General features: G+C 58.8%; 3 protein-coding genes across 4 annotated transcripts; 2 read left to right on the top strand and 1 right to left on the bottom strand.

The window, feature by feature from the left end:
* Nucleotides 1-34,393: 34,393 nt before the first annotated feature.
* LOC142068509 (dnaJ homolog subfamily B member 2-like) lies at nt 34,394-51,156 on the top strand. Its single transcript, XM_075117674.1, has 7 exons — nt 34,394-34,514; nt 40,042-40,151; nt 44,027-44,080; nt 45,449-45,565; nt 48,337-48,447; nt 49,080-49,185; nt 50,992-51,156. The coding sequence occupies exons 1-7, from the start codon at nt 34,450-34,452 to the stop codon at nt 51,119-51,121; spliced, it is 693 nt and encodes a 230-aa protein (XP_074973775.1). The 5' UTR covers nt 34,394-34,449; the 3' UTR covers nt 51,122-51,156.
* A 7,949-nt stretch (nt 51,157-59,105) lies between these two features.
* LOC125644610 (dnaJ homolog subfamily B member 2) lies at nt 59,106-77,443 on the top strand. Of its 2 annotated transcripts, none has more exons than XM_048868797.2 (10): nt 59,106-59,244; nt 62,896-62,995; nt 63,627-63,736; nt 67,333-67,386; nt 68,869-68,985; nt 70,300-70,389; nt 71,431-71,536; nt 75,064-75,134; nt 75,410-75,625; nt 76,758-77,443. In XM_048868797.2, the coding sequence occupies exons 2-10, from the start codon at nt 62,931-62,933 to the stop codon at nt 76,766-76,768; spliced, it is 840 nt and encodes a 279-aa protein (XP_048724754.1). In that variant the 5' UTR covers nt 59,106-59,244; nt 62,896-62,930; the 3' UTR covers nt 76,769-77,443. The 2 variants fall into 2 exon arrangements, with proteins under 2 accessions (XP_048724754.1, XP_048724753.1); XM_048868796.2 differs by having other exon boundaries at nt 68,866-68,985.
* A 642-nt stretch (nt 77,444-78,085) lies between these two features.
* Nucleotides 78,086-128,529, bottom strand: PTPRN (protein tyrosine phosphatase receptor type N). The gene is made up of 23 exons (XM_048868684.2): nt 128,408-128,529; nt 113,403-113,453; nt 112,793-112,906; nt 112,501-112,606; nt 110,554-110,797; nt 109,849-110,188; nt 104,056-104,172; nt 103,774-103,808; nt 97,573-97,922; nt 96,768-96,854; nt 96,310-96,389; nt 95,890-95,954; nt 86,727-86,939; nt 86,352-86,561; nt 85,516-85,663; nt 85,112-85,185; nt 84,778-84,855; nt 83,932-84,051; nt 83,634-83,800; nt 80,368-80,421; nt 79,968-80,032; nt 79,622-79,695; nt 78,086-79,081 (listed from the first exon to the last, which is right to left on the bottom strand). Exons 1-23 carry the CDS (start codon nt 128,514-128,516, stop codon nt 79,010-79,012), a joined length of 2,973 nt encoding a protein of 990 aa, XP_048724641.2. The 5' UTR covers nt 128,517-128,529; the 3' UTR covers nt 78,086-79,009.
* Between the last annotated feature and the right edge of the window lie 10,582 nt (nt 128,530-139,111).

Genomic DNA, 139,111 nt, shown 5'->3' with positions numbered 1-139,111 from the left:
TCATGCATAAGGGATTCTATACAATTTAGCAAGAGATAAATTTGGAGTGGAAAAGACCAAGCAATTGAATCTATGTGGTTACAGATTCAAAGCTGTAGGGATATACTAGTGGATTTATACCACTGGTCTCCAGATCAAGGGAAAAAATTGAGTGCCCAATATTGAAAGAGATCAAAGATGCAGCAAAATCCAACAAAACGACAATGGGACACTTTAACTACCACATATAAACTGGTCAAACGGCACAACGGGACAGAGCTTAGAGAAATAATGTCTCAACATTTAAGTGATTTGCTTCTTGGAGCAGGTAGTTCTAGAGCACACAAGAGGAGAGGCTGTTCTTGACAGTTGTAACACACAGGAGCTAATTCAGAAGCAACAGGAAGGTGAGCCATTGCGTACTAGTGACCCTGGTATGAGGAGGTGCAAATCCTAGAGGGAGGTAAGTACCCCCCAGCGACACTGCTCTAGAAAGGGAGACAAATACATTCAGAAGGTTAATCAAAAAGGCCCTAAAGCTAAAAGTAAAGGAAGTAACATTCATAGAGGTGGCTTGAATGCTCCTTACAAAAATACTTCTGGAGTCTCAGCAGGCACGCAGAGCACTGAGCACAAAGTGAACCAGGAAGGCAAAGCATAAACCATTTTGGCTAAAAGACAACCAAGATGCTATTTGACCCAAACAGAAATCCTTCAATATGTGAAAATCTGACCCTAGTGAAGCCAACCACCAGAAGCATAAATTGCAGCAGGCAATAATAAGAGGAAAAGAAAGGCCAGAATGGAGTTTTAAGAGCAAAAATGGGGTTTTAAGAGCAAATGGCTAAAAGGTATAAAAACTGAACCGATTCTTTCAGTACATTAGAAGCAGGAATCCTGCAGATGAATCAGTATGTCCACGGGCGCACCAAGGGCTAAGGCACTAACGAAAAAGAGATAAGGACATTGATGCAAAGCAATCCTCTAGCTTCTCAGCAGTCTTCACCACCAAGGGTGGTGGGGAAACTCCTGCCCTGGGCCTGCTCTTTCTTGGTAACAAAGGCAAGGCGCTTTTAGAGACAGAAAAGAACATAAGAATATCAGAGCGGCCAGACTGGGTCAGATCAAAGGTCCATCTAGCCCAGTCTCCTGTCTTTCAACAGTGGCCAGTACCAGGTGCCCCAGAGGGAATGAACAGAACAGGGAATCATCAAGTGATCCATCCCCTGTTGCCCATTCCCAGCTTCTGGCAAACAGAGGGTAGGGATGATGATGGAAGAAGAGGGGGTGGAGCAAATTTCTAATTTAAAAAGCAACAAGTGACCAGGCCCAGATGGTCCTGCCAGTAGCCTGGGTTCTCTCCCACAGACACTAACTCTTACCCCAGGACCACTTCTTCCCTCCCAGCAACTGCATCTGCTATTCCCTAGGCCCTCGTCTGCTCCAGAACTCCTGGAGTGGGGTAGCACTGAGTCATCTCGCCTTAAAGGGCCAGTATACCCTCTTACACTAACTACAGACAGAAGACTGGAAGGTAGCAAATGTCGTATCCATATGTTAAAAGGCTCTGTGGTGATCCAGGAAATTATTGACCTGTAAAAGCCTTACATCTATATCTGCCAAATTAGTTGAACTGATAATTAATAATAGAATAAAATCTGGAAGATCATGATTTAATAGGGTCTAACCAGCATGGAACAGCAAGGGAGAGTTGTGTCTTCCATGGGGTGAGAGGCAAAGTACTGTTGTGGATCAAAATCTGGCTAGGAGACAGAAACCAAAGAGTAAGATTAAATGGTCAATTTTCATCATGGCAGAAGGTTAACAGCGGGGCTGCAAGGTTTCATCCCTTGTTGTTTCATATATTTATTAATGATCTGGAGAGGGGGTGAGTAGCGAGGTAGCAAAATTTGCAGATGACAAAGTTATTTAGGTTAGTCAAGATCAGAGAGGGCTGTGAGGAACTTCAGAGACCTGAACAAGTTAGGGGAATGGGACACACGATGGCAGATGACATTTAATGTTAACAAATGGAAAGTAATACACAGTGGAGGGAAAAAAATTAAACTACTCTACCTTGCAGGAGTCTACATTAACTGTATCAACCCAAGAAAGGAACTGGGACATAGTAATACAGAGTTCAGTGGAGACCTCGGCTCAGTGTGCAGATGTGGTCAAAAAAGGATGTTTGAATACAAAAAAAAAAAAAAGGGACAGAATAGTACAGAAAATATTATGAGGCCTTCATATAACTCAGTGGTGCAGCCTCCTCTGGACCCCGTGTCCCGCACTTCACACAGGATGCTGTAAAGCTAGAAGGAGTTCAGAGGAGAGCAGAGCCATGTCAGCACACAAGGACTCACCGGCAGTGTTTTAGCACCGTGACCTGATGATGAAAGATGCTCTAGAAACACCTCTAGTGGAATGAAAGATTCCAGCTCAGCACAGTGATTTCCACCTGCATGGCTATACAATCTATTCATTCCTAGAGCAGTCAGTGCCCTGGGTGGCCCTAAGGCATGTGTGCAGTGCAGACGGTTATGCACAGCTCAGGCAAGGTACCACTACTAACAAACAAACACAGACAGGGAAAGAGTTAATGGTGAGAGCAGCACCCTGGGTAACAGGAAGGACTGGCAAATAAGGGGCTAAACCATCTTTTCCACTTGTTGCCTGTGGTTGATTTTTGTAACCAACCGAAGACCTCAAATGCCAAGTGCAAAGTCCTGACATCACAATCAGCCTCCCCTGGTCTCCAGGCAGCGCCGGCCAGGCAGGGGCTGGGCTCTGCAGGGGGACATGAAACCAGAGAGAGGTGGAGCGTGACCATGATGCAGCCAGCACAGCCTCTTCCGACACAGGGAGGTATGGCTGAGCTGTATTTGTGGGACTGAGCTCCTGGGGAGCTCAACGAAGAGCCCCGTGGGATGGAGAAGGGCGGACGCTGAGCTAGGCAGTGCTCAGACAGTGGCTGACGCAATTGGTGCAGAGCAGAGAGTGGAAAGGGGATGTAGGAAAAAGCATGAGGGTCAGACAAGGGCTGGTCTCCTGGGCATGGGCCTAATTCCCACGGCCTAGGAGCCTGGCCCCATGCTCTGCCCTGGGAAGGGCCATAAACCTCAGCCAACGGTGAGCTCAACACCCTCCTGACCCCAGCAGGTCTCCCTGCCAGGACAGGGATGGGTCTGGCTTGTGGGCTAAAGCTCCCCGGCACGTCTGAGAACCGCAGCGAGGGAGGCTGCTCAGATCTCACCCAGAGAGGTGACATCTGTCCTGCCCTACCCAGCCCTGCTGCCAGGGAAGTGGCCAGTCCAGCCCAGGCCCAGTCAGGCTTGTCTGTGGAGTAGAGAAATTCTGAATCGGTTGAAGTGGAAGCAGCTGGGGTTCAGCTGACAGCAGGAACGGCTCGGTGGCTCAAGCCTTCGTGGGCATCATGGTGGGGAAGGAAGGAAGCCTTCTCCATGGCCACCAGAGCCAGGGCAGAAACTTGTCTCTGAGCTGCCATCTGCCAGACTCAGTGGAAGATGACCCTTGTCAGTTGCCATCTGCCATGGCTCATGGTATAACAAGGTGGCATGGGAGGACTGGGAGGAAGGGTTGTTTTGTGGGCAGTGCACTGGCCTGGGAGACCCTGCATACATGCATGACCAATTATACGGAGAATGGCTTTATCACGTAGTGTGAGCAAAACAGACTAGGAAGCTAGGGTCCAACTGCTAGTCCCCAAAAGTGCATAGGCAGGAGATACTCCACTTAGAATCAAAGAATCATAGAATATCAGGGTTGGAAGGGACCCCAGAAGGTCATCTAGTCCAACCCCCTGCTCGAAGCAGGACCAATCCCCCACTAAATCATCCCAGCCAGGGCTTTGACAAGCCTGACCTTGAAAACCTCTAAGGAAGGAGATTCCACCACCTCCCTAGGTAACACATTCCAGTGCGTCAGCATCCTCCTAGTGAAAAAGTTTTTTCCTAATATCCAACCTAAACCTCCCCCACTGCAACTTGAGACCATTATTCCTTGTTCTGTCATCTGCTACCACTGAGAACAGTCTAGATCCATCCTCTTTGGAGCCCCCTTTCAGGTAGTTGAAAGCAGCTATCAAATCCCCCCTCATTCTTCTCTTCTGCAGACTAAACAATCCCAGTTCCCTCAGCCTCTCCTCATAAGTCATGTGCTCCTGCTCCCTAATCATTTTTGTTGCCCTCTGCTGGACTCTTTCCAATTTTTCCACATCCTTCTTGTAGTGTGGGGCCCAAAACTGGACAAAGTACACCAGATGAGTCCTCACCAATGTCGAATAGAGGGGAACGATCACGTCCCTCGATCTGCTGGCAATGTCCCTACTTATACAGCTCAAAATGCCGTTAGCCTTCTTGGCAACAAGGGCACACTGTTGACTCATATCCAGCTTCTCATCCACTGTAACCCCTAGATCCTTTTCTGCAGAACTGCTGCCGAGCCATTCGGTCCCTAGTCTGTAGCGGTGCATGGGATTCTTCCGTCCTAAGTGCAGGACTCTACACTTGTCCTTATTGAACCTCATCAGATTTCTTTTGGCCCAATCCTCTAATTTGTCTAGGTCCCTCTGTATCCTATCCCTACCCTCCAGTGTATCTACCTCTCCTCCCAGTTTAAGTGTCATCTGCAAATTTGCTGAGAGTGCAATCCACACCATCCTCCAGATCATTAATGAAGATATTGAACAAAACCAGCCCCAGGACCAACCCTTGGGGCACTCTGCTTGATACCGGCTGCCAACTAGACATAGAGCCATTGATCATTACCCGTTGATCCTGATGATCTACCCAGTTTTCTATCCACCTTATAGTCCATTCATCCAGCCCATACTTTAACTTGCTGGCAAGAATACTGTGGGAGACCGTATCAAAAGCTTTTCTAAAGTCAAGGAATAACAAATCCACTGCTTTCCCCTCATCCACAGAGACATATCTTGTCATCAAAGGCAATTAGGTTAGCCAGGCATGACTTGCCCTTGGTGAATCCATGCTGACTGTTCCTGATCACTTTCCTCTTCTCTAAGTGCTTCAGAATTGATTCCTTGAGGACCTGCTCCATTTTTCCAGGGACTGAGGTGAGGCTGACTGGCCTGTAGTTCCCTGGATCCTCTTTCTTCCCTTTTTAAAAGATGGGCACTACATTAGCCTTTTTCCAGTCTTTTGGGACCTCCCCCGATCACCATGAGTTTGGGCCATTTGGCCCACAAGGTGCCCTGTGCAGGGCACCTAGAGAAAAAGAAAACCTTTGACTGCCTCATGGCTGGCTTTTACTAGCCTGGAGTGTCCAGGATGTTGCAGACTACTGAGCGCCTTGCCCAGACTGCCAACTCTCAGAGGTTAAGGGGGTCAAATTGGCACCCCTTGTCTCATTGACCCTAGTAGAAACCCCCTTTGAGAGGACAGGGTTAGAAAAGAGCTCGGTAGGCCATCAATATACATTGGTAATAGTGGCTTATGCAACACATTATCCAGAAGCTATTCCCTTGTGATCTATCAACGCAAGCACAATAGCAAGTGAGTTAACAAAACTCTTTGCCAGGGTAGGCCTGCCATGGGAAATCTTGACTGACCAGGGACCTAACCTTACATTCAACCTGATGCAGGATATGTGTAGTCTCCTGAAGACAGAAAAGTTAAAAACATCATCCTACCAGCCACAGACTGATGGCTTAGTGGGACATTTTAACAAGACCCTCAAGGGGATGTTGAAAAAGTTTGTCGTCACAGACCCCAAACACTGGGATCACTGTTGCCTCTGTTACTATTTGTTATCCAGGAGGTTTCCCAAGCATCCATGGGTTTCCCCCCTTCCAGCTTGTTACATGGCAGACAGCTCTGGGACATCCTCAATTTATTATCGGAGTCCTGGGGAAGTCAGGGACCATGAGCGGAAAAACCTAGTCCAATACATCGTTCACTTGCAGAAGCAACTGGAAAGATTGGGGGCATTTGCCCATGAGAGCCTACAGGAGGCTCAGCATCATCAGGCAATGACATACAACCATGAAGGCCGGTTAGGAGAGTTCAAGCCGGGGGACCAAGTTTTTCTGCTGTTGCCAAGCACAGAGTCCAAGCTACAGGTCCAATGGCAGGAACCTTTAGAGGTATTGCAACTTGTACATCATAGTGAACTGGGTCTGCTATGCCCAGACAAAAGAAAAGACACCCACATCTGCGATGTCAACCTACTAAAGGCCTGGAGTGACAGGCAAGCCTTCTTTATCACCCCACTCACCACTCAGCCTGAACTGAGACCAGAGCTTCCAACAACAGAGGCTAATAATGCTGTCAAATTAGGGGAGATGCTTGGGGCTGAACAAAAGACCCAGATGGATCAGCTGGTACAAGCATTCCCTCAGGTATTCTCTGCCCTTCTGGAGTGTACCCATCTGACATATCATTGCATAGAGACCAACCCTGGACAGAGGGTGAGGGAGCTCCCTCGGCCCCTACCCAAGACAATGTGGGACACCATCAAGACTCAATCCAAGCAATGCTAGACCTGAGTGTGGTGGAGGAATCCCACAGTGAATAGCCACTCCCATCCTGCAACCACCACCCCAGTGGTATCTATTTTGAGGATAATTGTTTAGTAGTATTGTGATAGCACCTAGGAGCCCTAGTCATGGATCAGGGCCCCATTGTGCTAGGAGCTGGACATACACACAACAAAAAGATGGTCCCTATTGGGAAGAGCTTGCAACATAGGTTTATTGGGGTTGAATTCACCCTCTTCCTGCAGACACTGACTAAGGCTTTAATTGCACCATGGGAGTCAGAGGAGATGGAGGTATGGAGCAAAGGCACCACACCCCTAGCAACCTTCCCAACAGCTCATATACACAGTGAACCAAAGGGAGAAGAGAATGGAGCCCTACGGAGGCCTCAGGGGAGGAGAGAAACCAACAGTATCCCCTGGGATCAGACAGCAAACAACAAAGCCACTCCAAAGCTGCCTCATTCTCGGTTCCCACCATTCACAGGTGAGACAACATCGCGTGGTAGTCAGCAGCATGGAAGGCATATGATCCGTGAATAGTATCAGCACTGAGACCTGACACTTGGATATTTCCGAGTGTCCACAGTGCCTTGAGCCCGCAGAGACTGGAGCTCTATAGATAGCTCAGAAAGGCTAGGGAGCCGCTGTGATGGGGGTGGGGTTGAATATTTATGAATATTGTCCCTGAGCTGCTTATCAGAATAGCTACTGCATAGCTACATCAGGGTAGTGCAGCGTTTACAGTACGCACATGCTGGTTCCTGAAATGATTTACTAGGAGGGCTGTTAGGGGGAAAGCAGGAAGGCAGAACAATGTTCTCCAGATAAGTCAACTGGCCACGGCAGACAGGTCAGGGTCATTAAGAGGCAGCCTGAGCTATTAGCTGTGAACATGCGACTTCTAAGTGCTAGCAAAGGTACAAGCCTTGTTTGTGCTAAAAATGGTATTGGATCGTCACTAGATAGAAATGGTGCAACTGTCACTAATACTGCAGAAAAGGCAAAAGTATTCATTAAATATTCCTGTTCTGTAGCTGCGGAAAAGCCAGGTGATGTCGTCATATCAGATGGTGATGAAACACTTTCCATTCCAACAGTAACCCAGGAGGATGTTAAACAGCAGCTACCAGAAGATAAACATTTTTAAATCAGCACGTCTGGACAACTTGCATCCAAGAGTTTTACAAGAACTGGCTGAGGAGCTCTCCGGACTGTTAAAGCTGATTTCCAATAAGTCTTAGAACTGTGGGGAAGTTCCAGAAGACTGGAAGCAAGCTAATGTTCCAATATTTTTAAAAAGGTAAATAGGACAGCCTGGGTAATTACAGGCCTGTCAGCTTGACATAGATCCTGAGCAAAATAATCGAAAGGCTCATACGGGATTCAATGAAGAATTAAAGGAAGGTGATATAATTAATGCCAATTGACATGCGTTTATGGAAAATAGATCCTGTCAAAGTAACTTGATTTTTTTATGAGAATACAAGTTTGTTTGATAGAGGTAACACAGTTAATGTAATATACTTAGACTTCTGAAAGGCATTTGATTTGGTACCAGATGACATTTTGATTAAGAAATCAGAATGATGCAAAATCAACATGGCACATGTCGAACCAGATTAACAGATAGGTTTCAAAATGTAATTGTAAAAGGGGAATCTTCATGAAGAGTGCGTGTTTCTCATGGAGTCCCACCCACAAGGATCGGTTCTTGGCCCTGTGCTATTTAACATTTTTTTCAATGGCCTGGAAGAAAAGGTAAAATCCTCACTGATAAAGTTTGCAGCAAAAGGAAGATTGGGGGAGCAGCAAATAACAAAGAGGACAGGTTACTGACAGAGAGCAATCGGGATTGCCTAGTAAGATGGGTGAAAGCAATATGAGTTTTAACCTGGCCAAATATAAAGTCATACCTCTCGGAAGTGGATGTAGGCCGCACTCACCAGATGGGGGACTCTATCCTGGGAAGCAGTGACTCTAAATAGGACTTGAGGGCCATGGTGGATAATCAGCTGAACATGAGCTCCCAGCACAATGTGGTGGGCAAATGGGCTGTGATCCTTGGATGTATATACAGGGGAATCTAAGCGGTAGGGATGTTATATTACCTCTATATCTAGCACAGAGTGATTGCTACTGGAATACTACATCCCGTTCTGGTGTCTACAGTTCAAGATGGATGTTGGTAAATAGGAGTGGATTCAAAGAAGAGTTATGGAAATGATAAGGGATTGGAAAGCATGCATGACCATGAGACTCGAGGAGCTCAATCTGTTTAAATTAACAAAGAGAAGGCTAAGGGGTGACTTCATCACAGTCTATAAGTACCTACAATGCGGAGTGAGATAATAGAGGGGTCTAACAAGATCCTGTTGGCTGAAAAATAATATCCACTTTGACTTAGGCTTAAATAGTTTCTTTTAGCTTTTATTTGTATGTGTTAAGACAACACTTATCTATGAATAGAGCCCTACCAAATTCATGGTCCATTTTGGTAAATTTCAGAGTCATAGGATTTTAAAAATCTTAAGTTTCATGGTTTCAGATATTTAAATCTGAAATTTCACAGTGTTGTAACTGTGGGGGTCCTAGGGTGACCAGACAGCAAATGTGAAAAATCGGGACAGGGGGTGGGGGGTAATAGGAGCCTATATAAGAAAAAGACCCAAAAATCGGGACTGTCCCTATAGAATCGGGACATCTGGTGACCCTAGGGGGACCCCAGAGAGGGGTCGTGGGGGATGGCACAAAGCGATTGTAGGGGGCTCATGGTATGGCCACCCGCACTTCTGGGCCGCTGCTGGCAGCGGCACTGCATTCAGAGTTGGATGCTCGGCCAGAAGTGACGGCTTTCTGGCCTCCCAGCTCTGAAGGCAGCACAGAAGTAAGGGTGGCCATACCAGGACATCCCTACAAGAACCAGATTTCATGGGGGAGACGAGATTGCATGGTCCGTGATGTGTTTTTCACAGCCATGAATTTGGTAAGGCCCTACCTATGAATTATATATACATGCAAAAGTAGATAAGGTAAGAAAAGTAAGTGATCACACATCGTGTTCTCAAGAAGAAAAGGAGGACTTGTGGCACCTTAGAGACTAACAAATTTATTTGAGCATAAGCTTTCCATAAGCCTGTTCTCAAGGATGGTAAATTCTTTAAATCTCTGGTCTCTGGTATGTTTATTCCTGTGTCTTCACCACTCTCTTGTTGTTAATCATCTATCTTTCATCCTCTGTTCCACAACTTTGTGTAGACTCCTCATTAAGACAGTCTCATGCGTATGTCACAATAACTAACCTAAACAAAGACATTTTTGCTTATCCTGCTAAAATGTACTTTTAGCTATCTACTTCTGTCATCCCTACTGGTTCCATCCAGTTTTTTGTTTTTAAATCTTATAGCAATTGTAATTCTTGTTACTGGTCTATTTTTGTGGCCTTGGGTTTTTACTTGTTAGCTTCGGGGGGCGGGAGGAGAGGAAGAAGGACACCCCTGGAGTTAACAATTCCGTCTCCACACTCTGCTTCACCCTGCTATTTGTATAGGTCATGCATTTTACAGATAAACACACAATAACCAGTTTTATGGTTTATATAACCCTGAAGCTGTTTCAGCTAAGTTCTGAAATGCTGCATTAGCAGAGACAAATACCAAAAGCAAAGATCCCTTTGTATTTTCTTATAATGCTCTCCAGAACATTAATTTCTCTAACATTATTTAGTGTGTATATTTGACTAGCACAATACATTACAGAGCTCTCTAACAATCCAGTGGCTGGAAGCTGAAACTAGACAAATTCACACTGACAGAACTGCAGGTACCGCAGCCCAGCCAGGCCCGTTGGGGTTCGCATGGTTGACGCACAGGGTGTTGTAGCCCAGGTCCCAGTGTAAGAGAGGGAGAATCATGGACTTCACCCCAGCAAAGGGAAGGGCATGAGGCTGAGCCATTGTGAGGGTTCACTCGGGGACACCAGAAAAGCGGTAAAGGTACAAGTAGCCCTGTGGCCAGGAAATCCTGGTGGGCAAGGACAAGAGGTAACTGTAGCGTCCCCTTAGGCCCCCAGTGGCAGAGGCCATCAGCTGTCCAGTATTTGCCGTTGGAGAAGAACAGTGTGAAACGCCAGCTGCAAAACTAGTGCTAGTGTCCATACTGGCTCTCAAAATTCCAGACGACAAAATTCCCCCTTCCCGGAGGCTGACTTGCCTTGTGGACCCCCAAGTTTCACCTCGCTTACGAACGACTGGCGTACACAATCAGACCAAAAAATACAGACGTGTCACAGCACACTGTCACTGAAAGATGCTGACTTTCTCATTTTTACCATAGAATTATAAAAGAAATCGACTGGAATAGACATATTGTCCTTCCATTTCCGTGTGTGGCATGCAGAGCAGGATAAACAGTCATTGTCTGTAGGAAATGGTAGTAGACTTTGCTGGTGCTTTGTATATAGTCTGTTGTAAAACTAGGGCAAACATCTACATGAGTTGACGCACCCCCAGAAGACCTCTGCGTACCCCCAGGCACACACCTACCACTGGGTGAGAACCACTTCTTGAAACGAGGATGAGGAAAGGGCTCAGAAGAGTGCTGCAAGGGTGACCTGTGGTCTGGGAATCACACCATACAGTGAGACTAAAGGTGCTCAGTCTAGTCAGCTCACTGAACGTGAGGTTGAGAGGTGACCTGATCACGGTATAGAAATAGCATCAAATCAGAGAATCTCAGACTCTCAGGGCTGGAAGGGACCTCAGGAGGTATCTAGTCCCACCCCCTGCTCAAAGCAGGACCAATCCCCAACTAAATCATCCCAGCCAGGGCTTTGTCAAGCCTTAAAAACCTCTAAGGATGGAGACTCCACCACCTCCCTAGGTAACCCATTCCAGTGCGTCACCACACTCCTCGTGAAATACCTCCACAAGAGAATGATACGTGATACTTCAGGGCTCGTTCCTGAAGCAGGCAGAGGCATAACAAAATCCAGTGGCTTGGAGTTCGGTTAGCTAAATTCAGATTTAAGAGGCAAAATGTTGGCCAGTGAAGGTAGTTAGTCACTGGAGCAGCTTGCCAAGGGGCATGGGAAATATTCCCTCACGGCGGGTCTTGAACCCAGGACTGGATGCTTTAGAAATGATGTGCTGACATTCCACAAGAAGTTACTGGGCTCAATGCAGGAACTGTCCCCGGCTTTTAGCAGCATCCGGAATGATAGCCCTCCCAGGACTGGCGCCCTAGGTGTATGACAGGTCACACTAATAATCATACTGAAAAGCTAATGACATGGCTAGCATCGGTGCGGGGGAGGAGATGCCAAGGCCTGAGGAACAATAAGGGGCAGAGAGATAAGGCCAGCTGGAAACACTGCCATCGAAGTGAGGGACAGTAGGGAAGAGGAGAGGGCGTCTGACTGACACTGTAGGCTGGGCCTGTCTAGTTGAGTGGCTAGTTTGGTGGCTGGCCTGAGCATGAGGCAGGAGGGATGGATTACTGAACCATTGATTGGCCACACCCAAGTGCAGACTATTCCTTCTCTGTCCAAAGCGAAGGATGTGCCCTACCTGATCTCATCATACCAGTCACCACCGAGCACCTGACCCCTCCTTGTCAATCGGCTCCACTCCTCCAGCGCACCATTCCTGCCCGTTTGCTCTCCTTCCCCCCTGCTCCTCACCCGAGCATCTGCAATCTTCTCTCAGACACACCTACCTTGCTAAATCTGCTCTCTGTCCAGACTTGATCTCCTCTCTTGTCCATCCAGGCTCTCTCCTCTCTTCAGCCCAGCTCTCCTCACTTTTCCTCTACAATCAGTCCCCTTTCAACTCCTACCCCCAGTCCAGCCCAGCCCTGCTCTCATCGCTGCCTGGATCAGCTCTGATGTCTCACAAGGACATTCTCCCTCTGGATCCTGGAAGAACATTTTTCTTCACATTTCACACCTGCCTTGTAGCTCATCCCCTGTTCCTTCCCCTTACGCTCCTGGCTAAGGGAACCTCCTGGGATCCAGCTGGGTCATTCAGGGCCTGGCCCTGGCTGGAAGCTCCCTGCAGTTAGTTTACCATCCTGTTTTTCAGCTGTATCCCTCAACTCAGGAGAAGGCTTCTGCGTCTCTTCCACTTCTACCAAGTTCATCAATGGCAAATGCATCACAACCAAAAGGTAAGGAGGGGCCATCAGCTTCCATTCATGGTCACCGCTTAAGCACGTAATTCCCGCTATTATTGTTGTTTATTATTTATACTGTGGCAACACACATTATAGCCCCACTGCGCTAGACTCCGCGTGCACATGACAGGAAAAGACAGGCCCGCCCCAGAGAGCTCCCAAGGGAAGCGCAGGAGGAGAGACAGCAGATAAGATGAACAAACAGGAAGGAGGAGAGAGAACAGTTTGATATAATGAGCAGCAGTCGAGCACACCAACTGCCTAAGCCTTTTGCAAGCCTCCCAGCGGAGGGGAGTTTAAAGGGGGGATTTGAAGACGAAGTGCAATGCAATGGCCTGATGGATCTTCATGGGAAGTGGGCATGCGTAAAAGGGCAGAAGGGGAGAAGACCTGGAGGAGCTTGAGGGCCCCCTGGACTAGTAGGGAGAGCGAGGTGGGAGTCAGTGTGTCAATAATGTGAAAGAGTTGACAGGGAGGGCAGGTCGAAGCTAGGAAAGGCCTCAGGCAAGGCCAAACAGCCTGAAATTGGTGTGGCAGGAAAATGAGTCCTGGAAAAGGAGGCGGCAGCAGCAGTGGTCAGTGGGATGGGCCAGGCAATCGCGAGCAGGTCGTGTTTGGGGCGGTGCAGAAGGGGGGCCAGTGGGCGCAGCGAGCTGGGGGGACGCAGCATCAGAACAGGAGGAGGTTCACGGTAGCAGCATTTTGAACAAACTTGCGGGGGCAAGATCAGGTCTCAAGTGGCAAGAATTCTCCGCACAGTGCGGCATTAGGACTGTTTCCTGAACGGAGCCATGTGGCCTGACTTGCTTTGTGAAGAGAACATCTGCCAATCGTGGGTGTGTGGGTGGGGGAAACGTGTGTCCTAATGGGTGCTGCCCCTCCTTTGCCTGGGTAACTCTACTATCTGTTTTCCAGGACCGTGGCGAATAGGCAGGAGCGGGCAGATGTTGAAGGAGATGGGGAGCTGAAATCTGTCCGTGTTAATGGTAAGGAGCAAAGGCCAAGATTTTCAAAAGTGATGGGTGAATTTGGGAACCTCAGTTATTGGGTGCCAAGCCTGAGACAGTTGAAAGGGAGCTTATTGTCAAAAAGAGTGCTGAACCCCCTGGAATTCCCTGGAAATCAGCGACCCTTTAAGGGGTCTCAAGTTGGGCACCCAAGAACTGAGGCTTCTAAAAATCACTTGCCGCGTTTGAAACTCTCAGCCAAGGCTTGTAGGGCTGTTTAGTGTGAGAGATGACAATAAGACCTCCTGGAGGTCATCAGGAACACACAGAGAAGACCTGGTTTCACAATCCTGATACTTCTAAAGTAAAAAGCAAACAAACAAAATCAACCCCCATAGCGCTGAAAAAAACCTAACAACCCAAAAGCCCAACCATTGAGATCTTCTCTATCAATATCATATAGAAGTAAAACAGGATTCAAGCAAGAGGAAAGGTTACAGGCAGTGCTCCATATTGTAGGGGAAATATTTAAAAAACAAAAACAAAAAATAAAAAACACTCCAGCAGGAAATTCAAAGTTAGTTACACTAAGAAAACCCAAATATTAGAAAGTGTGGAAGTGCAGTTAAAATGCTGAATTAACCTTGGCTCTGTCCTCATCCTCCCACCTTCTACTCAGAGTAAAGCAGATGTGTCAACCAGGACACACTATTTCTTTATCACAGGCAGGTACCATAGTAAACCCTGGATACTTTGAGGAGGTAAGCCAAGAATACCCGGTGTATTACAAAGTGTAAGGCAGGAGATGGGGGTATTGCTGCCTTGCTAAAGAAGGGCAATTAGTGGCTGATCTCTGGTCAAGTGGATGGCACATAGAGAGAGGTGGGTGCGTAGGAACATGCCTGTATGTGGCATATGAGACTGTGTAGTATGGGAGGGGGCTTTTCATTCACAGAGAAGCAATTTTATTTTGAAGATTTTATGCCACTAAGAGAATCTTTTAAAAGTAAAAATACAATCTTAGCCCTGATGCGGCAAACGCTGCGGCACGTGCTCTGCTGTAAGTACATGACTAGTCCCGCTGAAGGCAATGTGGCCCTTCATGTGAGCCAAGCTATGTACCCGCTGACTGCAGGTTGGGGGCCTTCCTTTGCAATATTTGTTTCTAGGTGATAGCAGTTTTAAAAATTCAATTGTCACTGTCTCAGGGGTGCTCACTCACCACGGGTGGCGCCTCCTCTTGGTCACTCTGGGGCATAGCTCTCTGTCAGGTCTGACGCCTTTCCTTTTGGTGTCTGCCCCCGCTGTCCTTTCTCTCTCTAAGGCCCCTCTCTCGCCTTTGCAAAAAGAAAAGGAGTACTTGTGGCACCTTAGAGACTAACCAATTTATTTGAGCATGAGCTTTCGTGAGCTACAGCTCACTTCATCGGATGCATACCGTGGATGCATCCGATGAAGTGAGCTGTAGCTCACGAAAGCTCATGCTCAAATAAATTGGTTAGTCTCTAAGGAATGCATCCGATGAAGTGAGCTGTAGCTCACGAAAGCTCATGCTCAAATAAATTGGTTAGTCTCTAAGGTGCCACAAGTACTCCTTTTCTTTTTGCAAAGACAGACTAACACGGCTGTTACTCTGAAATCTCTCGCCTTTGTAACTCGGCCCTCTGGCCCGGTGACTAGACACGTTTTTCCCTTCCGGGGGATCAAGATTCCTTCGTATGAATGGGTGCAGGCAGTCTTCCCATTCGCTGCCCAGATGGTGCCACTTCCCCAGTGGCTGTCAGATGAACCCAGGCCTGCCCCTCGACTCCAGGTTCTGGCTCAGGGACCCTCTAGTCAGCTCCCTCCTAGACCTTACTGCCTTTCCCAGAACCCTTTCCTTACCTTCTGGCTCTCCCCACTTCTCTGGGTTTGGCCAGCCTCCTCCCAGGGAGTGACTGCAGGCTACTTGTCTCTGTCACCCCAAGTGCACCTCCCTTTCCCCAGGGAGTGACTGCACCCCACTCCCCTGCACCCTGCTCTGCTCTCAGCTCCCTGGCTTTACAGAATCCCTGTCTGTTCCCACACAGGTGAGCTTCCCCCAATTAGGGCTTTCCTCTCAGCTTTAATTCTCCCAGCCTTCAGCCTAATAGGTGACTTGGTCCATCCATCCTCCACTAACCCCTTCAGGGCAAGCGTGGGGTGAACACCCCATCACAGTCACACTACCGGGAGGGACAGTGTGAGGTTTTTAAATCATGTGATTTAAGTCAGTGAATGAAATTGCTCCAGCCTGTATCCCAGGCTGTAGTGTTTTCATCCCTAGAGCTGACCCCTTGAACCCAGCTGCCAGTGCCAAAGGGCACATGCCTTCAGCCACCGTTCACCGAGTCTCTTGGACCCAGCCTCTGCCCGCTGCTGCTGAGTGAAGGCCCAGCTGTGGGGCGAGTCTGGGCCTCACCAGTTACTGTGCTGGGTGGTTTCCCAGCGGAGGATGCACTGGTGCCAGGGTTCGCAATTCTTGCACCGCCTCCCCCCGGCCCGCCAAGTGACAGGGTTTTGGCTGGAGCCCAGTCTTGCGATGGCACAAGACACGCCAGCCCTCTGGCAAATCTGAGCCCTCTGGTTAGCTGCCTGCCCCACTTGCCAGCCTCCTGGAGCAAAGCAGCTAATGAGAGCTGCTCCAGGCAGAGCTCTCTCTCCCTCCTGCCCTCTCCCTTCAGTAACCCAAGGGCTTTCTCGTGGTGAGAAGCGGGGGCGTAGAAAAAGTCCAGCAACTCAGGGCAGCTCCACTCCTCCTTCCCTCCTGTGAGCAACAGGGACGGGATGCACCTCTGCTCCCTCCTCCCCTCCTTCCTACAACACCTGGCCTGGGAAGGGGTGAAGAGACCCTGGAACTGCCCCCCAACTTGGGTTATCCTGTGGCAGTCTCCAGGCCTGGGGCTGGCGGGGGTGAAGAACCACAGGAGCAGCAGAGTTGAGGCTGGAGGGCTGAACTGACAGGAACCTGGGGATGTGTGTGAACGGATAGTGAACTGAGGGGGGGGGGCAGGGGCACAAACAGAACGTACATGGGAGCAGAACTGATGCGGGGACTGGGGGATAGAATTGTTTGGATGTTGGGGGCAGAATTAATTGCAGGGGCGGGGACAGGCAGCTGTGGGGGTGATGGGTGCCATACATTTGGGAGAGTGGGTGATAGTAACCATCAGCCCACACATTGAGTTCAACGGACAGACCAAAAAACAATATTGTCTTTTAAAAATGAAACAAGATTTTGGGGCCCAGTCTCATTATTTTGGGGGCCTGGCTCATGATTTGGATCTCTTGTGGTTGGCAGTACTGGGGATGGGGCATTTCAAGCTGGGCCTCTGGTTACTGTCCTAGACACTTTTCTCGTGGGGGGCTGGGGGTGCTGAGCCCAGGATCATGGCTGCTGCTCTACAGCAGAAGAGACGCCCAAGTTCTCTCTTCTATGAATGCTAATGAGGGTCAATTCTTGCAGGGGTGGCTGTTGACAAGACATACAAAAGAGCAGTAGGGAATGAATCTCATGCTGGGCCTACGGACCCTCGCCCTGGGCCTCACACATCTCGTCAGAGGCAAAAGAAGCCACACACCAGATACAAGTCAGCTTCTGGCGACAAGCTGCTGGCTGGGAAGAGCAGACCACAAGCCAGGCGAAGCTTACTACAGGAGGGAAGCAGCATACTACTGGCCGCAGCACCGGCCAGGGAGAGCAAGACACAGGCTGAAAGGAGCACACCAGGGACTGGGGAGAGCGCTCTGCAGGCCAGGGAGAGCAGGTCTGAGTCATATCTGGGAGCTGAGTCGCATGCCGGAAGGAGAGAATTGCATGCTGGGAGGAAAGACTTGCACGCCAAACAAAAATTAGATCCCAGATATGCTGGCCACAAGCGGTCTCCAGCTGGCAGGAACCAGTCGCATGACAGACGCCAAAGAGAAGAGGTCGGGTGGCTAGAAGCGGCTGCTGGGTGTGATGAGCTGGATCCTGGGTGGAATGAACTACCTGGTGATTGGAAGAGTCTCCCACAAAGTGGACGATGGTTGCTACTGCGTGGAATGAATTGGCAGCCTGATACAAGTCAGATCCCAGCTGGGACGGAGAAGAGGATGCAATACTTTGGGACAGCGTGTCTAACACGCATGACGCTACTGGTGGGAGAGAGTCAGCTGCCAAGTGTAACAAGGATACTCCCAAGAGGAACAAATCATCTGCTAGATGGAAAGAGACAACTCCTGGGTAGAACCATACATTTGCCTAGGTGGCCAAGCCAACCCCCATGCAGGGCAAGCCAGCTCCAGTGTCATACAACTCCACTCTTGGGCAAAAGCAGCTGGTTCCAGGGTGGAACGAGATGGATATGGGACGGGATGAATAAGTTGCCCTGTGGAACAAGCCAGCTCTTGGATGCAATCAGTCAGCTCCAGGGTGGGGTGAATCAGCTGCCCTGCAAAATAAGTCTGCTCCCAGATATAATCAGTCAGTCCCAGGGTGGAACGAGCCAGCTCCCAGACAGAAGCAGTCCTGAAGTTTCGTCCTCTGATTCCAGCTGTTCCCGTAACCAGCTTCACACCAGGGAAGGGAGAATGCTGTGAATGGCTGGGACCCACTGGGAAAGAGGTTTCCAGGGGGCATTGGCCCGTGGGCAAGCAGCTGTTCAATAAAGGACAGGACCAGGGCTCTCTGTCTGTCTTTATCATTCACTGAGAAGTCAGATGCTGAGGAGTTGCTTAGGCAGGGACAGGAGCAGAGCGCCCAGGGGCTGTCTGACCTCCAGAGGCCCAGTGGTGTCCTGGGCATTAGGTCCTTAGGGCCACCTCAGTGTTGCTGGTGGTGCCCCTATTGGCACATGGTTCAGCTGCATATTGATACCACACACCTGTTGTGGACACTATAGACAGGAGGACGTGGTCCTGCTCGTTGCTCACACACAAAGGTGATGGGGGCATATAAGAGCCCAGAGAGCCCCTGGCTCTCCCAGGTGCTGTCAGGAGGTTACAGCCCCCTGACTGCTGTGGCTCGGTGCTCTGGTTTGGCTCTCTTGGAGGGGTGCCCAGGGAAGGGAAATGGGGGGCACGTGCACAAGGCAGCCGGGGAAGGAGAGAGGGAGACATTACTTTGGGACACAATTACAGTGGAACTCAACGTTATGAACACCTCGGGAATGGAGGTTGTTCCTGACTCTGAACAAAATGTCAGGGTTGTTCTTTCAAAAGTTTACAACTGAACACTGACTTAATACAGCTTTGAAACTTCACTGTGCAGAAGAAAAATGCTGCTTTGAACCATCTTATTTTAAATGAAAAAAGCACAAAAACAGTTTCCTTCCCTTGTCAGATCTTTTTTTTTAAAATGACCCTTTATTTTTTCAGTTGTATACATCTAACACAGCACTGTACTGTACTTGCCTTTTTTGTGTGTGTCGGCTGCTGCCTGATCGTGTCCTTCTGGTTCCAAATGAGGAGTGTGGTTGACCGGTCAGTTTGTAACTCTGAGGTTCTACTGTTGGTGAGTACTAGTGTTAGGTGGATTAGCCCTGAAGCTCTGTACGGAGTGTAGTAACACGCTCCCCTGCTCCCCACACCCACTGCCTTTAAACAGCCCCAGGCAGGTGGCTTCTGGCCTGGCAGGCTTTGGGGATAAAGAGGGCACACAGCTACCTTTGGCATAGGGGATGACCTGAATGTGAAGTTGGCTGGTGTGAACACCAGTGTGGGGACATTCCGTGGGAAACTCTGCAGGAAACAGTGGATCTGAGGGCACTGGACAGGAGAGGAGGCTAGTTCCTTTCCTGGGTGCCTCCCTCTCATCCCCAGGTCCATCCAGGGTTATAAATCCAAGGAGGGCAAGAAGAATTGAATCCTGAAATGACTGGGGAGGCGGAGGAGTTCTCTGTGGATCAGATTGGTGTGTTTGTGTTCTTTGTACAATTAAACAGCCAAGAGGCAGGTCAAGATGAGCTGGGATGAAGGCCTCCATGGGGATCTTAGGGAAGGAGGCACTGAAGCAGGGGCCACAGGGCAATGTGCAGGTGACGGGGTGACAGGCAGATCTGAGATGAGGGAGGAGGAGAGGAAATGTTCCAGGGTGACACAAAGGTGATGGACACTGGAAGCCAATGGATTGTCTGAGCCAAGGAATGAAGCAGGGCAGAGGGAGTTGTCTAAGCATGTTCCTCCCACCCAAAATAAGCGTTTCTATCAGCAAGACACATCTATCGTATTTCTAGGAGGCTTCACAGCTATTAGCTAAGCACCAGGAAACGTCAGCATTTATCTGAAGAATGATGAGCTGTAGCTCTGTTGGCCTGGTCGATCTAGACAGTAATGGCAGCTAAGGACGTGGCATTCAAGGCATTTGACAGTCTGTACAGCTGAGTATAATCAGTGTACGTGTTAGCAACAGGCAGAGCAGAGAGAAGGGGGAGAGAACTGAACCGTGTGGTGCACCCCAGAGAGGGGGAATATGACGGGGCACTCACCTCGTCAGTGCCTCCCGTTGGCTGGGTATGACTCAGCAACCCCCGTTTCCCTGCTCCTGGTGCCCCTGTAGGTGGTTGGCCTCACTAGGTAGGACTTCAGTGGCTCAGCCTTCCGGCTAAGTCACGCAGTCAATAGATGAATGAATGAACCGCTTCTGGGGTGACAAAGCTCAACGAAAGGTTGGCTCTCACCAGGGACGTCAGCCCCAACTCTGGGCCGACGTGAATTCCAGCCCCTTTCTCAGTCTTTTAGTAGAGAAGCTTGTCCCCTTTTCAGGACTGAGGCCACTTCCTCACTGGCCAGTAACGGGGCTCCAGGCCCACCCACTACTCCAGGTCCCAACCCAGGGACCCTGTAAGCAGCGGCCAGATGCTGCTGCCTTTAATAGCTGCTGCTACACTTCCTGGGCCTCATCCCACCTGGCCTCTCTACCTCAGTGCGTTACCTTAGGGCTAGAGCTCTAGCTCTGAGCTGAGGTTTAGCTTATGCAGTCTATGGTGCTCCTGTGGCCAGAACATTCCCCCTCTGGCCCCAACCAGAAACTGAGCACCTCACCCCGCAGTGCCTTTTATCTGAGCCTACTGGGCTCTGATTGGGTGTGTCTAGGCAGCCTCTCTAGGCACGCTGGAGGACCCATCTCCGCTACTCCTTCCTGGGGCATGGTGTGGTGGGACCACACGGCTCCCAGCACGAAGACCTGGTGCACCCCATCACAAGGAGTCTTGGGGGAAAGGGAAGCTGAGGTTCGTTCCTTGCTACAGAGGTGCAGGCCCGGCTGGCTGAAGTTTTGCACTGCGAGCACAGAGAAAGAGGAGGCTGAAGAGCCTTCGTCAGCAGGAAGAGAGAGGTTGCTACATATGGGACGAAAGCTGGGTCTGTACTATGCACGGAACAAAGTGCAGACTGCAAATGGGCCAGCGAGGGAGGTGACTGCAAAGAGGAGGGAGATCTGCTTTCTGAGGAAGGGAAGGGTGGGAGTAGGGGGTGGCTAAAGGTGGGGAGGGCCATGGGGAGGCGTCTCTAAAAGAGGCTGGACAGTGGCAGATTTGAGGGGGTCGGTGGAGGTATAAGGGAAGGACAGTGACAATGGTGCTAGCAGGCCCCCAGGGCAGGGAGGCAGCAAGGGTTACTCTGGAGCTGGGAACAGTGCCCTCCTCAGGTACCTGAATGAGAGGTGGAGAGCGCAGCTGTTCAGAATATGACTGTGCACGTCTCTGAGCTCTAGGGGGCACTGTGCCCCGGCTCCCCATGGAGGGGTTTGAATACATCCACAGTCTCCGCTAGTCTTTTTCTTGACGGGGGAAAGAGAAAGCGGTGGCACCTGCCCAACATCAGTATGTGTAGAAAGAACAGGAGGACTTGTGGCACCTTAGAGACTAACCAATTTATCTGAGCATGAGCTTTCGTGAGCTACAGCTCACTTCATCGGATGCATCCTGTGGAAAGTGTAGAAGATCTTTTTATACACACAAAGCATAATGAGAGGTCACTCCCAGTGACCTGTGAGGAAATAATTAACGGTGACACTTACATCATCACACCTGGGCCTCTGAGCTCACACTCTCCTGCTGTTGACACTTCTCAGAGCTATTGTTGCCGGTTCTCTGCAGGCTCACCTCTGCAGCACGTACACACAGGTCACAATTTTAAAATTTTCTTCACAGCCATCACTAGAGACTTAATTCTTGTTAAAGACAGCTCAGATTCTGGAGCACAGCTTGAGAGAGGTGCTGCTGTGTTGTACCTACACACACTGACTCAATCCAAGACTCGGGAGACAGGCTCAAAGGATTGAAGAGAGGAGTTGACAGAGGAGTCGGGAATGAGTGGCATCAGTAGGGTGGCTGGTGGAAAACGGGAGGAGGAAGGCGGGTGAATGTTACAGCGGAAAGGCGTGAAGGAGGTGGTGGATGGAAGAAATTGTGAAGAGTTCTGAAGGGAAAGGGGAGATCTTTGGAGGGCAGCGAGGGCACTGATATGACGAGGAGGAGGACAGGAACCAGATGCCAGATCTATGTAGTCCAGTCTCCAAGTCCTGTCTAGGACAGTGGCTAATACCAATTGTGGTACAAGATGCCCACTGTCGTCAGACGTCACCAGTGTGGTGCTCTGCTCTGTTCAATGATGATAACAGTCAGCTGCGTGCATGTGTGTTCTCCCTGTGTGCTGTCCCAGCTCTGTGCAGATAGCTGGCACAGCAGATCTCAAGCGAACCGCCCAATGACCACAGACTCTGATAAGGTACGAAGGCACCCGGCCAGGTTTCTTGCCAAACGAAACACAGTGTCTAGCTCCCCAGATCATATGTCTACAGTTCTGCTAGTACATATGTGCTCCCAGACAATGGACCAGCTCAGTCAGTGGTGGGATTTACCACTGCCCCCTAGGCCAGACCAAGACAACTCCTCAGGGGTAAATTCTTATACACATGTACAAACAAAAAGAAAAGGAGTACTTGTGGCACCTTAGAGACTAATCAATTTATTTGAGCATGAGCTTTCGTGAGCTACAGCTCACTTCATCAGATGCATACCGTGGAAACTGCAGCAGACTTTATATATACACAGAGAATATGAAACAATACCTCCTCCTACCCCACTGTCCTGCTGGTAATAGCTTATCTAAAGTGATCAACAGGTGGGCCATTTCCAGCACAAATCCAGGTTTTCTCACCCTCCACCCCCCCACACAAACAAACAAGTTACACATCACTCCTGATGTACTGAGGTGCAACCCCTCTATGTATTAAGGTGCCACCTCTCACCTTGTACATGTTGGTTCGAACAAAACAACTCCAGCCATCATATTACCCTTTTGCCCGTCTTTAGGATGGGTCTGCCTGTTCCTTGTTATGTGTGGAATGTGCAAGTATCGGAGTGTTCTTGGTACCATCCTGGCACATGGTTATATCTCTAGTGTCCAGTACCTTTTAGGTAGGTGTATTTTTGCAACATCAGCCCTTTCCTTGCCAGCTTCTGTGAGCAGGGCCTGCCTCTGGCTCACTGTTTAACTTTGTTTTATGTTAACAAAGTCTTGACCATTACTTTAGTTCAGGCCTTAGGCCTCACACTGGGCCTCTGACATAAGGGTTTATGTTTCAGGGCCTCATTTTACTACACCCACATAGAGGAAGTTTCTGCCTGACCCCACCCACCACTCGGTGCTTTTGGCTTATGTTCTGATGCAAGGCAGTTGATACCACTCTTGTTTTAATCCTATCTGCATGTAGCTGTTGATGTTCTCATTATCTAGATAAATGTCTAATCCTTTTTTAATCCTACTTAAGCCTTTCCCTCAGTGATTGTTGTGGCAATGAGTTTAGTTGTGCAGAAGACAGCTGTGATTTTTATTTTTGACTGTGTCATCTTTTATGGATGTGGCAATTTGCTATGGAGGAAGCAGAAGCTGAGCAAGATAGATCTGACAGGAGATGCATGTTTATTATTTAAGAATATGTACTAGTTTATGACATGCATTTCTAATGTACCCTTCAGGCTCGAATCTGGATAGACATTCAATGTATTAACCAGACATCAGATTCCCCTAATGTGCAATTGCAATTGCACATGTAATCTCCCCCAGAAGAAAGTGTGTCCCCTGAAGTCTCACTTCAAGTGAATTTAAGGATATGGGCCCAGTGGGCAAGTGAACTCGGAGTCCCCATAGTAGGGCCCAGTGTGCCATTCATGTGGAAAGGCTGGAATGGGTAGAAAGGCAGCTGGGTGGTCAGGAAGAACAGAGTTGTGACAGCTGGAGCTGTAGGCCAGTCCCAGTGAGAACATGCAGCCCCCCCCCATCAGTCCGCACCACAATCAGGGCTGAACAGACTCTCTTCTTCACTCACCTGAGGAAGGAAGGGTCCCTCCAGCTCAAATACCTCCCCAAGAGCCTAGGCCTGGGTGATCAAAGTAGCCCTTGCAATGACTTGTGAGCTGCCCACAACATTCAAACTCTACTTCCTATAACTTATTCAGAGGTGTTAAGGCCAGAAGGGACCATCATGATCATCCAGTCTGACCTCCTGCATAACACAGGCCAGAGATTCTCTCCTGCAATTACTGAATCAAGCTCTTTAACTTCTTGTGGAGCCTTAGTGGATCTCCAGTCTTCATTTAAAGACTTCAGGGGATGGAGAATCCAGCATGTCACTAAGTAAATTATTCTAACGTTTAATAACCCTCAGTGTTAAACGTGTTCACCTTCTAGTTTACATTGTTCTAGCTTCAGCATTGAACCATTGGATCTTTGCTGCTAGATTAAAGAGCCAATTACTATAAGAAATCTCTCCCCAGGTAGGTTGCTTATAGACCACGATCAAGTCAGCTCTGAACTGTCTCTTGGATAAAGTAAATAAGTTCAGTTAGTCTCTCTCACTGCAAGGCACGTTCTTCAGACAGATCACTCCTGTAGCTCTTTTCCAAACTCCTTCTAATTTGTCAACATCCTTTGTGAAGTGTAGACCCCAGAACCAAACACAGTACCCAGTAACAGTCTCACTAATGCGATAGATGGTAGTAAGTCTATCTCCCTGCTCCTACTTGATGGGCTCCGGTTTACACATCCAAGGATCACATATTCCCTCTTAGCTACAGACTTACACTGGCACTCATGTTCAGTTGGTTATCTGCCATGACCTCTAGATCCTTTTCAGTCACTGCCTTCCAGGATACTGTCTCCCATCTTATAACTTCCTAACTGTCAGGGTGGTTAAGCACTGGAATAAATTGCCTAGGGAGGTTGTGGAATCTCCATCGCTAGAGATTTTTAAGAACAGGTTAGACAGACACCTGTCAGGAATGGTCTAGATAACATGGAGTCCTGCCATGAGTGCAGGGGACTGGACTAGATGACCTCTCGAGGTCCCTTCCAGTCCTACGATTCTATGAGTTTGACCTACACACTGTGTTGAAGTACACTTTGTTCAAATGAACCTACCTTACTAAACAATCCACATGAGTTTGCATAGTTGACCTGTCCCATCGTTATTCACCACTCTACCAATTGCTTTGCTATCTGCAAATTTTACCAGCAATGAGTTTATGTTTTCTGCCAGATCACTGATGCTGAAGAGCACTGGGCCAAGAACCAGTCACTGAGAGTCCCCCTTAGAAACATCCCCACTATATGATGATCTCCCACTTGCAGTTACTTTTAGTGATCTGTCAGAACTTCGGCAGATTCATGAGGGTCTCTGTTTACATTCAGTGTGAAATCCTGGGACTGAACATCGATCTCAATCAACGTAACCAGGTCACTCACTCTGTCTCCTGGCCACGCCTGGTCCTTTCTCTCGCTGGGTTCTGCTCCTCTCTTTTTCTGTTCTGGAATCCTGGTCGCTTTCCCTTTCTCTGTTTCTGCATCTGTTTCCCTGCAGGGGAGTTTCTCCCTCTCCTCTTAGTCCTTTCTTTCCCTGTGTTGTTTTCTCTCACTCTGGATACCTTCAATACCTATTTTTTTCTCTCACTGTTGCCACTTCCTTCCCCTCCCCCAGGCTGCATTTCTCTTTCATTCTTTTTTAAAATCATCCCCGATCCCCGCCATCTCTTCCTCCTCCCCCCTTTATTCCTCCCAGTTTCTCCTTCCTTTCTCCACTGCCTGTCCCACACTAACACACACCCAGTGACCCAGGCACTCACCCACCAGCCTAACCCACCTCTCCTCAGGCTCTCCCCAGGCCGGCTGCCCCCGGGCCCCACCCCCTCGCTCCCCTGCCATAGGCCTCCCCCACGCCCCCCACATGCCTCCTACTGTGCCCCCTCCCTCGGCCCATGCCACCCCCACCTCTCCTCAGGCTCTCCCCAGGCCGGCTGCCCCCGGGCCCCACCCCCTCGCTCCCCTGCCATAGGCCTCCCCCACGCCCCCCACATGCCTCCTACTGTGCCCCCTCCCTCGGCCCATGCCACCCCCACCTCTCCTCAGGCTCTCCCCGGGCCCCCCACCCTGTGGGCCTGGCCAGGCCCCTCCCCAAAGCCCCCTTAGGTCCCTCACGGAAGCACTGTGTGCGTGGGGAGGGGCAGTGGGGCAGGCCCCCCCAGCAGGCCGGGGCAGCAGCAGCAGCATTGCTCCCCCCCTGCAGGGGGCGCCGCGCCACCAGGCCACGGCTCCTGGGAGCGATGGGTGGAGCGGTGCGAGGCCGGGTGGCGCTCTAGCCACATCTCTATGGCTACGGGTAGGGTGGAGACGGCGCTCTAGGCAGGGTCTCTATGGTCTGGCTGGTTGCTAGGTGGGGCGGTTGCTAGGCAGGCAGGGCCAGGCCTGTCGGTCAGACGGTCTAAGGCAAACTTCCCATGGGGGGGAGGGGCAGGGCCAGAGGGTCACACCGCTGCCACCATGCTGAGCTTGTGGCTGGGGCGCAGGACTCCGGGGTCCTGTGTCCCTGCCTGGCCCTGGGCAGCTCTGTCTGCCCATCTGTCACGGGGCAGGGACGCTGCCCCGCCTGCTGGGGCCACGCGGACGGGCCGAGAGTCAGCCCGAGGTGCGACACTTATTCCGGAGTCGGAGCGTCCACACAGGGAGCTATTCCAGCACTGTTGTTCCGCTTCAGATTTACACTCTGCCTTACTGCGAATTACACCTCAGGTGCAGACAAGCCCTAAGTAATTGTTGGGGACACTGGGGCATGGCCACTAGGTAACTCGAGGGGATGGAAGACCACGAGTGTCGATGAAGCCCCCTCGCACTAGGCCCAAGTGTCCTTGGCCCCCCCGCCTGGAGGCACTCGCAGCAGTTATGCTGAGGATCTGCAACAATATGTTGCAGAGTCAGACTGCCTGAAACTAAGCAAGGCCACACAGGGCAGAAGAACAATGCTGAATAAAGCAGCTTTATGTATAGTTTAATAAATGATACAGAGAACCAGGGAACTAGCTGGGAACTGGATTGGCTGGCTATATGGATACTTGGGGCAGCTTGCTATTGGATAAGTATGCTGGGAAAAAGGATGTATAAAAGCCTGTGTAACTTCCTGCTCTGTGTACAGGATTTGAGATTCAAATCTCCCTGTACCTATTTGAAGCTTCAAATAAACTTTTCTGCTTCTCCACCCCGTTGTGATTATTGGGTGTAGCACACCGAGTAACGAACCAACTTCAGCTGTTGTTTAGCCTCTTGGCACTGGGTGCCGGCAACATAATGGTGACTCCACCAGTCACATTACTTGGGAAGCTGGGCCAATAGGTAATCACCTTCATCTTGAAACACGTGCTTCTCATTTGCAGCTGGAATCGATCTAGCTTCAGTTTCCAGCCATTGGATCTTGTTCGGCTGTTGTCTGCCACACTGAAGAGCCCTTCTCCCTGCATGGGTACCTAGAGACTAGGATGCAGTCACTGAACTTTCTTTGATAAGCCAAATCGATGGAGTTTCTTTAGTCTCTCCCTAGAAAGCAGGTTCCCCAGATCTCTGCTCATTCTTGGGGCTCTTTTCTGAACCGTTTCCCCCTTTTCAACAGCCTTTTAAGTGTTGACACCAGAACTGGCCCAATGGGGAGGTTCAGATACTGCATTAGTGGGGGGTCGTAGAAATACCTAGATAGATTTTTCAAAGGCGGTGAATCTCAAGCTTTTCCATTTGGGACCCACAAGATCCCCTTAGCTGGGGCCCCATTCCTATTTAACAATATGGACAAGGCAGGGTGGTGTCATTCCCTCCTGCCCCCTCCCCCACAGTTTGTGACACCCCCATAGCTGGAGATTCCCCTCTCTAGGCCCCTGGCAGGGTAAACAGGAGTCACTCATTGTCAGGTCAAACAAGAGGGACCTGCTGGGCTAGATCAGATGCAGAGGTGTAGAGACTGTCACTTGACTCGCTTCCACATTTTCAAATAGCAAAAGCTCCCCGGTGTCACTGCTGGTTATGCTGCCTGGACTCTGTGCTCTGCTCCCAAGTGGGGTGGTTCAGATTGTAGGACGGGGAATCAAACAGCAAAGGACAGCAGGATTCTTCCCCTTCTTCAGCTTTTGTTTCAATCTTTAAGGCAACCATGCTCTTCAAAGTAGCCCTGGGCTTGCTATTATTTATTTGTATTGCCACAGTGCCTAGGGCATCCCCATCGTGGCTCAGGACCCTCATTGCGCTAGGTGCTGTACAAACCCAGAACAAGAGTCCTTGTATGTTAAAGCTCAGAAGAGAGGCAGAGCTGAAGCCCACCACTGTACTGCTTTCTGGCTCTGTTTTTAAGCTTGGGGAGGCATTTCACATTCTCTGCCCAGACTTGCTTGGGCTTCATCTGAGAGAGTGTTACCTAGTGGTTAGAGCAGCTCCCAGCCTGGGTAGTTGTTACATTTTCCATGTGGATAAGAGCTGGCTGTTCTCTCAGCACAGCTCCCTTTTATGGGCTTGGCAAGAGGTGCAGAATGGGATCAGGCTTTAGGACACCTCATGAGGTCTGTGGGAAGAGAGATTTTCTCCTGCGGGGGCACACAAACATGCGGTATTCAGTAAAAAGGCAATGAACAGTGAAATTCCTGGACTCTTCTTTTAAAGTATTAATTTCAAAAGTGAGTTTCAGTGGGGTCCAGCCAATACCCCCCAGAATATGACTTCCCTTAAAAATTCCATCCCTTCAAGACAGAGCCCCTGCTATTAAGAAGCCTGATCTGAACACTTGTGGGATGCAGCAAGCCGCCGGTGTATAATCGCCCTCCCTCTCACCCCCTGCCCGTTTGCTAGTCGTAGAAGGTCTACAGGTGCAGGGACCTGTCTGGTCTCGGACACGGCCCCTCGCTCTTGGATGCTACAACCTGAGAAATGGTAATGGGCAGAGATCACAAGCAGCTTACGAGGAAAGAAGCATGCTACAGCTTCGGGGGTGCCACAGATCGCAGCCCCGTAACCACAGGACCACCAAGCGGGGGGCTAGTAGAGAGAGGAAGGGGGCGAATCTGCTGCCCCGCAGAGCCAGCCCTTCTAGTAGGGGCAGGGAGGCTAAAGAATTGTGGGGAGGAGTAATTGCCTTCTCCTCACCCCCGCGCAGTGATATCTGCCCTTACGGCTGGGGGAGGGGAACTGGGTTAATGCCCCTGAGGACCACTGCCCAGGCCGCCACTGGGCTGAGGCTTGCAGCCTCATAAATGCAGAACCTTGACATCACAATCAGCCTGAGCTTTCTATTGGCTGCCGCAGCTGTTAATCAGCAGTGGAGGAATGTGACGGGCTGCTGATGAGCTCCGGCCCCGCCCTCCTCCCTCCAGCCAGCAGCAGGCGCTGCAGGTGTGAAGAGAAAGGGGAGCCACTGGGTTGCCGAGACCATGGTGCAGCTGGGGCCGTCTCCCCTGCACCGATAAGGTACGGCCGAGGGTTTGTTAGCGGGGCAGAGCCCCGGGAGCTGCGGAGCACACAGAGCCCCAGGGCAGGCGCTGGAGAGCCGCACCATGGGGAGCCCCTCGCTTAGAGCCGGCAGACGCAGAAAGACTCATGGTTAGGTGCCTTCGTCTGTCACAGACGCACACGCTGCTCAAGTGGGGCCCTCTACTTGTGGGATCCCCAGGGGAGCTCAGGGCTCAGCAGCCAGCTGCAGCCCTGCGGTAGCTCCAGGGACGAGAGGGGTCTGGCGTAGATGGAACATATGGGCTACAGGCGTTAACATTACCCAGTCGCCGTCCACCGTCGAGCAAGGTGCAGGGTTTCTATATAGAGACCTCAGTCTGCTCAGTTGTGTCAGCCGCTCTGAGACCTGGGAAACTCATACCGTGCTCGGGCTATTTAGGGCGTTGCTTTTGCTGCCTCTGTCCGGTCACAGGCTCCCAGCAGTGCTGCAAGCTATGCAGTCTTGGCTGGCTAAGCCAGATGGCAAAAGGAGGGAGAGGGAAGAAATAAGTGGGGGAGGAAAAGGACCCACAATGGTGGGAGTTTGTGACAATCTCACACCCTAGGGGTGTGTTTGGGACTCAGCCAGAGCTGGAAGATGATGTCATCTGGATCCCTCTCTCTAGCTGGGTCTGCTCAGGACATCCCTCAAGACCAGGCTGACCAAGCCCCAGGAGATGGTGGGGGTGGCACTCATGATGGTGAAGCTCGCTGCAGTAGCCAGTTTTTCCTCTGAAGAGTCTCTTTCTTTAAGGACCCCAAAAGGGAGCGATGGGTGGAACAGCCCCATCTCTCATTTTGTCCACCACCTGGGCCTAACATCTGACACACCAGTTCTGGTTCATTAATTTCCAGTTCCACAGTTCCTCATTTACCAGACCTGATCTTACCACAGTCCTCGAGTTCTATCATGAGGCCTTTTTGTTTGGCCCGATTCACTGTCTCCCTTTCACACCTCGTCTCAATGATTATTATAGTTATTGTGACATCTTAGGAGCTTCCCCTGGCCCTTTTACAGTTGAGGGAAAATTTGGTGGCCCTGTTATCACAGCAGGGAACCCCTGAAAAGGGAGCAACCGGAACCTGAGACCAAGCCACTCCCAATCCTTCCACTCGCTGTCCCTTCCTTGGAATAACTGTTAGCTCTGCCTTGCTGGCAGGGAGATAGGCCTGGAGGGTCTGTGGTTAGCGCTGCTGCACAATGGGGCCTGGAGGGAAGCTGAGTCAACCAGGCTGACAGCAACACACACACACCCCGGAAATACTGGGGAGGGGTGAGGAATAGAGAGGACACAAAGAAAAGGGCCCATGTGGAGGAGAGAGAGAATCCTGCAGGAGAAAGGCTGGATCAGGAAAGGGTTTGAGCGAGAAGGATGTGCAGGGATGGATGATACAGTGAGCTGGAGTTATGGGCAGGAGATCCTGGACAGACACAGGCCAGTGTGACCTGAGAGCCAGGGACTCAAGAGGGGGCAAAGCTGGCAGAAAGCAGGGCTGAGAGAGGCCTAGGGGAGGGAATGGGCAGCAAATGAATGTGGGACACCCTGCAAACCCTAGGAGTTGGCCACTGTGATTGGGGGCTGCGTGTGCCAAGGCATCAAGGCATTGGGAAAGGACTATCCCCTCTCACTGTGGCTCTGGGGAGGCTGCAGCTCCCTGTTCAGGAGGGGATGTAATGTAATGGCATCATGTAATGGCAGACAGCTAAAAAGTGACAAGTTTTTTTAAGTGCTTATATACCAGTGCTAGAAGTCTAAATAAGATGGGTGAACTAGAGTGCCTCGTATTAAATGAGGATACTGATATAATAGGCATCACAGAAACTTGGTGGAATGAAGATAATCAATGGGACACAGTGATACCCGGGTACAAAATATAGGACAGAACAGGTCGTGCTGGTGGGGGAGTGGCACTATATGTGCAAATGTAGAATCAAATGAAGTAAAAATCTTAACTGAACCAAACTGTACCACAGAATCTCTATGGATAGTAATTCCATGCTCAAATAATAAGAATATAGCAATAGGGATATATTACAGACCACCTGACCAGGATGGTGATAGTGACTGTGAAATGCTCAGGGAGATTAGAGAGGCTATAAAAATTTTTAAAAAATAATAATGCGGGATTTCAACTATCCCCATATTGACTGAGAACATGTCACCTCAGGACGGGATGCAGAGATAAAGTGTCAAGACTCTTTAAATGACTGCTTCTTGGAGCAGCTGGTCCTGGAACCCACAAGGGGAGAGGCAATTCTTGATTTAGCCCTAAGTGGAGCACAGGATCTGGTCCAAGAGGTTAATAGAGCTGGACCGCTTGGTAATAATGACCATAATATAATTAAATTTAACATCCCTGTGTCGGGGAAAACACCACCCAACCCTGTAGCATTTAATTTCAGAAAGGAGAACTATACAAAAATGAGGTTAGTGAAACTAAATTTAAAAGGTACAGCACAAAAAGTAAAATCCCTGCAAGCTGCATGAAAACTTTTTAAAGACACCATAGAGGCTCACCTTAAATGTATACCCCAAATTAAAAAACATAGTAAGAGAACCAAAGAAGTACCACCGTGGCTAAACAACAAAGTAAAAGAAGCAGGGAGAGGCAAAAAGGCATCCTTTAAAAGGTGGAAGTTAAATCCTAATGAGGAAAATAGAAAGGAGCACAAACTCTGGCAAATGAAGTGTAAAAGTATAATTAGGAAGGCCAAAAAAGAATTTGAAGAACAACTAGCCAAAGACTCAAAAAGTAATAGCAAAAAACATTTTAAGTACATCAGAAGCAAGAAGCCTACTAAACAGCCAGTGGGGCCACTGGACGATCAAGGTGCTAAAGGAGCACTCAAGGACAATAAGGTCATTGCGGAGAAACTAAATGAATTCTTTGAATTGATCTTCCTGGCTGAGGATGTGAGGGAGATTCCCAAACCTGAGCCATTCTTTTTAGGTGATAAATCTGAGGAACTGTCCCAGATTGAGGTGTCAGTGAGAGGTGGTTTTGGAACAAACTGATAAACTAATCAGTAATAAGTCACCAGGACCAGATGAGGTTCACTTAACAGTTCTGAAGGAGCTCAGATATGAAATTGCAGGATGACTAATTGTCATCTGTAACCGATAATTTAAATCAGCTTCTGTACCAAATGGCTGGAGGATAGCTAATGTGACGCCAATTTTTAAAAATGGCTCCAGAGGCGACCCTGGCAATTACAGGCCGGTAAGCCTGACTTCAGTACCGGGCAAACTGGTTGAAACTAGAGTAAGGAACAAAATTGTCAGACACAGAGATGAACGTAATTTGTTGGGGGGAATCAAAATAGTTTTTGTAAAGGGAAATCATGCCTCACCAATCTACTAGAATTCTTTGAGGGGGTCAACATGCATGTGGACAAGGGGGGGATATAGTGTACTTAGATTTTCAGAAAATGGCCACTGTTGGAAGATGGGATACTGGGCCAGATGGACCTTTGGTCTGACCCCATGCGGCTGTTCTTATGAGGACTTAGGTACAATGTTTCTGCATCCACAACAGCCTCAGCCACATGTTTCCCTGGCCTCCCTCCACAACTGGGCAGGGACCTCCCAGTTCTGGGCCTAAAGCCACCTGCCTCCTTATTCGGCCCCCTCCTTCCGGTGGCCCGCAGGTATATTGGTGCAAATTGGTATTACTAGCTGTACCGATGCCGAAACAGAGGGGTCATGCGACTACAGTACTGTAACCCCATCAGTCCTTGCCCCCACCCCTTGGCGCCCCCATCCTTTGGGCAGAAACCACAGCTGCCTGCCTCTCCAGTAAGGCACCTGTCGTAGACTCACCATAGTAGAGCACCTCCTTGTGGCGAGAGCCAGCGTCACAGTCCCTCTGCCTCTTGCTCCCGACCCTGCAGTGAGTTCCCCTCCAGGGTATGTTGACACCGCAGCCGGGGGAGTGCTCCCCGGCCCAGACAGACACTAGCTTTGCTGAAGGCCGCATCCTAAAGCTAGCAGCCTAGCCGGGGGCAGCACAAGCTAGCTGTTTGCGTACATGCCCAGGGCGTCCGTGTCACTTTGTACGCAGGTGGATTGCCCCAGTACCTGCCCACGATGCTACCCTAGCAACACTGCTGTTCTTAGCACCTGAGCTCAAGCTGGGAAGCACAGGCCCAGGGGCAGTACAGATCCGCCCTCAGAGCCCTGCCCCGTCTGAGGTGACAACATCCCAACTGAGAGGAATGAAAACACTCCCTCCCTTCCTGGGCTCCGTCCGCCAATCCTCTCCTGGCCTCTGCAAACTTCCCCCTCGCTCTGCTACCCAGCCCTGCCCCCCACGGCTCTCTCCCCAGCACCTCCCAAGCCACCCACCCTCAGGGCTTCTCCCCCACTGTCTTTTCTCCTTCTCCCTTTAGAGACAGTCCCAGTGTACAGCCACCTTCCCAAACACCCCTTTGGGTTCCTGTCCTAGAGAGAGAACTAGGACTCCCCACCCCATGGCCCTCAGTCCTTCCTTTATAGGAACCAGCCAGGCTGGTTCTCTCCAGCTGGATCTAACCCTTAATTAAGGGCTAATTGGCCTTTCCTTTTACCCTCTCACTGTCAGTGTGGCTGAGGTTTATACACCCTGGTGCAGTGTCTCGGACACTGTGATTTGCTCTAACATACTGTAATAACACTGCAGAGTTGGGAGGACAGTGCAGAGGGGCGGGGTGGGGCGTATCAGTGAGAGGTGCCATTCGGGGGCTGCACCGAGCGGCAGGGGGGTGAGAGAGTCACAGGTGGATTTCTGAACAGTGGCTGGGTTGAGGTCAGAACCTGTGTGAGCTGGACAAATGGACAAGGACTTGGGACAGACGGACCATACAGGCTCGGTTAGGATGGTGCGGGTAAGAGAGAACAGAGGGATCTGGCCGAGGTCGTCTGCTCAACGTGAGGTACGGGCTGCAGCAGGTCTGAGTGAGGTGGTGGCTCACTCTGGGACCTGCAGGCTGTCCGTTCTTCTCAGTGCCATTCATTGCCTTTCCCCCCTAGATTCCCTGCTGGCCTCGGCACAGGACCTCACCCGCCATGGTGGAGTACTATGAAGCCCTGGGCATTCCCCGCAGCGCCTCCTCTGACGACATAAAGAAGGCGTAAGTCCCACTTCCTTGGAGCAACTGCAGCCCCGTCCCCACACAGCCCGATGGCACCGTTCCTCTGTGCTTGCCCGCGCTGTCCCCCAAGGGCTCCGGACTTAGGGCGTCTAGCGAGCTCTGTGGCCCACAAAGGAAGAAGGCAGCACTGAGTCCCACTGTCACGTAACAGAACCATGGACATACAGTCTTCGCTACAGGGACCATGCCGCCCTGTCGGGAAAGGGGGCAGTTCTCGGCCTGTGCCCTGCAGGGCTCAGACTAGATGGTCCCAACGGGCCTTGGAATCTAGGAATCGATGCTGAGGTGGCTGCAGGGCCAGGAGGGCGGTGGAGGTGGAGAGGGGGTGTCTGCCAGTGTGTGGTGTGAGCCGGGACTCCGGGGAAGGAGTGGCTGGGAGCTGGCTCCCCTGTAGTACCCTGTGCTGTGCCTAGGTATCCCGTTAGGGGCTGCTCTTTCCCCACTGAGCTGTGATAGACACAGGAAGGGCGATGGGAGGGCAAAGGTGACCAGACCCCCTGCAGTTGGAGTTACCATGGGAGCCCTGCCTTTGACCTTGAGCTTGCTGCTCCTGAAATCAGGGTCCAAACACCCATCAGCGGGAGCAGGCAAGGCCCTCTGCAGCAGGGCTGTGGTTCCACCTAGCCACCATTCGCTCACCACCACGCTGGGCCCTGAGATCCCATCATTACCGTGGCCCGGGGTCGTAGAAAGCCACGTGAGGAGACCGACACGTGTTTGAGGGGAGAGGGCCCTCCTTCCTGGGCAGATCCTCCCGTGGTGTCCAGCACGAACCATCCCTGGTCCCTGCTGGGGTGCCGTAGCATGGCAGAGTTATTGTCATTCCTTAAAGCAGAGGTTCTCAAACTGGGGGGCTGTTTTGGCTTGTGTGAGAAGCTTTAGGGAAAAAACCCTTACTGCGCACATTTTGCCCGCAGCAATCAACAGGCGTCTACTTAAATCACGGAGAAATCACACATTTTTTGCAGGTTGGTCAGGGGGTAAAGAGCCAGTTTCGCGGCTGTGTTCCTACAGTTGTATGTTCCATGCCACCCTTACTTCTGCGCTGCGGCTGGCGGGGCGCTGCCTTCAGAGCTGGGTGCCTGGCCAGCAGCTGCCGCTCTCCCACCGCTCAGCTCTGAAGGCTGTGCAGAAGTAAGGGTGGCAATACCGTGACTCCCCTACAATTGGGTTGCGACCCCTTTTGGGTCGGGACCCGCAGTTTGAGAAATGCTACTCTAGAAGGCCCTGTGCGTTTTGACGGATTTCTGTTAAGCTTGCATAGCATTATACAAGTTGTTGCCATCGGTATGTTAATCCGTTTGCTGTGAGGTGCTGTGCACATTTCGTTGTAAGCATGGACCACAAGCACAGTTTTACTTGTGCTGTTATTACAATGGATCGTTGGCTCATTCGTGCAACAGAAAAGAACAAAACAAAAAAACCAGCTCAAGTGAAAAACAAAGAAGCCGAAACAGATCCAAGTGAAGCCCCGCTGCGGGTGGGAGATATTGAGAAGTGAGCCACACAAACAGTGAAGCGTGGTACAGATAAGGCTGTGACATGTGTAGTCCGTTGGGGGAGTGGCCCCTCTCTCTCCAAGTCTGTGGGTGGCCAATCCACCCCACTGTGGCTCCGGGGGTCACCCAGCGTGGGGAATCAGCGGGCGTCGGGAGATGTGGGTGCAGGTCTGTGATCGGGGCCGAATGACAAACACAGTTACAGAGCCCAGCCCCTGGTCAGGGCGGGGCAGTGAAGAGTCTCTGGCTCAGGCTGGCCCACAGGCTGGGCAGCAAACAGTCGGGCCCCCTAGATCTGGCGGGGGGCCGACAAGTGCAGGTGTCTTGCCTAAGGGAGGGGGAGGCTGCCCCCCACGGCTGGGAGTGGCAGGGGGGATGCAGGCCCACCCACTCCACTGCGTCCTGGCCCAGGGCCCTAGCAGTGGGAGAGCGGTCTGGCGCTGGGTCACGGGGATCCTGACTGTAACATGCTGACTCAGAGTCGGCTACCCCTGGGCCACTTCCCAGCTCCCCCTCTGGGCGTAGCTGCCTCGGGAGAGGGTCGTCCTAGTCGTTGGGGAAGAGGGTCTGTAAATGGCCCTGGCCAGTCCTCGGCTCCCTCATTGTCTGCAGCAGCCTCCCGGCTCAGGAGCTCACAGGAGGCGTCTGACTTCTCCGGCGGCTGCCTCCCAACTGAGTTCTCTGGCACGCCTTTTATACTTCTGGTCCCGCCCACTGACTTCTGGTGGGAGGGTTGAGCGAGGTGTGGCTCCGCCCACCAGGGTTCAGTGGGGGGTCCCTTGCCCTCCGGGTCTGTGGGCGGCCAATCCACCTCACTACACATGGCATAAAGTCAAGTGGAGGAAATACCGAGAGGAATACACACAATACGGCTTCCCCCACTTGCTGATTGGAAATGTGGCGCACCCACGGTGTGTTCTGTGCTCAGAAGAGCTTGCACAAGATAGCTTAAAACTCGTAAAGCTGCAGCAGCATCTGCAGCCTAAACACGCCACGCATGCCGATAAGCCAACAATGCATTTCCAGCGGAAAGAATGAGACCTTAAAGGTTGATGGGATGTTATGAACAACCAACCAACCCCAGAAAAAGCACAAATGGCTTCCTACAGTTTCCTACCTAATTGTTAAATATAAAAAAGCCCCACACAGTGGGCGAATCATCATTCTCCGGTCGCAGTAGCAATGTGTTGCATTATGCACAGTGACAAATTTGCAACTCCACTTCTAGCCCTTCCGTTGTCCAATGATACAGTGGCATGTCGCACTGATGATATTGCTAACGACATAAAGGTTCAGCTGATTGAATGGTTTAAACATAGCCCCAAATACGCCTTACAACTCGATGGGTCTACAGGCATCTCTAATCCAGCTCAGCTGCTTGTGTACGTCAGTTACTGCTGCAACAGGAAGCTGTAAGAAGATTTATTATTTTGCAATTCTCTTCAAGGAGAGACAATGGGACAAGAAGTATTTTGCAATCTTGACAACTTCATGCATGAAGAAGGACTGGAGTGGTTACGCTGAGTTGGTGTATGTGCAGATGGGGCCCGTGCTATGGGGGGAAAAGTTGGAGTAAAAGCAAGTTTGGGGATTGGTGCCGCATGTTATTTTCACACAGTATGTACACGCAGGGAAACTCTGGCTTCCAAGACACTCGAACCAGAACTTGATTGTGTTCTGCTAACTGCAATCAAAATAGTGAACTTTGTTAAGTCTTGTTCCCTGAACTTGAGATTGTTCTCAAGTCTGTGTAGAGATGGGGTCAGAACAGGAGAAATCGGGGGGCTACCTTGAGAAAAGATCCTGGTGCGTGTATTTGAGCTGATAGATTAACTCCACTTGTTCCTTCTTGATGCCGGCTCGCCTTATGCAGAACTCCTGTCCGATTCCAAATGGCTTTCAAACCTAGCATATTTAGCAGACATTTCTGAGGAGCTGAATGTTTCACTTCAAGGTGCCACCTTGAACCTTCTGCTATTAAATGATAAAATTCCTGAAGAAATGTACTCACTGGAAGGAGCGCCTGGAAGGTGGGATGGCAGAAATGTTTCCAGTGTTGGCAGAGTTTTGGGAGGAGAACGAGCTTGAACTTGAAACAGTAAAACCAGTCACGGCTCGTCATCTCGCAGGCTCAATAGCTCCTTTCAGAAATGTTTTGAGGATTTGACTCTCGATCAGTATGACCGGGTTTGACAACCTTGTCAAGTGACCCATCACTGAAGACAATATTTGCTTCCACCCCACTAAGTGAGTTCTGGCCATCAATCGCCGGGGTATCCAGTGTTACCCGAAGCTGCAATAAATCTCTTAATTCCTTTCACATCTACCTGCTAATATGAAACAGCCTTTTCTGCCCTAGCTTACGTCAAAAACAAAGACCAATCTCGGCTCCAGGTAGAAGGGAACCCTCCGGATTGGTCTCAATCACCCAGCCCAGGAGGGAATTGATCTGCTCCAAAAAGCCCCCAGCACACTAGTGACAACAGTGCGATGCCCCTAAGCAGGAGTAACATTTCCATGACTCTCTACTTCAGTGGCTCTGTCTGAGCCAATGCCTTACGGGTTTTAATAGTTAGTGAGAATCGCATGTTGATTTGGTTTATCAGTATATGTACTGATGTGGTGGGGTGGGGGATATAAACACCTACAGACACAAAGAAGGGGGGTGCAATCAAAGAAGTTTGAGAACTACTGCCTTAAAGGGTGCTTGTGCCCCTCCTGGCACTTCAGGGGAAAACCCACGACCACCATCAAAGGGCAGCTTGTCCGAACAAACCCCAGGGCGGGAAACATGTCCAGAGCAGGGAGTCATAGCCAGGAGACACTGCCTGCCCCCCGAGCCAGGAAGCACCCTGGTGTCTCCGACCAGCACTGCTGTCCGGGCCGTTAAAAGTCCGGTCGGCGGTGCAGCAGGGCTAAGGCAGGCTCCCTGCCTGCCCTAGCTCCACACACCTCCTGGAAGCAGTGGCATGTCTCTGTGGCCCCTAGGTGCAGAGGTGGCCAGGGAGGCTCTGTGCGCTGCCCCCGCCCTGAGCGCCGGCTCTGCAGCTCCCATTGGCTGGGAACTGTGGCCAATGGAAGCTGCAGGGGCAGTGCCCTCGGGTGCAGGCAGCACGCAGAGCCCCCTGGCTGCCCCTATGTCTAGGAACTGGACATATCAGCTGCTCCTGGGAGCTGGCTGAGGTAAGCACTGCCTGACCAGAGCCTGAACTCCGAACCCCCTGCCCCAGCCCTGAGGCCCTTCCCACACCCCAACCCCAGCCCTGACTCCCCTCCCGCACCCCAACCTCTGCCCCAGCCCTGAGCCCCCTCCCACACCCAAACTCCCTCCCAGAGCCCCCACCCCAACCCCCTGCCCCAGCCCTGAGCCCCCTCCCACACCCAAACTCCCTCCCAGAGCCTGCACCCCAACCCCCTCCCCAGCCCGGAGCCCCCTCCCACATCCTGAACCCCTCATTTGTGGCCCCATCCTGGAGCCTGCCCCTCCAGCCAGAGCCCTCACCCACTCCCGATCCCAGCCCTGTTAAAGTGGTGGAGGGTGGGGGAGAGTGAGTGATGGAGGGAGGATGAATGGTGTGAGCAGGAGGCGGGGCCTCAGAGAAGAGGCAGGGCAGGGGCAGGGCCTCGGGGCAGGGGGGCGCAGGGGGTGGGGCAAGGGTGTTCGGTAGCTGCTCTGGATCCCGTGAGGAGTCACAGCAGGAAGAAAGTCGTCCCCCGTGTCCAAATGGAGCAGAGGTGACGTCCATGGGGTTGATCCGGACGCACGGATCAGGCTGGGCAAGGCCTGACTGGAGACGTGGGGCAGCCTAAGGGACCGGGGCACTGCTGCGCTTGCCGGGGCATCTCCAGAGCCGAACGCGGCTCTCTAGGAAGATCCAGCCCTGCTTTCTGGTGGAGCAGAGCTTTGGGGAAGGAGGGGACAAGGGGATGATTCGACTGGGCGCAGCCCCTGGTGACCAGCACACTCAGGGATCACTGCTTACTGCTGTCTCTCTGGACCTGTGCAGGTACAGGAAGGCGGCACTGAAATGGCACCCGGATAAGAACCCGGGGAACAAGGAACACGCCGAGCGGAAGTTCAAAGAGATCGCGGAGGCCTACGAAGTGCTGTCGGACAGTAAGGGGCCGGCGTCTCCCCTCCCTGCAGGCTCAGTGTGGGTCCTGGCAGTGGGGGTTGGCATCTCCCCTCCCTGCAGGCTCAGTGTGGATCCTGGCAGAGGGGGCCGGTGTCTCCCCTTCCTCCGGGCTCAGTGTGGGTCCTGGCAGTGGGGGCCGGCGTCTCCCCTCCCTCCGGGCTCAGTGTGGGTCCTGGCAGTGGGGGCCGGCGTCTCCCCTCCCTCCGGGCTCAGTGTGGGTCCTGGCAGTGGGGACCGGCGTCTCCCCTCCCTCCGGGCTCAGTGTGGGTCCGGGCAGTGGGGGCACACTCCCTGCACAGGGCAGGGTGGCCATGGGTCAGAGCAGGCTCTCACGTCCTCTTGCTGCGCTTGGAAGAAGGGTTTGCTCTCTCTGTTGCCCGCTGGGTTGCTTCCAGCGCTGTGTGTCTCACCCGTAGATGGGACAACTGTGTTACCCAGTGGCCCAGTGTGCCGCTGTCCTCTCACCAGCCGCCCCAGACGCTGGCTGCCAGGTGCTTCCAAGCCTGCAGGGCCTGGGGAGAGTCTAGTCACCAGTTCTAGCTATGGGTCTAAAGGGCGCACTCCAGGGCCCAGACCTCTCATCCAGCTTCTTCCCACCACTGTCCAGCCGTCCTAGACCTCAAAATCCATGTCTGAGCCCTCCGGAACCTCCCAGTGCTCATTTGCCCTCCCGCCGAGCTCCACGGGGGCTGCGGGCACTCTTGCCTTCCCATTCAGCCCCCTTGGGGACAATGTGGCAGGAAAGCAAAGAACCCAGACGGTGCAGGCGAGGTTCCTAACTCCAGTGACATCAGCCTTAGAGCCTTCGAGAGTCACAGATCCCTAAAAACTACGAAAGCTGTGAGACACCCGCTGCCCCGGGCTGAGCTAATCTGAGGTTCATCAGCGTTTCCGGCTGGACAGCGTCCCCGCTCTCTCCCCAAGCCCTTTGCTCCTGGGGTGAACCCCCTGCACAGAGCCAGACCCCGCACCCACAGCGGGCCCGGGGCTCTGCACTGTGTGCACAGGCTGGGAAGATCCAGCTCCACCAGGCAGGCTTGCCCTCCCTTTGCGGCCCTTGTGTAGAAAGGCCATTGTCCTGGGGGGCTCGGCCAGCTCCCCCCTATAAATGCCGCAGCGAAACGGCTGTAGCATGGACACTTGCTATCGCCACAGAAGGGGGTTTCCCATCGCTGTGTAAATCCACACCCGTCCCCCGAGGGGCGGGAGCTGGGTCAATGGAATCGTTCTACCGTTGATCCTACGCCGGGGCTGAGACTGGCTTAACTCCATCTCGCTGGGCCGACCCAGGCTGTGGGTGTGGACCAGTCAGTCCGAGGTGATGGCAGCTTGACGGCTGTCAGTGATGGCCCTTCAGTGAGGTGTCCACTGCCTGGCCCCGGAGGGGCAGCTGCCTGGAATGCAGCACAACGGGCTGCCCTGGGCCAGCCAAGCTCCTGCGCCAGGCTGCCCACATTTCAACACAGGCACTCAACAGAGACTCCGTAATCTACCGTCGCCCGCTGCTCCAGCTGGGCCCTCAGGCGTCCCGTGGCTCTCCCTCTGCCATCGCCTCTCCTGCATAGCTGCCGCCCCTAGGACGGGGCAAGGTGCCATTTGCCAGGCTGGGACGGTAGAAGGGAAGCCTGGTGGAGCAATGCCTCCTGCCTCCTCTCTGCCCCCGGCCCAGGAGTCCCATGCAGGAATCCGTCTGGCTACTGTGGTGCCCCTGATCCCATGCTGAGCAGGGGCTGGGAGCCTGGAGCCCTGTGATGACCCCTGAGGTGCAGGATTGCTCCCCTCTGAACATGCCCACATGTAATGCCCCAAAGGTGGGGGCTCCCACCCCTCGCCCTGGGGACAGTTCCAGAGCCCAGCCCCTTCCTCAGACAGGAGCTGCTTCCGGATAGTCAGCCTCCATCTTCTCCCTTTGTGCCCTAGTCACAGCCCTGGCACACCCTAAATCCCTGTCCCTTCCCAGCAGCCGCACCCTCCCCATAGCTGCCGGCTTTGGGCAAGTCCCTCGTTAGCTGTCTTTGGGCTGAGCTAGGATGAAGCCCCATTAACCCTTCTTCAGAATCCCCAGGCTGGTCTCCACTGAAAACTGAGGTCAGCGTGTGAAAAATCCACCCCCCGGAGAGACGTCGCTGTGCCGAGCTCACCCTCCGGTTGCCAGCGCTGGCCGATGGAAGTTCTTCCGTCAACCTTGCTGTCGCCTCCAGGGCGGTGGGTTAGCGACGGCGAAGGGAGCCCCCCGCCGTGTCTGCAGTGACGTGGGGCAGCGGTTTCAGTGCAGACATAGCCCAGTCCCCGGATGGTTCCTATTGTGCAGCTCCGAGTCCCCTGGGGTTTGCCCTGGAGCTCTCCAAAGCAGGCCCGGGCGGGAGTCGCCATGTTCTGGGCAGGAGGTGGTCTGCAAGCACAGGAACGCCAGCGTCATTTGGCTGTTTGGTGATTTCATTCCCCGGCAGAGATCGGGACATTTAACTTCCCCGCACGCACCGAGCACCGGGGCTGGGAGACTGGTCTCGTTCTACAGTCCTGCGGGGTGGCAGCGTGTACCTGTGGGTTTTCCCGTGTCGGTCAAGCCCGTGTGTGCTGCCATCTTCTCTCAGCATCACCAGCCCGTCTGTTCCACAGCCCAGCCTCATCCCTGGCTGGTACCTGGCACTACCCAAACTGTCCCGCCTTTTGCTCACCCAACAGCCTGTCAGCTCCCTCCTGTCCCGGCATCCCCGGGCGATGCTCTGGAACTGCTCCCTATGAAGCCAGGCAGGACTCTGGGGAAGTCTCCTTTCTGTGAGCAGACTGTCCCCAGGACACACAGCTCACCCGGCTTCCACCTTCCTGGGTCTGACCTCGGAGCATTCAGCCTCCTCTGCCCCTCCGTGCGCTTTCCACCGTGAGTTCACCCAGGCGGGGTCCTGGGGAAGCCAGAGGGTCCTGCACCCCAACTCCGCAGTCAGATGGGACTCTCAGCCAGCTAGCAAAACAGAAGGTTTATTAGACAGTCTAACACAGAGCTTGTAGGTACAGAGAACAGGACTCCTCAGCGGGGTCCATTTTGGGGGGCAGTGAGCCAGACAACCCCGTCTGCACTTCACTCCATGTCCCCAGCCCCAAACTGAAACTCTCCAGCCACTCCTCCTCTCGGCTTTGTCCCTTTCCCGGGCCGGATTCCTTTGTTCTCCAACCCTTTAGCTCTCACCTTGCAGGGGGGAAGAGCCAGGCCATCAGTTGCCAAGAGACAGAGCGTTGGCCATTTATGTACCCTGGCCCTTTGCTCTGCAACAATTACACCCACTTATTCCACCCCCCAGAGACTTAAGAAATGCCATGGGGAAACTGAGGCACCCCTACAGTATTCAGAGGAAATATTAAGAACAGTCCCACTTCGTCACACCTCCTCTGCCAGTCTGGGTTCTGCTTGGTGTGTTCACCGGTTCCCTCCGCTGCCAGTCTGGGTTCTGCCTGGTGTGCTCACCGCCTCACAGGCCTGCATGGCTCCCTTGATGCCAAGGCTGCCTCGCTGCCCCAAGCCGCGGACTCCAGGGTCACACAGGTCAGAGGAGCAGGCCCTCCCCAGGTGAAGTTGAGAACTGATCACTGTTTCTGCAGCCCCCTGGGGATCCTCTGGAAACCTGCTCTCCCGTCCCTTACTAGATGGGCAGGGAGCCCTGACATAGGCGCTGGCCCAGGCGAGCCTGTGGCAGTCCCATGTCTGTTCCTCTGGCTGCTTCCCCATTTGCGGGCAGGCACCCTCTCGCCCTTTGCTGGGGCTGAGGGTCAGCCTGGTGAAAGGGCCACTGTGTCTGCAATGAGACCCGCACTCGGCTGAAGATGGGCTGGGTGACCTCTCGCTCCTTCTTCTTTCCAGAGAGCAAGCGCGACCTCTACGACCGCTACGGCAAGGACGGGCTCACGGGGGCAGGTGAGTGACCCACTCAAGAGAAGTGGCCTTTCCCGCAGACCAGCACTGGATTCCAAGGGACTGGTCTATCCGTGGGTGCGGTTCTCCAGCCCGGGGTCTGTATGCACGCCCTGGCTTAGGGGGCCTCCTTCCTGGCTGGGCATGAAGCACCTGTCACGGAGTCCCCGGGCGATGCTCTGGAACTGCTCCCTATGAAGCCAGGCAGGACTCTGGGGAAGTCTCCTCTCGGGGAGCAGCCTGTCTGCAGGACACACAGCTCACCCGGCTTCCACCTTCCTGGGTCTGACGTCGGAGCATTCAGCCTCCTCTGCCCCTCCGTGCGCTTCCCCCAGCGAGTCTGCCCAGGCAGGGTCCTGGGGAAGCCAGAGGGTCCTGCCCCCAACTCCGCAGTCAGACGGGACTCTCAGCCAGCCAGTAAAACAGAGGTTTATTAGACGACAGGAACATGGTCTAAAACAGAGTTTGTAGGTGCAGAGAACAGGACCCCTCAGCTGGGTCCATTTTAGGGGGCAGTGAGCCAGACAAGCCCGTCTGCCCTTCACTCCATGTCCCCAGCCAGCCCCAAACTGACTCCCCCTCCAGCCCCTCCTCCTCTGGGCTTTGTCCCTTTCCTGGGCACTGGATTTCTTTGTTCTCCAACCCTTTAGCTCTCATCTTGCAGAGGGAACGGCCCAGGCCATCAGTTGCCAGGAGACAGAGTGTCAGCCATTTATGTACCCAGGCCCTTTGCTCTACAACAATTACACCCCCTTATCCCACCCCCTAGAGACTTAAGAAATGCCTAGGGGAAACTGAGGCACCCCTACAATATTCAGAGGAAACATTAAGAACCGTCCCACCTCATCACAGCACTCTTGGTGCCCTGCCCCAGCCATTCCTCTGAAAAAGCCTCCCGAGGTACAGCATGGTCCTGAGACCGCAGCTACCATTTTAGTGGGGCACACAGAAAAAATCTGAGCTCTCCCTTACCTGGTGCGAATTTAGTGGAGTCACTTAATTCCTCCTGGAGCTGGGCCTAGCCCCACCAGCCTCCTCGGAGACACTGGTGCTCAGACAGCGGAGTGTGGGGGCAGGGCGGATGGCTCCAGACCCCCTGGGAGATTCTCCCCATGGGCGTTAAGGGCTGGGCTGACCCTATGTATGGTCAGGGAAGCTCTCCCAACCAGAGATCCCCATGGGAACCGCCTCAGACACCAAAGGCATTGCATCCTGAGATCCATAGTGTCCAGAGGCCACAGTTCTGGGTGAAGGTCTTTCCGTCTGGCTACAGAGCTCTGGGGATTCCAGCCTTGCCAGCCCCCAATGACCTCCTGTTCTCCTTCCCTGGGAAGGCAGGTTTGTAATGGCCAGCGTCTGCTTTTCCCCCAGGGACCGGGGATCCCCGGGGTGGTGCCGGAGCTCCGGGCTTCACCTTCACCTTCCGCGGCGCAGATGAGGTCTTCAGAGAGTTCTTTGGGGGCCGAGATCCTTTCGCCGACTTCTTTGGTGAGCATTAGCCCAGTCTGGCCTCCTCCTGAGGTGAGGTGGGCCCAGCCGTCCCCACGGCCCATCTGCTGCCCTGGGGGAGTGAGCTGGGGGCCTGATGTCCTGCCTGCGCAGGTCCTGTCAGCTGGAATACAGCCAGACCTGGGAGCGCTGCTGGAACAGCCAATGGGGGAGCTCATCCCTTCAGCCCCGATGGATCTCGCCCTGGCCCAGCCCCGAGTGTCACGCCCCCTCGGGAGAGCCGGGGGTGGCTGGACTCTCCACAGGAGTGGGTGTGACACCCTCCCACCCTGAGATTTCACCCTGCCAGGCTCCAGGTGACTCATGGCTTGGGTCCAGCACCAAACCAGGACTCATGTTACCAGGCAGAAAGGTCTGGCTCAGTAACTCTCCCACCCCTCAGTGCTGAGGGCCAGTGGCAGAGCCCCCAGGCATCTTTGCTGTGGGCCGTTGGCGAGATCAGGTTCCGGTACAGAGAGACAGGAGACAGGGCTCATTTCCTCCGGTTCATGTTCCACTGCGGAGCTGGGCCGCGGCCCAGCCCAGGCCACGGCCCCGGTCACTGCTCAGGCTGTACATTCCCTGTAGCCCTGGTGGGATGCTCACGGCCTCTAGTCACCCCCCATGGCCCCACACAACCATTCAGCACTTCCCCTTGTAGATTCATAGATTCATAGATACTAAGGTCAGAAGGGACCATTATGATCATCTAGTCTGACCTCCTGCACAACGCAGGCCACAGAATCTCACCCACCCACTCCTGCGAAAAACCTCTCACCTATGTCTGAGCTACTGAAGTCCTCAAATCGTGGTTTAAAGACTTCAAGGAGCAGAGAATCCTCCAGCAAGTGACCCGTGCCCCATGCTACAGAGGAAGGCGAAAAACTTCCAGGGCCTCTTCCAATCTGCCCTGGAGGAAAATTCCTTCCCGACCCCAAATATGGGATCAGCTGAACCCTGAGCATATGGGCAAGATTCACCAGCCAGATACCCAGGAAAGAATTTTCTGTAGTAACTCAGATCCCACCCCTTGTTTCACCCCTTCCCTGTGTGGTCCCCCCACTTGTCCCCACTCCGAGCCGATGCTTTATCCTGCTTGTGCAGATCATATTAGAAGCGCCTCCAGGCAGGGACCTTGCTTTGTTCCTGTCTGTGCTGCTCTGTATGTCGCCCTAGATAAATGCCACTGTGCTGGGAAGAAATTAGTCAGCAAATCATTGTGAGCTGAGAGATTTCAGGCAGCCAAATCCTGCACCCCTAAACCCCCTTCTCACCTTGGAGCCATCAATCCATGGCCATCTCCTTTCCCTGCCCCATTCCCTTCTCAGGAGCAGGTGCCTTCTCCCCACCCCTAGCCAGCAGTAATGCCTCTTGGGACTGCCCGAACCTGCCCCTCAGCCGCATCCCAGAGACGCAGACAAACATGGCTTTGGCGTTCAGTTCTCAGCACGTGCCCTGCACCCAGAGTCCTCCCGGAACAGGCTCAGCTTTGTACCCGCTCCTGTCCTCAGAACGTCCATGGCATAACCTCGATAAGGGCGCCAGGACGTAACCCACGGGCCCTGTGCAGCGTCGGAGCCTTTCACAGCCATGTGTGGGCACGTTTCCGTGTGCGCTTGGGCTGTGCACGGCAGGGCTGCTTTACCCTCTCGCTCAGCCAGAGTAAGTATCAGCTCCTGGCCCCACAGCGCAGGGTGTGTCTCCGTCGGCCTTAGCAGTCCCTCTTGCTGAGGGCTATCTCCGGGCTGCAGGCCCCCTCTGGCACACTACATGCCTGCTTGCTAGCCCTGGACTGTACAGACCAGAGAGCTGCAGGACAAATGGCGCTTGGAGCTGAGCAGGGAGGAGGAGAGAGGGCTCTGACAGACCCAGCTCCCAGCTGGCTTAGATTCTGCGGGGGGAAGAGCCCAGCTCCCCTGTGGAGTTAGCACCAGACAGAAGATTTGATGGTCCTGGATGACCACAATGGACCTTAGTTTTCACACCATCAGCGACTCTGAACAGCCCCTCAAGTCACTGGAAGAGAAGTACCTACATGGGACCAAGAGCTCAGCTCTCAGAGGCCTCTGTGGTCCTGCCCTCAAAGGCAGAGGGGGATCCACTGGCAAGGGGGCAAGTGAGCTAGATTCAGACTAGCAAGGAAGGTGCAAACGGTGCGGGGAACTAGCCCTGGGGCCAGCTCACCCAGGGATCTCGCTCAGTGTCTTCAGTCCAAGACGGGGCGGCTCCAGGAGACTCTGCAGCCCAGCGGGGAGCGGTGGGTGTGACACGGGCATCTCTGGGCTATGCAGGGGGTTGGGCGATGGTCCCTTCTGGCCTTGCAATCCTTGAATGAAATGACCCCCTGCGCCAGCCTGCTGCGCCCGCCCCGTTGCTGGGAGGAGGAGCAGTGCAGCCATCTCCCAGCCGGCACTCGGCCGCCATTCAGCCCTACCTGGCTCATGCCTGCTGGAGCGTGATATTAGTACTGACACAGTGCCCCAAATCTTCAAGAGTACCGAAGCAAGGCCCCTGCCCCACAGAGCCTGGGCTCTCCGTGGACGGGGGCAGGAGCCCCAGGGCTGGAGCGTGGCCTGCAGCAGGAGTCCCAGCAGCTCCATGCTACGGGTTTGGGTGGCTCTGTTGTGTCTGTCCTTGGCGGGCGGGGGCAGAGTTCCAGGCTGTGCTCCCATCACGGCCCCCCCGGAGAGCCCCCTAGTGGCGGTGACCCCTCCCCCTGCCCTTCCCGTTAGCTACCGGGCCGAATTACCCACCCATGTCCTGCTTTCCAGATGATGTGGGCCTGTTCTCAGATCTGCATGCTGGAGGGCCCCGGGGCCATGGACGGGGGGGCCCCTCTGTTGCCTACTCCTTCTGCTCCTACGCCTTTCCAGAGCAGTCAGGTAAGGGGCAGGGGGTGCCAGCAGACCAGCTTCGGGCTCCCCGTCGCCACGGATTCTTCCTCTGGCTCCAAATTGTAGCCCAGCCCCATTGTCCTCAGCTTCTCCCCCTGTCCTTCCTCTGAGTCCTGGCCCTGTCTGAGCCCTGCACATCTAGCGCCATTCCCCTGCCCTGCCCAGCCCAAACCTTCTCCCCTCAGCTCCAGCTCCCCTGCCCAGCCCAGCCCAAACCTTCTCCCCTCGGCTCCAGCTCCCCTGCCCGGCCCAAACCTCCTCCCCTTAGCTCCAGCTCCCCATCCAGCCCAAACCTCCTCCCCCTAACTCCGGATCCCCTGCCCGGCCCAAACCTCCTCCCCATGCCTCCATTCCCCTGCCCGGCCCGGCCCAAACCTCCTCCCCTTGGCTCCAGCTCCCCTGCCCAGCCCGGCCCAAACGACACTCTCGCCCTGCGACTCCTAGACAGATATTTCCTATCCCAGTTTCACACCCGCCCTGCAGTGCATCCCCTGGCTGACCCATTACCACCCCGTCACCCTCTCACACCCGGCCAAGGACCCCCTGTGATCCCGCGGGGCTCCCCAGTGCCTGGCCCAGGCTGGGGGCTCCTGCTGTGAGGTTGTCACCCTGTTTTTCAGATTTCTTCTCCTCGTCCTTCAGCCCTGGCACCGACCCCGGAATTGGCTTCCGCTCAGTTTCCACCTCCACCACCTTCGTCAACGGCAAACGCATCACCACGAAGAGGTAGGGAGGAGCCAGCGCGGACTGGCCAGTGGCCAAGCTAGCCTGTCTCCCAGCAACATGGCAGCTGCTCCAGGGGACCAGATCATGGAGCCCCCAGTCCCGTGTCCCACCACCCACCATGCCAGAGCCCTCCATGGGGCCAGCCAGGCTGGTGTCCTGCTTTCAGCAGTGGCTCCCTGCCCCGTCTCAGGAGTGAACCTGAGCTGAGCTACTGCAGGGTGAGGGGGAGCCCAGCAATCCCCGGAGTCACACAAATGACCCTGACTCTGGATGCATTCCCAGTGCCATTGTCTCATGCTCTGGAGGGCTGGGGGACGGAGGGAGGGTGCAGCAGCTTCCGGGTGCGTGGAACGTGTGAGCTCCCATGGGGCACGGCCCTGAGGGAACGGGGCACAGTATGCTCACAGCTGCACACTGTGCGAGGTGGGAGGCAGTGCTGGGTGCCCAGGGGTAGCAGCAGCCTCCCCACCTGCTGCGTGTGTGTGGCCAGGGCTGGCGGGTTTCCTTTCCTTGGGGTTCCCACTGCCTGGGGCATGGGGCAAAGTGCTCACGTGCTCAGAGAATCCGGGATCCAGGGGGCCTGTGGCAATGTACAAGCGAAGGGTGTGCAGGGGCGGGGGGGGGAGCAGGTGCGTGGGTGTCTCTTAGAGCGGGCCGTGTGGGTGGGAAATGGGGAGGAGGAGTGAGTTTGCTCTGTGCCCGGGATGTGCCACACTGACAATGCCACGCTCAGGGCAGGCACACCAGAGCTGGTGGTTTGCTCTGTAACTAGATGCCCCAGGCCCGTAACGAAAGCGCTGCATCGAGCCCTCCCCACCAGTCCCCCCTAGGCAGTCCAGCCCTTGGCTCCCAGCCAGACTACCCGGTCCCATGTAGCGAGGGATGATTGAAAATCCATTTCCCTGTATGTGAGTTTCTACTAATCCCAAAGGGCCAGACACTTACCCCAGGTCAGTATGAATCTCAGATCTTACCCACATATCACCCTGCCAGCCCATCCTTAGTGAGCTAACAAACGGTTTATTCAGGAAAGAAAAGCAGAGAGTTACAAATGGGTAACAGATCATATACGGACAAGTGATGGCAAAGTCCTTAGACAGGGCTGTAGCAGGGATGCAACAGACGGCTCGCTTGCAAAGTCTCTCTGGCACCTTCCCATAGATTGGCAGGTCTTCGGTCTACGTTCAAGATGCTCCTTTGAGTTGTAAATCCACAGTCCATAGAACTAGGGCAGGAAAGAGGCAACATGACAAGATGTCTCAAGATGTCTCAGGGGTCTTTTATATCCTTTGCCGTGTGCGTGGAAATGTCCTGTCCCAAACAAAGCCCACAGCCCTGATGCATGGAAAGTTACTGCCCAAGATGGAGTTCAGGGGCACATGGGCAGATCACATCCCTCACGTGGCTTGCTGACTCCCAGGGGCTGCCACTGCCCATCTTCTCTCTGAGGGGTCTTCAGGAAAGGCTTACGGGGCAGGATGTGTGTCTTCAACAGCCCGTTGTGAGCCGAGTGTCCTTGATGGGCCATGAACACACAGCTGTCTGGCCCTGCTGTAAACCCATCTGGGGGCATCACCCACGAACAAAACACCGGCTGGAGATACATAGCCCATATTCCTCACTTCCGATACAAATCTGATAGGTGGATTTCACCAGGATAATCGCACTCGATAGATTATAGTGTTTCCATCGACACCGGACATGAGACACTTTGTGCAAGACTTGTTGCAAATGCACCACAGTGGTAATATCAGGAATAGAAATGGTCATCTCTACGCATACAGCACCCTCTCCTCTGTTCCCCAGGGTCATCGAGAACGGCCAGGAGCGGGTGGAAATCGAGGAGGACGGAGAGCTGAAAGCTACAGAGGTGAATGGTGAGGAGCAGAGCTTCTGGGCCTCCGGATGGGGGTTGCGCAGGGCCGGTAACTTGTGAGGCCATGCTATGTGCCTGCCCTGGCCGGTGCAATTACCAGGGAGACTGGGGGGAAGTCTGACGGGAGAGGGAACTTAGCCCACAGGGGCCTGGAATGTAGACTCTGCCTGGTGCAGAAAATGGGAACCAGAGCAGTTCAGTAAGTAGCCCGGGCTAGCCCCACCCAATGCTGGGTGAGCAGACGGGCGTCGGGAGCGTCTGCGGGAGAGGGGAGCGCCCGACGCAGAGACGGGGCTCCTGGGACATGGTCCGACGCTGCATCCCCACCTGGTGCTGCCAGACAGGCAATCTCCCCTTGGCCGTTGGGGACATTGTCCCTCGCACCTGGGGCTAACTGGCCCTTTATTGGCAGTGTCAGCAGAGGGGCGCCAGGGAGCTCCCCCAGCTGGAGGTGGGGTGGAGGGTTCTGGGCAGGGGCTGTGGGGAACTCCACTTGCCCACACTGTGCCCGTCTGAGCACAGAGGAATTCGCTCTCTGGGGCTGTGGATCCCTCCTACCAGAACCTGCAATGCCACACTGGGGCAAGGAGCCGAGGCCCATCTGGACACTGAATCTGGGCCCCTGCTTCCCTGGCTGGGGGCTGGCCCCGGGTCCTGGGGACGCTCTGCCCGGGTCCCTCTCCCGTTACTCTGGTTCGGGTGCTTTTCTTACAGACGTAGCCAACAGTGTGGAGCCTCAGGTAGGGCTGCACCGCCAGGAACAGCACGACATCCTGAGCTCTGCGTCCGACTCCCCCACCCCGCAGCGCCCCCCAAGCACGGCCTCCTCCTATGTGCTCCCCGAAGAGGAGGACAAAGATCTGCACCGGGCCATGGCCTACAGCCTGTCGGAGCTGGAGGACATGGGGCAGCATCGAATGGACGCCCGCGGCTCCAAGAAGAGACGGGTCAGTACGCGGCGGGCCCGCAAGGGGGCCAGCGAGGAGGCGGGCGCTGCCCTGGCGCCTCAGAGCCGGGCCAAGGGAGCAGAGAGCCCCGGCGGAGGAGACAGCGCAAAGGAGGGGGAGGAGAGGGCGGCCGAGCTGCAGAAGGTGGGGAGCATTCCTGGAGCCACGGGGGGCGGGTTGGTGCCAGACGAGAGCGAGTCGGTGCCGGACAAGAGCCGGTTCACGCTCAGCGACCTCAAGTCAGCGCTTGCCGAGATCGAGTCTGCTCCCGACGAGATGGAGTCGGTCGTGTGTGTCCTCCTGTGACGGTGGCCACGGGAAGCCCTCAGCACGCGGGGATCCACTGGGACTGCACCAGGCAGTGGCTAGTAAAGGTCAACATCAGCGCTCCGAGCCTGCGTCTTTATCATTCACTGAGTCAGGAGCCACTCAGGCAGGGCGAGAGCAAAGCCCGCCGGGCCAGGGTCTGCCTGGTCTCCAGCCCCATTGCCCCGGGAGCTGCTCGGGGCCCCGTGGCCCTGGGGCTGTTTGGCGCTCCCCGTCTCTTTCTCTGGGACCATCTGTCCAGGGTGGAGGCGCAGCGCTTTGGGAGAACCATAGTCCCAGGGCAAGAGAAGGCGCATTGGTTAGTCCCCTCCGGGGGCTTGGGGTTCAGCTGCATGCCCCTTGCTGAGGGGCATCTGTGATCTGCATGCCCAGGTGAGAGGCTTTTCTCAGCTACTCCCTGGAAACCGGTGTCAGAAGGGTGTGCTGTGGGACCCTGGCTAGCAGCATTAGTCCTGGGAGCAGATGGAAGGGGTCAGGGAAGAGCAACAACAATGATCGAGGGGCTGGAGCAATTGACTTATGTGGAGACACTAAAGGAGCCAAACCTGCAGCTTGGCCAGAGGAGAGCAGGGTGGACGTGAGAGCTGGCTCCACAGAGCTGAAGGAGGAACCCCGCTAGTGTTAGCACTGTACAAGGGGAGTAGTGGGAATAGCAGAGTGAAACTAACCAGGGAGACGCTCCTTCTGAATAGCAGGGAAAGCTGCCAGCAGGCAGATGGACCAAGCTGGGGGATCCTTTCCCCCAGGGAGGGCGGAAAGCCCGAGACCCCGCCTGCTGCGTGCGAGATGAATCCAGCTGCGAGCACGATCTGTCCATCAGCACACAGAGCTACAGCCAGTCCCTGGCAAGGCTTCCTGCTGCCCCCTCTCTCCTGTGCACAAGAGGCACCAAAGCAAGCCCGTGTGCGTTCCAGAACAAGACCCCACCCAGGAGAGCCCAGGCAGTGGAGAGGAACTCTGTGAGGGGGCTAGAGAGCTGCTCTGCCTCCAATACCCTCTCCCATCCCCCAGGAAGAGGCGGGTAGAGCCGCTCACCTGCTGACTGGGGGTCCCACTTCTAGCCATGGGTCACGTGTGGAGCATCCCACTCCCCAAACATAAGTTGGGGCAGAGTCAACACGACGTTTGTAAGGGAGATCAGGCCTCACCGAGCCATTAGAATTTTCTGAGGGCTCAACAAACATGGACCAGAGGGATCCAGTGGCTATAGGGTACTTGGACTTTCAGAAAGCCTTTGACAAGGTCCCTCACCAAAGGCTCTTCAGCAAAGTAAGCTGTCATGGGGTAAGAGGGAAGGTTCTCTCCTGGACTGATAACTGGCTAAAAGACAGGAAACAAAGGGTAGGAATAATTGGTCAGTTTTCAGAATGGAAAGAGGTAAATAGCAGGATCCCCCAGGGGTCTGTTGTCACGGAGTCCCCGGGCGATGCTCTGGAACTGCTCCCCATGAAGCCAGTCAGGACTCTGGGGCAGTCGCCTTTTTGTGAGCAGCCTGTCTTCAGGACACACAGCTCACACAGCTTCCACCTCCCTGGGTCTGACCTCGGAGCATTCAGCATCCTCTGCCCCTCCGTGTGCTTCCCCCAGCAAGTCCGCTCAGGCAGGGCTCCTGGGGAAGTCAGAGAGTCCTGCACCCCAACTTCGCAGTCAGACGTGACTCTCAGCCAGCCAGTAAAACAGAGGTTTATTAGACGACAGGAACATGGTCTAACACAGAGCTTGTAGGTGCAGAGAACGGGACCCCTCAGCTGGGTCCATTTTGGGGGGCAGTGAGCCAGACAACCACGTCTGCCCTTCACTCCATGTCCCAGCCAGCCCCAAACTGAAACTCCCTCCAGTCCCTCCTCCTCTGGGCTTTGTCCCTTTCCCGGGCCAGGTGGTCACCTGATTCCTTTGTTCTCCAACCCTTCAGCTCTCACCTTGCGGGGGTGGGGGGGTGGGGGGGTGAGGGGAAGGGCCCAGGCCATCAGTTGCTAGGAAACAGGGTGTCGGCCATTCTCTGTGTCCAGGCCCCTGCACACACCTGTCCTCTAGGGCTCTGCTATGATCATACACCCTTACCCCACCACCTAGATACTTAAGAACTGCCTAGGGGAAACTGAGGCACCCCCACAATATTCGGAGGAAACATTAAGAAGAGTCCCACTTCGTCACATCTGTACTGGGACCAGCCCTTTTCAACATATTCATAAGTGATCTGGAAAAAGGGGTGAACAGGGAATTTGCAAGCAGATGGTACAAAACTACTCAAGATAGTGAAGTCCCAGGCAGACTGCGAAGAGCTACAAAGGGATCTCTCAAAACTCGATGACTGGGCAACACAATGGCAGATGAAATTCAATGTTGATAAATGCAAAGTAATGCACATTGGAAAACAGAATCCCAACTAGACATATACAATGATGGGGTCTAAATTAGCTGTTACCACTCAAGAGAGAGATCTTGGGTCATTGTGGATAGTTCTCTGAAAATATCCACTCAATGGGCAGCGGCAGCCAAAAAAGCCAACAGAATGTTGGGAATCATTAAGAAAGGGAGAGAGAATAAGACAGAAAATATCCTGTTGCCTCTCTATAAATCCATGAGACGCCCATATGTTGAATACTGCGTGCAGATGTGGTCACCTCGTCTCAAAAAAGATATACTGGAATTGGAAAAAGTACACAGAAGAACAACAAAAATGATTAGGGGATGGAACAGCTTCTGTATGAGGAGAGAGTAAAAAGCGGGGACTGTTTAGCTTGGAAAGGAGATGGGTAATGGGGGAGGATAGGATAGAAGTCTATAAATACATGACTGGTGTGGAGAAAGTGAATAGGGAAGTGTTATTTACCCCTCCACATAAGATAAGAACTAGGGGTCATCCAATGAAATTAATAGGCAGATGGTTTAAAACAAACAGAAGGAAGTATTTCTTCAGACAACGCACAGATAACTTGTGGAACTCATTGCCAGGGGATGTTGTGAAGGCCAAAACTATAACTGGGTTCAAAAAAGAACTAGATACGTTCCTGGAGGATAAGGCCATCAGTGGCTATTAGCCAAGATAGGCAGGGTCAGAACCCCCTGCTCTGGGTGTCCCTAAGCCTCTGACTGCCAGACTCTGGGACTGGACGACAGGGGATGGATCACATGATAATTGCCCTGTGCTGTTCATTCCCCCGGAAGCACCTGGCCCCGGCCACAGTCAGAGACAGGGCACGGGGCCGGAGGGACCCTCGGGCTGACCCAGCCTCGCCGTTCTGTTCCAAACCACCCCTGCCACCTGATGTGCCTAGACTACCTCTGAGCCCGTTTTCCCTGCCGGCTCGGGACTCCAGTCCCTTGCCTGGCTGGAGCCAGACCCACCAGCCTGCTGCAAACACAGACCCAGGTCTGAACCACGTCCCCCACAAGCTGCAGGCTTAACTGAAAACAGCTGAAGAAGTGCTCCTGTCTCCCGCACTCAGATACCCAAACAAATCCGTTTTACCCTGTAGAAAGCTTATACAGGCTAAACTCATAAATTGTTTGCACTCTATAACACTGATAGATATGCCCAGCTGTTTGCCCCCCCCCCCAAGTATTAATACATACTCTGGGTTAATTAATAAGTAAAAAGTGATTTTCTTAAATATAAAAAGTAGGATTTAAGTGGTTCCAAGTAATAACAGACAGAACAAAGTGAATTACCAAGCAAAATAAAATAAAACACGCAAGTCTAAGGCTAATACAGTAAGAAAACTGAATACAGATAAAATCTCACCCTCAGAGATGTTACAATAAGCTTCTTTCACAGACTGGACGCCTTCCTAGTCTGGGCCCAATCCTTTCCCCGGTACAGCCCTTGTTCCAGCTCAGGTGGTAGCTAGGGGATTCCTCATGATTGCAGCCCCCTTTGTCCTGTTCCACCCCCTCATAGAGCTTTTGCACAAGGCGGGAACCCTTTGTCCCTCTCTGGGTTCCCACCCCTCCTTCTCAATGGAAAAGCACCAGGTTAAAGATGGATTCCAGGTCAGGTGACATGATCACATGTCACTGTAAGACTTCATCACACACTTGCCAGCCCACAGTAGACAGGAAGACTTACAAGTAAACAGAGGCATTTGCAGTCAATTGTCCTGGTTAATGGGGGCCATCAAGATTCCAAACCACCATTAATGGCCCACACTTTGCATGATTACAATAAGTCCTCAGAGTTATATTTCATATTTCCAGTCTCAGATACGAGAACGATACATTCATACAAATGGGATGACCACACTCAGTAGATTACAAGCTTTGTAATGATACCTTACAAGCCACCTTTTGCATGAAGCATATTCCAGTTACGTCATATTCACACTCATTAGCATATTTTCATAAAATCATAGAGAGTGCAACCTCACACTGCCCACTGGCCAGGACACCAGGAGCTGGGCCGAGCGCAGCACTGGGCTAATTCCCCCCTCGGTCCCTCTGGGTCCTGGGACTCGCCTCATCCCCACCAGGCTCCCTGCTAGCCATGGTGGGGCCCAACCATAACCGAGCGGGAAAGTGCAGAGTCAGCTCAGCTGGCCCCTCCCTCCCAGCGGCTGCCCTGAGGCGGGGGCCAGCAGTTGCTCTGTGCTCAGCAGCCACCTGACAGCCACAACAGCCGCTTTCCAGCATTTGCTGGGGCCTGTCTGCTGACTCTGCCGCCCCCCTCCCTTGTCTCTCGTTCCTGGACACAGACCGACCCCGCTGGGGCTGGGGAGCCCTGGGCTGGCACACCAGTGCCAGGATTCACCGTCTCAGAGCCCAGGCTCTCTGGGCTCCCCAGTATCAGGGTCTCCCTACTGCAATTCCCAGGATTCCCAGGCCCCGAGTGCCGTAGGATCCACCCATGGGGTAACTGCACAGTGCTTACATTCACACGCCGGCCCTTCGATGCACTAGTGCGGGGTTCACACGCCGGCCCTTCGATGCACTAGTGCGGGGTTCACACGCCGGCCCTTCGATGCACTAGTGCTGCGTTCACACGCCGGCCCTTCGATGCACTAGTGCGGGGTTCACACGCCGGCCCTTCGATGCACTAGTGCGGGGTTCACACGCCGGCCCTTCGATGCACTAGTGCGGGCTTCACACGCCGGCCCTTCGATGCACTAGTGCTGCGTTCACATGCCGGCCCTTCGATGCACTACTGCGGGGTTCACATGCCGGCCCTTCGATGCACTAGTGCTGCGTTCACACGCCGGCCCTTCGATGCACTAGTGCGGGGTTCACACGCCGGCCCTTCGATGCACTAGTGCGGGGTTCACACGCCGGCCCTTCGATGCACTAGTGCTGCGTTCACATGCCGGCCCTTCGATGCACTACTGCGGGGTTCACATGCCGGCCCTTCGATGCACTAGTGCTGCGTTCACACGCCGGCCCTTCGATGCACTAGTGCGGAGCTCACACTCCCTGCCCCTGAAGGGCAGTAGAATGCACACCCTGAATCCGTAGTGCAGGGCGCATGCTCTCGGGCTCTGGGTGCCACGGGAAACGCACACCGCCTCTAGGTGGGAGCGGGAGAGGAAGCGACACGGAGCTGGAATCCATGGATCTCCCTGCAGAGGCGAGCCCAGTCAGGGCCGGACAGGCGAGCTCTCCTGACCTCTCATCACCATGGCTGCTGGCTTCTCTTGGGGGATCTCTTGCCAAGGCCAGCCCAGAGCGCCTGCCTCGTGATTTTACGCAGCCCTCCCTCAAGTGGGGCTGTGCCCGCGTAAAGCCCTCCTGGTCTGGCCCAGCCCTCACTCTGGGTATGTGGTGCTGCCCCTCAGAGTGGGAGGGGAACGTGGCCGAGGAGCTACCCCCAGCTGCCCCCCAAAGGGTCAGAGGGGTCTAGCACCTGCACAGACCAGACAGGGTCACACAGGCAAACTGCCTTGGGCTCCATGGGCCTGGATCAGCCTTGGTGAGGGGCCATAAGATGATCCGAGCTGCACTGGGGGGGGGGGGGGGGGGGGGGGGCGGCAGGGGACACCCAGCCCAGCTCATGCACTTGGGACTCAACCCAGTGCTGCATCAGGGCAGCTCACTGCATCGGATGCATCCTGTGGAAAATACAGAAGATGTTTTGTGTTTGGTGTTTTTCCTAAGCTCCCAGCTGCTGGAGTCAGGTGATGCGTTAGGTGGGAATTGCAGCCTTCCTTTAAAAAAACAGCCAATTCCTTGCCCAGGGGTGGGGGAGAACGGCTGGAAAAGGGGACCTGAGTGAGCCGCAATGGCTGCAGGCGGGCCTGGAGGGTTGCCAGATGTCTAGTTTTCAACTGAACACCCGTCGAAAAGGGACCCTCCCCAGCCAGGTGAAAAAGAGCAAATGAGTGAGGGTGGGGGAGAGCGCAAGGGAGCGGGGTGGGGCCTTGGAGAAGGGGCGGGGCAAGGGTGTTCAGTTTTGTTCGGTCACAAAGTTGGCAACCCCCTGCCCCCGGCTCCTCACCTTTGGGTGCCTGGGGCTGGCTGGACGGGGGAGGCGAGGCGCCCACCTCCAAGCTGCACCCTCCGGCTGGAACCCCAGCGCTGTGAGCTTCCTTGCAGCAGTGCCCTGGCAGGCCAGCCTGAACCCCAACCAGGAGCGACCCAGGCCTTGATTTCCATCCACGTGGCCACGCAAGGGGAGCCCCCCGGGGTGGGGGGGCCAGTGGGCGGGGGGCCGTGCCCGGGAGCCTTGGGGGTCGAGGGAGGGGCGGGGCCAAGGGGGGGCGGGGCTCTGAGCTTGTGTTTCATGACCTCATCAGTTCAGAGTGCAGAGCCCTGACGTCACAATCGGCCCGGGCTCCCCATTGGCGCTAGGCGCTGTCCGTCACACAGCGGAGGGGTGTGACGGGCGGGGAGCGAGTTCATGTCCCGCCCCAGGCCCGCAGCTGCAGCTGGGCTGAGCCGCGCTCGGAGCGTGGGGAGCCGGGGCCGCTGCGCCGCGGGGAGGTACGGGGGGGCGCTGGGGGGTTCCGGCGTATGGGGGGGCAGGGATCCCGGGGGGCGCGGTGGGGGGTCCCGGGGGGTGGGGCGCTGGGGGGTGCAGTGGGGTGCAGGGCAGGGATCCTGGGGGGCGCGGTGGGGGGCCCCGGGGGGCGGGGCGCTGGGGGTGCAGTGGGGCGCAGGGCAGGGATCACCGGTGGGCGCGGTGGGGGGGCCCGGGGCGCTGGGGGGTGCAGTGGGGCGCAGGGCAGGGATCCCCGGGGGGCGTGGTGGGGGGTCCCGGGGGCGGGGCGCTGGGGGGTGCAGTGGGGCGCAGGGCAGGGATCACCGGTGGGCGCGGTGGGGGGGCCCGGGGCGCTGGGGGGTGCAGTGGGGTGCAGGGCAGGGATCCCGGGGGGCGCGGTGGGGGGGCCCGAGGGGCGGGACGCTGGGGGGTGCAGTGGGGTGCAGGGCAGGGATCCCGGGGGGCGCGGTGGGGGGTCCCGGGGGGCGGGACGCTGGGGGGTGCAGTAGGGTGCAGGGCAGGGATCCCGGGGGGCGCGGTGGGGGGGCCTGGGGGGTGGGGCGCTGGGGGGTGCAGTGGGGCGCAGGGCAGGGATCCCCTGGGGGGCGCGGTGGGGGGGCCCGGCGGGTGGGGCGCTGGGGGTTGCAGTGGGGCGCAGGGCAGGGATCCCCTGGGGGGCGTGGTGGGGGGGCCCGGCGGGTGGGGCGCTGGGGGGTGCAGTGGGGTGCAGGGCAGGGATCCTGGGGGGCGTGGTGGGGGGGCCCGGCGGGTGGGGCGCTGGGGGGTGCAGTGGGGCGCAGGGCAGGGATCCTGGGGGGCGTGGTGGGGGGGCCCGGCGGGTGGGGCGCTGGGGGGTGCAGTGGGGCGCAGGGCTGGGCCCTCGCACACCAGACCCCTGCCCACGTCTGGCCGGAGATGAGCTCCCTGGGTTGGCAGCAGGACGCCCGGCCCTGCGCCCGGCTTCGAACCCAGGGCCAGGCGCGGGGGAGCAGGGAGCCCTGGGGTCCAGGGGGAGGTGTGACTCGCCTGGTCTCCCTTGCCCTGGGTGTTCGCCTCTCCTCGGGGTCGCCCTGGGTCTTTGCCTGCTCAGCACCCTTGGGCCGGGCTCGGAGCACCCCCCCCCCCTGCACCCCAGGAAAAGTGAGAATTGAAGTTTGTGTTTTTGCTTTCAAAGGCAGAAAATCACACGCTGGGTTTGCAAAATCCCTTATTTACCAACAGAACCGAGCTGGGGCCCGAGGCGGCCCTGGGAACTGCTGACCACAAGTGGGGGGAGGGGGGCAGGGGGGGAGAGCGAATTAGTGTCGGGCACGTGCTGAATGTGCGGGGGAGGGGAGGGTGCAAAGCAGCCCCCTGGATAAAGGGAACAGAAGAGGGGTGTTGCATGGGGCAGCAGGTGTCCTCCCCACCGTGCTGTCTGCTTCGGGGCCTGTTCCCCCTGAAATGGGAAAGGCCCAGAGAAGGGCAGCAAGCAGGGTGGGGCTGAGAGGGGCAGAGTCAGTGCGCCAGGCGAGGGGCCGGCTGCGGGAGCAGGTGTGGGGGCGGTGGGGGGCCGTGTGAGATGAGCCGGGAGCGGCGAGGGTGTGAAGGCAACGGTGAGGCACCTGGATGTAATGCGTCTGGAAATGGGGAGCCAGTGGAGGGGTTCAGAGGCCGGGGCCGTGACCACGGCAGCTGCAGGTCGAATGGATTCAGGGGTGCAGGAGCGTCAGCCAGGAGGAGGCTGCAGCGTAGAACTAACCTGTGGAACTGGCTGCCGTGGGGAAAGCTCACAGCTGTGACTGAGGCCAGGGCCCCCAAGTAAACAAATGGCCCGATTTCCTGAGGAGCCAGGCGCCCTCCGCTGCCCTCGACCCCGGTGTGGGTCACTGACGGGGGCGGGCAGCCTCCCCTCCCGGCAGAGCTATTCTTACTCCTCCCGGGTGGCGGAGGGATTAGATGTTCATAGTAGCTGCTAAGCTCCTTAATGCGGACAGGCTGACTAGGGAGGGGCTGGGCCCTGCTCTGTCCCGGGGTGAGATTCCCTGTTCTCTGGTCCCCTGCTCACTGCGCAGTCCCCCCCTCCCTGCCCACATTGACCCCGTCCAGCCGGGGAGGGCATCTGCAGCACCCCCTACGGGCCAAGGCTGAGACTCCCACCTAGGCCCGGCCTCCGGCCCCCCAGCTCCCTCGTTAGGCATCAAGGGCCAGGTTTGTAACGGGATGTCGGTGCCTAATTCCCACTGGGAGTAAACTGCCTGTAAAACCCTGGGCTCCAGAGACTTGCAGAAGGGGGGAGTGATGGGGGCTGGGGGCGCTCGGCCCCTCTGCATAAATCCGGCCACTTCCTCGGGGGCTTGAATGCTGAGCTGGGCGGGCCCCCGCGGCGAGGGGTGGTGTTCTGTGGTGATAGCCCCCGGGGCCCGTCAGGCTGGGCCCTGCCCAGGCACATGGGGAGGGTGGTCCTGGGCTCCCTGGTATGGGTTGATGCCGGCAGTGCCCCCGTGCCCCCCCCACCGGCTGCGGAGCGGGTTCTAGCAGGGACCCCTCGTCACCCCCCCCAGTGCCGGAGGCCGGGCAGGGTGGGGGCACGTGCTGAGGGGTTGCCCGAATGCCGGCCCCAGAGTTCCCCACCCCAGCTACCCCAGTCATCACCACAGGGAGTTCTCCCAGGCACCTGATTAACATCCCCCCCACCCCCCTGGGGGTGAGACCCTGAGGGCAGCTGGGTGCTTTGAGGGACTGGGGTGGGACAAGCAGCCAGCCTGGTCTCTGCTCCTCCCCTTTGCTGCTCCCTGAAGAGCCGGTGGGGGGTGGCTGGCCCTGGCTGCTGGGGTGTCTCCCTGTGGGCAGGTCAGTGTGGGGGGAGCCCCATGGTGGAGAGGGAGAATGGGGGGGGGTCAGACATGGAGAGGAGCAGAAGCAAACCTCCCGCGGGGAGGCACCTCCCTTCGGCTCAGCAAGGGCGAGGGACTCGGGCGAGGAGGGGGTGGCCCAGTGGGGCTGAGGTCCTGCAGTTGCATAGGTGGAGCATAGCCCTGCCCCCGAGTGGCTCTGGGAGGGCTGGGACCCTCTGGGGTGCCAAGAGGCAGGGTCCCTTGAAGACTCGGCAGCTGGTGCCGTCCCTGCGCTCGGGCTGTGACAGAGACAAGTGCCCCTGGGGCTCTGGCTGCCGGCGCCTGACGTGGGTGGGGCCCGCCAGCCTCTGTGCCACAAATAACCCCCTTGCATTCCCGCTGCCCGGGCAGGGGCAGAGAGGCTGAGGCCGAGGAGGGGCGGCAGTGTCAAAGTGAGGGGGCGAGCCGGGGGACCCCGTCCTGGCTCAGACACGCTGCTCGGCACGACAGCCCATCGGCTGGGAGGCAGGGACTGAGGGCAGATGGGGCCCAGTGTCCCCACTCTGCCTGCTGCATCAGCAGCTGCCCCTGAGCAAAGGGGGTGGGACGTCCCCCTCCGGAGCTGGTAGCGCTGTTGGGCCCCACTGGGTCTCTGCGTTTGCCGGGCTGGCCCTCTCTGGCAGGGGACAGACAGCCCAGTTGCTGCTCTTCGGGACCTGGGGACGGGCGGCTGTTTCTGGCTGATGCTCTGTCCTGAGCAGCCAACACAGTCCCGGGCCGCTCGCTCTGCTCCCCCGGGCATCTCCAGGTATGCCTGACGTTGCCCTTCCTCCCCAGCTGCACCGCCGGCCCCTGACGGACGGAGAGGCGCCATGGTGGAGTACTACGAAGTGCTGGGCGTGCCCCGAAACGCCTCCTCGGACGACATCAAGAAGGCGTAAGTCCTGCCCCCGCCCGAGTCACTACGCTTTCCACTAGCAGCTGCTGCCCTGCCGGGGCCCCCCTCAGGGTAGAGTGGGGCTGGACGAGCGCTCGAGGGGCAGTGGGGCCTAGTGGGGAGGGCCCTGGGCTCGTGCTCGGGAACCCTGGGATCCGGCCCTGCTCTGCCACTGATCAGCTGTGAGCTTGGCCAAGTCCCTTCCCCTCGGGCCTCGCTTCCACGGTTGGGCGAAGGTGGCGACAGGCCATCCGTGGGCAGTTGGCGTTGCACTTGCCGTCCCCCCTCCCCCCAGCAACCCGCCCCATCTCCCTCCCCGATCTTGGGCAGGGCCAAGTGGGAACATGCGCTGTGATCACAGGCCCTGCTTGGGGGGGGCAGGGTGAGATGGTGGGGGGCTGTTCAAGGGCAAAGGGAGTGTCCCAGGAGCTAAGAGCAGCTCTCTAAGGAAGCCCCTGGACACCAGGATGTGCCCGGGTGCTGGCGGGAACCTGGTGCGGTGGGGTCCAGCCTGGCACGGGTGGCTGTGCACCATCGATTGGTCTCGGGGTTGGCTGGCACAGCGGGGGGAGGATGGCACCTGTCGACGGCAGAGCTGTGGGGTCACCGACTGTCCCTGGGCACTGTGCAGGTACAGGAAGGCGGCGCTGAAATGGCACCCGGATAAGAACCCGGAGAACAAGGAACACGCCGAGCGGAAGTTCAAAGAGATCGCGGAGGCCTACGAAGTGCTGTCGGACAGTAAGGGGCCGGCGTCTCCCCTCCCGCTTCGTTTCGGGACACCTGGTGCTTGTAGCCATGGGGCTAGAAGGGACCTCAAGGGGTCGCTTAGTTCAGCCCCTGCACCACGGCAGGGCCAAGTGGCCGTAGCCCAGCCCTGACGGGTTTGTTGCTTAAACCTCCAGGGATGGGGGTTCAGTGGCCCCCGGGAAGCCTGCTCCTCAGTGTAGCTCCCCGGAGTGCTGGAAACTTTTCCCGCAATTGCCCCAAGTGCCCCGTGCGGCAGATCAAACCCGGCACTTCCTGTGCAGCCTGCAGTGGACGTGCAGCACGACTGGGGTGTCCACCCTGCAGTGTAGACCCGGGGCTGTGGGGCTGGGCCGTGGACTCCAGCATCCCCACTGCGCGGCAAACCAGGGCCGGGCCCGGCTCTCTCAGCCAGGCTAAGGCGGCCACACCACACTCTGCAGCCCTTCTGACCCGGGGCTGGGGCTTGTGCTGCGTCCACACTGCAAAGTGACAGGGCTTGGACCTCGCCCAGCAGGGCCCTAGGGCTCCGACTCAGGGACCGAGTGGCTAGGCAGCAGTTCTGCAGAAAAGGACCTAGGGGTGAGAGTGGACGAGAAGCTGGATATGAGTCAGCAGTGTGCCCTTGTTGCCAAGAAGGCCAATGGCATTTTGGGATGTATAAGTAGGGGCATAGCGAGCAGATCAAGGGACGTGATCATTTCCCTCTATTTGACATTAGTGAGGCCTCATCTGGAGTACTGTGTCCAGTTTTGGGCCCCGCACTACAAGAAGGATGTGGAAAAATTGGAAAGAGTCCAGCGAAGGGCAACAAAAATGATTAGGGGTCTGGAGCACATGACTTGTGAGGAGAGGCTGAGGGAACTGGGATTGTTTAGTCTGCGGAAGAGAAGAATGAGGGGGGATTTGATAGCTGCTTTCAACTACCTGAGAGGTGGATCCAAAGAGGATGGTTCTAGACTATTCTCAGTGGTAGAAGATGACAGAACAAGGAGTAATGATCTCAAGTTGCAGTGGGGGAGGTTTAGGTTGGATATTAGGAAAAACTTTTTCACTAGGAGGGTGGTGAAACACTGGAATGCGTTACCTAGGGAGGTGGTGGAATCTCCTTCCTTAGAGGTTTTTAAGGTCAGGCTTGACAAAGCCCTGGCTGGGATGATTTAACTGGGAATTGGTCCTGCTTTGAGCAGGGGGTTGGACTAGATGACCTTCTGGGATCCCTTCCAACCCTGATATTCTATGACTCGCCCCCTGAGGGCTTGCTGAGTTGTCTGACTGGTGTGTGTGTGGACGGAACGTGGGCTCGAGCCGGGGTCAGAGCCCAGCCTTAGAGTGCAGCATAGACAGACCCTTAATCCCCCTCCTCTAGAGAAGAGCCCTTCACGGACCTGGAGCCTGGTCTCCGTCGTGTTGTCTGCAGACTGAACGCGCCCAGGTATTAACTCTCCCTCACAGGGCAGGTTTCTAAAGCTTTGATCAGGTTTGTTGCTCTCCGACTGGTTCACATCTTCCCTGACGTGCGGTCCCCAGCCCTGCCGCAGCCCTGTTGCTGAGTGTCACGGAGTCCCTGGGCGATGCTCTGGAACTGCTCCCCATGAAGTCAGTCAGGACTCTGGGGTAGTCGCCTTTCTGTGAGCAGCCTGTCTTCAGGACACACAGCTCACACAGCTTCCACCTTCCTGGGTCTGACCTCGGAGCATTCAGCATCCTCTGCCTCTCCGTGCGCTTCCCACAGCGAGTCTGCTCAGGCGGTGCTCCTGGGGAAGCCAGAGGGTCCTGCACCCCAACTTCGCAGTCAGACGTGACTCTCAGCCAGCCAGTAAAACAGAAGGTTTATTAGACTACAGGAACATGGTCTAAAACAGAGCTTGCAGGTGCAGAGAACGGGACCCCTCAGCTGGGTCCATTCTGGGGGGCAGTGAGCCAGACAACCACGTCTGCACTTCACTCCATGTCCCAGCCAGCCCCAAACTGAAAAACCCTCCAGCCCCTCCTCCTCTGGGCTTTGTTCCTTTCCCGGGCCAGTAGGTCACCTGATTCCTTTGTTCTCCAACCCTTCAGCTCTCACCTTGCAGGGGGGGAAGGGCCCAGGCCATCAGTTGCCAGGAAACAGGGTGTCGGCCATTCTCTGTGTCCAGACTCCTGCACACACATGCCCTCTAGGGCACTGCAATGATCATACACCCTTACCCCACCACCTAGATACTTAAGAACTGCCTAGGGGAAACTGAGGCACCCCCACACTATTCAGAGGAAACATTAAGAACAGTCCCACTTCGTCACACTGAGGCCTCCCCAGTGCCGAGCAGAGCGGGCCAATGACCTCCTGTGCCTTACGGATGGCGCTCCCGTTAACACACCCCAGCACGAGCAGCCTTCCCGTAGCCGTGTCCCGTTGTGGACCTAGTCGGCGTGTGATCCACGGGGATCCCCAGATCCTGCCCAGCCGGTTCCCCCATTTGGTGTTTAGGGGAGCTGCTGTGCTCTGTATGGACGGTGTCCCCGTCGCACCCAGCTGTGCGTGTGCCCCTGGGCTGTAGGCAGGACGGAGCTGCTGCCCTGGTTTCTTGCCCCTTCGCGGAGCAGGCCCCGAGATGGCCCTTTGCAAGCAGCCTCCAGCCCAGCTGCATCCTGCATCCAGAGACCGCGGCTGTTCCTACTTGTGGTCAATGGGCCCCTCCCTCTGCCCAGGATCCCTGGCACAGGTGCGCTCTGCCCCCCGCCCCCCCCAGGCCAGGCCCGGTCCCTGCACTAGGGAACGCTGAGCTTCCAGAGCCCCCTTTGCGCCCCCTGAGGTGCTCAGGGGGAAGGCGGGGGGGGGCGGGTCTGACCGGTCTGCGCCTCTCTACCTCTCTTTGCAGGAGAGGCTCTTGTTAACCCTCTGCTCTCAGAGCCACGCACACCTTTTCGTGTTCCTTTGCCTCTCTCCCTGGGGGCTGTAGTCAGGGTGCGGGGAGGGGTCCCCAGGAGTCTCTGGCCATGTCCAGCCCCATGCATTGCGCACGACTCGCTAGATTCGTTCATTCCCCACAGACTCGCTCTTATCCCGGGCGAGCTGTCGGAGCTTGGCCCTCGCTGCTGAGCCCCCAGACCTGGGGTAGCCCCATGCATCCCATGGATCTAGGGGGGCTGGCTTAGATCACATCGCCTGGAGCCGCTGAGATCCGACGCTGCTTAGAGACCCCGTGAGCCTGGAGTGGGACACCTGGAGAGCCGGCCAAGGGACAACCCCACCCACCCCCCGCACCAGCCCCAAGGGTCCCAGAGCAACGACACTAGGTCGAAAATCCCCAGACTTTTCAAAGGAAGTGTTGGGTTCTCGTCTGCGTCCTGTGTCTGAGCCCTGGGGGTTGCCGTCCCCCCAGGCTTTGCTCTGCAGCCAGGAAGGGGAGGAAACAGCAGCTGACAGTCTTGCCCCATCCCATGACTCCGAGAGCTGGGGCTTTAGGAGTACTCCCAATGGCACGAGAGCTGGCGATGCCACCTGCCCACGCAGCGGGAGATGCTCCCCCTTAGCTAGGGGCCGCCCCTTCCCCAGCCCAGCCCTGCTGGAGCGGTGGGGGCCGGCTAACTTCCTCTTCTCCCCGCAGAGGAGAAGCGTGACATCTACGACTGCTATGGCAAGGAAGGCCTCATGGGAGCAGGTGAGCTGGCCGTGCTGTGGGGGAGGAGCCTGGCCTGGGGGAGCTGAAATCGGGGACGGGGGACGGGGGACCTTGCTCCTGAAATCTGGGCTGAGGGGAATAAAGTCTGACAATCCCAGCCTTTGCTGTCGCGTGGCGCGCGCCCACAACGGGGTTCTGTCCTGCCAGCTCTCGCCGGGAGCCTAAGGGACAGCCACGCTTCGCCCGCACACCGCCCGCCCGGGGCGTGGGCATGAGCAAGACGGCAAAGCTCTACGTGGCCGACCCCCCAGGTGCGGCCCCACGGGGCTCGCTGCCCCCCGAGCAGGGCCTCCCACCCTTTGCGCGGCCGACCCCCCCAGGTGCGGCCCCGCGGGGCTCGCGGCCCCCCGAGCAGGGCCTCCCGGCCCCCCGAGCAGGGCCTCCCACCCTTTGCGCGGCCGACCCCCCCAGGTGCGGCCCCGCGGGGCTCGCGGCCCCCCGAGCAGGGCCTCCCACCCTTTGCGCGGCCGACCCCCCCAGGTGCGGCCCCACGGGGCTCGCGGCCCCCCGAGCAGGGCCTCCCACCCTCTGCGCGGCCGACCCCCCCCAGGTGCGGCCCCACGGGGCTCGCGGCCCCCCGAGCAGGGCCTCCCACCCTTTGCGCGGCCGAGCCCCCCAGGTGCGGCCCCACGGGGCTCGCGGCCCCCCGAGCAGGGCCTCCCACCCTTTGCGCGGCCGACCCCCCCAGGTGCGGCCCCACGGGGCTCGCGGCCCCCCGAGCAGGGCCTCCCACCCTTTGCGCGGCCGACCCCCCCAGGTGCGGCCCCACGGGGCTCGCGGCCCCCCGAGCAGGGCCTCCCACTCTCTACGCGGCCGAGCCCCCCAGGTGCGGCCCCACGGGGCTCGCGGCCCCCCGAGCAGGGCCTCCCACTCTCTGCACGGCCGAGCCCCCCAGGTGCGGCCCCACGGGGCTCGCGGCCCCCCGAGCAGGGCCTCCCACCCTTTGCGCGGCCGAGCCCCCCCAGGTGCGGCCCCACGGGGCTCGCGGCCCCCCGAGCAGGGCCTCCCACTCTCTGCGCGGCCGAGCCCCCCAGGTGCGGCCCCACGGGGCTCGCGGCCCCCCGAGCAGGGCCTCCCACTCTCTGCGCGGCCGAGCCCCCCAGGTGCGGCCCCGCGGGGCTCGCGGCCCCCCCGGTGTGGTGTGGTGTGTCTGTGCTCCACCCACCCCTCAGTGCTGCAGGCGTTCAGGGTGGAACTTGCCCTGGGCTGGGTGCCGACTCTTGACCCAGGGGCGAATTGCACCCACTACAAATATTTGCAGGGGAGCCCGAGTGAGAGCGGCCCTGGGAGCGCGTCATGTCCTATTGCATGCTGGGACCTGTACTTTTCACAGCCCCAAGCTAACAGAGCACCTTTCACCTGGCGCGTCTCTCCAGCGGGCGGGGACCCCAGCCTGGTTCTCTCACGCGGTTCAGACTGGGAGCTTGGTGATAGCGTCCTGTGTCTGCTTTTCCCCAGCAGGGCCTGGGGGATCAAGAGCCGGCGCAGGAGTCCCCGAATTCACCTTCTCCTTCCGCAGCGCCCACGACGTCTTCCGGGAGTTCTTCGGCGGGCGGGATCCCTTCTCTGAGCTCTTCGGTGAGTTTTGGCCCACAGCTCTCCTGGGGGCCCTGGAGGAGGGAGGGGAGAGTGGGCCCAACCCAGTGCACGTTTTGATTCTTTGTGGCCAGAGAAGTGGGGATTGGTGAGAGACCCCAGAGGCTATGTTGTGTGTCATGGGTCCTGTACTGCTGAAAGCTCATGGAGATTCGCCTTTGACTCAAGTGGCGTGGCCTGGGCTTTTGGCTCGGGAGGGGCTGAGTTTGAACTTCTGGGTGACAGCAGGGGCAGGAGTCGCCAGCCGAGGAGCAGCTGTGACCCCTCCGGTTAGTACGGTGCCTTCCACCGCGTCGGCTCCCTGCCCCACAGCTGGAGCAGCAGCTTCCTCCAGTGCCTGCCGTGCTGGTGGTGCAGGGGTCGGTGACGCCATCCAAGGACTGTCCCACACTTTCAGCAGGCCCGGTCCAAGCAGACGCTGGTCCTTGTGCCAGAGGACGCAGGGGAGGAGCGAGGGAGGCCGGATAGCTGAAGGAGAGAGGCTGGGAAGTGTTGGTGGTCTGGGCTCGGTCGCTGCGGGGAGGCTTGGCTCCGATGCAGCTGGGGATGACGCTGGGGGAAAGCGTCCGTGACGCAGGAGGCAGCCCCGCTTGCTCCTGGGCTGAATACACAGGACAGAAGGATCCGTGCGTGGGAGGGGCTGATCCGTGAGGAAGGGTGAAGAGCCGTGACTGGCGGTGGGTGGCCGACACCGACGACTGATGGAGCTGGCCTAGGTGCTGGGCCCAGGCTTGTGGTAGGAATTGAACTCGAGTCCCAGGGCCGTGCCCTAGCTGCTGGCCAAGGGCTCGCTGCGGGTGCTGGCAGAGGGCGGCTGGAAGCAGCATGCTGCCGTTACGAGGGGAGCAGGTAGGCTGCCTATCGGGAATCCTCTCCCAAGGGCTGCAGGGAGCCTCAGGACACGTGAACTGAGAGAGGCCAGAGCAGTGCCCGCTGGCTGCCAGCCCTCGGCAGCGTGTGGCCCTGTCAGAGCGACTAGCACCCAGGCCCTGCCCCCTGTGTGGGCCTGATCCCGCAGCGCCCGGGGCAGGAGAGCCACTGTAGCCGGGGGCTGCTGGATCTTCAGCTTCTCTTCCTGCAACTCAGCAGCTGGACACACGGAAGAGCCAGCTCCATAGGCCTCTGGAGACCGCCCCCCAGAGCCCCCTTTGGGGCCTGCTGCTCTGGGGCCCATGGGTGTCCTGCCCCCAGGGTGGACTGGCTGCACTCTGGAGTAGTGTGGCTGGCGCGGCCTGGCCTGGCATCCTGCGAGGGAGAGTCTCGGGCTGTGCTCACGCCACGATCCCTGCCTTCCAGATGAGATGCTGCCGTTCTCAGAACTGCGGGGAGCTGGCCTTGGACACCCCGGACCAGGCTCCTTCTTCTCGTCTTTCCCGGCATCCTCAGGTAGGTGGCAGCCTGCCTGTCACTGCCAGCACCATCCTCCCTGGGCACCTGCCGCACCTGGAGCGGGCACCTGTGTGGTCCCAGCTCCGGCTTTCTCCCAAGTCGCTCCTCCTCCCCTCGGTGCCAGATCCCCTGGCCGGCCCAAACCACCTCAGTCTTGCCCTGTGTCACGGAGTCCCCGGGCGATGCTCCGGAGCTGCTCCCTACGAAGCCAGGCCGGACTCTGGGGAAGTCTCCTCTCGGGGAGCAGCCTGTCTGCAGGACACACAGCTCCCCCGGCTTCCACCTTCCTGGGTCTGACCTCTGAGCATTCAGCCTCCTCTGCCCCTCCGTGCGCTTCCCACAGCCAGTCCGCCCAGGCGGGGTCCTAGGGAAGCCAGAGGGTCCTGCCCCCCAACTCCGCAGTCAGACGTGACTCTGAGCCAGCCAGTAACACAGAGGTTTATTAGACGACAGGAACTTGGTCTAACACAGAGCTTGTAGGTGCAGAGAACAGGACCCCTCAGCTGGGTCCATTTTGGGGGGCAGTGAGCCAGACAACCACGTCTATACTTCACTCCTCGTCCCCAGCCAGCCCCAAACTGAAACTCCCTCCAGCCCCCCCTCCTCTGGGCTTTGTCCCTTTCCCGGGCCAGGAGGTCACCTGATTCCTTTGTTCTCCAGCCCTTCAGCTCTCACCTTGCAGGGGGAAGGGCTCAGGCCATCAGTTGCCAGGAGACAGTGTGTCGCCATTTATGTACCCTGTCCCTTTGCTCTGCAACAATCACATCCCCTTATCCCACCCCCTAGAGACTTAGGAACTGCCTAGGGGAAACTGAGGCACCCTTACAGTATTCAGAGGAAACATTAAGAACAGTCCCACTTCATCACACCCTGTGACTCCTGGACAGACATTTCACTGCAGTGCATCCCCCTGGCTGACCCGTTACCACCCTGTCATCCTCTCACAACTGGCCAAGGACCCCTGTGATCCCTTGAGGCTCCCCGGGGCCTGGCCCAGGCTGGGGGCTCCTGCTGTGAGGTTGTCACCCTGTTTTTCAGATTTCTTCTCCTCGTCCTTCAGCCCTGGCACCGACCCCGGAATCGGCTTCCGCTCGGTTTCCACCTCCACCACCTTCGTCAATGGCAAACGCATCACCACGAAGAGGTAGGGAGGGGCCACTGGGGACTGGGCCATGGCCAAGCCAGCCAGTCTCCCAGCAACACGGCAGCTGCTCCAGGGGACCAGATCATGGGGCCAGCCAGGCTGGTGCCCCACCTTCCCCCATGCCAGAGCCCTCCATGGGGCCAGCCAGGCTGGTGCCTCACCACTCGTCACGCCAGAGCCCTCCATGGGGCCTGCTAGTATGGTGTCCCCCCACACCAGAACTCTCCATTGGGGCCAGCCAGTGCCATGTCCTGCCACGCCAGAGCCCACCCTTCCTGGGGCCCAGCTGTGTCCAGGCAGGGTCCCCCCATCTCTGCTGGCTCGTGCAGCAGCTGCTGTTTGACCTGCTGTCAATGGCCAAAGACCCGGCCCGAACAGCGCAGCGTCTGCCCTTCATAACCTCCCAGCCCCTCTGCGGGTGACGCCTCGATCAGCCCCAGCCGGGGAGCCCAGAGTCCTACCAGGAGGCTTTGTTGCTAGGCCACCTGTCGCCGCAGTGCTGGGCGGGGAGAGCACTTTAAATCAACAGCCTGCACCCCGGGAAGCGTAGCTCGTGCCCGAGGTCAGAAGATACTGACAAGGTGAAGACCAGAATGGAGTTGGCAGCTGCCCCCGACGCACATGGAGCCCGTAGCCTGGCACAGTCCCTAGATGGCACCGCACAGTGCCCCACTGTCACGGAGTCCCTGGGCGATGCTCTGGAACTGCTCCCCATGAAGCCAGTCAGGACTCTGGGGCAGTCGCCTTTCTGTGAGCAGCCTGTCTGCAGGACACACAGCTCACACAGCTTCCACCTTCCTGGGTCTGACCTCGGAGCATTCAGCATCCTCTGCCCCTCCGTGCGCTTCCCCCAGCGAGTCCGCTCAGGCGGGGCTCCTGGGGAAGCCAGAGGGTCCTGCACCCCAACTCCGCAGTCAGACATGACTCTCAGCCAGCCAGTAAAACAGAAGGTTTATTAGACGACAGGAACATGGTCTAAAACAGAGCTTGCAGGCGCAGAGAACGGGACCCCTCAGCTGGGTCCATTTTGGGGGGCAGTGAGCCAGACAACCACGTCTGCCCTTCACTCCATGTCCCAGCCAGCCCCAAACTGAAAACCCCCTCCAGCCCCTCCTCCTCTGGGCTTTGTTCCTTTCCCGGGCCAGGTGGTCACCTGATTCCTTTGTTCTCCAACCCTTCAGCTCTCACCTTGCAGGGGGGAAGGGCCCAGGCCATCAGTTGCCAGGAAACAGGGTGTCGGCCATTCTCTGTGTCCAGACCCCTGCACACACCTGCCCTCTAGGGCTCTGCAATGATCATACACCCTTACTCCACCCCCTAGATACTTAAGAACTGCCTAGGGGAAACTGAGGCACCCCCACACTATTCAGAGGAAACATTAAGAACAGTCCCACTTCGTCACATCTCTCCCCCCTTCGAGATCGAACTGAGCGGGGTCACTTTAGCTGGTGACCTGGGGAAGTTCGAAGCCACCAACTTTCCCATGGATGCCCCAGCATCTCTCCCATTCCTTGGTAGGAGTTACACCAGGCCCTTCCAGTTTCGCCCCCTCCCTTAGGTCAGGGGTGGTCGATAGCACTCGCAGGCCGCATGTGGGAAGGTTTATGCAGCCCATGCCCTTTGGCCACCCCAAGAATGTCTCCCCATTGACCATCACCTTCCGCTCCCACTGGAGGTCCGGGGGGCCTGGCCCCAGGAAACTCCACACAGACATATAGGTTGGGGTCAGGAGTGGGAGCCTGTCCACATCCCCAACCATCTGGCTGACGGAGTCTATGGCCTTGGGACCCAGCAAGGGAGCTAGACACCGGGGCTTTTCCACAGGGTCCCCCTGGTTCAAATCGCCAGCCTGCTCAAAGGCAGTGAGGTGGGCATCCACACACCCCCCCTCCTTAACCAGGGGCAGCAATTTAGTTTCAAGGTTCCCTGCGGAACTGGCCCCCCGGGATCTATCCCCACTCACCCCGGGGAGGTCCCCTAGGCCTCTCCGCTCCCCCACCGCCAGTTCATGCTGCTGCTGCTTCTGCAGCTCTTTCTCGGGCTCTCGCTGTCTCCCACGGTCCTCTTGCTCTCTCGGACTCAGCTCCAATCCCGTCCGTCTCGATCCCCCGATGGGGAACCCGATCGTGAAGACCCCCGTCTGGTCGGGGACAGGAGTCTTGGCGATGCCTGGCTCCTGCTCCAGCTGCTCCCAGATCCTGCTATAGCCCCAGTTGGGGTCAGGAATCTGTTCCTTAGAGCGGTCATCCTCCTCCAGCTGCACGATTAACTCTGCTTTGGTGAACTTTCCAACGCTCAACCCTCTCTGTTTGCACAGGGTTACAACGTCCTTCTTAAGGAGATGGTGACAGGCCATCACTCCGCTCCTCCCAAGTTGTTGTGGACTCACAGGCCCGTGTGTTCTCAGCTCCCCACGATTTCCAGGGAGAACCCCTAGTGTGCCAGCCCTTCTCGAGGTCACCACCTCTTTGCCAGGGTCGAGCTGCAGACTCCTCCGCCCCTGAGACTGCTCACTGCAGTTCCCAGGGGGACCCCATTACTGCACAGTCCTTCTCGCTGGTCACACACTCCCAGGGGTTAACCGCCCCCCGAAACCGCTCCTCTCTGAGCCTTCAGCACGCCTGGTCCTCGGCAATCCCCCTTCGTGTTACTGCTCCCCAGTCACTTACTGCAGGAAGCGCCATCCACGGGGTGCAGTACATCCCACCGCTGCCACCAGTTGTCACGGAGTCCCTGGGCGATGCTCTGGAACTGCTCCCCATGAAGCCAGTCAGGACTCTGGGGCAGTCGCCTTTCTGTGAGCAGCCTGTCTGCAAGACACACAGCTCACACAGCTTCCACCTTCCTGGGTCTGACCTCGGAGCATTCAGCATCCTCTGCCCCTCCATGCGCTTCCCCCAGCGAGTCCGCTCAGGCGGGGCTCCTGGGGAAGCCAGAGGGTCCTGCACCCCAACTTCGCAGTCAGACGTGACTCTCAGCCAGCCAGTAAAACAGAAGGTTTATTAGACGACAGGAACATGGTCTAACACAGAGCTTGCAGGTGCAGAGAACGGGACCCCTCAGCTGGGTCCATTTTGGGGGGCAGTGAGCCAGACAACCACGTCTGCACTTCACTCCATGTCCCAGCCAGCCCCAAACTGAAAAACCCTCCAGCCCCTCCTCCTCTGGGCTTTGTTCCTTTCCCGGGCCAGGTGGTCACCTGATTCCTTTGTTCTCCAACCCTTCAGCTCTCACCTTGCAGGGGGGAAGGGCCCAGGCCATCAGTTGCCAGGAAACAGGGTGTCGGCCATTCTCTGTGTCCAGACTCCTGCACACACCTGCCCTCTAGGGCTCTGCAATGATCATACACCCTTACTCCACCCCCTAGATACTTAAGAACTGCCTAGGGGAAACTGAGGCACCCCCACACTATTCAGAGGAAACATTAAGAACAGTCCCACTTCGTCACACCCACCCCATCCCGAATCCCCCCCGTGGGGTGCCGCCCTGGCCGGCTGGGTGACCTTGTGCTGGCTCTGTCTCTGCAGGATTGTGGAGAACGGGCAGGAGCGGGTGGAGGTGGAAGAGGACGGGCAGCTGAAATCAATCCACGTTAACGGTGAGGAGTGGGGTGGGAGGGGTCTCTGGGGACCAGGGTGCCCCCTGTATGTTGGCTGAGCCCCGCCCCCTGGGAGGCGGTGGGGCAGGGTTCTCCCCAGTTCACAGACAGCAGCACTGAGACCCAGATCAGATGACTGGCCCAGGGTGAGCTGGGCAGACGGGGACAGGCCTAGGAACTGTGTCTCCAGGGGGCACAGCCCCATCCTCCCACGGCCAGGCCAGGCCCGGGGACAGCGCGCCTGGGGCCTGACCCTTGTGCCTCCTTCCCGTCAGGTGTCCCTGACGACATGGCGCTGGGGCTGGAGCTGAGCCGCCGGGAGCAGCAGGCCCTGCCGGGCCGGGCCTCGCACTCGCCCCCCGCACCGCCGCGGCCCCGCGGCTCGTCCCCGGTCTGCCTGTACACGGACAGCGAGGAGGAGGACGAGGATCTGCAGCTGGCCATGGCCTACAGCCTGTCTGAGATGGAGGCCGCGGGGCAGCACAGAGCAGGTGCGCATGGCGCCAGCAGGCAGCAGGGCGGCGCCCAGGAGGAGGCGCAAGGGGGGAGCCGGGTGCCTCGGCCCCAGCCCGTGGGCAGCGAGGGGAGCCGGACACAGAGCCCGGGGGCAGGGGGTGGGCAGGAGGGGGCAGCGCCCGAGCCAGCAGCGGGGACAGAGCCTGCTTCCAAGCCGAAGCAGCCCCACTGTCGCCTGCTGTGAACCGGGCTGGGGCTGGGGGCCCGGGCAGCCGGAGGATCCCAGCCCCGGGGGAGCAGAGGCGCCGGGCTGCCTGAGAACCCAGCGGGGCCGGGGGGCTCAGTAAAGGGCTGGAGAGGAGCCTCCCTCTGGTGTGTGCCGTTGCAGAGCGAGGAGCTGCCGGGGCGTCCTGGGGGGGTCGCGTGGGGCCCTGGCACCGTCATATGCTCAGCTGCTTGTCCATGCCATGCCCCCCCCCCATCCCCCCCGCAGGGGGTGTCCCTCCCCCAGCCCAGCACTGCTCCTGGCTCAGCTGTGTGCGAGGACCTGCCCAGGTTCAGTGGGAGCTGGTCTGCCCCTAGGGTCTCCTCCCAGAACCCCCCTGCTGGGCCAGGCTGTCTGGGAGGGGTGTAGGGGTCACGGCCTGGCAGGGGAGGGCTTCCCAGGGGTGTGGGCTCAGGTCCTTCGCCAGGGGACACAAGCACAGGTGGGCTGCTCTAGAGGAGGCGGGGTAGGGTGTCCCTGGGGGGGGGGGGGGAGATGCTGCAAGGAAGGTAACAGGAGTGTTGGGGGGCAGGGGCTGGGTGCTCGTTCTTGCCCTCACTGTTGCTGCTCTGGATCCTGCTGCTTACCCCACCCCCCACCTCCACTGCTCTGGCTGCAGCCCCTGCCTGACACCCCTGCCCCCCAGGTAACCCCCTGTCCCACTTCCACAGGGCCGGGGGCCACCCAGCTGGGGCATCAGGGCCCAGCACCCCTCCCTCCTGCGCCTCAGAGCACCCGGGCTGGCAGGAGCCTCGGGTGAGTCCTGCCCCAGGAATGGGGCTGGAGCCCCCCAGCCCGAGGGGCGCTGGTGCCCTGGCCTGCACGTGCCCTGGCTGTCACACGCTCACAAGGCTTGATTCATCCGTGTCGTCCCTCCCCCTCCCCTCTGCTTGTCTCCCCAGGTGTGTTCTGAGGGACGCGCCGCGGGGACCCTGCCATGTGCAGTCGCCCAGGGAGGCTGGTCACACCCGGACATCGCTCTGTTTCCGCACTCCCCCCCTCCCCCCCAGTACCCCCGGGCTGCGTAGTGGGGGGTCTCTCCTGTCACTGTCTGCTGAGCAGTGTGTAGTCGGCTGTAGCTAGTGAGGAGGGGGCACGGCATCTGTGCTGGGGCCTGACGGGGCAATGCCCTGCCCGTGGGGCCCTGACAGCTCTGCAGGGCAGCTGTGCCAGGGGGCCCCGGGGGGAGGGGGGCTGGGGGACAGAGCCCTGGGCACCTCCAGCCCAGCCCAGTCCTGCTCTGCTGGGGGTTGCAGCTGGAAGAGGGCTGACTGCAGGGCTGGAGGCAGCCCAGGGGAAGGAGTAAGGGCCCCCCCAACCCCCATGGGGGAGGGAGCTGCAGCTGGAAGAGATGGAGGATTCTCCTTCAGGGCCTGCACAGGGGGAGGAGACTTACTCCAGCAGCCTCCCCACCCCCCCTTCCCCTTACAGCTGGGCAGGAGCCGCTCTAAGGCTGCGGATGCAGGGGGGTGGAAGGAGGGTGCCTGTGCCCTGCGGGTCCTGCTGTGCAACCCCCTTGCTGCTGTGGGGCTGCGCCAGCCACCAGGGAGCGGACCCTGCTGTCAGTCAATAAACTGTTTGCAATAGAGGCGGTGTGTGAGGGGGGCTCTCTGAGGGGAGAGGGCAGGGGCTGGAGCCCTGTGTGGGGTGGGAGGGTGATTAAGCTCCTACAAGAGGGGCAGGGCAGGCCTGGGAAATTCTGCCATGGGGGGGCTGGGGCTGGGCCAGGCACCAGATTGGGTCCCCAGTCTCAAGCAGAGTTTTCCCTGGGGGAGGGTAGGCCCAGGTTGTTCCCATTGGCAGGACTGGTGCAGGGGGGTACCCGGGGCCCCTTGCCTAGCTCTAACCCCCAGCTCTCGGCTGCTGGTGGCAGGGTATGGAGCAAGCTGGCATCTGCTCAAACTGCTGCCTTCCCCATCCTGGGGGGGTGGGTGCAGTGAGGGGCACAACCCTGCCCTCAGCACAGTAACCCCCTCCCAGAGATGGGGCACAGCCCCCAGCCCCAGGCAGGGAACCACCCACAGCCCTGATGGGGGGTGCAGGGAGGGGCACAGCCCCCAGCCCCAGGCAGGGAACCACCCACAGCCCTGATGGGGGGTGCAGGGAGGGGCACAGCCCCCAGCCCCAGGCAGGGAACCACCCACAGCCCTGATGGGGGGTGCAGGGAGGGGCACAGCCCCCAGCCCCAGGCAGGGAACCACCCACAGAGACGAGACAGGCCAGGCTGGGCTGCAGCTGCACAAACGCGACACGAGAACTTTATTCACATCAAGATACAAAATTATATTTCTCTAGAAATTTCTCTTCTGCTCAACTGACGCTGATTGACCCACACAGGGGGTGTTGGGGGGAGGGGAGGGTTCCCCCGCCGGGCTGCCACACCCAAGGGCTTGGCTGGGTAGGCCCCTGGCATCAGCAGAGCAGGGGGGCCCTCAGCCTGGCAAGGATTGTTCCAGCTGCATCACCTCTTGCCCTGGGATCGGGGGGGAGGGTCTGCCCCCGGGCACGGAGACCGGCAGTGGGAGGGGCAGGAGCTGGGCAGGTTGGGGCCAGCCTGGCGAGAGCTGCAGGGCCCCCGCCCCCAGAGGAAGGGCGCAGAGCAGCAGAACTCCTGGGGGTAGGAGAAGCAAAGGCAGTGGCTGCTCCCAGGCCCCTCCTGGCCCAGCAGCTGCAGGCTCCTGGCAGAGCTCAGAACCGCCCCGTGCTGGGTCAGACCTTCCCTGGCCGTGGGCAGGGCCTGGGTACCTGGGGGGCTGGGCGGGGGCAGCGTGACTAGACACACACACGGGGAGGAGCCCGTGGCAGGGGCTGTGCGTGGGCACCTGTACACAGGAGGCAGGTGGGCACTGGGCATGCAGGGGCAGCTGTGGGGGGCAGCATGGTCCCATCTTAACCTCTCAGGGCAGCCGGTGCAGCCCCCGTCCCCCCGCGGGTTCAGGCTGCCCTGTGCCTGCTGTCAGCACGAATCCTCCTCCGGGCCCAGCCGCTCCCAGCGGGAGGTGGCAGCCAGACGAGGCCCGGGCAGCCCAGGGGGGCGAGGGCGGACGGGGGAGACGACCAGCATCACAGACACGACGTTACACGGGCGAGCAGCCCCGGCAGGCGGGCGCTCGAAGCACACGGGCGTGAGGGGGCCGGAGGCGAGGTGAGCGGGTCACTGGGGCAGCGCCTTCAGGATGGCATTGACCTCCTCTGCCACGGCCGTCAGCGCAAACTCAAACTGGTCCTGCCGAGGGGAGAGCAGGGTGAGACCCACCCCAGAGCAGCACAGTGCCTGCCCAGTGTGAGGGGGCAGGGCTGTGCCCCCCCCGGCCATCACTCCCCCGTGCTGCCCGCAGCCGCCAGTGCCCACCCAGCTCACGGGCAGGGCCGCCCAGCGCCAGGGCCGCCCAGCGCCAGGGCCCTGCTTCCTGGAGGCTGGCCCCAGGGCCCTGCTTCCTGGAGGCTGGCCCCAGCAGAATGGAGGAACCCGCCGCCCTGGGAAGGGGCAGCCCCATTGTGCCCCCCGTGCTGGGAAGGAAGCCAGCGGCCCAGGATCTTTGCCCCCGTTGGGAGCACTAGCCAGTGCCTGGGTGGGGGCACAGCGGCTGTGGGGCCGGGTGCTGTCTGGGTGCAGCGAGCGATGTCAGAGGGGAGAAGGGCTGTATGCCCGCCCGCCACTGCCCCATAGGGGGGCCCTGCCCCTTCCCTGCAGGGGGGCTGGGCTGGCCCCGGGGCTGACCTGCTGGGGGTGCTGGCCTGGGCCTAGCTCGGGGAAGGGGCGCACCTTAGTCTGCACCATGCCGGGCCTCTGGTCGCGGACGTGCTCCAGCGTGGCAGCGATGTCAATCTCCTTCACGCCTAGGGCAGAGCACACGAGGGGTCAGGGGGCCTGCAGCCAGGGCTGGGCCCCGGAGCACATGCGGGGGATGTGGAGGGGAGGATGCGGGGCAGAGCAGACGAGGGGCAGAGCTAGGGGACGGCCAGAGGGACAGGTGCCGAGGGCAGGGCAGCATGGGGGGGCCAGAGAGAACGGGGCCGGGGCTGGGCGCCAGGACCAGGCGACATGAGGCTCCAATGCCAGAAACGCGTGTTGGACGCAGGGGGGCTGGGGGGGCCACGGCCGCACTCACCTTTGGCCATTCGGTTTAATACCATGTCGATGAGGATGTAGGTCCCGGTCCTGCCCGCCCCGTCACTGGAAGAGACAGACACTTGCAGCTCCAGGGACGCGCCCTCAACCCACTGCACAGGGGGGACACCTGGCTCCCAGCAGGGTATGGGGGTGGTGGGGGGAGGGGAGAGCCACTGTAGGCTTCTCGGGGGTCCCCACTGTGCTGCATATGCTCTTCCCTCTCCCGCCCTGGCAGGGGAACAGGCCCCAGGCCAGCCTGGGTGGGGCGTCCCGCAGAGGGAGGAGGGGGCAGCGTGAGCGAACCCCTGCTAGGATGGAGACTGCCCTAGGCAGGGTGGCAGCCGTGGCCCCCCCGGGCAGGGCCGAGCGGCGCTCAACGCGGAGGGAGGGGCCGTTACCTGCAGTGCACGATAACAGGGCAGGAGCGACCCCGGTAGCACTTGTTGACCTTCCTGCAAGGACAAGGAGAGAGCAGGTGAGAACAGCCAGCGCCCACCCAGCTCCCAGCCAGCCAGCCCTGCCTCCAGACCCCCGCAGCCCAGAGCAGAGCCCTGCCCCGGGGCACACACAGGGCTGGGCAGGGGTCACGTCCTGGGGCCTGGCGACCCAGTGGGAAGGACCCAGAGCCGAGGGCTCTCCATGGTGGGGCCGGCAATGTGCTCTGCCCGCTGTTCAGCCCCAGCCGCCTCACCCCGGGGGCCGTTCCTGCAGCGACGGGCACACTCTCCCCTGCCCCGGCCGGGAGGGCTGGGGTCCCTGCTCCCGACAGGCCTGGCTGGGGCGTCTCTGCAGGAGGCCGCACGCAGCAGAGGGGGCCAGGGCATTCACAGACGGGTGGGGAGGGGAGCCAGCCCCGGCCCTGGGCGCGGATCCTCCAGCCCAGCTCCATGGAGCACGTGGGCTCTAGCAACCCCCCTCCACGCGGTCTCTGCCGGGGAGCAGCCCCGTGGGGCGGGGGCTGGAGACAGGCCCACAGCAGCGTCCCGTGCCCGGCGCTCTGCACCGAAGTGGGGCGCTGGCGGGAGTCCAGGGGCCCGGGCTCCATGCAGCAGACACGGCTGCCAATGCTCACTTTTGTGACTATGCAACTGGACCCAGATTACTAGCTGCAAATCACAAAAATGCCACTGGCAGCTGCACGAGAGAGAGAAGGGGGCAGACCGCGTGAGTGGCAGGGCGAGCGCGTGGAGATCCCAGCCGGGCTGTGGGGCCCTGCCCCACAGCGGGGCCCGGGGGCAGCACAGACGGCCACAACCAACATGAGGCTTCAAAACACAGCCCGCCCCCCGCCCTCCCCGAGGCCAAGGTGGCGCAGCAGCGGGTGCTCCTCTCCGGTCCAGCCCGTGATGTGGCGCACGCAGACCCCCACGCCTGGCGCTGGGGCGGCCTGGGGAAGACGCGTCACTGATAGCAGTTAGAGCCAGAGACGGGCTGGCTGCAGACCCCGCCTGGCAGGGAGCCGGTAACACCGTCAGCCCCACGGGACGCCAGGGAGGGGCGGTGCCCGCGACCCGCCCTGCTTCCCCCAGCTCTGAGTGCCGTGTGTTACGCCCACTCTCCTCCCCACACCCAATGCCACAGCGGGCGCAGGGGGGAACCCATGGCCACAGCCCCCCGCCTGTACTCCTGCCCCAAACTAACCGAGACGCGCGGCACCGTTCGTCAGCAAGAGGCTGGTACGAGAACCGGGCCTGCTCTCTATGGGGGGAGACATGCCTCAAGCCCAGGTACCCACCAGCCACACCCGCCAGGGCCCAGCCCAGCAGGCAGGGGCTGGAAATCACCTCCCTGCCAGCCTGGAGCACAGTAACCGTGCCCCACCCGCGGAGACCGGCCCCCCTGCGAGTCTAGCTCTCCTGCAGCGCCCCCCAAGCACTGAGCCAAAGCCCTGGCTGCAGGGCTCCTCTGGCTGTAGGCCTCCTCTGGCCCAGCCCTGGGGCCAGGGCAGGGGTCCTCACAGACCCCCCAGCCATCGGGATCCCACAGGAGGGCCTGCTCCACTGCCCCCCCCCCCCCAGTCCAGAATCCTCCTTGAGCCCTGGGTCTGGAGAGCCCAGTGTCCTGCCCGTCCAGCAATCCCCTCCCCCAGCCATGCAGCCCCCAAGAGGGGACTGCGACCCTCTGGCTGGGGCCAACAAAGCCCTAGAACTCAGGACTCACCTCCCTTCGCTGCAGGGTGGGAGGCCCCTGTGCACGCAGGCCCAGGTCAAACCAGGCTTTGGGCTCCCATCTGCAGTGGGGAACTAGGGTCTCATCCCCTGCCCCCCCAGACTCCCTGTTCCCCTGCAGGGCTTCCCGCAGGGAGCAGCTCTCTCTGCCCCAGCTGCAATAGCTGAGCTGGCCCCCACCCTAGTCTCTCCGGGCCCTTCGCCCAGGGCCTGGTTTCTCTGCCAGAACGTTCAGAACTCCTCCCGCTTCCGCATCCCACGCCAACGGCAGGGCAGGGCACCGTCCCCCGCCCGCGCTCCCAGGCCCTTTGGCCAGAGCCCCATGCTGCTCGGGGGCAGTTTGCCCCAGGACATTCAGGGCCTTTTCCCTCCGCCATTTCCCCATCGCCCACAGGCAGAGACTGGGACGAGGACCATTGTCAGGGTCCCCTCCCCACTTCTCACGGCCGGCCCATGCTGGCCCAGCTCCAGCTCTGCAAGTCGGCACACCCGCTTGTGACAAAGTGGGACTGTTTCCTCTGAATAGTGTGGGGGTGCCTCAGTTTCCCCTAGGCAGTTCTTAAGTATCTAGGGGGTGGGGTAAGGGTGTATGACCGTTGCAGAGCCCTAGAGGGCAGGTGTGTGCAGGGGTCTGGACACAGAGAATGGCCGACACCCTGTTTCCTGGCAACTGATGGCCTGGGCCCTTCCCCCCCTGCAAGGTGAGAGCTAAAGGGTTGGAGAACAAAGGAATCCGGTGACCACCTGGCCCGGGAAAGGGACAAAGCCCAGAGGAGGAGGGGCTGGAGGGAGTTTCAGTTTGGGGCTGGCTGGGGACATGGAGTGAAGGGCAGACGTGGTTGTCTGGCTCACTGGCCCCAAAATGGACCCAGCTGAGGGGTCCTGTTCTCTGCACCTACAAGCTCTGTGTTAGACCATGTTCCTGTCGTCTAATAAACCTTCTGTTTTACTGGCTGGCTGAGAGTCCCGTCTGACTGCGGAGTTGGGGGGCAGGACCCTCTGGCTTCCCCAAGTCCCCACCTGAGCGGACTGGCTGTGGGAAGCGCACGGAGGGGCAGAGGAGGCTGAATGCTCCGACGTCAGACCCAGGAAGGTGGAGCCGGGTGAGCTGTGTGTCCTGCAGACAGGCTGCTCCCAGAGAGGAGACTTCCCCAGAGTCCTGCCTGGCTTCATGGGGAGCAGGTCCAGAGCATCGCCCGGGGACGCCGTGACACCGCTCCCCAGCCTCCCAGACCCACGGAGCCCCGAGGGACTTACAAGCACAGCCCCCTCCGAGTGGGCATCAATGCCCCCTGGCTGCCCTGCTTGCCCCTGGGGCCCCAGCTGACTGGGCATCCTACAGGGCTGTGCACCAGCCCCTCCCAGAGCCAACCCTGGGCCCCAGGCCGGTGCTTTCCCTGACGGCTCCCAAAGCAGGCCTGGCTTTGCCAGCCCATCTGCCCTGAGCCTGCGGCCCGGCCCACTCCTAGCCAGGCTGGGAGGAGACTGCCCCTTACCTGCGGAAGTCCAGGAGGGGGCGGGTGGTGGTGGGGATGCCCTCGGCTGGCCAGCTCAGGAAGTGGAACTGGGTCAGAGTGCGGGTCTCCTGCGACTGCACGTTCTTCAGGTAGAAGCTGCGCACCAGGAAGTCCTCGCACCAGATGTGCTCCGAGACCAGGTTCACCTGCACGGAGAGGCCCAGGGAGTCACGGCCCAGCCAGCCCCAGCTCCGTCCCGGGGGCGGCACGCTCAGCCGGGCCTGCGCTCTGCCCGCTGCACCCCATGGGCCATGCCCCCGCCCACCCCGCCACTTGCCTCGTAGATGTGGTAGAGGGAGGAGCCTTCGTCGGGCCAGTACCGATCGCACTGCTTGACGCTGTCCTCCACCAGCGGGCTCAGCATGACGATCACCGTGCAGCCGTTCTCCCACACCATCTGCACGCAGGGCACATGCCGTCAGCAGTGGGCGCCGGCAGGCCGGGCCCAGGCTCAGGGGTGCTGGCTGAAGGGGCTCTGCTGGGAGAGCCAGTGGGGACTGCAAGGGGCCCAGGGAGGGCAGAGCTCAGCGGCCAAAGCCTGGGGTCCCAGCCTGCACCTGCTGAGCCTGTCCAGAGACTCCTCTGGCAAGGGGACTGGGCTCTCTTTGGGGGAGCAGCCCCAGCAGGCCCCCAGCAGTCGGCACTAGGCACCTCCCTGCTGCTTCCTGCCCCTGGCTCAGGAAACCGGGGCACCCCAGGGCACAGTAAGGTCCGGCCCAGATGATGCCCACCCGCCATCCTCACACATGCCTGCCTGAGGCCCTGTGACCCAGCGCTCCAGGGAGCCTCCAGTCTGCCCACTGACAGGAGGGGGATTCAGAGCCGAGCAAGGGCAGATGCAAGGGGAGCCCCCTGCCAGGCAGTGCCGACGGGACAGGGCCACCGGTCCCTCCAAGCTGTGCGCGTGTGTGCCCACACAGCACCGAAGCCCCGGGCACACGGTGAAACCCCGCACGCACAAACATTTGCACAGACGACATTTTGTGCGCACGCGGCCTGCCAAAAATTAGAGGGAACTTTGGACAGCACCCTGCTGTGGGCACCTCTGTGCCCAGCCAGGGCTAACGCCGCAAAGCCAGGGGTGGGGAGGGTCCCGCTCCAGCACCCGGCGGCCAGCACTCACCTGCCAGAAGTCGGCGATGGTGTGCGAGAGGGGCCCCTGCGTGGCGATGTACGCTGGCATCCGCGGGTCGTGCTCAATCTGGGCCAGGAGACAGCGCGTCAGACACTTCCCTCAACAGCACGATGGGGGTGCAGCGGGGGCCCCCCAGGAAACGGACACCTCAGGTGGCACCAGGCGAGCAGGCACACACGAGTGTCGGTACAGGGCGGGGGGGAGGGGTGCGTACACGAGTGTAACGGGGAGAACCCCGCTCTGAGGAACACCCCGGTCGCCCCGGGGCAGGCGGGCTGGGGGGCAGGGCCGGCACATGGGGCCCAGGCGAGCTCTCACTTACGATAGGGCTGGCGTTGATGAAGTCGCTGCGGGATGGGTTGCTCTCGGCCTTCAGCTTGATCCGGGCGTGGTCGTCTGGGAAATCACCGCACAAGGGGAGCCGTGAGCGAGCAAGACGGGGCTGGGCCATGTGCCATGCACCCTGGGATCCGCTGGGCCTCAGATCTGCCCGCGGCTCTGCTCCTGGGGGCAGGGGAGAGAACCGGTTCTCTCTGTCCAAGCCATGCTGGTCGGCACACCCCCATGCCCCCGCTGGCTGGGCTCCCCCAGCCTGTATGGCCCCCTCTATCCATGGCCAGACCCCACCATACCCCGAGGACCCTTGGTGCGACACCGGCTGGGCTGGCAGCTCTTTGGGTCACAGCCCGCTGGGAGGGGGGCGCGCCAAGGGGGCAGGGCACTCACAGGGCACGTAGTCGGGGTTGCGGTTCTTCTTGAGGTTGGCTTCGCTCTGGGCGGCAGTGCAGACGCTGGGCTCCGCCTGCTGGGCGCACAGGGCCTGCCACTCCTTGGCCAGCCGGTCCCGGTTCCTCAGGTGGTCTTCCATGTAGGCCTGCGGGGGCGGCTCGCAGGTCAGCGCCGGCTGGGAGCGCAGCCGGGCGGGGCCCACCCAGGCAGGGCGACGGGCCGTGGGGAGGGCAGCCTCCCTGGGGCCGGACGCAGAGAAGAGGCCACACGGGCAGGGGAGGGAGCCCCTGGAGCGGGGACGTTTGGGCCAGCAGCAGGAGGCATCTCCTCCAGCAGAGGACAGTGCACACACACACGGGGACGGGGACACACACCCCGGGGCTCACCTCCTCCAGCAGGGGGCAGTGCACACACACACGGGGATGGGGACACACACCCCGGGGCTCACCTCCTCCAGCAGAGGACAGTGCACACACACACGGGGACGGGGACACACACCCCGGGGCTCACCGTCTCCAGCAGGGGGCAGTGCACACACACACGGGGACGGGGACACACACCCCGGGGCTCACCGTCTCCAGCAGGGGGCAGTGCACACACACACGGGGTTGGGGACACACACCCCGGGGCTCACCTCCTCCAGCAGGGGGCAGTGCACACACACACGGGGATGGGGACACACACCCCGGGGCTCACCGTCTCCAGCAGGGGGCAGTGCACACACACACGGGGATGGGGACACACACCCCGGGGCTCACCGTCTCCAGCAGGGGGCAGTGCACACACCCCCCCAACGCCCCTCTCCCCCCGCCCCGCCCCGCCCCGCAGCTCACCAGGATCATGTGGCCGGTGGAGATGTCCATGTTGGACTGCACTGGCTCCTCGCACCAGGACGGCGTGCTGCTGTGAGAACTGGGGCTGGCCTGGGGGGCGTCGCTGAACTGTGACGAGACGCTGCTGACCCGGGAGTTCTCTGCCGGGGCCGGGGGGGCTTCCGCGCGGCCAAAGAGCGACTTGGCGGCCATGTGCTGCCGGCACAGCTCCTGGGGGGCGGGGGCGAGACCAGTTGCCCCTCGGCACTGAGCCCGCAGCATCCCCCACCCCCCCGCCCAGCCCGCCCCTCCGAGCCAAGCCCCGGCCGTTTCAGGCCCCGAGGACTCGGTCCCCGCTGTGTCCCCCGCCCCCCCCCGGCGCTGCCCGGGCCCTACCTGGTACTCGAAGGTGCTGTCCCCGGTGCCCTCGGGCCCCAGGGCCGCCAGCCGGTCCTTCTCGCGCTGCTTGGCGTGCTGCCGCAGGCAGGCGGCGATGCCGGCGGCGATGACCACGCCCGCCACGCAGGCCAGGGCCAGGAAGGTGAGCAGCACCGAGTGGAAGGTGTCGCCGAAGTGCGAGGGGTGCGGGAACGGGGCGGCCTCATTGCGCTGGGGGCAGGGGGGCACCGTTAGCGCAGGGGGCCGGGGGTGACCGCGGGGCCCACCGGGCAGCAGTCAGCCCCTGCACCCTGCGCGGCGGGGGGGGGACCCCCCGAGTCAGGAGACGCCCCGGGGCCAATCTGGACAGCGGGAGGAGGGCCCGGGCTCTGCAGAGAGCTCAGGGCCGAGAGCCAGCAAGGGGCAGGCCCTGAGCCCCCCGGCTAGCCCCCCGCAGCTTGCGGGTCTCGAGGCTGCATGCGCCAGCGGGGGAGGAGCAGGGCGGGGGAGCCCCAGCCAGGAAGGGGGAGCCCCATTGTCCCTTCTGCTCGGGCCTGGGGAGGTAACCATGGGAACGGGCAGGAGCGCACACAGGCCGGCTCAGCGGGGCACCGGGGAGCAGGCTGGAGTTACCGTGGCAACAGTGCGATGCCAGCTGCAGCGATGCCCGGGGCCGAGGCGCGTGCGGCTGACGCTGGGGAGGGAGCCCCGCGCAGGGACGGCCCCCCCCTCCCAGCCCCCGGCCTCCCAGCCCCGGCCCCGGCCCCCCTCCGGGGGACGAGAACCCGGGGCCGGGTGGGAGCCGGCGCCCCCCAGAGGGGACAGGTCCCTGCCCCATTCCCTGCCCCCCCTGAGCCAGCCAGGCCCCACCCTGGGGCCGGGAGCCAGCGCCCCCGAGAGGGGACAGGTCCCTGTCCCATTCCCCGCCCCCCTGAGCCAGCCAGGCCCCACCCTGGGGCCAGGAGCCAGCGCCCCCGAGAGGGGACAGGTCCCTGTCCCATTCCCCGCCCCCCTGAGCCAGCCAGGCCCCACCCTGGGGCCAGGAGCCAGCGCCCCCGAGAGGGGACAGGTCCCTGTCCCATTCCCCGCCCCCCTGAGCCAGCCAGGCCCCACCCTGGGGCCAGGAGCCAGCGCCCCCGAGAGGGGACAGGTCCCTGTCCCATTCCCCGCCCCCCTGAGCCAGCCCCCGCATCCGCTCGGCTGTTTCTGTCTCAGGATTCAGGCCCAGCTGATCTGCCCTCCCAGGAGGCGGGGGTGGGGCGGGGTGGGGCAGCAGGAGGGCAGAGGGAGGACCCATGCTGCTGGGCTCCTCTCCCCTGACTCCCTGAGCTTCCAAGTCCCTCTTCTGAGGGCTCCCCCCTCAGCCCCTCCTGTCCACCTCCCCTGCCCACTGTCAGCCCCCAGCGAAATCCGAACCCAGCTCCCCTGCCTCATCACTGCCAGCAACCGCCCCCCTGCCCCCCTCAGGCTTGTGCCATCTGTGCCGAAGCGGGACTGTTCTTAATGTTTCCTCTGAATACTGTAGCGGTGCCTCAGTTTCCCCTGGGCAGTTCTTAAGTCTCTAGGGGGTGGGATAAGGAGGTGTAATTGTTGCAGAGCAAAGGGCCAGGGTACATAAATGTCCGATGCTCTGTCTCCTGACCACTGATGGCCTGGCCCTTCCCCCTGCAAGGTGAGAGCTAAAGGGTTGGAGAACAAAGGAATCCGGTGCCCTCCTGGCCCGGGAAAGGAACAAAGCCCAGAGGAGGAGGGGCTGGAGGGAGTTTCAGTTTGGGGCTGGCTGGGGACGAGGAGTGAAGTGCAGACGGGGTTGTCTGGCTCACAGCCCCCCAAAATGGACCCAGCTGAGGGGTCCTGTTCTCTGCAGCTACAAGCTCTGTGTTAGACCATGTTCCTGTCGTCTAATAAACCTTCTGTTTTACTGGCTGGCTCAGAGTCCCGTCTGACTGCGAAGTTGGGGTGCAGGACCCTCTGGCTTCCCCAGGAGCCCCGCCTGAGCGGACTCGCTGTGGGAAGCGCACGGAGGGGCAAAGGAGGCTGAATGCTCCGAGGTCAGACCCAGGAAGGTGGAAGCCGGGGGAGCTGTGTGTCCTGCAGACAGGCTGCTCCCCGAGAGGAGACTTCCCCAGAGTCCTGCCCGGCTTCATGGGGAGCAGTTCCAGAGCATCGCCCGGGGACGCCGTGACAGCATCACACCCTCCCCCCAACCCCCAAGGCCTCGCACGTTGCTGTTCCTGCCCCACCTCAGTCACTGCAGCCCCCCTTTAATACACCCAAACCGCAGCCCCTGAGATATCTCCCTGGCCCTAGCACCCAGTCCAGGCTGCCTGTCCTCTCCGCAGCCTGGCATTGCTCCGTCGCTGGCCCCACCCCACTGGGCCCAGTGGTGAGATGCCAGGTGTGCTGCCCCTGTGCCCAGACAGAGACCAGGAGCAATGGAGCGCCCAGCGAGAGGATTCACCCAGAGCTGCTCAGCCCTTGGCAATGAGCCGGCTCTCGTTCCCGGGGCACCATCACCGGAGCACCACAGTGCCCGCTCTGGGGCCTTCCCCTCAGGCTGCGCTGGGCAGTGGAGTCCCTGAGACCTGCCCCATTTGGGGAGCTGGGGTGATCCTCGGGCAGCTGATGCACTGCCAAGGTGACACTCCTTGGGGGAAGGGCCCTCTCCCCTCACACCACAGACCCCTTGACGGAGTGGGAATTTTTCATAATATTTTGTTTGAGGACTGTGCATGCCTCAGTTTCCCCTATGTGCTGCACAGTTAACTAGGTAGGGGAAAAAGCTGTCTGGAGTCTGGGCCCAGACCATGGCCTGGCCATTTGGTATCTATCCACTAATGACCGGGGGGGGGGGGGGGCACCAAGCTGGGACTAGTTGGAGAACAAAAGGACTAAAGAAGAGGGCCAGGTGACCACGTTCACCCAGAGACATGAAAAAGGAGGGCCCTTTGGGGCTGTTACGTATGGGCCTCTGGAAGCAGGATGCTCTTCCACAGGGACGGGAGAGGGGCTGGAGGGTTCTGGGCTCAGGCTGACCCAGCTGGACGCTGCTGTCACTGTGTTAACCTAAGGACTCTACACTGTGTCCAGACATCCAATAACCTTCCTGGTTGTAGCCCGCTGGCGGAGTCACTGCAGAGTCAGGGAGGTGGGGGTGCTTTGCTCCCTCAGGGTGGGCAAGGCTCCCTCAGGTGATCAACCCAGTAGACTTGCTGAGGGGAGCTCACGGTGTGACCCAGGGGTGCTGAAGGCTCCGACCCAGGAGGCGGGGAAGCCAAGGGGCTGACCCCAGTGAGTGTGACCCTCAGGGGCTAGCGCACTGCAGGGCTCCCACCACTGCTTCCCTAGGAGGGTGGGAGCTAGAGATCCCGATGTCCCACCTCCCACCAGCCAAGGGGCTCACACCCCATCCTCGGCACAGCCTGGGAGCCCTCCAAGCGGCACAGCTACCCCACTGCACAAAGCAGGGACGCTCTAGGTCCAAACAGCTACACCCATGTCAGGGCGGGCAGGAGCAGCAGCCAGCTGTCCTGCAGCCTCCTCCAGGGGAGAGCACGGTGGTGTGTGAGCCACCGCCGTGTCATCCCCGGGAGTTGGACTGGATCCTGTTCCCAGCAGCCAGCAGGGACCACGAGATCAGCTGGCCTGAGCTCCTGGCCAGCCCTGACCCAAGGATTCCCCCCCAGTCACCCCGTAGTGAGCCCAATAGCCTGGCTGGGGTAAAGCGGCTGCCAGGAAGGCACCAGGCCGGATGTGAAGCCACGGCGAGCTGGAGAAGCCCCCGCTGCCCATGGGAGTTTGTTAATCAGCCGCACTGTTAACAACGGGTGCCTAATTTCTAACCGGAAGTTGTCTGGCTTCAGCTTCTAGCCATTTGCTCTTGTTTGGCCTCTCTCTGGTCTCTGGGGTTCGCGACCCATTCTGTGCAGCTGTAACAGACGGGTTGTGCCAGGGACCCAGATTGAGCCAGGAGCGTCTTTAAAATCCGTGAAGGCAGAAGCTCCTTTCCCTGGGTTCGATGCCCCGTGTTTGTTGCTGGGCATCCCCACACCCAGGTAGTGGCTCTGGTTTGTTTCTCAGAGCACCTGTGAGGCAGGGATTGGTCAGGTTTGTTTCTCAGGGAGAAAGTCTGTATTAGTGTGAAGGTTCCTTCATGGGAAGGAAGCAGCAGGTGCTAACGGATTCGTTAATCTAGTGGAGCCGGGCAGAACAAAAGCCAACAGCTGGAAGCTGAAGCCAGACAAATTCCAAAGGGAAATGAGCTACAACCTGTTAACAGGGCAGGCGATTAACCACTGGACCAAGCGCCCAGGCCACCAGTGGCTTCATGTCCAGCTTCGCTGATGCTTTAGCCAAATCAGTGGCTGGGTGAAAGCAGTAAAGCAGGGCTGGCCCCACAGAGCCTCTCAGCCACGTCCCTCAACACCGTGCCCTGGCCACTCCGACGGATCACCCGCTGTGTGGACCTGGCCTGAGCCCACCGGCGCTCACGCGGGACCGGCGCCCACTCCAACTTCACAGTGTGGAAACAGGGGTAAAGGATTTAAATATAGGCCTCTTGGTTGTAAGAAACAGAGTAACTGTCATGGTGTGACGAAGTGGGACTATTCTTAATGTTTCCTCTGAATAGTGTGGGGGTGCCTCAGTTTCCCCTAGGCAGTTCTTAAGTATCTAGGGGGTGGGGTAAGGGTGTATGATCATTGCAGAGCCCTAGAGGGCATGTGTGTGCAGGAGTCTGGACACAGAGAATGGCCGACACCCTGTTTCCTGGCAACTGATGGCCTGGGCCCTTCCCCCCCTGCAAGGTGAGAGCTAAAGGGTTGGAGAACAAAGGAATCAGGTGACCACCTGGCCCGGGAAAGGAACAAAGCCCAGAGGAGGAGGGGCTGGAGGGGTTTTTCAGTTTGGGGCTGGCTGGGACATGGAGTGAAGTGCAGACGTGGTTGTCTGGCTCACTGCCCCCCAGAATGGACCCAGCTGAGGGGTCCCGTTCTCTGCACCTGCAAGCTCTGTTTTAGACCATGTTCCTGTCGTCTAATAAACCTTCTGTTTTACTGGCTGGCTGAGAGTCCCGTCTGACTGCGAAGTTGGGGTGCAGGACCCTCTGGCTTCCCCAGGAGCACCGCCTGAGCGGACTCGCTGTGGGAAGCGCACGGAGAGGCAGAGGATGCTGAATGCTCCGAGGTCAGACCCAGGAAGGTGGAAGCTGTGTGAGCTGTGTGTCCTGAAGACAGGCTGCTCACAGAAAGGCGACTACCCCAGAGTCCTGACTGACTTCATGGGGAGCAGTTCCAGAGCATCGCCCAGGAACTCCGTGACAACTGGTGGCAGTGGTGGGATGTACTGCACCCCGTGGATGGCGCTTCCTGCAGTAAGTGACTGGGGAGCAGTAACACGAAGGGGGATTGCCGAGGACCAGGCCTGCTGAAGGCTCAGAGAGGAGCGGTTTCGGGGGGCGGTTAACCCCTGGGAGTGTGTGACCAGCGAGAAGGACTGTGCAGTAGCAGGGTTCCCCTGGGGATTGCAGCAAGCAGTCCAAGGGGCGGAGGAGTCTGCAGCTCGACCCTGGCAAAGAGGTGGTGACCTCGAGAAGGGCTGGCACACTAGGGGTTCTCCCTGGAAACCGTGGGGAGCTGAGAACACACGGGCCTGTGAGTCCACAACAACTTGGGAGGAGCGGAGTGATGGCCTGTCACCGTCTCCTTAAGAAGGACATTGTAACCCTGTGCAAAAAGAGAGGGTTGAGCGTTGGAAAGTGCACCAAAGCAGAGTTAATCGTGCAGCTGGAGGAGGATGACCGCTCTAAGGAACAGATTCCTGACCCCAACTGGGGCTATAGCAGGATCTGGGAGCAGCTGAAGCGGGAGCCAGGCATCGCCGAGACTCCTGTCCCCGACCAGACGAGGGTCTTCACGATCGGGTTCCCCATCGGGGGATCGAGACGGACGGGATTGGAGCTGAGTCTGAGAGAGCAAGAGGACTGTGAGAGACAGCGAGAGCCCGAGAAAGAGCTGCAGAAGCAGCAGCAGCATGAACTGGCGGTGGGGGAGCGGAGAGGCCTAGGGGACCCCTCAGGGGTGAGTGGGGATAGACCCCGGGGGGCCAGTTCCGCAGGGAACCTCGAGACTAAATTGCTGCCCCTGGTAAAGGGGGGGGGTTTGGATGCCCACCTCACTGCCTTTGAGCAGGCTGGCGATTTGAACCAAGGGGACCCTGCGGAAAAGCCCCGGTGTCTAGCTCCCTTGCTGGGTCCCAAGGCCTTAGACTCCGTCAGCCAGATGGTTGGGGATGTGGACAGGCTCCCACTCCTGACCCCAACCTATATGTCTGTGTGGAGTTTCCTGGGGCCAGGCCCCTCGGACCTCCAGTGGGAGCAGAAGGTGATGGTCAATGGGGAGACATTCTTGGGGTGGCCAAAGGGCATGGGCTGCATAAACCTTCCCACATGCGGCCTGCGAGTGCTATCGACCACCCCTGACCTAAGGGAGGGTGTGAAAATGGAAGGGCCTGGTGTAACTCCTACCAAGGAATGGGAGAGATGCTGGGGCATCCATGGGAACGTTGGTGGCTTCGAACTTCCCCAGGTCACCGGCTAAAATGACCCCGCTCAGTTCGATCTCGAAGGGGGGAGAGATGTGACGAAGTGGGACTATTCTTAATGTTTCCTCTGAATAGTGTGGGGGTGCCTCAGTTTCCCCTAGGCAGTTCTTAAGTATCTAGGGGGTGGGGTAAGGGTGTATGATCATTGCAGAGCCCTAGAGGGCATGTGTGTGCAGGAGTCTGGACACAGAGAATGGCCGACACCCTGTTTCCTGGCAACTGATGGCCTGGGCCCTTCCCCCCCTGCAAGGTGAGAGCTAAAGGGTTGGAGAACAAAGGAATCAGGTGACCACCTGGCCCGGGAAAGGAACAAAGCCCAGAGGAGGAGGGGCTGGAGGGGTTTTTCAGTTTGGGGCTGGCTGGGACATGGAGTGAAGTGCAGACGTGGTTGTCTGGCTCACTGCCCCCCAGAATGGACCCAGCTGAGGGGTCCCGTTCTCTGCACCTGCAAGCTCTGTTTTAGACCATGTTCCTGTCGTCTAATAAACCTTCTGTTTTACTGGCTGGCTGAGAGTCCCGTCTGACTGCGAAGTTGGGGTGCAGGACCCTCTGGCTTCCCCAGGAGCACCGCCTGAGCGGACTCGCTGTGGGAAGCGCACGGAGAGGCAGAGGATGCTGAATGCTCCGAGGTCAGACCCAGGAAGGTGGAAGCTGAGTGAGCTGTGTGTCCTGAAGACAGGCTGCTCACAGAAAGGCGACTACCCCAGAGTCCTGACTGACTTCATGGGGAGCAGTTCCAGAGCATCGCCCAGGAACTCCGTGACACATGGTAAGTCTTAGCCTAATATCGGGACCTGTAGAAGCAGGACTCACGTCAGAAGCGGGTGGGAAGACAGCAGAGTAAAGTCAGCATGACCCAGCCCTAAAATAGCAATGTTTTAAAAACAAAAGTAAAAAAATACAGGAAGGGGCAGGAGACTGGCCCTTATAACATAAACAAACTGCAAATGTTTTTAATTAATGCATGCCACTAAAACGTATAAATGCTTGTAAGATATTGCTTGTACTTTGAAGAAACCGAGGCAGAGATGCTCTCTGCCCACTGTATTCTTCCCTTGCAATTGCTCGGATAAAGCGGTCTCTGATTTTGTTGCTTCCAGCCTGAGAATGGAGTCTGTTTTCTTCCACAACAGCAAGCCCCAGGCTGCAGGGCGCTAATCAGGGCCCTTCAGAAACAGCCGGAGCCACATGACGACAACACAGCCCTGAGCGCCAGGCCCTGGCCTCGCAAGGGCAGCACGGAGAGAGCACTCAGCAGGTGGCTGGCTCCATCCCAAAGGAGCCCCCGGGGCCACAGCCCCCAGCCCGGGGCCCCGGGCCAGGAGCGAGATGCAGGGCTGGCTCCAACCACTGACCACACTGACCAGGGCGAAACCCCACCCTGCAGGAATACAGACCCTGCCACCTGGTGCAGAACCAGGCGGGGCCCCTGCCACAGGGACCAGGCCACCCCCCCCACTGCCACCGAGCAGAGCCAGGCCAGTCTCCCAGCCCCCTGTTCACCGCCCCCAGAGCAGAGCGCCACCTCGGCCCAACCCCTCCAGAGGGCACGAGGGGGGTCAGAAACTAACCCCAACCGCAAACAAGACCCACTGCTATGGCATCGCTCCCTTGGCACGACCCCAACCAGGGCGCAAACAGCCCTGCCCCAAAGCAGAATAAGCCCCGGTCTGAGACACTAACGTCCACATCAAAGGCTGCTTGAGATCCCTGCACAGCCCTGCCTGGCCCCAGTGACGCAGGCAGAGCTAGGCTGGGCCAGGGGCAAATTCGCACCACCCACAGAATCAGGGCCCAGGAACCAGGGGTCGGGAATGGGGGAAGAGCCAGCAGGACAGGAGGGGCCGGGGCTGGACAACACAGGAACAGGGCAAGGCTGCCTCGTCCCAGGGATGAGCAGACTGTCCAAAAGCCAAAGGTAGAACCAGGCCTGGCAGAAGAGCAGTATCACACCATGGGGCAGGAATGGCCCCGGGGGCTCAAAGCCCACACCCAGGGGGAGGGAACCCCGACAGAGATGGGGTTCTGCCTCAGTGACACCTGGCAGCATGCAGGCAGCCGGCCATGGCAGGGAAGTTTCATTTTAATGTAACTGATCTGTGCCCCATGGGGTAGGTGCGGATCATCGACGTGTGTCCCAAGTGCCAGTCTGCCCAGGCCACCCCCTTTGCCATGGCAGCCCCCCCCCGTGCCTCATTTGAGGATATTCTGGCCATTGCTCCAAATCTCTGGCCCCAGGACAGGAGCCTGAGAACTCATCCCATCACACTGGCCCTCTAGGGCTCTGCCACAATCACCCCCCCCGATCCCCCCGCCTGGATACTTAAGAACTGCCTAGGGGAAACTGAGGCACCCCCACAGTATTCAGAGGAAACATTAAGAACAGTCCCGCTTCGTCACACAGCCCCACGCCCTGCTGCACCAAGACTCAGCCTTACCCCTCCCCGCCCAAGATCCCAACCCCCAGGACGCTGGTACTGGGACATGGCCATGCCCCCAGTCACTCAGCTGTTCAGTGGGGAGCCCGACCCAGGACAAGGGGGGAGCCCGTCGTGCGTCTCCGGCAGGGTCGCTGCCTTACCTGCCCCATGCCCGTCTGCACAATCTTCAGCCCCAGCTCGGCCTCCAGCTCCGACTTCACCATCGCTGCAGAGAGCGGAGAGGTCGGGGGGAGCTCACGGGTCCAGCAGACGCAAGTGGGGTGAATCGCCGAGGGCCTGCCCCGGATCATGGGGGCATCACCCTGCTTCCCAGCTCCCATCTGGGCGCAGGCCCACCCCCCGCTGCCTGCCCTGCAGCGTGGGGCGCAGATCACAGCAGGCCCTCACACCTGGGGGGGCCGTGGGCGAAGGGATCAGTGAATCACTCGCCTCGGGGCCAGCCCCGCCCACCTGAGCCCCCCACTCCATGCACTGGGGCCCTGGCCTGTGCCCCACACAGCCGCCCCTCACCCAGGTGGTGCAGGCCTAGCCCCCAGAGCCCCCAGCCGCACCCCACTCACCGGCCTGATTGGTCACATCTGCCAGCGACAGGTTCTGGTGGTTCTGCCGGATCCGGAAGGTGAGAGCAGGGCCCACGACGCTGCAGGGAGCAGAGAGGCCTGGGTGTCACGAGCCAGGGAGGGGCCAGACCCCAGCCAAGGGGGCCATGCCCCCCACCCAGACCTCACCCCGGATCCCTGTGCCTGGCCTAACCGAGCCACGGAGTTTGGGGGCAGGGCAGCTGCTGACGTGTTGCAAAGAGGGGCCAGCAACTGCAGATGAACTGGGGTGAGACCTCAACCCCTTGGCCCCACGCTGCCCCCCACTGCACTCACCCCAAGCCAGCCCATCCCCCACGGTGCCCCTATCACCCCACCCCCTCCAGGGATGCCACACCCTTCCCAGGATGTATTGCTCTGCCTCCCCCCCGCACTGGACACTCTGCTGACGCCCCCTCTGGGGCAGCCCCTGGCCCCACCTGATGTTGATGAAGCTGGCCGTGGACAGGTGGACGTGCTCGGCCAGGATCTCCAGCAGCCGGACGCCGGCAGCGAGGCCCAGGGGTCTGGAGGGGAGCAGAGATGGGCACAGCTCACAGACGGGCTGGGAGCCCCAAGGAGACGCCGCGCTCACAACCTCCCCCAGCACCCGAGGCGGGTCAAGGGCCCTGAGGGTGGCTGGCTGGGTGTCTGAGCAAGCCAGCAACGGGGGGTCCCAGCCCTTCCAGGCCCCCACCGTGCAGAGGAGCTGGAAGGAAGGGGCGTGGAGATGGGTCAGGGGGCAGCTAGGCGGGCATGCCAGGCGGGCGGGGGTGCTTTCTCCATCTCCAGGGGGAGGGGAGGAGTCTGGTGCATGGACGTGTGAACTGGGGGTTAGGAGCATTTACCCAGCTTGCATGTGTGGCCATCGTGTGCAGGGGCTGCCGGCCCGCATGTCGCACGGCCCTTGGGCTGCTCCCACCAGTCAGAACCAGGCGTTATCGCCGCACGAGGAACAAGCTCCCCATACGCATCGCACCCTGCAGAGCCCCCCCGGGGGGCAGGACAAGGGGCCACGGCCAGAACCCTGGCAGTCAGAACCAGGTGCCACCCCCTGCCTGAGGAACAAGGTCCTGCCTGCAGGCACCCCGGAGAATCGTCCACAGATCGGCCACCGGGGCGGGGGCCAGAGCCGGGAACGCTGGCCCCCCCCCACGGCAACAGGCAGGGCAGCCACGCAAGCCAGGAAGCCACATGCTCTGGCCCTTTCACCCCCCCAGCCCAGCCCCCATCCGCAGCTCTCACTTCTGGTCGGTGACGATGTAGCCGTACTCCTCGGCAGGCCGGGGCTCCAGCGGCTCCCCCTTCCCGCCATGGCCCCTCGGCTCCGTGGAGCTCTTCTTCTCCACTGGGACTGGCTTGTGGAGACGGAGCACGTCGCCCGTGGCGGGGTCCCTGGGCGCAGCCTGCCCCGGGGCCTGCGGTTCAGCCTGGGACACCGCCGGAGGCCTGGCACTGCCCCACGACGGGCCAGCCGCCTCCTCCCATCTCGGCCCCTCCGTCCAGGAGGAGGCGCTGGCTGGATTCTCAGGGGGAGGCACCGTGGAGGGGGGCGGCTCCGGCTCCTCTCCGTGCTGCATTTCCCCTTCCGTCACCTGGGGCAGAGGGCGGCACGTTACCCACGGGGCAGCCGGGCCTGGCTCATGGCAGAGTCTGCCCCACCTGGGGAAATGGGGCCTCACAGCTCCAGTGACCTCCCCTCACCCAGCCCTTGGCCAGAATCCCAGTCTCCTCGTGACCTTGGCAAGACCTCTCAGAGGAGGCAGACAGCTCCGGCTGGGACAGGTGGCAGGAGATGCTGTGCAAGACTCACCCTGGAGTTTTGCTGTCGCCCTCGAATCTCAGCCTGCCGCTCCCCGTAACAGGGCTGCCAATAAATATTTGCAGATGGAGAGCGCACACTCGGGCTAGTTTGCTCTCAGCAAACCCTTTCTGTTTGCACCCTGGGGCCCGGAGGCCCAGCCCCTGGGGCACTGGACTGTGAAGACCCCTCTGAAGAGCCAGCTGGTCCAAGGGAATGGAGGGCGGTACAGGACACACCTGTGGAAGGCTGCTTGGCCCAACCGGGAAGAAAATTAAGCTTGCCCACAAAAAGCTCTCCAACTGTCCGAGGAAGATGGACGATCCTAGTCAGGGATTCTATACTAGGAAGATCTACAAGGGCCAGGAGGACCACAGGACGATGTGCTGCCTTCCCGGAACCAGGCTGCGAGATGTCGCTAAGATCTGACAGGTTTCTGCAGTCAACGGGGACGGTCCGCTCTCATGACAGAGCTCGGTGGGATCTCACACAGATTACACAGGCCCTTCCAGTTCCCTGAAGAACATCCAAGCGATCTTCTTGGAGATCCTGCCTGTCCTACAAGCAAAGTAGGACAGAATAGAAGATTCTGGGGGTGAACTGCTGGCTAGGTGCTAGGAGACAGGGTTGCAGAGTTTGGCTAGCCTCCAGCTCCGCAGAAAGAGGGCCAATCTCTTTGGGGACAGGCTGGCTAGAGTAGTCAAGAAGGGATTAAACTAACAAGGGGAAGATGACAACGGGGAGGAAACGAGAACAGAGTTGTGATGCTGAGAACATCCTTGCCAAGACACCAGAGGACATGAAGAGCAGAAATTCTTTAACTGCCTGGACACCAAGGGTAGGAGCCTGGCGAACAAACCAGAGGAACTGAAATTGCTCATTTGTGAGCATAAATTTGATCCAGTTGTTTTGACTGGCGGGAAGATTTGGGTGACTGGCATGGCAAAAAACAATGGTTACAACCGACTGAGGAAGGATCAAGTGGCCCAAAGGTGAGGGGGAGTGGCACTGTCAAAAATAGCATGACCTCTTTCCGACATCAAATGCTTATAGCTCAATAGCCTAAGAGAGAAAGCACAAGATGGGGTGTTGGTTGGTGTCTGCTGCAGAGCCCCAGATCCCACTAGGGAACAGGGTGACTGGCTTCTCAGGTACCCAGTTAGGGAAGAGAGCCACATGCTTATGGGGGAACTTCAGTCTGAAGGACACACACTGGTTGTCTCGTGCTGCCAGGACTAAAATATCCTCAGAACTTCTAAACATTATAGAATTTCCTAACTCAAGCCAGTGCTGAATCCAACATGGGGGAATTCTGCATTAGACCTCACCCTGAGGGGCAAAGAGGAATGATCAAAGATATAAAAATTAGTTGCAGCTTAGGTACAAGTTAGGACTTGATCACATTTGTTACGTGCCAACAGAATAAAGTCTGAACCGGTAAAACATAGATACCCAGCGGTTTAACAAGGGACAATTTCATAAAGCTCAAAACAATTATGAGCCAAATCAGCTGGGAGAAAGAGTTCAAACAGAACAGTGTGAATGATAATTGTGAATGGTTTAAGAATGTTTTACGAGATGCTCAAAAAGCTACAATTCAAGAAAGACGACTGCACTGGTTAAAAAACCACCAACTTGGCTTACAGTGGAAGTGAAGGCAACTATTAAAAATATAAAACAGGGAAGAAAAGAGAAGTTGACAGTAATGAACTATAAATCAGAAGCTCGGCACTGTAGAAAATGAATAAGGGAAGCAAAAGGACACCATGAATAATGAGAGGTTTCAGAGTAACAGCCGTGTTAGTCTGTATTCGCAAAAAGAAAAGGAGGACTTGTGGCACCTTAGAGACTAACCAATTTATTAGAGCATAAACTTTCGTGAGCTACAGCTCACTTCATCGGATGCATACTGTGGAAAATACAGAAGATGTTTTTATACACACAGACCATGAAAAAAAATGTGTGTTTATCACTACAAAAGGTTCTCTCTCCCCCCACCCCACTCTCCTGCTGGTAATAGCTTGTCTAAGGTGATCACTCTCCTTACAATGTGTATGCACATTAGATCACCTTGTGATAAGTTATCAGCAGGAGAGTGGGGTGGGGGGAGAGAAAACCTTTTGTAGTGATAAACACACATTTTTTTCATGGTCTGTGTGTATAAAAACATCCTCTGTATTTTCCACAGTATGCATCCGATGAAGTGAGCTGTAGCTCACGAAAGCTCATGCTCAAATAAATTGGTTAGTCTCTAAGGTGCCACAAGTACTCCTTTTCTTTTTACCATGAATAATGTACATCCAGCAGAGTTAAGGATAATAAAGAGTTTAAGTATACTAGAAACAAAGGAATCCTAACAATTATATCTGTCCATTACTAAACGGAAGTGGTGGAATTGTCAAATAATAATGCAGAAGAGGCAGAAGTTCAATACATTTTTGTTCTGTATTTGGGGGGAGGGAAAATGATGTAGTCATATCACATGGTGATGAAATACTTTACATTCCAACACTAACTCAGGAGGATGTTAAACAGCAGCTAGTGAAGTCAGACATTTTTAAACTCAGCAGCTTTGGACAGTTTGCTTTCAAGAGTTTTAAAAGAGCTGGATGAGGAGCTCACTGAACCATTAATGTTGATTTTTCCATAACTCTTGGAACACCAGCGAAGTTCCAGCAGACTGGAAGAAAGCAAATGTGCCTCTATTTAAAAAGGGTAAGTGGGATGGCCCAGGTAATTATAGGCATGTGTGACGAAGTGGGACTGTTCTTAATGGTTCCTCTGAATAGTGTGGGGGTGCCTCAGTTTCCCCTATGCAGTTCTTAAGTATCTAGGTGGGGGGATAAGGGTGTATGATCGTTGCAGCGAGGCCAAGGTGTGTGCAGGGGTCTGGACACAGAGAATGGCCGACACCCTGTTTCCTGGCAACTGATGGTCTGGGCCCATCCCCCCTGCAAGGTGAGAGCTAAAGGGTTGGAAAACAAAGGAATCCGGTGACCTCCTGGCCCAGGAAAGGGACAAAGCCCAGAGGAGGAGGGGCTGGAGGGAGTTTCAGTTTGGGGCTGGCTGGAGACATGGAGTGAAGGGCAGACGTGGTTGTCTGGCTCACTGCCCCCCAAAATGGACCCAGCTGAGGGGTCCTGTTCTCTGCACCTACAAGCTCTGTTTTAGACCATGTTCCTGTTATCGAATAAACCTTCTGTTTTACTGGCTGGCTGAGAGTCCCGTCTGACTGCGGAGTTGGGGGGCAGGACCCTCTGGCCCCCCCAGGACCCCGCCTGGGCGGACTCGCTGTGGGAAGCGCAGGGAGGGGCAGAAGATGCTGAAATGCTCCGAGGTCAGACCCAGGAAGGTGGAAGCCGGGTGAGCTGTGTGTCCTGCAGACAGGCTGCTCCCAGAGAGGAGACTTCCCCAGAGTCCTGCCTGGCTTCATGGGGAGCAGTTCCAGAGCATCGCCCTGGGACTCCGTGACAGCATGTCAGTCCAACATTAATCCCAGGAAAAATAATGGAGGAACAGCTGATAATGGGATTTGATTAATAAAGAATTGAAGGAAGGTAACAATGTAATTAATGCAAATCAGCAGAGCTTTATGGAAAATAGATCCTGTCAAACTAACTTGATATCTTTTTTGGATGGTATTACAAGTGTGGTTGGAAAGGTAATACCATGGATGTAATCTACTTAGACTTCTGACTCGGTGCCGCAGGACATTTTGATTAAGAAACGATAAGGATATAAAGTTAAGATGACCACACATTCAATGATTAATAACTAGCTTATTGGTCTCAAAATATAACTGTAAATAGAGAATAGTCACTAAACGGGTGGGTTTCCAGAGGAGTCCTGCAGGGATCAGTTCTTGGCCCTGCGCTATTTAAGGTTTTTATCATTGACCTGGAAGAAAACATAAAATCCATCTCTAATAAAGTTTGCAGCAGACACAGAAATTGGGGGAAGTGGGAAATAACAAAGAGGACGGGTCATTGATACAGAGTGATCTGATCACTTCGTAAACTGGGCTCAAGACAACAATACACATTTTAATAAGGCCAAAGGTGAAGTCAGATATCTAGGAAAAGAACGTCGGCCGTACTTACAGGATAGGGGATTCGATCCTGGGGGACAGACAGGGACTCTGAAAAGGACTTAGAGTCACAGCGGATACTTAGCTGAACACAAGATCCCAGTGTGAGCAACGCAGCCAAAAGAGCTAATGCGATCCTGGGCTGCATCAACAGGGGAATCCCGAGGAGAAGCAGGGAGGTGATTTTACATCTGTATTGGGCACTGGTGCGACTGCTGCTGGAATCGTGTGTCCAGTTCTGGTGCCCACAGCTCAAGGAGGATGTTGATAAATTGGAGAGGGGGCAGAGAAGAACCACGAGAAGGATTAGAGGACTGGAAAACCTGCCTTCGAGCAACAGACTCATGGAGCAGAATCGACGTAGCTTAACAAAGAGAAGCTTCAGGGATGACGTGATCCCAGTCTGTAAGTACCTTCATGGGGAACAAATATTTGCTCACTGGCTTGTCTGCCTAGCAGCGGAAGGTCTAACACAACCCAGCATCTGGAGGTTGAAGCTAGACACATGCAGACTGGCAGTCAGACCAGTGTTTAGAGGGAGGGTGATTAATCGCTGGGACAACTCACCAAGGGCTGGGGTGGATTGTCCATCACCAGCAGTTTCTGAATCCAGGATGGATGTTTTTCTAAGCCACCTGCTCTCGCTCAGACAGGCCTGAACTCAGGGCAGGGCTCAGGCTAGGTGGCCACAACGGTCTCTGCTGGCCTTCAGATGTCTGACTCTGTGAACCCTTCCTGACCACTGGGGGCTGTGGACCCTGTGATGAAGCGGGACTGTTCTTAATGTTTTCTCCGAATACTCTGTGGGTGCCTCAGTTTCCCCTATGCCTTTCTTAAGTATCTAGGTGGGGGGATCAGGGGGTGTGATTGTGGCAGAGCCCTAGAGGCCCAGTGTGATGGGGTCTGCACAGAGAATGGCCGACACCCTGTCTCCTGGTCACTGATGGCCTGGGCCCTCCCCTGCAAAGGTGCCGACTGAAGGGGTTGGAGAACAAAGATCAGGTGGCCACCTGGCCTGGGACAGAGGCAAACCAAATGAGGGGCTGGAGAGTTTCAGTTTGGAGCTGGCTGGGGAAAGAGAGGGAGGCCCAGACCTGTGGTCTGGCCTCCCTGCCCCCAAGATGGACCTGACTGAGGGGTCCTGTTCTCTGCACCTACAAGCTCTGTGTTAGACCATGTTCCTGTCGGCTAATAAACCTTCTGTTTCCCCGGCTGGCTGAGAGTCCCGTCTGACTACGGAGTTGGGGGGCAGGACCCTCTGGCCCCCCCCAGAACCCTGCCTGGGTGGACTGGCTGTGGGAAGCGCACGGAGGGGCAGAGGAGGCTGAATGCTCCGAGGTCAGACCCAGGAAGGTGGAAGCCGGGGGAGCTGTGTGTCCTGCAGACAGGCTGCTCCCCGAGAGGAGACTTCCCCAGAGTCCTGCCTGGCTTCGTAGGGAGCAGTTCCAGAGCATCGCCATGACAGACCCCCCCCAGCAACAGGCCTCTCGAGTCTCAGCACAGCCCTGGGAATGGGGCTGGGATGCTGCCCTGTGCGGCAGGGAACGGCTGGACTTACCCGCTTGGCCTCCGGAGCCTCCTGGCCAAAGCCGCCTGCCGGGAGAGAAAAGGACATTTTGTGTTGGCACAACCAAGGCTCACGCACTGCTCCAGGCTCAAAGAAAGCACCCGGGGCGCGGGGGGAGGAATCAGGCAGATTCGAGGATGGGGCAACGTACTCCCCCCCTCCTGGGGGGAACCGGCAGCACATCCCACAGTAGATGTAGTGCTGGCATCTCTCACCTCTCTGCCCCCTGCCCCACTGCCCATCCTCCCGCCTGCCAAAGTCAGCCCCACTCACCGGGGTGCTGGAGCAGCTGCAGCAGGGTGGAGAGGCTGCTGAGCTGCTGGGGACTCAGGTCCTGCAGCCCCACCCCGTAGTCGGCCAGCACCGCCACCAGTCTCTGCAGGGCTGCATCTGCGGGAGGGAGACAGCGCTCGCTTTGGGATCCTGCCCACGGAGCAACAGGCAGCCCAGCGCCAGGCACCTGCCAGCTGGCAGGAGGCTGGACTCAATGGAGGCGACAGGGAGGAGTAGGGAATGCCTGCTAGGTGAGAGAAATCGTGGCCTGGGTCGGGAGGGGACACCTCAGCCAAGTGTCTGCCCTCGCTGGGCCAGAGAGGTCAGGATCCAGGGGGGGGAAGGGACAGGAGCCACCTGCTGGGGCAGGGCAGAGCCCCCACCCCGGGGCCCAGAGGAGGAAGGGGAGAGGGAGCTGCATGACTAAGGCTAAGATTTAGTCAAAGTCATGGACAGGTCTCATGCAATAAGCAAAAAATTCATGCCAGTGACCTGTCCATAGCTTTTACTATAAATACTCGTTGACTAAAACTTAGCAGCTCCTGGGGCCACGGGGGTGCTGCTGCGCTGGGTAGCCCCAAGGGCTGATAGCTGGCCCCTGCTCAGAGGCGGGGGGGGGGGAGAGGCTGACTGTCCCCTGACACCCTGAGACCCCCAGGGGCTGCTGCTGCTCGGGCGGCCCTGGGGTCAGCCACTTTGGCAGCCGCGGAAGTCATGGAGGCCCCGGAAAGTCACGGAATCTGTGACAGACTCGCAGCTTTATGCAAGAGCTGCGTAAGACTGGTAGTAATGGGGAACTTAAACTACCCTGACATCTGCTGGAAAAGTCACACGGCAAAACCCAACTGTGACAAATGGGAATATTTTATGAGCCTGATGTGTGCCTCAGTTTCCCCTATATTTCTCATGGCTACCCAGGGGGAGCGGGGTTGGGGAGGACTGTTTGTACTGAGACATAGGAGTGAATGGCGCCCAGCTGTCTGAGCCGGGCTGAGTCACTGGAAAAGGACTGTCCAAAGCTGACCCCAAATCAATGGTGAATCTGAGAAGACAATGGCAAATCCAGTCACTGGGCCATTGACATCTAGCGACCACAAACCCAGGGGGAGACGGCGTGACACTGGCTGAACTGGTACCAGCTCACGGCAAGATCCCCATGGTTCAAATCCGTGGCTGGAACCGGCCTGGCTCCCCTGTGCATTAGTGCTGGTAAAACAGGCATTAGAAGCCTGAGGAGGGCGTTCTGCTTCGTGTTTATGGATTGCCGGCGAGTGGCTGCCAGCATCAATCTCACTTACCGCAAGTGCATCCCATACGGTACGGTGGTAGTTAAGCATTTGTGTTGTGAGCCTGGGAGTGTGTAAATCACCAGCCAGGAGAGACAGTAACTCGTGCGAAGGGCCGGTCTCCGACAGCAGGTGTTAGGTCCTGCCACCAGGGAAGGCCCCTTGACGCCTGACGGACTATTGAGGGATGTGAAAGGACAAAAGCCTGTCGCTCTGCTCTTCCCTCCCACTGGGGACGAGTCGTGCAAGTGGATTCCTCCCCTCAGTTGAGTTGCCAGCTCAGAGCACATGGGAGGAAGGGAATAAAAGCCCCGCCCCAGGAGGAGCCGGATCTCTGGGCCACTCGGACCCTGGGGGCAAGGTTTCTAGGCATCAGCAAGTGACCCCCAGCCGCTTAGCTGGGGTTAGCACTGAAGGTCATACAGACCTTGCTTATTACCGCAGTTTCTATTACCTTTGGAAACTTAAGATGGTAACCATTGGTGTAGCTATGGTTACCTGCTTTAACCTTGTAAATAACACGTTTCCTTTGCCTGTTTAATAGATCTGTAGATCGCGTATTAGAGGCTTGGCTACAAGCATTGACTTTGGTGAGAGACCCCAGCTTAGTTGTGTGACGAAGTGTTTTCTTGGTTTTCCTGTGGGTTGCATGCAGAGGGGGTGGGACTCAGTTTCCCTGGGTGTTACGGGTTTAACGGGGGGATGGGAGAGGGAGTTTGTTGGGACACAGGACCGGCGAGGGAACTTGGGACCCCAGCCAATGGCCTGGAGAACGGAGACCCCAGCGACTGGGGACCGGGAGGCCCAGCTCAGGAGTCCCAGCCGGGTCTGGCCAGCGGGAGGACAATGGGCTGAGAAGAGGGGACCCCGGTGATCTGACCAGCCAGGTCCAGCCAGAGGGGCCAGAGCACAGAAGCAGGGAGAGGGGGCCCAGGCGACCCTGTTTACCTGGAGAGAAGACAATGGACGGGGGCCGGCGATCTCAGCTGCAAAGCAGGGGGGCTCTGGGCTGGAGGGAGGGGGCAGGCAGAACCCCCCTGGGTGCAGGGGAGACTGGGATGTGCTGGGCTGAGGGAGGCCAGGCCGGAGGCCGGAGAGTTTCCTGTGCTGTGTTCAGATGCTCAAACCCTCCTGTGTTACGCCGGCTGAGAGTCACTCTGGTCTAGAGACCAGGGCGGGGCGGGGGGGGGGATTATTCCCTCTGGGAGTGCAGGTCCCAGGGGTCCAGAGCGACAGGGCCCATGGCAGAGACAGGTGTGCTAATGCTCAGAGAGGTGCGGTTCCAGGAGATGGAGGGGCTTAACCCCCGAGAGAGAGAGTGGCCCCTGAGAAGGGCTGTTGCACTGGCAGGGGTTCCCCCCAGGAACCGCACGGGGCCAAGAGTGGGCACGACCTGGGAATCCGTGACAAGTTGCACCTGAGATAAGTGACTGGTGCTTTGGGACTGGGTGTAGCAGGAATAGGGCTGCGATCCTTGGTGTCAGGGAGCATCTGGCACAGAGGTGAGGCAGACAGATGGAGGTACCCAAGCAGAATGGATCCCACGCCCCGTTTGGGCAGTGAGCATGCCCAAGGCGTTCACACTTAACTGGCTGGCGAACTCTCAGTATGGAACTCACAGCCAATGTGGGGTTTGTACCTGCCCTGAGGCTGGTCCCCACGCCCGAGTCACAGCAGGACAGCGTGATGGATGGTTCCCCCCGCCCTCGGAGGGAGGCTGAGCACTAGCCCCCAGCTCGAGAACGGAGGACGGGCAAGGGGTGAGGGGGAGAAGAGCTGGCTGCTGGAGGATCAAGTAAGCAAGGTCGGGCAGAGCCAGAGAGGTGAACCTGGCGCTCACGACAGCTGGGCCAGGCTCTGGGCTGACCAGAAGGGAGGGGGAGGATGCTTTGACCGGCCTTTCCCTGACCCAACTGAAGGACATCCTGTGCTATGTGCCAGTGAACGAAAACCCGACTGTTTCAACAGCGCTGTCACCGCCAATGCTGGGTGAGGGGCATTAATCCCGGGGAGTCTCGCCTCGGTCTGTCTCAGCTGGATTTGCTGAACGGCACTCACGCTGCAAAGCAGGGGGGCTGGAGCCCCAGAGGTTCAGCCTCAGGTGGTGGTGAGGCCGCATGGCTTCCCCTGGAGGAAGAGTGAGACCCTTTCGGGGCCTGGCCCACCAACTGGTTCCTTCGAGAGACTGTTCCAAAGCTGGGGGCATAGCACCGATCGTGGGGATCCGGGACACCAACATTTCTAATAAATCCTTGGAATGTCCGGGGGACAACTTTTTGTTTCAGAAAGTGGAGGAAGTAACCCAGGGGACAGCCCTTGTAGAGTTGATTCTGGCCAACAGGGAGGAATTGGTAGCAAATCTGAAGGAGGAGGCAGTTTGGGTGACAGTGATCACGAAAGGAGAGATGTCATGATTCCGAGGAAAGGAGGAGAGAGAGCAGCAGAACGAGGACAATGGATTCCAGAAACCAGACGTGAACTAACGCAGAGAATGGGAGGTGAGGTCCATGGGCAGAGACTCTAAGGGGTTTAGGAGAGCTGGCAGTTTTCCCAGGAGACAATAGTCACGTTACAACTGCAGACGAGCCCGATGCAAAGGAAAGATGGGAAGAACTGTAAGAGGCCAATGTGGCTCCCCCAGGAGCTCTTTAATGACCCGAAACTCAAAAAGGAATCTTACAAAAAGCGGAGACATGGATGAATTGCTCAGGAGGGGCACAAAGGAATAGCACAGTCTAGTAGGAGCAAAATCAGAAAGGCCAAGGCACAAAATGAGTTACAGCTACCAAGGGACATAAAAGGCAACAAGAAGAGGTTCTTTAAATACATTAGGAGCAAGAGAAAGACAGAAGCAAGTGCAGGTCCTCTGCTTAGTGGGGAAGGAGAGCTAATACCGGATGACATCAAGACGAGCGCGGTGTTTAAGGCCTATTTGGGTTCAGTCTTCACTAGAAAGGTTCATGATGACCAGACACTCAACACATTTATCACTAACAAGGGGGAAGGAACAAGCCAAAATAGGGGACAAACTGGTTAAAGTCTATTTAGAGGAGTTGCATGTATTCAGGTTGGCAGGGCCTGAAGGCATTCATCCCAGGCTACTTAAGGGACTAGCTGAAGCCATCTCTGAACCCTTAGCAATTATCTTCAGGAACTCCTGGAGGACGGGTGAGGGCCCAGAGGACTGGAGAAGGGCAGACACAGCCCCTGTCTGTAAAATGGGGAACAAGGAGGACCCAGGGAATTTGATACCTGGAAAGATACTGGAACAAAATATTAACCAGTTTGTGAGCACCTTGAGGCTAACTGGTTTAGAAGGAATAGCCAGCATGGCTTTGCCAAGAACAAATCACGGCAAACCAACCGAACTTCCTCCTTTGACAGGGTCACTGGCCCAGTGGCTGGGGGAAGCAGTGGACGGGATATATCTGGATGTCAGTAAGGCTTTTGGCACAGTCCCACGTGACATTCTCCTAAACAAACTAGGGCAATGTGGTCTAGATGAAATTACTATCCAGGGGGTGCACAACTGGCTGAAAGGCCATACCCTAAGAGTAGTTATCCAGGGTTCATTGTCAAACTGGGAGTGTGTATCTGGTGGGGTTCTGCAGGGATCAGTCCTGGGTCTGGCACTATTCAATATTTTCAGTCATGACGTGGATAATGGAGTGGAGAGGATGCTTATGAAATGTGCAGATGACACCAAGCTGGGAGAGGTCACAAGCACTTTGGAGGCAGGATTAGAATCCAAAGCGACCTTGACATTGGAGAACTGGTCTGAAATCAACAAGACAAATTCAATAGAGACAAGAGCAAAGTACCACGCGTAGGGAGGAAAACTCAGCACAAACTGGGGACTAACTGGCTCAGTGGTAGCCCTGCTGGACAGGAGCTGGGGGTTACAGTGGATCACAAATTGAAGAAGAATCAGCAATGTGATACAGCTGTGAGACGGGCGAGTCTCATCTGAGTGCATTAACAGGAGCGTCGTATGGAAGACATGGGAGATCACTGTCCCGCTCTGCTCAACGCTGGCGAGGCCTCAGCTGGACTCCTGTGTCCTGTTCTGGGCGCCACACTTTAGGAAAGATGCAGATAAATTGGAGAGAGTCCAGAGGAGAGCAACAAACCTGATGAAAGGTTTAGAAAACCTGCCCTCTGAGGAAAGGTTAAAAACCAGGGCATGTTTAGTCTGGAGAAAAGACAACTGAGGGGGGCCTGAGAACAGGCTTCCAATATGCTAAGGGCTGTTACGAAAAGGCCGGAGATCAATAGTCCGGCCTACTGGACACGGAGAACAAGCAGCAATGGGCTTAACCTGCAGCCAGGGGGACTGCGGTTAGCAACCAGGAAAAACTTTCAAATGCTCAGGGGAGTCACGCTCCGGAGCAGGCTCCCAAGGGGGGCTGGGGAATCTCCGTTGTCAGAACAAGCTGGACAAACCCCTGGCTGGGCCAGTCCAGGTGTCCTAGGAGTCTGTGGGTGCTGGCTGGAAGGCAGGGGTTACCTGACTGCACCTGGGGACCCAGGGCTGGCTGCTGCTGTCTGTTCTCTTCATCGGGCTCGGCGTAGTCCCGGGGGAGCCCCTGGCTGTGCTGGGCCCTCGTGCTGGCAGGGGCCAACCGGATCGCCTTCTCTCTCGGCAGGTAGAACATGCCCAGGTCCTGGAAGAGATGCCCTCCATCCAGCCCTGGCTGCCCCCCATAGGAAGGGATGGGGCTGGCCCCAAAGAGGGCTTGGGAGGCCTGGGCAGGGGCCCTGCCAAGGAGAGCAGGGAGCTCAGGGCTCTGCCTGGCCGAATTGCCCTGGATAGGGCTCAGCTGCTGTGCACCATCCTGGTAGCCAAACTGTAACCAAAGCACAGAACCATCACACCCTCAGTGCCAGGAACAGCCACCCTGGAGAGCAATCTACCATGGGCTACAGTGCTAACAACATCCTCCCCAAAACCCTAGAGAAGAGGGACCCCTCGCCCAGTGCGGAGATGCAGCCACCTCTGGGGCAGGGTGTGGCCACTGGTTAACAGCCACATTGCACAGCGGTTTAGACAAGCTGGTGAGACAGAATCTTGTGTCCATCAGGAACACAGGGGGGCTGGGCCTGCCTAGGGTGTCTGTCTGACCTGCGTCTGTCTGTCCTGCTCTGCCCCACCCACCCAAGGCTTCCTGGGCTCGCGTCAGGGCCGGAGGAAGGTGGCCTGCCCCCCACTCACCTTGTGGTACGAATAGGGGTGCAGCAGTCCTTCCTCATAGCCCAGCTCAGGTGGGGGGCCCAGCAGCAGGAGCTCCAGGTATCGCTGCAGCAGGGTGGGGGGTAGCGGGGGCTGTGGTTCCAGGTGTGGGGCCTTCTCGGCGCTGGCGGGCAGCAGGCGTGGAGCCATCTGCAGGGCACTGCCCGGCTGGCTGGGCTGTGACGGGAACAGGGCCATCCGGGGAGCGGCACGCAGTGGTGAGAACCTTAGAGACACAACAGCCCTGGAGAGTGACATGGCGGGGCTGGGCTCCCCCTTCTTCCCCACTACCCCCGAGAAGCAGGAGAGCAGGGGCCTGGGGCCCCTGGAAACACAGGCTGTAGGCATGACCCTATGCCCCATATTCTTCGTAGAGAGATTGTTATGATGTGAATATGACATAACAAAGATATGTTTTATGCAAGATGGCTCATGTGAGCTCTCATTGGAAAGGCTGCGATTTACTGAATGGGATTATCCAGTGGGTATCCCTGTATCATTTCTGTGTCTGAAGTTAGGAATATTGACTATAACAATTACAAGTGGGTTTACATCGGGGGAACGCCCACCAGACAGAATACCAGCCTGGATGGGCCATCAGGGAGAACGACAGGACTTTGAAGGTGCTAACCTCCCACCTTCCTGAGAAGCTGCTTTGACACGGCAGGGTCATGTGATCATGTCATCTGGTACTGGACTCCATCTTGGGCTGCTGGTATTTTTCCACTAGTAGGGGGTGGGGAACAAACTGGGAAACGAAGGATTCCCGCCATATGTAAATCCTATTTAAGGCTGAGAAGTTAATCAGGGTCAGTTCTTCACTGAATCCCCACCCAGGATGACGGCCGAGAACATCTAAAACAAGGACTGAGGGGAGGAGAAGAGCTGAGCCCGGGCCGGAAAAGGTGTCTGGCCTGTGACAGAAATACCTGGAGTTTTAAGCTGCAAGCAAGAGCAGAAACTCTGCAACCTCCTTAAAACAACATTTAGGGTGAGAAATGACTACTTGTAGCCAGTTTCTTTAGTGTGTTTAGTTTGCGTGTTTGCTTTATTTGCTCAGTGATCTGATTTGATCCGTTTGCAATCCCTTATCACTTACAATCTCTCTTTTGTAGCTAATAAACTTGTTTTGTTTTCTTTAAACCAGTTTGAGCAATTCATAAGGGGGGGGGCTCCTAAAAGCTGTGCATATCTTCCTCCACATCGAGGGAGGGGGTGATTTTCATGAGCTTACGCTGTGTAGATTGCTGTGCAGCTCAAGACAATACAATTTTGGGGTGCAGTACTGGGCAATCCTCAAGCTGACTCTTCCCATGCAGAGCAGATCTCAGTGCTTGTGTCTTTCTGCAGCTGGGCATGTCCCTGCCTGCGTGTTGCTGGAGGGGGCTTGAGGGCCTGGCTCAGCAGGACAGGGTGAGGGAGCCCAGGCTGGTGGAACAGGCGGGCTCAGTGGGACCCCAGTACATCACTCGGAGGGGATCAACCCGTCACAGCAGGCTCCTGTGCCTGACCAGCCAGCTCCTGGGGTCACACAGGAAGCTGCTGTGGGATGCAGGAGAGGGGCTCTCTTTTTGAATGCTGGGGGTGGCCCTGGGCAGCAGGGGTTGGGGAAGCCCCGGGACCGGTGCCCTGTGGGGGCCAGCTGGGGTAAGCCAGATGCTCCCATCACAGATCCCCTGCTGTGCCTAGCTCTCCCCAGGGTGCGGGTCTGGCTGCTGCTTCCCCCGCGGGTGCCAGCAGCTCACTCAGCCGCAGCAAGCAATGCCCACCAACGGGGGGGAGCCCCAGCCAGAGCGGGCACATGACACCCAGCTGCGCCCTTCGTGCCACTCTGGTAGGGCTGCGTGTGGGGTGGGAGCTGCTGGGAGGAGGGTGGCACAGGCTCTGGGGTGCCCCTGGCGTGGGGCGGGGTGGGCAGCCCAGCCGTACCTCTCCTTGGCCGCGGGCTCCCGTGCGGGGGCCGGACGCAGCCTGGGGATCCGCTCCATCTCCTGGGCGATCACGTATTGCGTGAGGTCATCCCGCCACGACAGCCCTGTCCGCGGGGAGAGAGGCAGCCAGTCAGAGCACAGAGACGAAGGGGCGGGAGCCAGTTCCCAGGGAGTCGCCATGGCGAGAGGAAACGGGCCATCCTGGCACCGACCGCCCAGGCTGCCCTGCCCCTGCCCCAGGGCCACCTGGGTCCCACCCTGCTCCCAGCCCCCCGCCCGCCGGGGCTCACCTTGGGCCGTGAGGCGGTGCAGCACGTCCTGCAGGTGCTGAAGCACGGGCGAGGTGACCTGGAAGTAGGGGCTGTCGCGGGCCGCGCTCTCCTGGCACTGCCCAAACAGGCCATCTAGGAGCAGAGCAGAGAGGGTGCCAGCCTGGGGGCTCAGCGCTGGGCCCAGGGGAGCCCAGGGGCAGTGAGCTCAGCTCTGGTGGGCCAGGCTGGGGGGGGGGGCGTGGGCCTGGCCCCTGGTTCCCCCCCTCATTCACCCTGCTACGGAGCAGCCACCGGCCGCCCAAGGTGGTGGTGGGGGCAGGACACTGCAGCCAGCACCGGCCCCACAGGGCAGCCCAAAGTCACTGGTGGAGGAGGGGAGCTGGGGGCAGTTTTACCCCACCCTAACCTGTCTTCCACCTGCCCCCTCGGGCCCCCCTGCACCAGGTGCTCCAGCCTCAGCAGTTCCCCCCCGGGGTCGCCTTTCACGGCTGGGGCATCACCACAGCAAGGCCCCAGGTCGCGGCAGGACTCAGCCTCACCCCACCGAGCCACAGGGCACTGCCCCCCTTCCCCGACACCGAGCCGATATGGGGCCGGCCCCTCCCTCCCAGGGCCCCAGGTCACTTACCCTGCACACAGACCTCCTCCTGGGAGCAGAGTCTCCTGTCGAACAGGCAGCCTGGGACAGACACGGGGACAGTTAGCGTCCCCCAAACAGACAAACAGCCAGCATGTAGGGAGGGAGTGGGGGGAGCCCTCCAGGGGCAGGACCCCCCCCCCAACATGTACTGCGCGGGCACACGGCATGCTGACCCCCCACTCCCCCACTGCTCCACTAGCTGCCTGTGACAAAGTTTATGGGAAATGTTTATGATCTTGTGTGCCTCAGTTTCCCCTATATGCTGCATTGTTTTCCAGTGGGGGCGGAGGGGGACCATTTGCCCTCAGGGCAAGCTAAGAGACAGGTGTGGGTGGCCCCAGCCTTCAGAGCCAGGATGGGTCATCTCTAAGGCTACGATTATGTCACGGAGGCCATGGAATCCGTGACTTCCAGCAATCTCCGTGACACCTTCTGCCCGGGGCTAGAGCTATCAGCTGGGGGGGCCCCTGCCCGCAGCTGGTAGCCACTGGGCAGCAGGAGGACCCAGGAGCTCCCAGCTGGCCCCCTGCAGCTTCCAGACCCAGCCCTGCTGTGGGGACCCTGGAGCTCCTCACCTCCCCGGGCGGTGGGGGGACCCCAGAGCTCCCAGCCACTGCGCAGGGGACCTGCTCCCACTCACCGCAGCAGCAGTGGGGGACCCTGGAGCCCCAGGAGCAGTGGGTGCTGAACTCTCCTCCCTCCCTATTTTGACAGGGCTACTTTTAGTGAAAGTCAGGGGCAGGTCACGGGCTTCCCTGAATTTGTGTTTATTGCCCATGACCCTGTCCCTGACCTTTACTAAAACTATCCCTAATTCTTAGCCTCAGTCATCACAAGGGACTGGCCCAGGTCAGTGGAGAATCCCAGAGGAGAACAGCAAATGCAGTCACCAGGACATTCGCCCCGAGCAAACAGCATGGGGGACGGGGGATTTCCCCACCTCTCAGCCGGGAGGCTGGGCGCAATCCCCCAGGACAAAGGGCTGGCGGCTGGAAGGAGGCAGGGGCTCTCACCTGGGTTCTGACCAGGGTGGTGAGATGGAGACACAGACGCAGCTTGGACCGAGGGAGTCACTGCAGCTGGGCTGGGCTCTGGGCTGACCAGAGCGGACTCAGGGGAGCACAGGGAACTGAAGGTTAAAGCACCGCCCAAAGATGGCCTGTGACGTAGGCTGCCCGAGAGCCACGGCAACCACTGGCTGAGCTGCGGTAACCCCTGCAGAGTGGACGGCGTCCGTCTCAGTGGGACTCGCCGAACAGAGCTTGCAGCGTGAAGCAGGAGGGCTGGACCCCCAGAGGTTCAGTCTCAGGAGCCGGTGAGGCCGCAAGGCCTACCCTGAAGGAAGAATGAGACCCCCAGGGGGTCTGGCGCATGGAAGGGGTTGCTCCAAGAGACTGTTCCGAGGCTGGGGTCATAGCACTGATCCTGTGGATCCATGACTGTTGGTGGCAGTAGTGGGATGCTGAATGCACTAGCAGTATTTTGCAATAAGTGACTTGCAGAAGTAAAACAAGGGTAGACAAAGGAAATGTCCTATAACCACCTCCCTAAGAAGGGCATCGCATAACCATCTCCCTGCACAGGTTTACAAGGCACAGCTGATTAAGTTCAACCAGGCTCCCCACTGATAGATCTGAAGTGGTGGGTGTTGGAGCGGAGAGCGAAGGAGCTCGCTGATGGCGAGAGGGAGCGAAAGCATGAGGAAGAACAGTGGAAGAACCAAGAGAACCAGCAAAAGCCTGAACTGGAGCTGGAGAAGCCGAGGGGCAAGAGATCCCACCAAGGGGTGAGTGAGGAAAGGCCCCAGGATACCAATTCCACGGGCAGCCTAGATACCAAACTGCTGCCCCAGTTTAAGAGGGGAGATATCGATACCTGCTTCACTGGCTTGTGATCTTAACCAGGCTGACTCTGTGGACAGGCTACACTATCTCACCCCCAACTTGGCCCCGGAGCCATGGGGCGCACGGCCAGACGGATGGGTGGAGATGGGGACTAGGAGCTGTTTACAAAGGCTCCATGCGTAGGTTGGAGTGGACCCCTGGGGCATATGGGAGACAGTTTTGGGGTGTGCGAAGATGTCAGCCCCGACCCTGCAGGGAGAATCTCTCTGCGCCTGGGGTCAGTGTCACCATGCCAGAGGATCAGTGTAACCCGGCTGGGCTGGAGCAGGTCTGAGATCTGTCCCCACGAGCTGAGCATGGGGCCAGTGGCCAGGAAGCCCGAGGGTCTGGCAGGGCAGGTCGGCTGGCAGAGGAGTCTGGGGACAGTAGGTCTGGGGATGGAAAGAGACCCAAGGGGACTGGCCTAAGCCTGGGTCTGGGGAAAGGTACCCAGAGCAGGCACCCCAGAAGCAGGATTCAGGGAAACCCAAAGGTGGGGGAGCAGCCGACCCCAGCGAGGGGTCACGCAGACCGGGGGGCAGCAGCAAAGGGTAAAGCCGCTGTAAGACTGCTGCTGGTACCAGAGACGCCTGGTCCGAGGGTGGCCACAGCAGGGTCTCCCCAAGAGACCCCGAACCCTGGCCCACTGGGGGGGGCTCTGTCCTGGGGGTGAGGGCAGCAGGTTGACCCCAAGAGGGGAGATGGGCTCCTCGCATAGGCATAGCCCTGACGTTCGGGGGCCTGCCGATGTGAGGGAGAACCCTGCACACCGGCCTCCTCAGCCCCTGGGGCAAGACCAAATGCTCCTGGGGTCACTGCCTACCCTAGCCTAGGGGCAAGGACACTGGGCATAGCAGCCAGGACGGCTGGCCCATGGAGGGGTGGTCGCTGCCCCGCTCACACCCTGGCAGACCAGGGGGAGGGCAGCCGCAGGACCCCAGCCCGGGTCCAAAGCCAAAGGCTTTGTGGTGGCAAAAGGGCTGGGGGACCGCAGGAACCCCCCCATGCCCTGCTGGTGCCGTCGGCCAGACCCGACCGGAGGGAGGACGTGACCCTGCTCTGAGCCGCGTAAGGTTCAGTGATTAGCAACGGAGCTGGGAGAGGCCTGGAAGTGCCGGGCGGGACAGTGACCGAGGGCAGGGGAAAGATGCCGCGACACCACTGAACATTGGTGGGTTCAAACTGCCCCAGGTCACTGCTCAGAGCGACCCTGCTCCGTTCAGTCCCCAAGGGGCAGGGGGCCCCGATATGCTGCACTGGTACAGTCGGGGAGGACAGTTTGCCTGAGCCAGGATGGGGCATTAACAAGGACTGGCCCAGCCCAACCCCGGGAAGACGACAGCATAGAATCATAGAATATCAGGGTTGGAAGGGACCCCAGAAGGTCATCTAGTCCAACCCCCTGCTCAAAAGCAGGACCAATCCCCAATTAAATCATCCCAGCCAGGGCTTTGTCAAGCCTGACCTTAAAAACTTCTAAGGAAGGAGATTCTACCACCTCCCTAGGTAACGCATTCCAGTGTTTCACCGCCCTCTTAGTGAAAAAGTTTTTCCTAATATCCAATCTAAACCTCCCCCACTGCAGCTTGAGACCATTACTCCTCGTTCTGTCATCTGATACCATTGAGAACAGTCTAGAGCCATCCTCTTTGGAACCCCCTTTCAGGTAGTTGAAAGCAGCTATCAAATCCCCCCTCATTCTTCTCTTCTGCAGGCTAAACAATCCCAGCTCCCTCAGCCTCTCCTCATAACTCATGTGTTCCAGACCCCTAATCATTTTTGTTGCCCTTCGCTGGACTCTCTCCAATTTATCCACATCCTTCTTGAAGTGTGGGGCCCAAAACTGGACACAGTACTCCAGATGAGGCCTCACCAATGTCGAATAGAGGGGAACGATCACGTCCCTCGATCTGCTCGCTATGCCCCTACTTATACATCCCAAAATGCCATTGGCCTTCTTGGCAACAAGGGCACACTGCTGACTCATATCCAGCTTCTCGTCCACTGTCACCCCTAGGTCCTTTTCCGCAGAACTGCTGCCTAGCCATTCGGTCCCTAGTCTGTAGCTGTGCATTGGGTTCTTCCGTCCTAAGTGCAGGACCCTGCACTTATCCTTATTGAACCTCATCAGATTTCTTTTGGCCCAATCCTCCAATTTGTCTAGGTCCTTCTGTATCCTATCCCTCCCCTCCAGCGTATCTACCACTCCTCCCAGTTTAGTATCATCCGCAAATTTGCTGAGAGTGCAATCCACACCATCCTCCAGATCATTTATGAAGATATTGAACAAAACCGGCCCCAGGACCGACCCTTGGGGCACTCCACTTGATACCAGCTGCCAACTAGACATGGAGCCATTGATCACTACCCGTTGAGCCCGACAATCTAGCCAGCTTTCTACCCACCTTGTAGTGCATTCATCCAGCCCATACTTCCTTAACTTGCTGACAAGAATACTGTGGGAGACCGTGTCGAAAGCTTTGCTAAAGTCAAGAAACAATACATCCACTGCTTTCCCTTCATCCACAGAACCAGTTATCTCATCATAGAAGGCGATTAGATTAGTCAGACATGACCTTCCCTTGGTGAATCCATGCTGCCATGCTGACTGTTCCTGATCACTTTCCTCTCATGCAAGTGCTTCAGGATTGATTCTTTGAGGACCTGCTCCATGATTTTTCCAGGGACTGAAGTGAGGCTGACTGGCCTGTAGTTCCCAGGATCCTCCTTCTTCCCTTTTTTAAAGATTGGCACTACATTAGCCTTTTTCCAGTCATCCGGGACTTCCCCGGTTCGCCACGAGTTTTCAAAGATAATGGCCAATGGCTCTGCAATCACAGCCGCCAGTTCCTTCAGCACTCTCGGATGCAACTCATCCGGCCCCATGGACTTGTGCACGTCCAGCTTTTCTAAATAGTCCCTAACCACCTCTATCTCCACAGAGGGCTGTCCATCTCTTCCCCATTTTGTGATGCCCAGCGTAGCAGTCTGGGAGCTGACCTTGTTAGTGAAAACAGAGGCAAAAAAAGCATTGAGTACATTAGCTTTTTCCACATCCTCTGTCACTAGTTTGCCTCCCTCATTCAGTAAGGGGCCCACACATTCCTTGGCTTTCTTCTTGTTGCCAACATACCTGAAGAAACCCTTCTTGTTACTCTTAACTTCTCTGGCTAGCTGCAGCTCCAGGTGCGATTTGGCCCTCCTGATAACATTCCTACATGCCCGAGCAATATTTTTATACTCTTCCCTGGTCATATGTCCAACCTTCCACTTCTTGTAAGCTTCTTTTTTATGTTTAAGATCCGCTAAGATTTCACCATTAAGCCAAGCTGGTCGCCTGCCATATTTACTATTCTTTCGACTCATCGGGATGGTTTGTCCCTGTAACCTCAACAGGGATTCCTTGAAATACAGCCAGCTCTCCTGGACTCCTTTCCCCTTCAAGTTAGTCCCCCAGGGGATCCTGGCCATCCGTTCCCTGAGGGAGTCGAAGTCTGCTTTCCTGAAGTCCAGGGTCCGTATCGTGCTGCTTACCTTTCTTCCCTGTGTCAGGATCCTGAACTCAACCAACTCATGGTCACTGCCTCCCAGATTCCCATCCACTTTTGCTTCCCCCACTAATTCTACCCGGTTTGTGAGCAAAGCCAGTCACAGGACACCGACACCCACGACACACACTGTGCGCACCCCCGCTCTGCAGGGAAGCGGAGCACAATCCCCCAGCTGGAGAACAAGGCCGGGGAAGGGGGGAGTTGGGGGCTCTCACCTGGGAACTGACCGAGACGCGGCTGGGCTCTGGCTGACCTGGGTGCCCGGTGCTTTAACCTTCCTTCCTCTGGCCTGACCTCAGGCCTCCCTGTGCTGCGTCCCGCTGAGTAACAAACCTGACTTCCGCCTGCACTGGCTGCGTGGCCCTGCAGACGCTGGGCGAGGTGCACTGATCCCTGCGCGGGGACAAGTCTCTGCCCAGGGTCGGTCTCAGTGGGGCTCGCTGCCTGGAGCCCACCGTGGGAAGCAGGGGGGCTGGAGCCCCAGAGGTTCAGTCGCAGGAGGGCATGTGGCTGACCCTGGAGGAAGAGACGCCTCAGGGGTCTGGCACACAGACAGGTCCTCCAAGAGACGGTCCCAAACCTGGGGGCAGAGCTCTGACCCTGTGATTGGTGCCAGTGCCCAACGAGGGGGGCCCCAGCCCCCAACTGGGCAAGCTTGTGTCTTGCTCTGTCTGAGGCCCCGAGGCAGGATGGTCCCTGCAGCCTGTTCTCAAGGGTTCAGCCCAACCCAGCTCAAGAGCTGCCCCCCATCCCCTCCCCCCAGGCTGGGGAGGTCAGTACAGGGCAGAGGGTGAGAGAGAAACGAAGGGTGTGATAACTGTCCCCCCAGCAGGACTGGGGACATCAGACCTGTGGCTGGCCCTGGGGGGCTCAACCCCCACATCTCCCCGTAGGGCAGGGGACAGCCAAGACAAGACCTTCGCCAGTGTGTCCAAGGAACCGCCAGGCAGGCCGGACAGGGCCTGCCCCATGCAGCCAAAGGAGGAGTGGCGTGGGGAGGTGCTGGCGGAGGGCAGGCCCGGGCTTGGAAAGGGGGACGCATGTGGAGCTGCAGGGAAAGGCGGGTGGGAAGAGGGGACAGGACAGAGATGGGGAAGCCAGAGCAGGCCGGGGAGAGACGTGGGGACACAGGGGGCTTGGACCTCGGAGGGGAGCCAGGCTCGGGTCGCTGCAGGGCTGCTCCCACGGCCTGGCCCACGCACGTCACTCAGTAGCCTGCTGGCCCAGCATGAGGAGAGGGGGCCTGCCTGACGCAGGGATGGGGAGGGGCAGAGACAACGCACCAGCTGCCGTCCGCCGCAGAAGCTGCCAGCCCAGCCCACTCCCTTCTGCCCCCTCACAAGAGCAGCGTCAGGAGCGGGGGGGGGGCACAACATGGGCCTGATGGGCAGATTCCCCCCCCCCACTGCTTCCCTCAGCCCAGCTGCAGCCGATGACTCAGCCAGAGAAGGGCCAGGAAGGCAGGAATGAGAAAGCAGCTGGCGGGAGGGGTCTGGCCGGCCTGGAGCAAAGCGCCCCTCTGCCGCCGGCCTTGGGCGCCAGGCTGGGGCTGCTCTGCCCGGGACACCCAGCCCCACACACGGGCTCTCGCCTGGGAGCCCGACTGAACCCGGCACTGCTGCCACATGCAGCAGAAGGGCCCCATCCCCACAGACAGAGCCTGCCCTCCAAGGGGCTAAACACGGCAGGGGCGGGAGGGACAGACACAGCCAGGGCACTGGCCACGGGAGCAATGGGAAATTCAAGCTGCAGCTCCCAGGGAGAGGGATCCGGCTGGGAATCCCTCCAGGGGCAGGGCTGGGGGCCCGCTGCCCCTGGCCAGGAGCCAGAGCCGGCTGGGGAAACGTTCCCCAAGGGAAGGGGCAGCAGCTCCAGTGCCAGGGAGCAAGCGAGCCCCCTGGAAAGGGCTGGCGCGAGTGACCCTGCCCTGGATCAATCGCCCAGGGTCTCCTGTGTGTGCTGACCCCTGGCGGCTCACCCCTCTCCAAAAGGAGACACACCACGGGCCTGCCGCGCCGTCTGCCCCGGGGGCATCAGCGCAGGGCCCGTCTGCCCCGGGGGCATCAGCGCAGGGCCCGTCTGCCCCGGGGGCATCAGGTCCCAAAGCACCGCACACGAGGCCTGTCTCATGGCAAAGGAGCCAAGCCCCCCCCCCTCGGTCTGCTGGGAGCTGCCCATGGTGCTGAACTGCCCAGCCCCGTCCCCCCAGCCACATGTGAAACAAACCAGGCACCACAATAGGCCCAGCCACGACCCCTGCGGGGCAGGGACCCCCCTTCCATTCAGCGACGTGCAGCGCCCAGCACCACGGGGCCCCGACACGCTACCACAGCCCCAGCAAACAAACGGCTGCCCTGAACCGCGGCGCTCCCTCCCCGGGGGGCGGAGGAAACCAGGCTGCCAACGAGCAGCGGGACGGCGGCGTGAAGGCACCAGGGCAGGAGAATCGCAACCCACCAGGGCCACCCGCCCTGGTGACCCTGGAGTCTGCCCAGCTTCAGCGTCCAGCCCCTGGCACCCGCTCGCCTCTCCCCGCCCAGGCTGAGCCACCACGGCCACGTCAACATTCGCGACACACTGAACCTCACTCTGCTGCCGGCCGGCGCTTCCGCCAGCCTCCCGCTCCTCGGGGGGCACCTTTCCGCAGCCTCCAACCACCACCTACGGCCGACGGGGGCAGGTCTCCCCAGGGGATATCCCCTCCCTGCTCCTGCTCCCCTCCCCGTACAGCCCAGGATCGCAGCCCCCTAAATCCCGCGCCGAGTCCCTGCTCTCCCGGGACTGGCCGTTCCGTCATGGCCTGCACTCTGCCAACAGCAGCCCGGTGCACGGCGCCAGGCCCTGTACACACAGGGACACGGCCCGCTCCGGAGCTGGCAAGGCACACAGGGCGGGAGAAGGGCTCGTTACCCCACTGCACAGCTGGGAACCAGGAACGGAGCCAGGCAGGGTCTCACCCGGGGAGCCTGGGCTGGAGCTCGGACCTGACCCCGGGCGGTAGAGCGTCAGCCTCCGGGGGGGGCCAATCCAGCCCCTGCTGCCTGCCAGGGATTTACTCAGTCGCTAAAACATCCAAGCCCTGGTTCCCGCGTCACCATTAACGCAGCCCCCCCACGCCAGCACGCGCTGCACGAGGGGACTGCAGCGCTGGGTGCGTGTGCGATGCCGCGACTCACGCTAGGGCAGGCAGCTCAGGCTGGGAGGAGCCCAGGCAGTCAGGGCCCCCCGGGCCGGTGGCCTGACGGCTTCTGCAGACCCCAGCTGGCCAGGCCCAGCCTCCCACCAACCAAAGCCAGCAGCAGGGCCTGGGGTGCCGGCAGCTGCCGCGGGTTCAGGACGGACTGGCCCAGCCTGGGCTCGCCTGCAGGGAGGCCTTCTGCGAAGAGCAGCAGCTTGCGGCGTCCCACGCGCCTCCTGACGCCCCCAGCCGGTGCCCCTTGGGGCAGGGACGGTGGCCGGGGCACTGTGGGAGGAGGCTGCACAGCAGGGCCTGCGATGGACCCTCAGGAGGAGCGAGCTGGCAGGCACCTCCGGCTCCCGGAGCCCTGTTGCTGGACCCATCAAAATCCAGCCCCGGCCCCAGGCAGGGCTGGGGACGACTCATCTGTCCCAGCCATCTCCCATCCCGGGGTTCTGGCCAGCCCCAGCGCCATTCTGACGGACGCTTCCCAGCCACGTTTCCACCCGTCCCCGCGGGTCCCTTCCCGTGTCTCCGGCAGGCACGCCCCGGATGGGGCCGCTAGCTGGCTGCGCAGGAAGAGGGCCGGCTACTCTCCTGGGCTCACGTGGGGGGCTGGCACAGGGCGCGACCCAGCTGCCCGCTCACGCCTCCTGAACCAGGAACATTCAATGGGGGCCCCAAATCGATCTGACCAAGCACCCCGCAGAGTCGCCTCCTCTCCAGCATAGGGGTGCCCCCCAAATCCCAGAATGCAATGCTCCAGCCTGGCCAATCTGCAGGCCACAACACTCTCCAGGTTGGGGGGTTTGGGGCTGCAATCCGCTCCACTGGGGTGGCCCTTGGGCTCCTGGCACATTGCTGACACAGCCCCCAGCTCACCACAGCTCTGCCCGTGCCAGGCCAGGGCCCAGCTCTCTGCACCCCTGCCCCCAGAGAGCTGGGGCACGAGGGGGGAACAGGCTACGAAGGAGACTGGGGAGGGCTGGCAGCTGCCAGCAGGGCATCGGGAGGTGGCCACGGGGACAGCCTGCGCTGACCCACCAGGGAGATGGGCCCTTCCCGGCTCTAGCCGAGGGGGGAGGGGAAGCCACGCCAGGAGCAGGGGAATCCCCAGACAGACAGGGGAGCCCTGCCCACCCCTCCTACCACCACTGCAGGGAGGGAGAACCACGGGGGATCCATAGGACACTGAGTCCCTGAGACAGCTGCAGGCCTGGGGTACTGCAGGGATCTCCCCTTACATCCCCCGCAACCCAAACAGCCCAGACACACGCTGCACCCAGGCCCCCCACCCCAACACAGCCCCCCGGAGCCAGCCCAGCGAACTATCAAGTGACCTAGGTGCTCCAAGCCAGAGCAAAACACAGAGCTAAAGACAGAGCTACATGCCCACCCTGGCCAAGTACAAGAGACTCTGCCCCAGCCCCCACCGGGGCACTGCCCTCAGCCCCCGCAGAAACCCCCAGGAGAAGCCCAACCCCACCGGAATACAGGTGCATCCCCACAGTCAGTCGCCCCCTCCCTGCCCAGGGGACAGCTCCCTCCGAAGGCTCCTGTGCCAGGTGGGCACCCAGCTGCTGCGGGGCTGGGGCAGCCTAGCCGTACAGACGTGGTGGCACCGAGCTCCCGGTGGAAGAGGAGATGGCTGCCCCACATGAGCGAGGCGCAGGGCAGCAGATGGCTCGGGAGAGGGGCAGGTCCCCCGGAGGGAGCGAGCCCCGTTTGGGACCCGATCGGACCTGGGACCCTCGCGAGCAGGCAGGGCAGAGCTGAGCAGAGACAGGAGCGTGCAGCAGCCCAGGTGCCCGGGGCCTGGTGAGTCACAGGCAGACGCAGGGCATCAGCTGTGACATCCTCAGCAGTGAGTCAGCGGCCTCCCGAGGCAGGAGAATCCGCCCATGGCAGCCCAGCGCAGGAGGGGGCTACAGGGCTGACCGCGCTCTGCACAGCCACCTGCCTCCAGCCCAGGGCGGGGATTCACCGCCCCCCACCGCAGCATCTCCGACAGGGGAGCAACACGGGGCTCCGGGAGCAGCACTCGGGCCTGTCCTGCCCCAGGGACGCTGGCTCCAGCCTCCCACCGCAGCCCCGGGGCCTGTGCCAGCCCAAAGACAGAGCGAGGGTGCCAGGCTGCACCTTCGACAGGGAGAGGCTGGCATGACCCGGAAGATGCCCCTTTTCTAGTCACCTCACAGCTAGCCGGGGAGGAGCTGGCAGCCCTGCCCCCCCACCCCCACGCTGGCTTGTCCCAGCGCACAGGGCCTGTGGGCAGCTCCCACGGGCGATCGATGGCAGAGGCGAGTCCTTGAAGCTGTCCAGACGCCCACCTCTCTCACACGGCCAGCCCGGGACAGCCACCAGCCCAGCCGGGGCTTTGGAAGGGGGTCGGGCTGAAGGCCACAGGCCTGCACCCACAGCCTGCTCACGCCCTCCGTGCAGGGGCTCAGGGTCAGCCGGGAGTAACGGAGCCCCACTGCCCTTCGGTGTCACTAGGACAGCACGCTCCCGACCTCCATAAGGTCCCGGGTGCCCTGCTCGGAGACGAGGTGCCCCCAGTCTAGTGAGGCCACCGCATCCTCTGGGCTCCCCGGCCCCTCATTCCCCCACACACCCCAGGGCATCACCAGGGGAGCAGAACTGACTACAGGACATGAGAGCAATTTCAGCCGCCAGTCACACCCCCAGCCCAGCCCCACACCAACGGTGGGGCCCACAGCACCTTCTGTGCCAGGCTCCGACGGGCCCATGATCATTCCCATGGGAGCCAACACGGCTTGGTCCCTCCCTGTCCTGAGGGGAGGAGGAATGGCCCCAGAAGACGCTGCAGGGGCAGAGCCAGACATGCGGTGGGTACCCTGGTTACACAGCCTGGGTACGCCAAGCCCCCGGCCTACTCAGGCCGACTCGAGCCTGCTGGGCGTCATGTCCACAATATTTGGATTTTAGAGGCTTCAAGGTCCCGGAGGAGGAAGATAAAGTGCAGGGCAGCTTTGGAGCTGGCCCCCTGCACCCTGGGTCTGCCCAAGCACTCCCTCCCTCTACACCCCCCCTCCAATGCCCCAAAGCCTCATCCCCCCTTCCCGAGGGCTCTAAGGAACCCTGGGGTGCTGGGCAGAGACCACCCTTTACCCAGGGGCATGTGCCAAATATGCCCTTAAGACAGGACGCACCGTCACTCCTCTCGCTGCCCAGCTCTGCCCCCAGAGAGCAGGGCAGGTGGGGGGCGTCAGGGCCAACCAGACATGGAACATTTCACCATCAGGGCCCCAGCCGCCACTGGACTCTCTCTGCCCTCACCAGAGGCTGGAGCCTTCCCAAGCCCAGCACGGGTCCCCGCACAGCCTGGCCTCCAGCCGCACCCCTGCGCCGAGGGACTGCCGTGAGCAACGCCCGCGCCTCCAGCAAACCCACTGCATCCAGCTCAGAGCTGCCCTGGCTGCAAAGCGCTCTAGATCCCAGCTCCGGCCAGCCCTCCTCTCCAGCTCCTCTGTCCCCCATCTCTGCCACCTCCTCTCTAGCAGCATCCCCATTGTTCTCTGCTCCCCTCAAACAGCCTCCCCCTGGCTCAGGGCTGAGGCACCCCCGGTCAGGAGCAGCCAGAGCCCAGCAGGGCTGCAGGTGGCTCCACACAGGGGCGCTGAGTCCCGGGGTCCCAGACGCGCCACCTGCCCGAGCTCCCAGCACAGGTCTAGATGCACTCAGGGCACTGGCTCCTACCCCATTTCACAGGCGCTCCCTGGGCAGCAGGCAGCCCTCAGGGGAGAGCGGCAGGCCTGGGGGAGCCCCCTGGCACCTACTGGCCAGTGTGTTACGGGAAGGAGCAGAGCTGGGCGGTGCAGGAACAAACCCCGCTGGGGCACAAGGAGAGCCCCACGCGAGACCCAGCCCAGACAGGGGCCTGGCGGGGACAGCCCAGCCCTGCGGGGAGACAGAGACGCACCGAGCATCTCCAGCTCTATCCCTAGCATCGTGGAGGGGACTCCGGATTGGGCCCTTTGAGCAGCAGGCCTGGCAAACACAGGAAGCCCAGCTCAGTCCCACTACTGCGGGGAACCCAAATATCGGCAGGCCTGGCACCCCCTAGCCCGGCTCTCACCATTGGGGCACAAGAGCCCCAGGTTGGGGGGTGGAGAGGAGAGGCTGTTTGGGGAGGGGGCGTCTGGCACATCCCCCGAGAGCAGCGTCACCGGCACCTGCCACGAAACCCCTTGGGCTCCAGGGACCTCGCCCGGCGAGGGAAGGCACCAGCCTGCGTATCTCTGTGTGCAGGCGCCCAGCTGGACCCCGCAGCTGATGCCACAAAGGGGAAGAAGCCTTGGGCAAGGCGACGGGGCCCTGGACAGGAGAGGCGCGCTGGAAACCGAAGGGCAGGGGGTCGGCAGCCCGGCTGGAAAAGGAAGCAGCTGGGATGGCGTCAGCAAAGAAGGGGAGGCATTCCCCCAGCGCTGGCAGGCAGGGACCGAGCAACGTCTGCAGCTGAGCAGAGGAGGAATAATGCCTGAGACAGAAGATCAGAGCATCCTAAGGAGCAGGGCGAGCGATGAGCTAAGGGGGTCCACAGGGCTGGGCTTGCAAGCTCCATGACGTGCCTCGTGACAGGCAGCCACGCAAAGGGATGACATCATTGTCCTGCCGGGAGCAGGGGGGTCCAGCTAGTTACCTGGAATTGGGGGGGGAGGGCAGGTTCATCCCACCCCCAGAGTCTGGGCTCTGCTTGTGCTCCTAGCTGCATTCCTTGGGGGGTTGTTTGCAAAGACTCAGGCTGGATCTGGCCCCCCAACCCTCATCCCTGTCAGCGCTGCCCATGCTCCCAGCCCTCACGGGAGCAGGATTAGGGTTTCCAGGTGCAGCCCATGGGGTCACTCCTGCTTGGGCAGCCAGCGACTTCCCAGGGCTCTGCCCAGCCTGGGATGGAAACCAGAGTGTGGAATGAGCCGGGGTGCAGAGCCCAGGGGCCTGGGAGGGAAATCACCACCGAACTGACTCTGCTCCCCGAGAGGAAGCTAACAGCAGTGCAGGGAGCCTGGGGGGCACAGCCCTGGGACTCCCAACACATCACAGAGGGGATCCCACTTTCTCCCCCACCACATGCACACAGTGACCCCCCCAAAAGCCACAATGGAGCGTCGCAGCCCAGATGTGCAGGGCAAGTGCATAGGCGACAGCCGGCCCCCCCAATCCATGCACTGCTGGGGGCCCAGTCCACAGGCCGGGGGGAGAGAGACGACCTCTCTCTCTCTCCCCCCCCGCCTCGATAGTTGGGGTCCGAGCAGCAGCACCCTGTGCATGGGGGTCCGGCAGAGAGAAGACGCTGGGTGCCCAGAGAGCAACCACACCCGACCCTCACACAGCCCCCATTGGCTGTAACCCACCTCCCCCCAGCCCCCGCCGGACCCCCCCGTCCCGGCTTCCCAGCCAACGCTGCCCCGATAGCCCTCCCCCAGCCCAGGTCTCATCGTGGGTCCTGGCCGGGCCAGTCCCCCCAGCTCAGCTCAGCTCTCCCCAGCCCACCCCCGCCAGTCTGGCTCCCCGGTGCCAGGCCCGACCCCCAGCCCAGCCCCTCCCCATGGGTCCCGGTCTCCCCGGCACCCCCCAACCCAACCCCCCCCATGGGTCCCAGGGCCCCCCAGCCCAACCCAGTCCCCCCCAGCGCAGCCCCCCCGCCCAACCCAGTCCCCCCCAGCGCAGCCCCCCCATGGGTCCCGGTCCCCCCGGCGCCCCCCAGCCCAACCCAGTCCCCCCCAGCGCAGCCCCCCCATGGGTCCCGGCGCCCCCCAGCCCACCCCGGCCCCCCCGGCGCCCCCAGCCCAGCCCCCCCATGGGTCCCAGTCCCCCCGGCGCCCCCCAGCCCAACCCAGTCCCCCCCAGCGCAGCCCCCCCATGGGTCCCGGTCCCTCCGGCGCCCCCCAGCCCAACCCAGTCCCCCCCAGCGCAGCCCCCCCATGGGTCCCGGTCCCCCCGGCGCCCCCCAGCCCAACCCAGTCCCCCCCAGCGCAGCCCCCCCATGGGTCCCGGTCCCCCCGGCGCCCCCCAGCCCAACCCAGTCCCCCCCAGCGCAGCCCCCCCATGGGTCCCGGCGCCCCCCAGCCCAGTTCCCCCCATGGGTCCCGGCGCCCCCCAGCCCACCCCGGCCCCCCCGGCGCCCCCAGCCCAGCCCCCCCAGGGGTCCCGGCGCCCCCCCGGCGCCCCCAGCCCAGCCCCCCCCATGGGTCCCGGCGCCCCCCAGCACCCCCCGGCGCCCCCCAGCCCAGCCCCCCCATGGGTCCCGGCGCCCCCCAGCACCCCCCGGCGCCCCCCCGGCGCCCCCAGCCCAGCCCCCCCATGGGTCCCGGCGCCCCCCGGCTCAGCCCCCCCCATAGGTCCCGGCCCGGCCCTCACCGTGGGGCCCGGCGCCCCCGGCCCGCAGCAGGCGGCCGGCCACGAGCAGGAGGCAGAGAAGCGCCCGCAGCAGCCGCCGCCCCATCGTGGCCGCTCCGCGCCGCACCATGCCGGGCCCGCAGCGCCCCCCGCCGGCCGCGCCCCGCCCCGCCCCGCCGCCGGCCCCGCCCCCGCCCGAGGGGCCAATCACAGCCCGGCGCCCGGACACGCCCCCTCGGGAACCGCCATTCGCCGCCTGCCGCTCGGACACGCCCCCAAGCGGGGAGCCAATCGCAACCCGCGTCCCGGACACGCCCCTCTGGCTCAAGTTAATTGTGCAGGGGCCCGCCCCTTGCGAATAGCCCCGCCCCTTTTGGGATACACCAATCACGGTGCTCGCTAGAGACCCGCCCTTCGACACATGGACCAACCGCCTCTCGCGAGCGGGGTTAACCCCTGGGGCTGCCCCAATCGCACTTGGCCATAGGACACGCCCCTCTCCGAGAAGCCACGCCCACTGCCGATGACATCAACCACAGCCCAGGCGGAGGGCGCAAGAGACACGCCCCCTGCGTAACAGACCAATCACAGCCCAGCCCTGGGACACGCCCTCACACCAGGTGGGCCAATGGGATGGTTGGGGTCTGGACTCCCAGGAGTGGGACCAGGGGGCTTCCCAAGCCTGCTTGCCCCTGTCTGGGGGGGGCAGGAAACCATGGGGTGGGGCAGCCAGTGGGGCAGGGCGAGGCAAGGGGGCAGGATGGGCAATGGGGCAGGACAGGATATGGGGCAGGGCATTGAGGCAGGGATGACAATGGGGCAGGCGGGAGAATGGGCACGACGGGATATGGGGCAGGGCAATGGGGCAGGACGGGGCAAAGCTGACAATGGGGCAGGACAGGGTATGGGGCACGGCAGGGCATTGAGGCAGGGATGACAATGGGGCAGGCGGGAGAATGGGGAAGGTGGGAGAATGGGCACGACGGGATATGGGGCAGGGCAATGGGGCAGGACGGGGCAAAGCTGACAATGGGGCAGGACAGGGTATGGGGCACGGCAGGGCATTGAGGCAGGGATGACAATGGGGCAGGCGGGAGAATGGGCACGACGGGATATGGGGCAGGGCAATGGGGCAGGACGGGGCAAAGCTGACAATGGGGCAGGACAGGGTATGGGGCACGGCAGGGCATTGAGGCAGGGATGACAATGGGGCAGGCGGGAGAATGGGGAAGGTGGGAGAATGGGCACGACGGGATATGGGGTAGGGCAGGACAGGATATGCGGCAGGGCAAGGCACGGGGGCAGGACAGGGTATGGGGCACGGCAGGGCATTGAGGCAGGGATGACAATGGGGCAGGCGGGAGAATGGGGAAGGTGGGAGAATGGGCACGACGGGGCAAAGCTGACAATGGGGCAGGACAGGATATGCGGCAGGGCAGGGTAAGGCAGTGGGGCAGGATGGGCAATGGGGCAGGACAGGGCAAAGCTGACAATGGGGCAGGACAGGATATGGGGCAGGGCAGGGCAACAGGGCAGGACGGGCAATGCGGGAATCAGACAATAATTATTGGATGTTGCGAGTGGCAGCTCACTCCCACGCCCGTTGTGGGCATCCCGTGGCTCTGTCTGAGGGGACCAGCCTCCGCTGACACTGGGGTCCGTTCTCCGGCAGAGTTTCTCCCCCAGGGCCCAGCTGGGCCTGCCAGGGACGCGCGCTGGCGATGTGTTTTTGTGGGTGTGCGCGTATCCGCTGAAATCGGCCTTCGACCTTTCCCGCTGACTCTCTAATCCTGCCGAGCCGGCTGACAGCGTCCAAGAACCCATTAGCCGCGACGGCTCCTCAGCGCCTCCCCCCTGAGCAGGTTCGGAGCCTAATGCCGCAGGCGGCATTGCCAGGCCCCTGCTAACGCGACAGCATCTCCCTGCCTGCATCGTGCGTCTCTCCGGCCTGATCCCACGTTCCCTCGCCCCGCCCAGCGACAGGCATTCTCCTGGCCCGCCGCGTTCACCACATCACCCCTCTTGTTGCCCCCTCCCCAGCTCGCTCCTCTCCATTGCATCAAACATCAGCTACTTGCCTGGCCCGTCAGAACACTGCCGCCCCTCATCGTCTCCCATTCCCTCCCGGGCTGTTCCTGCCAGGGGTCAGCCCCCAACCCCACCAGGCCAGCCCTCCAGGCCTCACCGGCCCTGCTGTCCCTCTGCAGGTTAGCCATGGGCCCACACCAACCTTCAAGCGGCCCCGCAGTGCTCAGCTCCTGGTCCACTGGATGCCCCTGGCTTGCACAGCCCCTGGCATGCCAGGGACGCCTCGGGCTCACTGCTCTGTTTGACACACACACACTGGCTACCCACGCACCCCAGAACCTCGACTTGCTACCGTCACGTCCGGTAGTACTGCTCAGCAGCGAGGCTCATCACAACAGCTGGGATCCCTCATCCACGAACTGCCATGCTCTCAGCTTGGCTCCTCACTGCAGGGACCGAAGTGTCTCCTTGCAGCCCCCTGAGACACCAGCCTGATTCGCTGACCTGTCGTAAACAGGCCACCCTCCCGTTGTGTGTTTCTTCCTGGCAGTTTTGTGGTCTCTTGCCAACTTCGCAATCTTGATTAGCCGGTGGTTCCCTGTGAGGATAGACTGACATTGTGAGACACACAGGACCCACCAGGGAGAGGAGTGTCTCCTACCCCTTTGAACGATGCTGCCTCTGGCGGGACACAACTGAGAGTGTCAATTCAGGACAAATTGCTTCAAGCAGGGCAGTTACCGCCCAAGGCTGGGGTTTCTATGCACACCCAGGCAAACCAAAAAAGCCAGCCAGAGAGGACTTCGGTCTCGCCCCACTGGCTAACCACAAGTCACACAAGCAATTCCCTTAGACACCCCAGTTTCCCAGTATCCCCACCAGCGCCACTCGGTATGGGGACAGATGGTTGTGAAAACCAATACCCCAGTAAAAGAACAAAGGTTCCCTCGATCCCAAAGGACCAAGCTCTAGACCCAGGTCAATATACAAATCAGATCTTACCCACAAATCACGCTGTTGCCAATCCTTTAGAATCTAAAATCTAAAGGTTTATCCACAAAAAGAAAGAAATAGAGATGAGAGCTAGAATTGGTTAAAGGAATCAATGACATACAGTAACGGCAAAGTTCTTGGTTCAGGCTTGTAGCAGTGATGGAATAAACGGCAGGTTTAAATCAAGTCTCTGGAGAACATCCCCAGCTGAGATGGGTCCTTCAGTCCTTGCTTCAAAGCTTCAGTTTGTAGCAAGGTTCCTTCAGAGGTCAGAAGCAGGATTGAAGACAAGATGGAGGGGTTTCCAGGGCCTTTTATATCCTCTGCCCTGTGGAAGGACCCCTTTGTTCTGACTGTGGAAGATCACAGCAGCAAGATGGAGTCTGGAGTCACATGGGCGAGTCACATGTCCGAGCATGACTCAGTTTGCAGGCCGGGACGCCATTGTTTACATGTGAGTTTGAACCTTCCCAGGAAGGCTCAGGTGTGGATTGGCGTCTCCCAAAGTCCGTTGTCAGTTAAGTGTTTCCTGATTGGGCACTTGCTGAGAATTGCCCTTGCTCAAGGAGCTGACCAAATGCTTCCCTGAGGCTACTTAGAATCAAACACATTGAGATACAAGTGCAGAGCCAATATCCAAACGTCAACTACAAAATGGTACACACATACAGACAGCATCATCCTACCCAGCGAATCACAACCTCTCCATAGACACCGTCCTAGACCTCCTTTGTACAAGATTTGGTGCAACTATAGGACCTTGATTGCAACAATGATCTACACGGTCAGAGTTTATATCAGTAACTTGGTTTTGTGGTCTCTTGCCAACTTTGCAGTTTTGATGAGCTGGTGGTTCCTTATGTGGACAGACTGACATTGTGAGACACACAGTGCACACGGAGAAGCCAGGGAAAGGAGTGTCTCCTACCCCTGCCCAACCAGAACCTGTCTGTCACCTGCTGGCGACCTGTCTGAATTCGCACACCTTAAGAACGCGGCTTTCAGGGTAGATACATCACTTTGTGACTAGCTGTACCTACCTGTCACACTGACTGTGGTGACCAGAGCTTTACGGGCTCTTGGGAGAGCCCTCACGCCAGCCTTCGGCACACTATTCTAGAGCCATCAGACCCAGAGGACACCTGCAAACCCCTGTGCACCCCTCATGCCCCCTGCCAGTTGGCTCCAAGCAGTCCCTGGGTCACAGAGGTGTGCCCCATAAACACGCCCAAAGCTACCTCATCGTCCACCTTCCTCAAAGCGCTCCTTTGCCAAGAGCCCGACAGAAACGACCTCGCTAGGCCGCAGTGTGCTGAGCCCACAGCCTGCCAAGCTGCCCCGCCAGGGCTCCTCGTTCCTGGCACTCCCTAGCTGTCCACCCCATCTCTTGTCTCTTCCTCAGATCGTCAGCTTGCTGGAGCAGGACCTGCCCCTTTGCTCACGGGGGTTCTGCTGCATGATGAGGGCTCATAGGCAGTGATATAAATAGAGAGCCTCATCCCTATTAAACCATAGACCACCTCAGGCCTGGATCTTCATACAGATTCTAGCAGGCCCCACGCCCAGTGCAGGCCAGCACCACCTCCCCGGGCAAGGGCTTGCCCACTGCAGGGAGGACAGGGACCGGGAGCACTGGCAGCTGTCTACAGATCATTTGCCAATATCTGCCCCAGGGAGGGTTTGAACTCACAGCACGTTGGGACAGCTCAAGTTCCATAACCATAACCTGGGCTTGGTGCACAAGTACGTGCCAGTCTCCAAGCCAGGCTGGTCTAGGAGCCAGGCTCTGCCTTTATTGCGCCCCCAGAGGGGCGGCTGGGAGAAATGCCGAGCGACTGAGACCGGCTGGGGCCTGATCTGAGCCACAGCTGGAGCTCCGGCGGGTGCCCAAAGCAGAACCAATTGATTTGGGAACACGGTGCTTCTAGGGGAATGTAGCTCAGACACCCCTAGCTCAGAGGACCCCAAAGCCGGACCCCTCACCCGACCCTGCCCCAGGGAGGTCCCGCCCTTTTCAAGGCGAGCGGAATCAACGTGAGGAGTTTAGAGCCGGAAACAGAAAGAGTCTCTCAGCTTCCCTGGAGCCGAGCGGCCGCTCTACGGAACTAATGGCCCGCTACAAGCATTAGCCAACGGCTCCTCGCCTCCAGGGCTGGGACGCGGCCTGGCCACGGGCGATGGCCGACCACAGGCAGGGGCAGAGGCGGGCTGAGAAGCCAGGCGGGTCATGTCCGAATACTGGCACGTGGCTGGAGGCAGGTTCAGAGCCAGCGGCTGGCAGAGCCATTCAGGGGTGGCCCCTCCGGGCCGAGCCGGTGCCCTGCGAGGGGAGGAATCGCGAACGCGGCTTTTGTCTAACAGGACCAAGGAATTTTGTTAGACAGGAGGGAGAGTCTCGGCCTACAGCAGCTCCCTCCCATCCTTGCTGCCCCACCCCACACTGCAGGGTGAAAGGAGCAGTTAAAGCCAGGAGCGTCTTTCAGCTCCCGTGTCTGGCTGCTCCAGCCTGCGCTGATCTGGCACCCCGCAAGCAGCTGAGCTGGGCTGGGGGTCACCCCACAGCTCAGCAGTTAACATGGAGGCTGTTGGCTGGCAAATGCCCCTGGCAGTGGGCAATGCAGCCCCCTGCACCTGGGGGCACAGGGGCGAGACACTGCCAATCCGCACCCCCAAGAGCCTGGCCCCCCGAGTGGTGTGTTGCTCGGGACCGTGGGCGGCGAGGGGCACTCGAGGCAGGGCGCCCCGTCCGCCACCGCTGGGTTTATGCCTGAAGGACGAGGTCGATACCCGTGGCCAGAGCCACTCACAGAACAGCCAGGCCCTGCCCCCCTGAGCTCGCCGGCCGGGGGTTCGTCCAAGGCAAGGAGTCGGACGCTCCTGGCGCCCGGAGGTCGGACCAAGGAGACCAGCGTCTGCCCGCAGCTGCTGCTGGCTGTTACGGCGGAGCGTCCGCACGGCCCCGGCTGCAGGCGGCTGCCGATTTCATAGAGTGTGTGACGAAGTGGGACTGTTCTTAATGTTTCCTCTGAATAGTGTGGGGGTGCCTCAGTTTCCCCTAGGCAGTTCTTAAGTATCTAGGGGGTGGAGTAAGGGTGTATGATCATTGCAGAGCCCTAGAGGGCATGTGTGTGCAGGAGTCTGGACACAGAGAATGGCCGACACCCTGTTTCCTGGCAACTAATGGCCTGGGCCCTTCCCCCCCTGCAAGGTGAGAGCTGAAGGGTTGGAGAACAAAGGAATCAGGTGACCACCTGGCCCGGGAAAGGAACAAAGCCCAGAGGAGGAGGGGCTGGAGGGGGTTTTCAGTTTGGGGCTGGCTGGGACATGGAGTGAAGTGCAGACGTGGTTGTCTGGCTCACTGCCCCCCAGAATGGACCCAGCTGAGAGGTCCCGTTCTCTGCACCTGCAAGCTCTGTTTTAGACCATGTTCCTGTCGTCTAATAAACCTTCTGTTTTACTGGCTGGCTGAGAGTCACGTCTGACTGCGAAGTTGGGGTGCAGGACCCTCTGGCTTCCCCAGGAGCCCCGCCTGAGCGGACTCGCTGTGGGAAGCGCACGGAGGGGCAGAGGATGCTGAATGCTCCGAGGTCAGACCCAGGAAGGTGGAAGCTGTGTGAGCTGCGTGTCCTGAAGACAGGCTGCTCACAGAAAGGCGACTGCCCCAGAGTCCTGACTGGCTTCATGGGGAGCAGTTCCAGAGCATCGCCCAGGGACTCCGTGACAACTGGTGGCAGCGGTGGGATGTACTGCACCCCGTGGATGGTGCTTCCTGCAGTAAGTGACTGGGGAGCAGTAACACGAAGGGGGATTGCCGAGGACCAGGCCTGCTGAAGGCTCAGAGAGGAGCGGTTTCGGGGGGCGGTTAACCCCTGGGAGTGTGTGACCAGCGAGAAGGACTGTGCAGTAACAGGGTTCCCCTGGGGATTGCAGCGAGCAGTCCAAGGGGCGGAGGAGTCTGCAGCTCGACCCTGGCAAAGAGGTGGTGACCTCGAGAAGGGCTGACACACTAGGGGTTCTCCCTGGAAACCGTGGGGAGCTGAGAACACACGGGCCTGTGAGTCCACAACAACTTGGGAGGAGCGGAGTGATGGCCTGTCACCGTCTCCTTAAGAAGGACATTGTAACCCTGTGCAAAAAGAGAGGGTTGAGCATTGGAAAGTTCACCAAAGCAGAGTTAATCGTGCAGCTGGAGGAGGATGACCGCTCTAAGGAACAGATTCCTGACCCCAACTGGGGCTATAGCAGGATCTGGGAGCAGCTGAAGCGGGAGCCAGGCATCGCCAAGACTCCTGTCCCCGACCAGACGGGGGTCTTCACGATCGGGTTCCCCATTGGGGGATCGAGACGGACGGGATTGGAGCTGAGTCTGAGAGAGCAAGAGGACCGTGGGAGACAGCGAGAGCCCGAGAAAGAGCTGCAGAAGCAGCAGCAGCATGAACTGGCGGTGGGGGAGCGGAGAGGCCTAGGGGACCTCCCCGGGGTAAGTGGGGACAGACCCCGGGGGGCCAGTTCTGCAGGGAACCTCAAGACTAAATTGCTGCCCCTGGTTAAGGGGGGGGGGGTGTGGATGCCCACCTCACTGCCTTTGAGCAGGCTGGAGATTTGAACCAAGGGGACCCTGCGGAAAAGCCCTGGTGTCTAGCTCCCTTGCTGGGTCCCAAGGCCACAGACTCCGTCAGCCAGATGGTTGGGGATGTGGACAGGCTCCCACTCCTGACCCCAACCTATATGTCTGTGTGGAGTTTCCTGGGGCCAGGCCCCTCGGACCTCCAGTGGGAGCAGAAGGTGATGGTCAATGGGGAGACATTCTTGGGGTGGCCAAAGGGCATGGGCTGCATAAACCTTCCCACATGCGGCCTGCGAGTGCTATCGAACACCCCTGACCTAAGGGAGGGCGTGAAACTGGAAGGGCCTGGTGTAACTCGTACCAAGGAATGGGAGAGATGCTGGGGCATCCATGGGAACGTTGGTGGCTTCGAACTTCCCCAGGTCACCGGCTAAAGTGACCCCGCTCAGTTCGATCTCGAAGGGGGGAGAGATGTGACGAAGTGGGACTGTTCTTAATGTTTCCTCTGAATAGTGTGGGGGTGCCTCAGTTTCCCCTAGGCAGTTCTTAAGTATCTAGGGGGTGGGGTAAGGGTGTATGATCATTGCAGAGCCCTAGAGGGCAGGTGTGTGCAGGAGTCTGGACACAGAGAATGGCCGACACCCTGTTTCCTGGCAACTAATGGCCTGGGCCCTTCCCCCCCTGCAAGGTGAGAGCTGAAGGGTTGGAGAACAAAGGAATCAGGTGACCACCTGGCCCGGGAAAGGAACAAAGCCCAGAGGAGGAGGGGCTGGAGGGGGTTTTCAGTTTGGGGCTGGCTGGGACATGGAGTGAAGTGCAGATGTGGTTGTCTGGCTCACTGCCCCCCAGAATGGACCCAGCTGAGGGGTCCCGTTCTCTGCACCTGCAAGCTCTGTTTTAGACCATGTTCCTGTCGTCTAATAAACCTTCTGTTTTACTGGCTGGCTGAGAGTCACGTCTGACTGCGAAGTTGGGGTGCAGGACCCTCTGGCTTCCCCAGGAGCGCCGCCTGAGCGGACTCGCTGGGGGAAAGCGCACGGAGGGGCAGAGGATGCTGAATGCTCCGAGGTCAGACCCAGGAAGGTGGAAGCTGTGTGAGCTGTGTGTCCTGAAGACAGGCTGCTCACAGAAAGGCGACTACCCCAGAGTCCTGACTGGCTTCATGGGGAGCAGTTCCAGAGCATCGCCCAGGGACTCCGTGACAGAGTGTCACGGCCACGTCCAGATCCCTGCGCAGCCCGGGGGCCGGTACCGTAGCAGTGACCTACAGCCCCCGGCTCCTTCGCGAGTGCAGCGCTGGGCTGGGGCAGGTCAGGGCAAGCAAAGCAGCCAGCGGATGAGGCTTCCCAGCAAGCCATGCTCCGGGGATCAAACCTGGTGCCAAGAGGCCAGAAGGGTCAAGGAGCAGGCAGCCACCCTCCTGGCCTCTTCTCCCTGCCCCACAGCCTGCAGGCCAGGCCCCAGAGCTCACCGCCCGAGGGCCGCTCCCAGCAGCTGGAACCAGGAGCTGGGGCTGAGCGAAGCCAGGAGAGCAGGCGGAGGGGAGTATCTGCGGCTCACCCCATCCCTGCCCGATCATGGAGCAGAAACCTCCGGGCCCCAAGGGGACGAGGCTGCGTCTCTAGAGGGGAAACGTTCGGCCCTTAAGGAGAGACAGCCCTTTGCCAAGCCCTGGCTGCTGGGACATCGACCCAGCTTGCGGCCCAAGGGGGCTCTAAACCGGGGGCTCCCCCCCACGTGGGAGGGGGATGCTCATTCTGGGAGCAGGATGCACAGCAAAAGCTGTGGCTCGCCCGTCCCGCCAGCTCAGCCTGGAGGCACGGCCAGAGCAGGGCCCTCACCCGCTCTGTCCCTGAGGGGCCCCGTGCCCAGTGGTACTCCGCTAAACCACTCCCCTGGGGCTGGGGGGCACGGACAAGGGTGCCGCTTCGCTCTGACCCTGGGGGGCCAAGCCACAAGCCGAGGGCGAGCAGCCCCCCACGCTGACGCTGCACCCGGACCGGCTCCCAGGGCAGTTTGAAACAAACGTTCCCCTCCCAGCTCAGCAAGATCTTCCCCTCCGGACGTGCAACCGCTGCCTGTCTGAGACCCCCAAAACGACCCAGGGCCCTTCCGATTCCCCCCCAGCAGAGGCACCCTCGCTCCCTTCTCCCCAGCTGCCCCCTCTCCTGTATTAGGGACTGAACGTTTTGGGACCTGCCCCTTTAGAGTCGCAGCTTGTCCCCCAGCAGCCCTACTGGAGCTGGAGGTTTCTGCCGCCAGGAGCAGCAGCTAACAATTCTGTCCTTTCACCTGTCATCATTAGGTTCCAGAGTTAAAGAGACAGAGACACAGATCGCAAGGCTGGAAGGGATCACTGTGGATGTAGTCTGAGCCCTGCACAGCACAGGCCAGCGACCTGCCCTGCAATCACCCCTAGAGCAGCTGGTTTAGGGACACAGCCCCTCTGGATGTTAAGGTCAGGGATGGAGAACCCGCCGTGCCCCCGGGGAGCAGTTCCAAGTAAATTCCTCTCACCCGTAAAACTTCTTTCCTGCCTGAATGTCTCGCTTCGGGTCCAGCTAGTCCTGTGTCTGCACGGTGATGCTCTGGTTTGCAGGGGTGGGTTTGTGTCCCAGCTGGGCTCTGGGGAGGGGACAGGCTGGCGTTCCCAGAGGGAGGCAGGGGGCCCTGCACAGCCCCTCAGGGCTGCTGAAGCCAGAGAGGAAGCCACGGCCCCGTGCTGGGGCTCCAGCCAGCGGATCAGCGAGTGCCAGTCATGTCCCATTCCCCACTGCGCCTCCCTACCGCCGGCCAGCTCAGGGGTGGGAGCCCCAGGAGCAGCCACCTCTGCAGCCAGGCTCCCCGCCTTGAGCCCCTGGGACTGGCTGGGGGTGGGAGAAGGCTCTGCCCTGGCAGCTGTGGTCCAGCCACTCCAACGGTCCGCAGGTTCGGAACGAGGTTTGGTTTCGGTGAAAGCTCAAATGCTCCAGGAGCTGCCACAATCCAGAGGGGCTGCCCCCCACCCACTGCTCCCCAAATTGCCAGGACCCCTGGGTGAAGCCGGCCCAGAGAGCAGCTGTCAGGTCTGCAGCAGCCAGGCCAGGCCGATCTCCCTCTGCCACCCCAAAGGGGGTTGTTGGTGGTGGAGGGGGTCC

The sequence above is a fragment of the Caretta caretta genome, chromosome 11 (assembly GCF_965140235.1).
Source record: "Caretta caretta isolate rCarCar2 chromosome 11, rCarCar1.hap1, whole genome shotgun sequence".
Classification (NCBI taxonomy): domain Eukaryota; kingdom Metazoa; phylum Chordata; order Testudines; family Cheloniidae; genus Caretta; species Caretta caretta.
This window is presented reverse-complemented; position numbering and strand designations above follow the sequence as displayed.

Coding starts and splice junctions, on each gene's coding strand:
- LOC125644610 (XM_048868796.2), top strand. CDS start 62,931: ATGGTGGAGTACTACGAAGTGCTGGGCGTGCCCCGAAACGCCTCCTCG. Junction 63,737..67,332: donor CTACGAAGTGCTGTCGGACA/GTAAGGGGCCGG, acceptor TTCTCCCCGCAG/AGGAGAAGCGTGACATCTAC. Junction 71,537..75,063: donor AAACGCATCACCACGAAGAG/GTAGGGAGGGGC, acceptor CTGTCTCTGCAG/GATTGTGGAGAACGGGCAGG.
- LOC142068509 (XM_075117674.1), top strand. CDS start 34,450: ATGGTGGAGTACTATGAAGCCCTGGGCATTCCCCGCAGCGCCTCCTCT. Junction 34,515..40,041: donor TCTGACGACATAAAGAAGGC/GTAAGTCCCACT, acceptor GGACCTGTGCAG/GTACAGGAAGGCGGCACTGA. Junction 40,152..44,026: donor CTACGAAGTGCTGTCGGACA/GTAAGGGGCCGG, acceptor TCTTCTTTCCAG/AGAGCAAGCGCGACCTCTAC.
- PTPRN (XM_048868684.2), bottom strand. CDS start 128,516: ATGGTGCGGCGCGGAGCGGCCACGATGGGGCGGCGGCTGCTGCGGGCG. Junction 86,940..95,889: donor TGCAGACGGGCATGGGGCAG/GTAAGGCAGCGA, acceptor CCCTGCCCCCAG/CGCAATGAGGCCGCCCCGTT. Junction 83,801..83,931: donor CCCTCTACCACATCTACGAG/GCAAGTGGCGGG, acceptor CTCTCCGTGCAG/GTGAACCTGGTCTCGGAGCA.